Raw genomic sequence first — 135175 nt, 5'->3', positions numbered from 1 at the left:
CGAATAAACGAATGAATCAAATACTTAATTTATGACCATCCAGACTTGTGGTCAGATTTATAAGACAGAGAAAAGTTGACTATAAGATATAAAATTTTGACTTTGATTTGCAAGAGAATTGGCATGGATTACTACCCTCAAAAATAAAGGAAATTGAACAAACGGAGGAAACAAACACATAGTTAATGACTTATCTGATTTGAGGTCACATATAATACTAGACTGTGAAATTGACTATCATTTATTGACTTTGATTTGAAAGCGTGTTTCACTGTTTTGTGTAACCCTAAGTCCTAACAAAATAATCCGGGAATACTCGAGTTTAGTTTGGAATTTATTTTAGTAGTTTAGATTAAATTAAATTAATTAGTAATATAAATTTTAAAAAATATTTCCTTGATTTTAAATCAAAATTACAAATACATTATACAGAACCTTCTAAAAAATTATTACATAACTAAATATGTGTCAAATAATGACATACATTAAAAATGAATGTGACAATAACTTTTTAGATAAACTTATTAGTGAATCATCATTAGATTTATTATTTTGTTCTTCATTTTTTCATTTTCCTCTAATAGGAATTATATAGCATTTTTGGGCTGAACTTTCAAATTAGACACTGTACGACAAAATTCTAAGCTTACAAGAATAGTTTTAACATTCTTATCTTTTGATACCGTATGCTAATTCTTTTAAAAAATGATAATAAATCGAATCTAGAACATATTTCTTCTCCAAATATAAGGATGCATTTGATTGCCATGTTTTTTTCTTTCGCCACTAGTTTGTGTAATACAAACAAAATAAAAACATACTAGATTTTGACCCGTGTTTTCAAAACGCGAGATCGTTTCTTTTTAAATTTTCATTTAAATTAATAAATATTTGTCGAATCTACATTTTAATAGATTTTTTATTTGCTTATAGTCAATTTTATAATATTGTCTTCTTTATTTTTTTAATTATTATTAAAATAAAAATGTTTGTCCTATATTATCCTACGTAGATCCTGTTGTTTTGTTCGAAGGTGTGGGTTTGAATAGGAAATCGGTGTTGCCTATTTATAATATTGATCGGATTCAAAGCGAGGTGTTAGGTTTTAGGAGAAACTTGGGGAGAAAGTTGGGGAGAAAGTTGGGAGATCTTCTCTTTAAAATTGAATCTCTTTATATTTTAAGATTAGTTTTTGGAAAATTTAGTTATCATGTCAAACAGTTAAAATATTTTTCTTATTGGAGGATTTTTTTTTTATTTGATTGATTCCGTAAATCTTTGAGTACAAAATAAGATTTAAAGTTATTTAAGGGATTTAAAAAACGAAAATGTAAGTAACAAATTGGTTGGGCTTTTCATTTTCGAAAAATATTTTAAAAAATTTAAAAAACAATTGAAAAAAAGAATGAAATGTTTTGTAATTAATAAGAATATTCATGGGCAGATTCATAAGAATTCATAAGAAGTATTCTGCTAGATTTTTCACTTTTTAAAGAATGATTTATTTTTAAGTTTTTGCTCATATCTAACATCAACTGTAAACAAAGGGTAGCAAAAGTAAGGTCTCCAAAGAATTATATAGGCACTAGCAATCTGTAAACATAAGCTGTGAAATCTAAAGCAGAAATTTGTTCGAAAGAAACTCTCTAATGTACTTTTATAATGATCATTATTATATGAGAAAACCACAATACCACTTGGGAGCCCAAGAGAAAAAAGAAAGCTACCACTTCCTGCTTCAAAACGTAGCCGAGTACTGTAACTGGCTATTGACGTGCCGTAAGCACTGCAAAACAAAAGATAAGTTCAGACTAACTGCAAACTGAAGAAATTGAAAGACACAAGTTCCTAGATCCTAAGACACGTACATGCAAAGATATAACAAAAGAAACAACCTAACCCATCTCATGCAACACTCAAGATTATGATCAAGACACAAGGGATGAGATGTTAGAAGCGGCAAACAAAATATTTTCTGTGGGAGTTCCAATTAATCACTCAAGAACATTGATCCTGGACTGACTTGATTTATTAGGCTGGTTGGTTTCCTTTGTTATTCGTACCCCACTCTTCGTCACCCTCACTTCCATTAACAAGTACTGCACCACCATCCGTTGAGTCTCCATCAACAACAACTCCCTCTTCTTGATTCACTTCTTCTTTTTCTTCTTCTTCAAGCTGCTCCTCTTCATCTCCTTCATTCTCTTCATGACCATTTTCTTCTGCTACCTGCTCAGACTACAAAAAAAAACAATTTTAAACAGCGAGTCCTGTGGAAATTAAAGCTACTTGCCGCTTTGATATAAACGAACCATCCACTATTTAGGATCCTACAGCTCCATATGAACTCACCTCGTGTTCCATGTGTCCATTTTCCACTGATTCCTCTGCTTCAACTTGCATGTTTCTGAAGGCTTCCACGAGGGTAATGGCAGATTTATCGGCGTGGGTTGGATAATCTTCTGCAGCAGCATAAACTCCCCTGTAGATAAACAAGAGTCAATTTCTTGGCTTGACCAAACCAATAATACGCTCGCTGGGTATGAACCATCAACATTAATCATCTCAATGTGTAGACAAATGAAATAGAGAGTTGCTCATGGATGAAGTTGTCCCCTTTCAGAACATACAGCTTGGAATAAAGATAAAAAAAAAGAACATTAGCAATAAAGTTATGCTAGGAGTACCTCGTCTCTACAGCTTTTGCTTCAACAGAAAGAGCAACTTGCCAATCCTCAAAAAGATTTGGGTACTCTTCAGGATCAGCCAAAGATTCTGCTGCTTTTGAATTAACCTGTTGACAAGCCAAAGCTAACTTAAAGCCATATAATATATAATCTCATTGACCAAAAGGTTATAATAGAAAGATAAGTAAGTAACCTTGCTGAGATCTTTCCTCCAAAGAGCAACTATCTCTGAAACTTTGCTTGGAAGATAAGAACGTGCCATCAGAGCAGCTTCTGGTATCCGATTGCTGGAAAATAAAAAAAAATTGTCATCGAGATAACAAGAAAGGCATATGGATTTGATTTTTATAAACCGCCATTTGAGCACTAGTGAAATACCTCTCCACCAATAACTGCAGACAATCTTCCAATCTACCCAGCATGAATAAGCAAAGAAAGGCGACATTGTTCTTTCCCTGCTCCTTAGCAAGGCATGCAAGCTTTGACACCCCTTCAGCGTCTCCCAAGGAAGAGTATAGTAGTAGCAAACCACTTAAATCCATAGCGTACTTCATGCAATCCTCGGCCAGTTGTAGCTATCATGATGGAGCACACACAAATTCAACAGAATCACTTAGATAGTAGGTATTGGAGATGCCACTGTAAAATCTAAATTTAGCAACTTTCTGTTATCAATACAGAGTCTCGTAGTAAATCGACTGATATAGCATATGTGCAGCGAGTTATTTTCCTGTATTTACACAAAACTTTAAGACAGAATATTCTAGAGAAGATGTACCTTCCCAGAAGACATGGCCAACTCTCCTAACTGCTTCCATTTAGACTCACTCTGCACTTCTTCAGCGATTTCCTACAATAATGGAATAACATGGATAAGAAACGCAGTGCTCACTATACTCCTTTTGTTAAAATAAAAAGGTACTTCTTAAACATTCAATCATCACATATAATATTTACCTTTGCAATCTCAAGTCTACCCAACTGTATGGCCAGCTCAAATCTGTAGTCCGCATCTGTCGCAATTTCTAAAGCATCTTCAATCATTCCTCGAGACTCCAAGAAATGAGCAACACTAACAATTGGAAGCAATTCCAGAACAAAATAAGAGATATATACAAAAACTATATAGTGAAATAAGAATAGATAGGAAGGCATCTATGTAAAACACAAGCTGAATAACATCACATCGTAGGAGATAGCACGAGATAAGATGCGGTAAAGAATGAGTCTGTAACGTATAACGTACTTGTTAAGCTGCTCTTTTGGAATGGTAGGTAAAATTTCATTGGCTTTATCCAAATCACCTCGCATCACAAGTGTCTTGTATTCAATGAGGCTAAGCAGCAGGGTATATCCTATGACACTGCATTCCCAAGAAAAGGTGAAACACGTCAGCAAATTCTGAATGCATTATAAAACAGTCTAAAATAAAAGAAAGAAGTAAAGGAACGTACTTGAATTCTTTGTCTACCAAGTATACCCGGCTTTGATTGGCAATATAGCCTAACAAATACATTGGACGGTCCAAATGATACATTGTGGTTACCTGCCGTAAGTATATTAGCAGCTAAGATACAGTGTGGCTCATAAAGATGATTGAATCTTTGAAGAAATAAAAATACACAAAGAGTACCTCGCCTCCAACACAATAGTTAAGCTTCGAAGAAGAGTTGTTGTAAATGAAGCAATCCCCGACCCATATACCTGTCCTAACACGTTCATCATTCTCATGGAGGACCTCAAAAGCATCCTCAACACCCTCTTCATCAGTTGGTCTTCCACTATCAAAATGCGAGGAAACCAAGTCACGCTGTAACAGAGAGGAACACCAGAGTAAACATTTGGAAAATCCACGAAAGCGGAAATCAATAATATATTGCTCAAAATTTAAAGGTTGACCGGGACTCTCACATTGTACTTCAGGATGTAGAATGACGTATCACTAGCAATGGCTACTAAATCACCACTTTCAGCCCAATAAACATTCTGCAAATTTTCATGGAGCACTAAAGAGTTAGATAAGACACAAATGGAGAAACTTCCAACTGAATAAAATGTAAAGAGAGAGAATTGGAAAAAAAACTGATGAAAGTTAAATTTCACTTCAGAGACAAGTTCATTCGTTGTGTACCTTCACAATGACATCAATTTGCTGAATCAGCCTACATTCAGCCCAATCATAGAAGCAAATGAAATCATTTGAACACATTGCTAACAGGGTTCCTCCAAAAATCTTCTCAGCTGAGAAAGTAGGCCGAATGCTCTTCCTTTCCTGTAAGTACCACTTTTATTAACACACCAGACCCACAAATATATGTCCCCATTGCAAGCATCAGCAATTTCTTCAACACTAGAAGCACCCTTACAAAAATGGAGCGGAAAGTCAAACCTGGAAATTTTTGCTGAATATTTTTATCTTTGATGGGCTTTCTCGAACTGCACATTCCCCCTCCGATGACCAAACAAATTCCAGTCCAGAACCAAAAGATCTGTTTCTCCAAGCCAAAGCTGTGTAGATTATGTACTCTCCATCACCGCAGACTACCACAAACCTCCCGTTAGGATTGTGCTTCAAGCTCTGAGAGTTAGAACAAATAGCTATTTGTGAGATAGAAGAGATGATTATACGGAACCACACTCTTGGGACTTCGTATGAAACATAATTTAATTTATATCATCTAAACTGCTTCATTTCAAATGTATATTGTTTCAAAGAACCATTAAAGAATCATTTTTAGCTGAAACATGACTCTAGTGGTACCCACAACTTCGAAATGTTTCCCCAATATCCCCTATAATAATTCAGCACAAAAGGACAATTTTCAGACAGTTCTGTATAGTAACACTTACTTGTGGATAAAGATCACAGGTCCCCAGGTCTTTAACAGCCAAGGGAAGTCTTTCTCCGTCAGTAACCTAGGCAAAGAGACGAAAACTTAATATCATCAGAAAATACAAATAAATAGCTTAATCGCACATGTTGCTGCCTGGTGCATGCTATAAATATAATACAATAGTTATAGTTAGAAGCTACACCTCATAACCTGCACCGAGACTTTTGATGTTTGCAGTTTGGATTTCATTATGCTTAGCCCATATAATTTTTCCGCTACTGTCCATGCTAGCGACAGGAATTTCTCGTCCAAGTTTAACCATGATGGTTCCTTCATCATACCCAATCACAACCCTGTAAAATGCAAACACATTCGTTGTTGATGGTCTTGTATAACCATGATCCCTCAACAGCTCTTATCGTAATTCTAAGCACCATTAGCTCTCCAAATCGCAATTTCAGACGAGAACTAACAGCAAATCAGAAACAAAGTTTCTACCAAGAGAGAACATCTACTCATGGAAAACAAATCTAACAAACATTGACTTATTATAGAAAGGTAAAATGAGGAAGCAAAAAATCAGAACTCACCGGCGCGAGCTTTTTATGTAACCAATGGCCCAAACTCTATCGAGAGAATAATTCAGTGTGTTCTCTAGCCTGAAAAAATATAAAAGTAAAAATAACAAATCAAAGGACAAAATAGAGGAAAAAAACTACTGTAAAAATGAATACAAGAAAGAATCTCATGTGTCCAAGGCGTAGTTAAGTGTTAAATACCCCATAAAAACAGCATTGTTATGCTTATTGACAGAAGAAAGGGTTTAGCTAAAACACCTGTAAGTCGTGGCGTGCCAAATGCGAACAGTGCCATCCTCAGAACCTGTGAGTATTATTGGAAGCTCCGGATGGAAACATACTGCAGATACATTGTGGGTGTGACCGTCTAGCGTCTGGACACAACTTTTGGTTTGATAGTCCCAAACCTGATTACAAAAGCACAACTAGTAAGTTATCTGCAAATACATATTGGGCAGACAAAACAAAAAACATATATAGGAAGCTTAACCAGAAGAATACCTTAGCAGTATGATCATCAGAGCCAGTAATTAAATATGGCTTATCACCCCCCGTAAAGTAATCTACGCAGTTGACTCCTTTCTGATGAGCATCCAGTGTAAAATTTGGGTCTGGGGAACCAAGATTCCATATCTGGAGATGAAAAAAGTTGTCTGAGCAAACACATTTTACAGCACGTGAATAAGCAATAAATAAAAGCGATTGGGCCATTTTCGCACCTTTATGGAACGGTCAAGCGATGCACTGGCAAAAGTGTTGGTGTCTTTTGGGTTAAACACCACTTGCATCACATAATGCGAATGTCCCTCAAATATCTGAGTACAGGCCCAACCGTTTTCCCAGTCCCAAAGCTTTATGAGCATATCATCAGAAGATGACAGCACATACGGAAGGGTGGGATGGACAGCAACACACCTAATGTAATCCGCATGGGCCTCGAAAACTTTAACCTTGTCCATTGTATTGTAGTTGTATACACGGATATGCAAATCATCCGCTCCTGCCACAACCCATTGCTTGCGTGGAATGAACTTGGCCGACCTAACTGCAAAGCCATATATAAAAACTCAGCAACAGTAACAAACTAAACAAGGCAATATACAGCAAGTCAAAAACATATAACAAGGAAACATTAATTTAGAATAAGCTCGTAATAACTGTTATACCTGGCACATCAGTCACCTCGAAGGATTTCGTTATCACCTGAGAGGATAATCATATTAGATTCAAATCAGAAAAGAGTCCCATGAAATCATAAAAACACTAGCTGAAAGACTAATTACAGTACTCTGAACCATGTAACAGACTGTTGAGTGTAGGATAGTAAAAATAATCACCCACCTGCGTCTGGTAGTTCCAAATACACACGGTTCCAGCATACAAACTTGCTAGGATCCTGTAATTTAACAAGTCAAGAAGCACCATGAGAAAACAAAATAGTGATTGCATAACCACATCCAAAACTGCAAGATAGCACAATTAAAAGTTGAAAATTACATACCATGGCTCTGTAGGATGCAGATCCACAGATTTGACTCTCTCTGATCGTTGAGCAAATTTCCTCTGATGCAAATCATCGCCACAGCATTATAATAAAAAATTCAACAGAGAAGAAGGTCACGAAAGTGTTCATCATAGCATACCTTGATATCGAGACTGAGCGGCTGTTGAGAAAAGGAGAGCATATAGTCAGTAACAACATAGAGAGCTTTAAAAAACCTAAAAAATCAATCACCAGATCTTTGCGAAATTCAAATGAAAACAATCCAAAATTCAATCTCCTAAACCAAATGCCACACACACAGACTATACTCGATTTCATGAAAACTACAACCAATGGCAACATCACGAAACGGAGATGTTGATTTCGGATTCAATGATCTAGATCGCATCGCAAGCGGGTTCGATTGAGATCTGGGAGAGAGGAAACGGAAATAACATAGAGAGATTTGAGGTCTCACCATCTTTGCAGATTAAGCAGAAGAGGATCTGCTCTCCGGGATCTCGTGGTTCGCTCAAATCGGCAGAACGGCGATCGGAGAAAGACGTTAGGAGGTGCTTGCTTGCCGAGAGCTGGGACGAATTAATACGGCGGAGATAAATTATCATTTATAGTACTATTAAACACAATTGAAGTCATCTCTGCAATCAAATTTTGACACATCATTAAAAAGAAAATTAAAACAGATTAATAATAAGCAAAAAAAAAGAGACATGTCATAGTTTTACATATTTTGTAATTTATTTTGTATGGTAAACGTTTTTGGGAAAAATACAAATAAAAATCGACCAACTCTGGATCATATAAAACCTCTTTAACCTAACCTCAAAAATTAAATTTGGTGTGTAACTGTTCACAACGCTAAACACTGTTCATGCATAACTTTTCATAATATTAAACAGTATTCACTTATTTTTATTAAAAAAATATTTGTTTATATAATTATTAACGACAAAATAAATACATATAAAATAGTAAAATAAATATTTTATTTTAAAATAAGGTTTTTGATCTACCTGAGGCCAATGAAAGTCACCAGTCAGTATTTTTCTCTGATTTTTGTCGGTGTACCATATTTTCCTATTTAATTTCGTTTTTGTGTTTTCTCGTCTAAAGGATGATAAGTTTTTGACTTTCTTTGTCAGATTTTTTTCTATTTAAAGTTATATTTTACTTAGCTTGCAAAGTAGCCCAATACAAAAACAAAAATCTAGGTAATTATGGGCCAAAGCCGCAGACTAATAAATGAAGCATTTAGGCCTGATTCTTAAAAGCCCCTTGCATAATTACGCTTCCCTTGATTTTTCTTGAAAAGAGAAAAACTATTAAGTGAGTTTGACAAAAAAAAACCTATTTAGTGAAATATTCATTGAATTATTAATCTATTGTATTTTCAATTGTCAGTTGGTGTTTTACATTAGTTCTGAGTGCAGTTGACAGGAAACATAAATCTATCTATATATTCTATTAAATCAGAATCATAACTAATTGATAAATGATTAGTCCAACAATTTTTTTTTTCATTTGACCTACTTAAAAATAACCAATTTTTTTTATAACCGCATCTAAATATATCACGACTCTAACCACGTTCAATATTTGAATAACTAGGTGTTTTGCCCCCGATGCGGATTTAAACATTTTCATAAATTTTTGAAAAGTTCTTTGTACACTATATTCATTACTAAAATAAATCTTAAAATAACTCAATATTATATTTTAATTATATAATTAAAATTTTATTTGATTAATATTTAATTATATAATTTATGTTTTTATACAATATATATATAGAAATTATCTTTTTTTTAATTATATTTTTAGATTTTGGATAATTCAATATTCTATCTTAGTTATATAATTAAGAATTTTATTTGATTCATATTTAGTTTTATAATTCATGTTTTTAACTTCTTACTAAAAGACTTTTTCAGATAACAATACAATATATACAGAAATTATCTCTTTTTTTAATTATATTTTCAGATTTTAGATAATTCTTACTATAATTAATTTTAATAAATTATCTAATCAAATAAATTAAAATTTCGTTTTTATTTTTAGTTTAGTTATATATTTTATTCATTAAGGGTATAAACGATATTAACCACTCTAAATTTTAACGTGAGAGCTCGATTCTAAAAATTTACTTCGCAAATAGTATAGATACTAGGTGTCTTGCCCGCACATGCGGGCGTAATCTTCTTATAGATATTTATTATTTTATATTTTGTTAATTCAAAAACAATTTTTAAGTTATTATTTATATTCTTAACAAGTTATACCGAACATAAAATAATTTATTATGACAGAAAATTTCATTAAAATATATATACTAATTATTGTGTTGAATTATTCAAAACAGTCATATATTAGAAATGTTTTAGACTATATTTTTATCCAAATGTTTTTTCTTCATTAATATTTAATTATAATATTTTTATATCTTAATTTTTATAATAAACATATTATTTAAAGATAACAACACAATATATAAGTATTATGTTTTTTCTTCATTAATATTTAATTATATATTTTTTTATCTTAATTTTTATAATAAACATATTATTTAAAGATAACAACACAATATATAAGTATTATCTTGTTTTTTAGAAATATAAAATATTTTTTCAAGATAATAACAAAATATATGAGAATTATATTTTTAGAAATTTAATATTATTCATATAAAATTCGTTTTAAATTAAATTGGTATATATAAAAATTTATTAAGGGTAACAACGACATTAACCAGTCTAACTTTTAATGTGAGAGCTCGATTTCAAAAATTTACTTCACAAATAATAATATAGAATATATTTTTTATATCTTAATTTTTATAATAAACATATTATTTAAAGATAACAACACAATATATAAGTATTATCTTGTTTTTTAGAAATTTAAAATATTTTTTCAAGATAACAACACAATATATAAGTATTATCTTGTTTTTTAGAAATATAAAATATTTTTTCAAGCTAATAACAAAATATATAAGAATTATCTTTTTAGAAATTTAATATTAATAATATAAAATTCGTTTTAAATTAAATTGTTATATATAAAAATTTATTAAGGGTAACAACGACAATAACCAGTCTAACTTTTAACGTGAGAGCTCGATTCCAAAAATTTACTTCGCAAATAATAGTATAGATATATATATTTCAATAATATAACAAATTATCTTTCTTCCTACATATTACTATTAGTTAACATAAGCGTTACTTTTCTATCTTCCTTTAGGTGAAACACATAATTTTTCAAACTTTAAATGGTTGTTGCAGAAACCCTTTTTAAATTTATAAACTTTGCTCGAATATGAAAATACAGGTGTTTAAACCACACAAGAGATTCAAAAACTACTTACAACAAAAGGATATATCTATACTATTATTTGCGAAGTAATTTTTTGGAATCGAGCTCTCACGTTAAAAGTTAGAGCGGTTAATATCTATGATACCCTTAATGAATTTTCTAAATAATTAATTATATAATCAAAAACGAATTTTAATTAATAATATTAACTTTTTGGAAAATAAGATAGTTTTTATATATTGTGTTGTTATCTTAAAATATATTTTTTAATTATAAAATTAAAAAATAAACTATAAAACAATTATAATAAATTCAGTGGTTAAAGTCAATGTTATCTTTAATAAATTTTAATAAATTATTATACTATTATTTGCGAAGTAATAAATTTTTGGAATCGAGCTCTCACGTTAAAAGTTAGAGCGGTTAATATCTATAATACCCTTAATGAATTTTATATATAATTAATTATATAACCAAAAACGAATTTTTATTAATAATATTAACTTTTTAAAAAATAAGATAAGTCTTATATATTGTGTTGTTATCTTAAAACATATTTTTCAATTATAAAATTTAAAAATAAACTATAAAACAATTATAATAAATTCAGTGGTTAAAGTCAATGTTATCTTTAATAAATTTTAATTAAACATATATATTTAATTAGATTTTTGTCATATATATATATATGTTTGATTTAATTTTTTTGAAAACATAAATAATAAGTTATTATGATGGTTTTTGAATTAATAAAAAATAAACTAATAAATATTTGTTAAACGATTAAGCCCGCATATGCGGGCAAGACACCTAGTCTATACTATTATTTGCGAAGTAAATTTTTGGAATCGAGCTCTCACGTTAAAAGTTAGAGTGGTTAATATCGTTTATACCCTTATGAATAAAATCTATAAATTAACTAAAACATAAAAACGAATTTAAAATTATTTGGTTAGATAAGTTATTATTAATAATAAAACAACTTATCCAAAATCAGAAAGATATATTTTAAAATAAAAGATAATTCCAATATATTTTGTGTTGTTATCCGAAAACATATTTTAATAAAAAATTTAAATACTAAAAATTTAAAACTAAAAACACACAGAAAACATATAACTTAATATTATTCAAAAAAATATTAATCATATTTTATACTCAATTATTAATTTTAATAAATAATTTTAGATAATTTTTATTACATGTCAATATAAAAAAAATTTAGTTGAGGGGTTTTAACGTTAAAACCCCATAAATCTTCTATCTTTTACTATATTATATTAAAATAAATATAAATTCATGTATATAGTTTTATGTATATTTTTATGTATATATAAATGTTTTGAGGATTATCTTACATAATAATAGATATTTTATTAAATAAAAACTTTAGCGTATATAGAAAATTTAATATTAAATTAATTATTAAATATTTAAAAAGCATGAAAGTAACTTATTCAAATTTTTTTGAATTGATAATATATTTCTTTACAAAATTTTATAAAATTATTAAGCCCGCAAGTGCGGGCAAAACGCCTAGTAATAAGTAAAACCCATACAATATATCAACTTAAACATTCTTGGTTATTTTAGTGATGGTCGGGTTCATGATTTAACTGTTTTTTACAGAAACCTAGTTCTAATTACAACCTATCTACTTTATTAAAACAGAAGTACACATAGAGATTATCCCTTAGAGTTGCATATTATTTACAACCAAATGCCATTGAAAATTTAATTAATTTAACATTAATAAATGCTGTCTTTTACACGAATACTCATATTTCCTAAAATAACTCAAACAACCGATATTGAAGTGAACAAAATATTATACGGATATGCTGTTCTTTTCCACGTACACAAAAATTTCATTTGCCACCATATCAGTTCTCCTGCAATATCAAATAAGCCCAATCATTATAAAGATCGATTTCAATAAGGTGAGATCGTGATTGAAAACAATGTAAACTTTATGAATAATTCACAACATTCTTAAAGATTTGCTCATAGCAACTATCGAATTTGTTTTTACCAAAAAAAAAAAACTATCGAATTTGCATAATGTCTTACATTTAATTTACTTTATTTCATCACCACTGAACATCTACTACTTTTGTAAATGGAATTCCAAAACAAAAAATATATTAAAAATCTTCATTGGAAACAAAATTCACAAACGATCAAAAATCATGCAAATCTTAGACTTCCCTATTTATTTGGTTCAAATCAAAACATACCATAAACAAAAGAGAAATACCCTAGAATAATTTCCGAATGTTTACGGGTCTGTTTATTTGATGTATTTTCCTAATTTAAATAATAGATTTTTTTTAATTGAATCTTAGCCGAAATATATTTCCCAATAGATTTCCTAATAGATTTCCTTATAGATTTCGTATTAACATATTACATATTTTTTAATATTTATTAGTAATAAATAATAAAATAAAAAATCACACATCATAATCAATTTATATAACATATAAATAAAATATAAAATAATTTATTCATCAATTATTAATATAATGCTTTCACAAGTCCAATTAGTTATAAATATTACATTTGTTTTTATGATGCACTGTGATATAATAGACAATTAAAATCACAAAATATAATTATTAAAAGTAATAATTAAAATTATTATGTTTTAAAATATTGTATTAAAAATTATGTAATATATTTAAATATATATATATATATATATATATATATATTATACCATTAGTACAAATAAAAAATTGAAAGTGAAAGCAAATATTTATACGGTTACTTGTCAAACTCAATAAATAAATAACAACAGCGCAAGAATTAGTTTTATTTTAGAAATTTATTTTAATAGAAATTATAGTTTAAAATATGTTTATATAGTTTATGTATTTATAAATTTATTTTATTTTCTTTTAAGGGATGCTAAGATTTTGGAATTGGAAACAATTATGACCCATCCCTATATCATTTTAATTAAAAAAGTTAAATCTAGATCAAAAGATTTTATGAAACTATTGATTTTTATTTTTATTATAACTGCAAAGATTAATTTGTAATCTAAATTTATGTTTAAATATTACAAAAATATCATTTAATATAAAAATTAAAAACATAAATAAATACCCGCCCGGTCGGGCGGGTCAAGGTCTAGTTATTTGTTAAATTTCGACACTGTTCGTTGTTCAAGCTGATATGATTAAGCGTTTTCAAATATCAAAGCCGACTTATTTATCCAATTAACTCTAAACTGATGAGTCTATGTTTATGTTTAGCAAGAATTTGGCTGTATCTTAAACGGCAATTAGGGTCAACTGCAGTACATCTTCTCTATTAAAAGAGAAGTACCATTTTTATCTACCATAAAAAAAAGTCATACTAGGCATATTAGGTCTATTTCCTTAATTACATTTATTTAATATTAATCTATTCAATATATAAAGATATTAATAATAAATCAATTTTAACTGTAAATTTAATTTTATTTTTAGTTATAACAAAATATTGAGAAAAAATCTAACAAAATCTTTCTAAAAATTTAAAATATTTTATTAAAAATAATACCATTTATTAATTTCGTAATTAATAATATACTAGATCTGGACCCGCCCGACCGGGCGGGTGTATTTTTCTGTTTACGTAATGCAATTAAAAAATTTCACACCTTATATAATGTATCAAATTTTTATACAAATGATGACAAAAATACATCACATAATACAAATATTGCTGTAACATAATTTGATCACACCGTGACATTTCTAATGTTTTACCTGTTATTTATTTTAGATCATCACTTAATCATCCTGATCTACTTTACTAAAATTCAAAAAAATACAAAGAGTAGAACTAACAGTTTGATCAGCTAAAACCATTTCTAATGTTTCATCAGCGTAAGGTGGGTTTTGTATCCATGAGTGAATCAGTTTTACTTGAACATGCTACACTTCCTTAAAGGGTTTAAGATCGCTGATCAAATGAAATCTTTTGTTAGCATGCATGATTTTTTTGTGAGGTAAGTCGTAAAAGAATGTGTAGAATGAGTTTGTACTCAGATAGAATATATAGTAGAGAGACACTACCCTAGTTGAGAATAAATATATTTGCTTATTTTGCAAGGCATATTAGGCGAAATAAATGAAAAGAATATTTTGTTGATTCTGTTTCTTGTTTTTGAAATTATGGTAAAATCTTAATGGTTATGATTTGAAATAGGAAATGATAAGATCTTGTGCTTGTTCCGCAAGTGTGTGGGTCAATTTTTTTAACGCAATACAAAACGCTAAAGTTGAGGAAATATCTTAACCACCCTCGCAAGGCATCTCTTGTTTGCATTAGTATGCAGAATATGTTGTTGAAATTCGAATATTATGTTTATTGTTTAGTAGTTATGGATCAAATTTTATATATATATATTCCTTGTTCCGAAATTGAAGGGGAAATCTTATTTAGAAACAAATTAGTAAATTTTGCAAATATTTCTATTTTTTTTTCCGAAGATTGTTAGGGAAAAAGATTTTCAATTCACAAATATTAGATTTTAATAAGATAGATAATGATTATTAATTATTTGGACATATGAAGTCAGTGGAATATTTCAATATAATAAAATGGTTACAAATATGCTACAGACACCACCGTGAAATTAAGTGAACTGAAATTGTTCAACTCGTGTGAGAATCATTGTTAATTTTTCTTAGTTTAATTACTTATATAATTTGATGTTCGTGCAGGTTACGTAAGCTAATGATGAGATTCATATAATAAGCAATGTTAGGGTGTCGATATTGCAGGAAAATTATTTATGTTTGTTCATTTATTTAAAAATATGTAGTTTGTTTGAGTTTATTAATAATATTTTCCTTTTTTTGTGGTTAGTTTGAGTTATTTTAGGAAAATAATGAATAAGTGGAAAAGACAATCATTTTTAATGTAAAACTAATTTAATTCTCAATGGCATTTGACTGTAAATATTATGTAACTTTTAGGGTTATTCTATAAGTACTTCTGTTTTAATAAAGTAGATACTATTATACATTAATTTAAATAAAATTTTATTATAAAAAAAATAAAATAAAAGTGTATGCTATTTTTCAAATTTTATAATCATATTCTATATCTTCCTTATTAAAAAAAATACCATAAAAATTCATACTAGGTCTATTTCATCAATTACATCTATTTGACTATTTAAGTTAATCTATTTAATATATAATATTTCTAAAAAATCTTATAAATTATATAGATATTAATAAATAAATTTTAACTGTAAATTTAAATTTTGCTTTGACTTATAATAAAATACTAGACTTTGATCCGCGCACCTGCCGCGGATATATATTTTGAAAAATATGTTGATATTTATATTTCATGTAATTATTAAGGTTTGGCAAAATGAATCCGAAGAACAGAACCGATACCGATCCGAAAATATAGTACCAAACCCGAACATAAATTGATTAATATTCAAATTATTCAAAATTTTGTTATTTAGAGAACCGAATCTGATCCGAACCGAAGTATTCGGCTACCCGAATTTATCTAAAAATAGATTTATATACTTATATATATTAATTATTTTTAGATTTAACTTATATAAAACATCAAGAATGATACTTTTAAATTGGTTAAATACTTGAAAATATATATAGATAGTCAAAAGTAAATATCTGAAATAGTTAAAGTATACTCAATCACCAAAAATACTTAAAATAATTATTGATTCCGTATCCAAAATTTTAAATCAAGCCAATTGATATGTTAAGCTTAGGTATTATGACATATGTTCTTCAAATTTATAGGTAATATATTATTTTATTTATAGATTTTGAGAAATTTAAAATATGAAATGATTTAAAACTTTAAAAATAATTTAAATGGGTTATCCAAACCCAAACCAAACCCGCAAAGATCCGAATCGAACTCAAACCAAAATTTAGAAACATCCTAATAGGACTGAAATCTTTGATCCCTAAAACCCGAAACGCAAACCGATCAGAACCAAGCTCGTATGGGTACCCGAAAGCCCAGCCCTAGTCATTATTATATATCGTATATTGTCATCATATAATTAATCATATTTTATACGTACCATCATATAATTAATAGTATTTTAATTTATACGTATCATCATATAAATAATTACATATATTATATTTTTATAACTTACTATGAAATATAAAAACCATAATTTGAGTTGGCATTTCAAATTGAGCTTTATATTGTATTTTTCTTATATATATTGACAACATTTTTTTATAGTGGTTATTGAAAAATAGTTTAGTAAAAATCCATTTTTGAATATATGTATATTTTTGAATCAATTTTTGATATAAATCAACTTTGAATTATTATTTTGATTTGAAATATGTATATAAAGTTTAAATTTTGTTTTATGGTTAGTTTAGAAAAAATGTTTTAGGCAATTAGATTGACTCATTTTCGTATATTTTAAAACTGGCTCAGATAGATAATTTTTTATAATATGATGGACTTTCAATTTTTCTTAATAACATGAGTCCATTACCTTTTTTTCTTTCTTGATACTATTATCCTTGTTTCCAAACAAAATTAAGTTTTTTTAAAAGACTACAATTCATGTTTCTAAACACTCTAAATTTTTTTAATAGTCTTATTCAAGTTTCCAAACAATCTTATTGTGTACTTCAACTTCAATAATATAGATGTTGAAAAAACTTAATAAAATCTTAATAAAATTTTAAAATATTTTCAAATTAATGCAGAGATTGATTTCATAATTAATACTATAGTATTATTATAATGTATTTACTTATAAAATCCCACAATATACTAAAATAAATAACATAGAAATATAAATTATGCTAAGACAATATCAGTTTTATCGTATAACTAAATAAAATTTTAAAATAAATTGTATTCAGTCTGTAAAAATTAGAAAAAAATGAAGCAGATTCTCAATTTTTTATTTCATACTATGAATTTATTTTACCAAACTCAAAAATATATTAATATATAATAACAATTAATAATAAAGTAAAATATATAAAACAAATCATTATACATTACTAATATCGAATAAGAAACATAACCAATAACATTATAGATTTACAATATAACACTAAAATGTAAATATCTTTTAAAGTTTTGCGATGGTATCCGTTATATATTTGTAAAATGAAAATCTACCCGCACGGATGTGCGGGTGAAAAATCTAGTATAACATTGATTAAACTCATATTTTAAAAACTCATATTTGCAAACAGGTACGTGACTCATCTGCATAATTTAAACTCATATTTTAAAGGGATACGTATTTTTTTTCCTAATATTATGGCACATATCTAGTTTAAATTGTGAGTATTTATTTAACAAGCAAGAACATTCAAGGAATCAAATATATTATTCTCAGCTCAAATTCGAAAAATAATCAAATTTATTTTTATGTCAATAGTTATAACGGTTATAATTACGTAACTACTAAGAAAATATAAAATGTTAAAAATTTTAAGAATAAAGTTTAAAAATAATTTCTGAAATGCATATGGCACAAGTGTATAATTATGCAGCTTAACATATTTAATATAATTATCAAAAATTATATTAAATTAAATTAATATTTAACAAAAATATGATTAAAATATAAATATAAATTAAATTTATGAAATACCATTTTAAACAAAAAAATATACTCGCCGCAAATCAGAATCTAGTTATTTGATAAAAAAACAAAAACTATCAGGGACTTTCAGAAAAAAACTTTGAAACTTCAGGAACTTTCAAGTTGCTAAACTGTTTATCGTCGTATTTTAGCCCTGACATCTAATGGATGATGAAGAGTTTTGTGTGTTTTATACCATGGTTGCGTTTTGATTTTCCAAAATAAATCGATTTTCCAAAATAAAATAAAATTCTTTGGATATCTATAATGTGGTGTGTGTGTCGTTTGGATATCTATAATGTGGTGTGTGTGTCGTCTTCATCGTGATCTCATGTATTGACTAATTGAAGTATATACTAAAACTATATATCGTGATTCGTGAATGTGGTATTAGTAGAATCGTTGAGATAATTGTATAAATTGATGGTCATAAGCGTGGTGTTAGATAACCATCTACCCTGTACTATTTGCAAAACCATTTTTTTAAGACATACATCGTGTTTTCATATGCGGCAAACTACATTTGCTGATAAAAACACTTTCGTATAATCGTATTATTAGATTTAAAAATAATGATGTGATCATGTAACATATAAAACAAAACAAAAATACATGAGATATCCTTTACTAGCTAGGATATACCGGAATCGATCAATATTCAACAAAAATACAAATTAGACTGAATATGTTGTAAGTAAATGAAAATACAAGTTAAAGTTAGCTTTATCCAAATTTAGTATCATTAATGCAAGTTAAAGAAAAAAAAGGAGAGAAGTATGCACCTTCTGCCGCATATATCGTTTTCGTGTTTATACCATCACTAGTTTATCATTTCCTACTCTTTGTAGCTATCTTTTTATCAAATTTTAAAATTGAAATGGTATTATAATTGGCATATTACCCTAAATTATTCATAGGTAATCGAGTTTAAGACCAAAACAAAAGTTGATAGAAAGTGAGACAAAATGTCATTAGAAGCTTTAAGAAAATGAAAAAGGCATTTTGTAAATGAGAATAAACCTTCGTGATCCCTACCATGTTTTCTTAGACAACATATTTGGTATAGAAAGACCAACCTTTAACACAGATTGACGGAAAGAGGGACAAAATATCATTTTAGAAGCTTTAAAATATTTTGATGGGTTGTTGGAAGTGAGAATAAACCTTCATGATTCCTATCAAGTTTTATAAACAACATATTCACTTCCTACCAAGTTTTATGAATAATATATTTACTTAGTTGCACGATAAATCTTCACTTTACGTTAACCTATTATGAACTTGCAAGGGATATTTTAGAAAGAAAAAAAAACTTGCAAACGATATATTATCCGGAAAATAATCTATAAAAACAAATTTCGGAATAATTTTTCACCATAGATTGTTATTTTTTCGAAGTTCTTTATTTTAATTGGCACCTAATAAAAAGTTGTTTGTTAATTCATCATTAGACCAAATGCTAGAACTGGTAGTTGACAAACTGACATACAAATGGCCAATTAATTTTATGCTGAATCTGAGAAATAGCTATCAACCGGATTAACACATCCGAATTATTGGAAATAATAATATGTAAAAAAATTACAGCTGAATAATTACGTGTGTAAGAAAAAGAATATATGATCATGATTAGACCATGATGAATATGTACTTGCATTACTTGCTGCACAGTTTCTATAAATTGTACACAATTCTACTCGGCTCATACTCTTCTCATATATTGACTCGGTGCATCACACATCAACTCTCAAAGGAGATTAGTTGTTTAGATGCTTGCTGTCCCATTCTATTGAATTTTCCTGGCTCTTTATATTCATAAACATTTACTAAATAAACCCGTCAGTCATACGTGGACGTGGTTATATTTTTATTAGAAAACCTAATATTCACCATAAGTGTAACAATAATGATGTCTCTAATATGTGTTTTCTTTTCATAGGACCTTACATTGGCGGTCAAAGGAGAGAAACTAATTACATAAGGTCAAAACTAGTGAGCACACCAAAAAAATATTAGGCCAAAATTAAAATCGAAATGATTGAAGCACGTACTAGAGGGAAGAAAGGTCGGAGGAGAATGAAACTGGTATATTCCAAAGCATATACCAGTCCACTTATAAATTTTTGAAAATAAAATGATATTAACCAATCAAAACTAAAAACTTGGACATTCTATTTTTTACAAAAGAGCTATCTACCGTTAGATAGATCAATGGACTAATAATGTTCATCTTTGCATTTGTTAAAGATCTCGCTTTGTCAGTTTAAAGGCTACTAAAAGTGGAATGTGTCTAATGGTGGACACCAACAATTAATTCACGAATCTAATGCGTTCGTTGTGGTTGGAGTTGTACAATCGCAGTAAATGTATTTCCTCACCATTTTAACATTATTTATCGTCAGCAGCTAATTTATAAAGAAAATGGTTATAAAATGTGTGTGTGACATGCGTATTATCTCATTTGTTTCGTGGATCTTGTTATATAGTAGTCATTCAGAATCAACACATTTTTTTATTGTTCCGTCGATTCTATTTGTGTTATAATTGGAGTCGGACCGCAAAACCCACTAGTCGTTACTTGGAGTTTGTAAAATAATCAAATAACTTTTTATCATGTAATACGTCTATAGTAACTAAGCATAACTGAAATCAAGGTAGAAAAATCCAAGTTATCATCTCCTTTTAGAACAATCCAATTACCATCCTGATGCATAGAATGTAATCCAAGTTATAAATGTTCAAACTAATACCAATTCTTCTGTTTGCTCCACGATGCCTTGTCTCATATAGCGCATCCTTGGTTTCACCATGCGCGCGCGGGCCATTAGTCAACAAATGTAATTTTCTTTTTGTTTCTGTAATATATATATATATATATATATATATATATAATTTAATATCCAAGATAATCGTGTAGTATATAGGATGCATATATAGTTGTACGCATGCATGTTTATTATTTTTTTTTTGAAGATAACATGCATGTTTATTAATGTATTATGGGGGACTTTATCTCGTTGCATCACTATATATAATTAAACATCGGCCAACGGTATGATGCAATTTCCATATGTTACGTAATACATCGCCTTCATTCTTCATATCGATTAAGCATTTCCAGGTTAAATAATAAATATACTCAAATCATCTATTAAAATAATAACTCGTCAATGCAGATGTTATAAACGTGTGCAATTGATGTGAAATCTTTAATTACCTAACATTTGAAACGATACTCTAATAAAATACTTTAAAAAGGCTTGCTCTAATAAAATACTTGGTACATATGCTACATTCTTTTATTTTTCTTATTAAATTGGTACTGATCTCCGTAACTGTGGCTCTACTACTAAATGTCTAAGTTTTTACCAAAAAAAATGTTATATACAACATTCCTTGTCTTTAAAATGTAAAACAATGTCCAGATATTAGTTCTATTTGCTTATAACTGCTGGTGACTGTGATCCAACTACGACCAAATGTTAGATAACACTTGTGTATCTCCATAAGTATACATCTATTTACAATGCGTGCATACGATACAGATTCGTGAGAAACCAATATTGAATAAACATATGAAAAGTAACATAGTAAGAGCATGTTTATCCGTAGTTTCTTGACACAAGTTTCTAAGATTAAAACAACTAAAACAACAGAAAGTTAAGAAAGAAAAAATTGAAAAGCTCTTAACTAAGCATTTTAACGATGTTTTATAAAGAAAACTGAAAAGCAAATACATTAGTATAATATTAATATTTTTTTTTTCAGAATCTTTTACAAGTTTTCAGCGTTGAACATGCTCTAACTAATGTTGTGGAAGCTAAATAATTATTAAGCTCCATAAACATGCATATATTTACAGTGCGTGCATACGATACAGATTCGTAACCCAATATCGAATAAACATATTAAAAAGTAACATAGTAACTAACTAATGTTTTGGGGGAAGTAAAGGGAGCAAGTGGACTAAGTGATTTATATATTCTAAACACTATACGCAAGAAACAAAAAAAAACAAGCCATTGTGCATTGTGCATTGTGCATTGTGCATTGTGCTCAAGTAAATGGTTCTTTGTGAGACTACTACCTATTAAAAATTAATTTCACGGTCTTCGTTTTTACAAAATATGATATGACACAACAATAAAAGAAAAGAGAGGGAAATGATAATATAATTTTTTCTTGGCCAAGAATTTCCAAAAGAAGAAATAAATAAATCGAAAAAAGCAAGAAGAATCTAACTTAGAAAAAACAAAACAAAAATCAAAACAAGTAAATGGAATATAATGGTGCCTCTACATCTCGCCGCGTAACAAGATAGGCGCGTCCTCGTCGTCCCTTCTAGAGATTCTTCCTGGCCATTTTTTCTCCACCTTTGCAAATGCATATTCAATTACAATCTCCATTATATCTATCTCGTTAAAGTAGAAACTTTAAAATCATTTTACGCTTTTGTTTGGCAATATAGATAACAGTTAAAATATAATGATATTTGGAAACATGGATAACAGTAAACTAAAAAAAATAATAGACTTAAGCTATTAAAAAAGTAATGGACTTATACTATTAAAAATATTAGAAGTCCATTACATTATATTAAAAAGTAATGGGTTTATTTTACTTGATATACATATTCAAATCAAAATAATAATTTATATTAAAAATTTATTCAAAAATATACATATATTCAAAATTTGATTTTTACTAACATATTTTCCAATAACCATTATAAAAATGTTTTCAATATATATAAGAAAAAAACAATACAAAGTCTAATTTCAAACACCAACTTAAATTATGGTTTTATATTTCACATTGAAATTTAAAATATAATATATGTGATTATTTATATGATTATACGTGATTATTTATATGATTATACATATAAAATATTATTAGTTATAAGATTACTTATTTTATGGTATGTACAAAATACGATTAATTATATGATAACACATATTTTTGTAACCTATGATAACACACACACATAGGTTCTGATACCACGGAGGAGACGGAGGTTTTGATTGGTTCGGATTGTGTTTCTCCGGGCGATGGAGGCTCCTCTAGCTTCATCGACGCCGATCTGTCTGCGGGGGGTGGAGGCTATCTCAGATTCACCGACGCCGCTCTAGCTTCCGGGAAGGGAGGCTTCTTCAGCTTCTTCTTTGCCGGCTTAGGTATAACGGGGTGAGGAGGCTCAGAAAGATCCTCGCCGTCGTGTTGAAGCCCTAATTTTTGGGTTGTGGTTACTGGTTTCGTGTAGTTCGAGTCTGAGTTCGTGGGTCGTCGAGGTCGAGTTGCCTGGCGACGGCGACGATTGTCAAGACGAGAGAGCGGTGGTTCGCGGCGCGCCTTTCTAGGGTTTCTGGTGATTCAGAGTCGGATGGAGATCTCGTTTGAACGACGATCTCTCCGGCGTGAAGACAGTGCGGCCGTGAAGTGATTTGGTGACGCGGAGGCTCTGCAGTATCGGAGATCCGGTGAAAAGTGGGTGTCGGTGGCTGGTGTCGGCGGTTGTGCGGTGAGGCGGAGATCAAGTCGAGGCGGACGACGCGTGGCGTGCAGACTCTCCAGATGTTTACACGTGTCCAGCCTGTCTCCTTGGTGCGTCTCTAGGGCGAACCGTCTGATTTCGTGGTTTGGGTCTGCTGGGCCGGTTTTCATTTTGGGCCTCGGCCTTTGTTGTAAGTTGCCCCTCATGCTAGTGGGCTTTTTGTTTGTGGGCTCCGGCCGTGGGCTTGGCCCGTTTAATCAATAAAAACAATTTGTGGAAAAAAAAAGATAACACACACACATATATATATAATAGTGATTAGAGGTGGGTGTTCGGGTTCGTTTTCGGATCTGTTTGGTGGATTTCGTGTTCGGTTCAGATCTTTGAGGATTCGGTTCGGATTTGGATAGCCAATTTAAATTACTTTAAAAATTTTAAAATTTATTATATGCTTTATTTTTTAAAAAAAATCTATAAACAATAGAATACTAGATGATCTTTTCGTGCTCATGCACGAATATAAATATTTATAAAGTAAATGTACTATAATAACTGATTGTTATTTATTTTAATTTTAAATTAATTCGTAATTTGTATACATAATTTATATTAATAATATTATATTACTTTAATTAGACATATTATTTTAGATATGTTATATCTAGTCGGCTTTTTTGTTTTTACAGTTGATTTAGTTATCATTTGTAAATATTATATTGCATTTATTTCTCTGAATTCAACTATACTATTTTTATTTCAAATATATTAAAATTATGATTAATTTTTATTTGCATTTACATTGGTTGTTGTCTTAAATATGTAAATATATTTGAGGAAGATTATGTATAACTTAAGATATATTGGGCTTAGAATGAAATAAAAAATAAACTAAAGTGTTTGATTCCAAATTACAAAAATTAATATAACAATAATATTCTACAGTCTCATGCATATATATAAACTTTACAAAAGAGTAAATTGTAACAGTTGGCTAATATTTTATTTTCATTTGTTAATATGTTTTGAGTCATCCTATAATTTATGTTTATAAAATAAACTATTATGATAAAATTATATATTCTTACTGTAGTTAAATCTATGATTTTAGATATATGTTGGATTATTCGAGTCACTCATGTTATGAGTATATTGAGTTCACATATTCTTTTAAATTCATACTGAAGTATAATTATTTTTATTATAATTAAGTAAAATCAAATTAATTTTATTTATCGTTTAATTGTGCATGTAGTTTCATAATATTTATCAAATTATATGTTAATTTGTTTAAACAAAATAAAGCGATGATCAATAGAAAGTTACATACATAAGTAACTAATATAATTTTGGAAGCTCATGAACACATATCAATATTTACAATAATTAAAATATTTATAAATTCTAAATAATTTTATGCCTTAGATTTATAAAATGGTAAACTGAAACTTTTTTAAAATAATCTTTAAAATTAGAATTCAGATTTGCTTTGGTATTTTAATTATGGTTATATTAAGTTCCACAAACATAAAAACATAAAATTTAAAAGAAAAATTAACATTAAGAAAACAAATAATTTTAATAATGATAAAATATAATATATCTACCTCGTTAAAGTATATAGGGTTATGTTATTTTAAAAGATTTTGGAATTATTTGATCAAAAGATGTTTATTGTTAATTTTGTTTTATTTTTTAATATCTCTTGAAAATAAGCAGTTTAAAAAAATTATGTCATTGTATTTTAGAAATCATATTATATATGTAAAATATAATTTCTAGATCTTTTTTTCTGTAATTGAAAGATATTATAGTCAACTAAATATATGAAAATAAATTAAACATTTCAATAATACTAATTATAAACTATTTTTATGTAATTAAACATATATCACTATCAATTTATGTTACTTAATTATTTTATGTAATCATCTTAGAAAATAGATAGATATATAAAAAAAATTCTATTACTTTGAAAACATATATTTTTGTATTTTTTAAAATTATGTTTTAAAAAATTAATTTCAAGATTATCTGTGTGAATTTTTTTATGATCAATCACATTATATTATTATTTATTTTCATCTAAGAACATATAAATAAATATTTTATTTCTTCAAAAGTATATTTTATGTTATTGAAAAATATTTTTAAATGTAATATTTCTATTTTATGAACTTTGTTAATGAAATTAAATTATATATACCTATATATTTTCGTTTTTAAATTTGTTTTTTAAACTTTATAAATGTTTTTATTATATATGGTATTTGAAATTTTTTTAAAAGGAAACTAAATAAAAAAAATCAATAATAGTATTTAAATGTAAGATTTTGTAATTCATTAAAGGTATCAGTGTAATCAACCATCGTGAGAGTTAACGTGAGGGCGACACATAAAAAACTGACTTCTCAAATAATATTATAGAGATATTACATATAAATTTGAATAACATATGACAGAGTACCTAACTTAACATATAAATTGCTTTGGTTTAAATTATTGGATAGACAATTAATAATTACTAGTATTAACCCCATGCTTCGCATGGGAATATTTTTTCTTACAAATACAATATAAATTGATTGTTATTAAGTATAGATGGATGGTTGTAAACACATGAAAAATGAGAAGCACAATGATTTTCCAAACTTTAGATTTTTTCAACCATTCTATAAAATTATAAAGCTTTCAAAAGACTACTTTACAGAAAAAAGTATCAAATTGCTCACCATAGTATATCGAAGGAAGTTTCCAATCTACCATATTGATGTAAAACCTATTGCACAATAGAAAAATAGTTCAACAATATGATCTTTTGTGGTCAAACAATGTAAACGCGTTTACCTTTTATCAAACCTTCTTCTTCTGATTGTTCCATATCTGCATTTGAATTTGTGTTTTATTTCTTTTTCTCTTTTACTATGTCTTCTGCAGAAAACCATCTTTCGTTTTGTTTGTAGTTTAGGCTTTTCTTTTTCTTAATTATCTATTGGCCCAAAAATGCTTCATTTTTGTTAAAGCCTAGTTTGTCTTTTTTTTTCTTCCCTCTTCGTTTCTGTTTTTGTTGTATGCAAAAGTAAAGCAAATAGTTTACAAATTATTAGCCATATAAATAACATAGATTTCTAAAAATACCAATTATGTAGATAATAGAGTTGGAGATACGTATTTTTACCTTAGTTGCTGACTGAGCTTTGAAACAGTACAATCAAGTGCCATATTCAACCTGAAATAAATAACTAAGAGATTATCTAACTGAGAAAAGATAAACTGAATTTTAATTAAGAGTAATCATAAACTTGTATGTACAACAAATTTTGGCATCAGTAGAAGATCTCAACAGAGAGAAAAATGAAAAAGATGAAGCCATGGAGGATGACAGAGAGAGATGAAAAAGAGATAACGGCAGATCAAAGAGAGAGTAAAATAATAATAAGAGAGTGAAAGATATATAGAAGAATTTAGCAGTTTTAAATCGTGATATTTTTTAGACGTAGTGGTGAAATATGAGAAAATTTAGGGATTTAGTTATTTGGAAATTCATCAAATTTGGAAAAGATTTTTTTAGTTAATTTTTTTTTGTTTGCCAAGTGTCACATTTTGATTCACCATGTGACTTGTGCTTTAGTATATAAAGGATTTGATGATAATTAGTAGATGCAGGCCAACCTTGGGTATGAATACTTGTTTGGAACCTCAAATTTTACGGTTCCATATATAAAGATTTGTGTGTTTTTTCTTCATAAGAAAACTCGCTTTTACCCCCAAAAAAAAACTCGCTTCTACATAAGTATCTCCTATAGTCAAACTATATTCAACTATCTTTTCATCAAAGTATAAAACTGAAAAACAGAATAATATGTAATTATGAAAAAGAAAAAAAATATAATCCACTTCATATTCCTCTTGTTTGTAATTTTCTAAAGGTGTGTATTTCTAAGGATATATCTATTTCTTTAAATTCAAGACTTCTAATTCTTAGAAGTTAGAACGATTCTAAGTCGAAAAGAGTGTACATAAGTTTGCTTATCACGAAACCCAAACATGCTTATACGTATTATATTTGCATGGAGACGTACGTGGTGTTCGCTGCTCGATCAATCTTCAGATGAGCTGGTCTGAGCTCTTTTGTTAGGGTAAACTATATACATAATATATTTATTTAGTTTTTTTGACAAAAGATTTTCAAATTTAAAATAAAACGACTACAAATAAGACCCGAAAGTCTTATAGTCAGGAAAAGTTTTCATGAAACTTTTTTCATGAGCGAATTCGATCCCAGACCAATGAAGAGAAAAGGTATGGGAAAGATAAGATAGACCATCAATGGTATAAAATGTAAACCACGCTTGCCTCTCCCATGAATCGCCTTCCATTCCATATTTTGATATTTGATATGAGGCTTTGATTCTCTTCTACCTCTTGTGAAGTTAAACGAGCTTGAAGCCTCAACTCCAGCTTCATCCACATCTCCTAGAATTGTAAAACGAGAAGGACTCTCAAATGCACAATTGGTAGGTGTTGTGTTTAAGAGATCAACCTCTGAAGTTATTGTGACCTCGTTGTTGATAATGGTTGATGGAAACCATTCCATAATCTGTGTATCAGTGGGAGTAGATTGTGAATCTACTAATCAGGAGAAAGTGTTTACCGACATAGTCGTAGGAGCGGGCTTCTCATGTTGAGAATGAGATGGCATGGTTCACTTGTTGAGAGTGAGAAGTAGAAGATGATAAAGTCCCCAATGATGTGTTTTCTGTTGAATGATCTAAGAGAACCAAAGTGTTGTCTTGGAAAGTCGTCACATTTGGTTGCTGGATGTACAAGTGAAGATTGGTTGTCCAAGTCGTTGCTTAGATTCTGAGTCACAAGAGTATCAGTTTTTGCATTAAAGATTAAGATATTAGCATTAACCTGCGGATGTACAAGTGGTGATGGCGTTGTCAGTGCCTTCCCATTTTTCAGGATAACATCAATATCCACAACAGGAATATCACCGTTGTTTTCATTTGTTGTGTACTATCATTTGCCGGCTTAGAAGTGAAAAGACGTCGCTTGGCTTTGTGTCCAAGATTTCCACACCTCTCACAAATAAAAAGAATCCATGTGTATTCAACAATGACAAGAAATGTACTACCTTGTTTATCATCAAGTGCAATAATCTTAGGAAAATCTTTATCCAGCTCCATCTCAACTAAGACCTTTAATTCACCCATAGTGGTAGGATCGACTCACGGTTTATGAGTAAGGATGGGTTCTCCAAGTCCTGATGCTATATGACTGATCCCTAAACGAGAATAGCAACTATCCGATATGTTCATCAATGTCACCCATACCGGAAGGGTAGAGAGCTCAGTGAATTTGAACGAGTCTTCTGGAGTCCACGACAAGACAAAGAGCAAACAGTCATCAATATTCCAAACACCTCGCTGAATTACCCACTGGCGAGTCGGTGCATGTGGAATGTAGAATATGTAGGTTGAATCACCAATCTTCTTGCAACTAATTTTACGGCTTCTTCCCCAATTTCTATTTGCCACTGCATGAACCAAACCACCAGGGGGAAGAGAACATCTGCGGAGGACCCTCGATCCTAGAGTCCATGGAAACAATAGGAGAGAGACTGGAAGAGAGAAGCTGAGAAACGTCGGTATGGCGTATAGGCGACGATGATTCCCACAAGATTCGCCGAATTTTAAATTGAATTACTGTTCTTAGGGTTTCACTTTCGCTGTCGCATGTGAGAGCACGTACAAACACGTGGTTCCGTTACGGTCTTCCTTAGTTCTCCATATTTATTTAGTTTAATTTTAAGTTTTTGGTTGGTCGGCTAAAATTAGGTATTACAAATCTATAAATCATCAAAATCCAAGAAAACTTAATTAAAAATTGTTACTTAGGGAATAGATCGTTTTTCACCAATGGAAAATCTAGATCATTTAGTTATCATCAGATATTTTTCTTAACTAGTTGAGCATGTATATCAATACTCAGATATATATATATTTCAAAGAAAAACAAACTCATAATAAAAGACATGAAATTGTAATTTGCTATAACTTATTTCAGCTTTAGGATATGTTCTTAAATGAAATATTGATATTTTGTGGAATCTCTTTTGTACAACATCTTGTGGAATCTCTTCTTTACAACATTTTGTAGAATCTCTTTTCTTATTTTTTAGAAATTTGGGGAAGGATTAATTTGTAGGATGGAGATTTAAAGCACCGTTTTGCAATACAAGAATATATGCATTAATTCTTTTTTCTGTTGTCTATTCTATAAGTTTTCATTTTCTCGTTACTAATTTATAGTTAACATGCTTTTAAATCTTAACGTGTCATCCCTTTTTAGAGTAGTGGTAGTGGATTCCCTTTTTTCTTCTATTTGGCTTAAATTCAACTATAATATTATAGTATAAACAAGTATGGAAAATCATTAGACCATATTAATTTTTTTGTGACTAGAACCAAATAGTAAATCAGTATTAGCTACGGTAAATTTTTTCTCTAGGTCATTTATTGTGTACGTAATCGCGCTATGAAGGTAAACTAACCATTCGCGAGATAGGTAATACTCAGAGCCAGAGGTGTTTTGTGATGTTACGTAAATTGCCTAAGATCATGATGTCGATGGATAATGATCAATATGGGTACGAATTGTGACCAAGGAATAATGCATTCCATAACATTTCTAAAAAAAATTATCATTTATAAGGAAAACTTTTTCTTTCTTATTTTCTATCATTTTTTTTTGTGTAGATAAATAACGAACAAAGTTATTCCTTGTTAAATATAGAATAAAACAACAATTATTTTTTTTTTGCAATTTTATTTATTTTTGTTTATTTCCTATTCGTTCATGTTATTTCTAGAATAGTCACCAGTCGGATAGTTTAAAATTAACAGAATAGAATCTCAAGTAATAAATTTATCTTGACCGAAAAGAAGTAAGAAATCACATAAAAAGGGACGAAGATAGGAAGGGGGATACTGATAATAATTAAAGCGTATAATAAGCTCTAGCAAATAGGAGGGGGGGAATACTGATAATAATTAAAGCGTATATAAGCTCTAGCAAATTATAATAGATAAAAGAATCTTACAAATACAGATGGAACTTTTGCACTGGTTCATCTTATAGTATATATACCACTCACTAGTTATTTATGGTGTTATATATGTGCAACTGAGACAAACAAATCATACCAGTCAAAATTGTATTTAGAAAGATACGTTTTCTTGGATTGCAAATATCTTTCTGTTATTATATTTTATATGTACGTCGGTTCTAAATTAGATTTGCTTTGAATTTCTTAATCGTGTCTCATAAAATTAGTTTTCTGGACCGATATTTACATGATTAATTTTTAACTTGTATCCGAAAAAATAGTATAACTACAAGATAATAGTCTAATGATAGGTAGGTTTTGAGTTATTAAACAATCCGGGTTGGAAGACACTCTATTATATGGGGTAGACGTTTGGTTACTTATTCGGATTCGGATTGGATATTTCGGTATAGAGGTGTAGAATCCGTTCGGATTTTCTGTACTTCGGATCAGATTCGGATATTTTTAGTTAGCATTCGGTTATCTCGGATCGGGTTCGGATATTTAGATTTTGAAAGAAAAAAAATTAAAATTAAAATTTCATTTTTCAAGTTTCTTGTATTTAAAAATATAACTTTCACTTAACTGCTTTTTGATTTTTAATAGATTGAATGATTGATAGATTTGGACATAATATTTGAAAACTAAAAAAAACATTAATTTGGTTATTGTTTTTAAATTTTGGATGTAACGTTTGTTAATTCTTGAAACAAAAACTTGACATGCATTTTAAGTGAGTAGCAAATCATTTTTTTCGTAATTATATGTGTATTATATAAATTTAAAGTATGTGTAGTATCAATATAAATATTTTAAATAAATGAGAGATATAAACTAGAAATATAAGGTTAGTATTACATATGTTCGGTTATCTTCGAATATCCATTCGGATTCGGATATTATCCGTTCGGATTCAGATCTCCAATCTCTCCTAATATAATACTTGTTCCGGTATTTTACTACTGTGGTTCGAATTTTGGTTCGGATTTTTCGGATCGGATTCGGATACGGATTCAGATATCGGGTAAAATACCCATCCTTACTACTACATTTCATCTTGTGGCTACGCGGATATGGACATACCATACAGTCCATTTGAATATCCAGAGTAAGAGTCTATCTGTGAGCTGAACAATATTTTTACGGATTAGTCTGGGCCTCTCCATTGACCTGAAATACTCCCAAAATTTTAAAAAAACTTATATCCACAAAAATAGTATTATTTATTTATAGCGGTAAAAAGTTCTGTAAATATGCCCGATTTCAAGCCCGTTTCCACATTATGAATTAGGTTTGTTATTTCACACTAAAAAGATAAATTTTCTCAAAGATTATATATATATTTTTTATAAATTTTATTGGCTATCCGGTGGCCTCGATGAAAACCTATTTAATGGTATAAAGTGGTCTAATTAGAAAATATACCATGCCACTTAATCCAAATTTGAATATCCTTTCAAATAATGTCAGAGAATGGACCAAGCATCTGTTACAAGTTACTATGCTAATCAAATAGCAATAATTTAATTCTCAGCAAAAAATCGGATTTAAATTCAGTTTGAATACACGTAGAATCTTAAGTGATTAATACTAAATTACCATCGCTTGATTTTATCTCAAAGATTAGCTCAGTACAAGTTGTATTTTCTTGTATTAAAGATATACTATTATTCAAGTATTATTGGGTTTGTTTGATAACTCCAAGTTGCAGAAGTAGTACGAGGTTTATATATTGCTTTATTTGTTACTAATTTGAAAACGATAAAAACTTATCACAAAACAATATTTTCATTTTCTATATCGTTAATCTTTTTAACTATTTTACTATGTTACTCCTTTCCCTTTCGTGTCCGATGAATCCTTGTTAAACAGCCTAGTTTAATATCAGCTAAAAAAATTATTCACGTTTTAACTTCGTCCAAATTGCTCCGAAAAAGTCATTTGATTATTTGAGATTTTCTTGCATAGGCGACGGATACACTGAAATGACCCCGCGCATTAAGAAGACAAAATATGAACGGAAGTTACCAAACAAAGTTATTAAAACCTAATTCCTCATAAGATTTTTTAATAGAATGACTGATATACGAAAACATTGAGATCAATGTTGAGTAGAAAGTAATATAGGTAAAAAGGGCACCCCAGCCATTATTTTATCGGGTCAAATTTTCAGACTATTATTTTTAAAATGAAATTTCGATACATTCTCGAAACATTAGCAAACAAACAAAAAAAATCAACAACTAATGTGTTACCAAACAGAGAAAGAGAGATGTGAAAGGTAAACCATCTTTGACCAAAAAAAAAAAGAATGGTAAACCATCTATGATTAAAAGTTATAAGAAATCAGGGGTTCTATACTAATCTATTTGTGTCACCAGTTTTTACCTTTTTTGTTTCTCCTAGACGTCAGATTAGTAAACGGGGAGCATTACCAGGAAAACCCTTGTCATTAAGAAGTAAATTAATGTTCTCCATTGTTAATGCTTTGTTCAATGGTTGCTTAAGTATCATGATCGTTAGAGAGGTATAGGTAGTGACTAATTCAAGAATTGCTTAACACCAAAACATTTGATATTTAATGGTAAATACAAGGATCGCATAGATATTTGTGGGGATATGTAATATTATGGCAACCATTAATCTTTAGATAATTGATTTTATTAATGAAGATAAGAATGAATTAGGTGCGTTTTATAAAAATAATTAGTATCGAACACATATACTTTAACTGGCATAAATGTAATTTGAATCAACTTGGAATCTTTGTAACCATTTGTAACGTTTGATATTATTAACCACCAAAAAAGTTTTTATTTCCTTTGAAACTTTAATTGGAGCCATTAAAAGTGGATGCCCCACCAGTCTCCCCAAATTCAACTGTCCTCGTCACCCAAAATAAATCAACGTTCAGAATTGATCCACTTCAACACTGTGTTAAGTCCATTTTTTAACTTGAAACTGAACTTTGTAAAGACACTCGATACATTTTTTTTCTTTTCCAAATATTTTTTTTAAACAGAGTTTTCTTTATATAATGGAGAAAATATGTTGCACAGCAAAAAATGAAGAAAATATGTTGCACAGCAAAAAATGGAGAAAATATAAAATAATAATAACCCTTTAGAAATTCTATTTTTCTTTTCTTTCTTCTATCATAAAATGCTGAAAACGAGGAGTATGCATGTACTAAACATAAGCTGACCAAAATACGCATACATTTACTGCCATAGATTACTGTGTTATTTGACATGCATGCATACACTTGCCAAAAACTTTTTTTTAAGAAGTTGACATCATACACACATACACTACCAGAAAATGACTATGTTGAAAAATGAAAAGATAAATGATAAATTTGGAAATATCTATTTTAAAATGTGATATACAAGGAAAGTTTTGATATAAGACAAGAATATCAGATTATTACTATCACAGTTCTAAAAATAGTAGTAGTAAATATATATTAATCATATGTACTATCAAATAATACGCCTCAAAATATGAAAGAAAAAAATTCCAATGAATTTTTTTACAAATGGTGAACTTAATTATTTTGAGTCACAAGTGTAGAAGATTCGTTTATTTATTTCTGTCATTGATCTCTCTTGATAAGCTTCTGGTAAACCAAAAAACCCATCTATATCAAATGTTATATGATTTACATTATCTATAAAAATCTAATATCTCATTGATTCCTCTGTTCTTCAGTCTTCATCATATTCTCTTTTGTTCATATGCCACGTTCTACAGAAACTATGATTTCTTACAAGATTTTATTTCACTTTATGTATGGAAATAACGCATTTTTTTGTCAACTGGAAATAACGCATTTACCCCTAGAAACTCAAAACACTAAAGAGGAACCGCTTTTTACTTCTTATTACCCATAATACCAACTACACTTTCAGGGCGGAGTGTCTATAAATACAGAGCACAATCCCACCATCTTTCCTCACAAAAAAAATCCTACAACACAAGCCAAAACACATTAACCACAAGAAAATTAAGTTCTGCATCTCTTATCTTTTCAAGAACTCTTCATAACTTCTCGTACACCAATGGGTCATGGTACGAACAGAGTAGAAGACATGGCATCTCCTAACAACGGAACCACCGCACCTGCAACGGCAAACGCAAGAGAAACGATCGTGGAGATACATAGCGTTTGTCTTCCGCCGAAGAAAACAGCGTTTCAGAAACTGAAGAAGCGTTTTGGTGATGTTTTCTTCCCTGATGATCCGTTAGAGAGGTTTAGGAACCAGACATGGAGAAACAGAGTGATTCTTTGTCTTCAAAGCTTGTTTCCTATATTCACATGGGGCTCTCAGTATGATCTCAAGCTTCTTAGGTCTGATGTTGTCTCCGGTCTCACCATTGCTAGTCTTGCCATTCCTCAGGTAACACAACTTTGAAATCTTTTTTTTTTCTTTAGTTTGGAAGATGATTTTTTTTAATATCTGGTTTTGATGTGGTTATATTTATTTTATTTTAGAAATTGATTTACCATTCTTCAACTTTATATTTATAGAAAATTATGGAAATATTTTATCTTGTTAAGAAAACAATTTCGAAATTATTTTACAATTTCTTCTAATATGTTATCATTTTCTTTTTCAGTCTTGACTTAAAAAAGAAGAATTCGTTTTAATTATTTATATGTTGATAGGGTAATAAAAGGCGTAAATAAAGAGGTTTTGTATTAAATCGTTGAGTAGTGTGGAGATAACTGGTTTGAACTTGGAGAGTTTAAAGCAAAAGAAAAATACTCTTTTCTGTTTGTCTTTGTTTTTTTTTGTTTTGGACTATTTAATGTCATTCAATGTTTCAAAAAAATTTAAATTAAAAATTATTTTATCTTGTTAATTTCATAGTGGGTCGCTTAGAGTTATCAAAAAGGTTCTTTAAATCAATGTTTTATAACAGTTTTTGTGTGATAATTGTGAAATTTAAATTGCAGGGAATCAGCTATGCCAAGCTAGCAAACTTACCACCCATAGTTGGTCTTTGTAAGTATCAGTCATCATCACCTAATTGGACTATCAGTATAATTAACTAAACCTGACTCTAATTAGTAAATTTGGTGGTTGCATGCAGATTCAAGCTTTGTGCCACCACTTATATACTCAGTTCTCGGGAGTTCAAAGCATCTTGCAGTTGGTCCTGTCTCAATAGCATCACTTGTGATGGGCTCAATGCTAAGTGAAAGTGTTTCCCCAACACAAGACTCAATACTATATCTTAAGCTGGCTTTCACATCAACTTTCTTTGCTGGTCTCTTCCAAGCCTCCCTTGGCCTTCTTAGGTATTAACATTCTGTTAATCGAAAACGCAACTATCTTTGGAATATATGAGATCCTCATGTGAAAGAATATGTAGTTTTAGCCTCTTATTACAGTTTAATATTCTTAGTGTAGAATATATTCAGAGTGTTACTTGAGCCTCTTTTGTTGAACTATCACTGAAAACGAAAGGGACATTAGTCATGATGAATAGAGACATCAATAACAACAATATGTAAAAGGACCAAGATTCTATATAATATAATTTGATGGTGATAAGTGACATGTACTAAAGTCTACCTCCCAAGATGCTTCCTTCTACTAATGGTGTTACACTGTTTATTTTTTTTAACGGTCAGCAAATTAAGATAAATATTATATTTTCCTATTATTTAATAATATTTGTAATTTTTTCAGGCTGGGATTTGTGATTGACTTTTTGTCAAAGCCAACTTTGATAGGCTTCACTGCTGGTGCTGCAGTGATTGTGTCACTTCAACAGCTTAAGGGTCTTCTTGGAATTGTTCATTTCACTGGCAAAATGCAATTTATTCCTGTCATGTCCTCTGTTTTCAGCCATAGATCCGAAGTAAGTCAAACAATACTTTCCTCTTCATAAAATTTTAAGTCAACCATAGATCCTTATATAATAGTGTTTACTTACTACAATTTCAGTGGTCATGGGAAACTATTCTGATGGGTCTTGGCTTCTTGGCCATTCTCTTAACCACAAGACACATTGTAAGTACTTGGCTACTTGCATATACTTCAGGAATTTGCCAATAGCAATTATACCATGATCGCATATTTAACTTTTTTTATGTGAACATATAGAGCATGAGGAAGCCAAAACTCTTCTGGATATCAGCTGCATCCCCTTTGGCATCAGTTGTTATCTCAACTCTTCTTGTATTCCTCATCAGAAACAAGACTCATGCCATCTCTTTTGTAAACCTTTTTCACTAGACTTGTGTTACTACGTAGTCTGAGATTGAGAAAACTAAGACTGAAGAGATGAAATCTTTAATGCAGATTGGACATCTACCAAAGGGTTTGAATCCACCTTCATCAAACATGTTGTACTTTAGCGGCACTCATCTTGCTCTTGCCATCAAGACTGGTATCATCACAGGGATTCTCTCTCTTACTGTAAGCTTTCCAAAATCTTTAGCTCCTTTGTAAACTGTAGAGTTAAGTGATAAAGTTCTAAACTGTTGGACTTGATTGATTTTTTTCAGGAAGGGATTGCTGTAGGGAGAACCTTTGCATCTCTAAAGAACTATCAAGTTAATGGGAACAAAGAGATGATGGCTATAGGTTTTATGAACATGGCTGGTTCTTGCACCTCGTGCTATGTTACAACAGGTTAAAAACTAACTTGAAACCAATCTCATTCACCTTGAAGCTCATGGAACAATGTTTTTGACAACTGCTATTTATTTATTTATTTTTCGTCAGGTTCTTTCTCTAGATCCGCTGTAAACTACAATGCTGGAGCGAAAACAGCGGTTTCCAACATTGTGATGGCCTCGGCAGTTCTTGTGACTCTTTTGTTTCTGATGCCACTCTTCTACTACACACCTAACTTGATCCTAGCTGCTATCATCTTAACCGCGGTGATAGGCCTCATTGACTATCAAGCAGCTTACAAGCTATGGAAAGTTGATAAATTCGATTTCTTCACTTGCATGTGTTCTTTCTTTGGTGTTCTCCTCGTCTCTGTACCTCTTGGCCTAGCAATAGCAGTGAGTACACAACTATATTTTCTTCTTGGTTTTCTACTAATTCTGAAGTTGTGTGTTATCTAAGTTTGATACCTTTTTGTTGCAGGTTGGAGTTTCAGTTCTCAAGATCTTGTTGCATGTTACAAGGCCAAACACTTTAGAATTTGGAAACATCCAAGGGACTCAGATATATCAGAGTGTGAAAAGATACAGAGAAGCCTCAAGAATCCCTGGTTTCTTGATTCTTGCTGTTGAATCTCCAATATACTTTGCCAATAGCACTTATCTACAAGAAAGGTCAGTCATATAACTAAATAACTTCTTGATATGGTTCTGTGTTTGTTCTTAAGGAAGTGAGTTTATGGTTCTGTAGGATCTTGAGATGGACCAGGGAAGAGGAAGCTCGGATAAAAGAAAACAATGGGAGTACTTTAAAATGCATCATCCTTGACATGACAGGTAACTTATGTTCTCATCTGAGCTATGTTCATGAGCTTTTAGACTCATCTTCTCTACTTATGTCTTTTTGTTTTTGTAATTGTTTCAGCTGTGTCTTCCATAGACACAAACGGGATTGAAGCGTTGTTTGAACTTAGGAGGAGGCTGGAGAAGCAATCACTTCAGGTTAGACCTCTAACTCTAAACAAAGATCACACTTACGAGAGTAAAACACACTAAATTGATGTTTGCACTTGTTCAAAATAGCTTGTGCTGGTGAATCCCGTGGGGAGTGTTATGGAAAAGCTACACAAGTCCAAGATCATTGAGTCACTGGGGCTGAGTGGACTTTATCTAACAGTTGGTGAAGCTGTTGCTGATCTCTCATCAACTTGGAAAGCACATGGCCAGCCATGAAATAAATCATTCTCTTATGAATTTGAGAGACTTTGAACTTGTACTAGAGAACTTGTCAGGATGGTTGTTTCTGAAGACAAGGCAGCCTCTTCAGAAACAATTTTTGGTGCTATTAACTGTATAATAATAAATGTAACTTCATCTTTAACATATCTATATAAAAATCATAATTTAAGACTATGAATATTCTGATACAAAGAACTGATCTTCTATCATCATTGATGAAACATTGGAGCCACTTGCCTCTAGTCAAAATTTACACAGATTTAAATAATAACTGGAGCAAGAACTGGTGATTATAACCTTTGTCTCCTCAAGAATTAGTACTGCTCTTTCTCCTCCTGACAACTTTCTTTGCAGTAACCTTATCATCACTCTTTTCTTCATCTTCTGTACTATTCACAGCTTTTACACTCTTCGATTGGCTCCTCATGCGCAGTATCTCTCCCTTTGCAGATCCCAAGTCCTCCTCCAGCTTCTTCACTTTCTTTTCTATCACTCCCCTCTCTTTTCTCAGACTCATCAAGAAGCTATATGCGCCTTCCATGTTTTCCTTGGCTTCTTTTGATGCTTTATTTGCCTCTTCCAGTGTTCTTTGTAGCACTTCTTTCTCGTCCTCCAAACTGGAAACATGAGTATTCATCTTCTCAAGCTCTTTTGTCAATGTCGATGTGTTTTTGTTCATCTCATCTAATGACTTAACTGCTTCTTCGACCTCAAGCTCGTCTCTAGCTTTCTTTAAAAGATCTTTCTCCACTGCAAGTTCTTTAGCCAAAACCTCACTGTTTCGTCTTTCTTCAGCTAGCTTCTCTTCATATCTTTCCTTAGCTTCATCAAACTCTCCCCGAATCACAGAAACCTCTGGTTCAAACTTTGAACACTAAGCTCTCGACTCACCAAGCAGCTTTTCCAGGTCAGAGACACTATCTCTCGACACCTGTACTGTTGTTCTCTTCGTTCCTTCAAGTTCATCTTTCAAGTTTAGTACACTAGTGAGTACTATATCCAGCATCCTCTTCGAGTCTTCTGTTCTTCTCAGTAAGTTCAGCAACTTTGTCTTTACTCTCATTTACATTCTTTAGCACATGATCAAGCTTTTCCTTCATCTGCTGAATCTCCTCCTCTTTCCTGCTAATGACCTCAGCATTAGCAGCTGCTTGGGTTTCAGAAGTTAATTTCAAAGCACTGTAGTCTTTTGATACATCATCAAGCTTTTGGGTGTAACTCTTTTCCTCACCCTCTAAAGTGCTTATTCTGGTGTTTAACTCAGAAAGGTATCCGTAGCTTAAATAAGAAAGGTATCAAATCTAGCAAGGACATATTCACAACCTCAGAAAGTTAAAGAAACAAAACAAAAAGAGAAGGTCTAAGTAAGTGATAACGATTTGAAACCTCTCCATGGGATCGAACAAATGACTTACTTCTGATAAAACACTAACCAACAAGAACATTCTGCCACAACTGTTAAGCAAAAAGAGTGTAAAAAAATGTAGCAGAGAAGCTTACAGAGACGATGGTTTCCTCAGCAGGCTTTGGTATCTTCCCGAGCCAGCGCATAGAGTGCACCAAGAACACCAGCACTAAATATCCCAAGACAATTCAAGAGAGACCTTTGTGTTGTCTAGTGACTTGTGCAGACCACATCCTTGGATTTCTCAAGTAATCTAAATTCACAGTTCTCAAAAAAAAAACACGAAAGGAATTCCGGAATCGAACATTTTTCTTTCGGACAGTGGCAGTTTCTGTAATTTTTTTCGAATTGTTCGGTCTTTGCTTAGATACTAACCAATGAAAGGTAGCCACGTATTGTTTATCCTCTCATTCTTTTTAAGAAAACTCGTTATGCTCGCTCACGTGCGTTTCTTCAACTCCGACTGCGACTCTATCGATTTATTCGCCATGGTGTACATACATATCTGCTCCGTTGGAATGTTTGAGGAGGCTGCAAGATGATGAGAGAGATGAAAGAGAAAGGCTTTGTGTATGATGCATTCATCAATACTTGAATCTCTTTGGCAATGTGGATCATGTACAGCAACACAAGATCTTTGTAACTTGGCAGTGACTTAGCAGCACGTGACTACACGTAATCATCGCCTTTTCTTGTGGCATTAGCCACTAATGAGTCACATGATTAGCTATGATTTGTTGCTTGCATTCGCAAAATGATGTTAAAAATATATAAACACTTGAAAACCAAAATTGATTACCATGAAGAAACTCAAACATAGTTTACACTGAAAACTTTAGAAGAAGAAACAAATCGAGCTGAAAAAGACTTAGAAGAAACATCAGGATCTTCGTGATATGCGATGGTTCCATCATTCTCAAAGTTTTGCGAATAAGTGAAAGGATCATATCGAAAACAATGATCAAGAACCTGATCTTTCTTTTTGTGCTTCATCCCCATCATTATCTTTCTCCACATCAATCTCCATCTTGAGATCTTCTTCAACCTGAAGACATTTTCAGAAAGATCTTTGATCCGTTCATAGCCAAAAGTCTTCGAACACATTTGATGTTCCTTGTTGATCCCTGAACCGCATAGCTCCATTAGAGAATATGAGAATAAAACTTGAAGAACAGAGTGGAGATTTGGAAACACAGATGTTTTTTTTGGGGGTTGTGTTTGATTCCGAGGATCTAATCTCATCTTAAGGAAGTGATGAATGATTTGGTTATTACTTTTATTATATATAAAAAATATAATTGCTGTTACTACAACTTGCTAATCCTGCAGTGTGAAGCATATTATATTTTACTAATCGTACAACATAATATAAATTATTTATTTTACAAATTACTAGTATAGTATAAATTATTTCTCTTACAAAGTACTAATATTAAGTGATAATCATTACCTGTTTGCTGTGTTAAAAAAATCATTAGATAATTTGCATCTAATGGCTAACCATGGTATTAATTATTAGTAGGCAGATGTGTAAGATGGCATATAGAATATTGATGTTTTCCTTAATGATTATGTAGATTGAATATTAGAATGGACGACTTATAAATTTGGCTAAAAGTAGTGTATCTCATTGATTATTTCTCTTATCTGAAATCAACTCAATCAAAGAGAAATTTAAAAGAAATTAAAAGAAACCACAATGAAAAAGTAATAATTAATTAAAATTAAGAATTTAAAATAGCTCAAATACAAGCATTAAAAATAATTATAGGTGAATATCAAGAAAACTCTGAAAAATTGTAAAGAAATGAATGATATAAAGTGAAAATATAAAGTTATTGTATCCAATCAAATATTAAATAAATTATAAATCACATGAAGAGAAACAATACTACAAAATAAGTCAAATGAAAACATTTAAACCAAATATACATTACTCATATTTCAAATTATATGTGAAGAAATTGGTCAACCACATAAGACAATGAAAATGTATTTATGTTAAACAAAAAAAAAACACAATGATAATATGTATTTATGTTAAACAAAAAAAAAACACAATGATAATATATTATAATAATTAAAATGAGACAATCTGAAAATAACTTTTTGATAGAGTATTTAAAACAAACTACATCCATATAAAAACAATTGTTAAGTTAATCACTCGATAGCATTATCTTCCGCAGATTTTCACTATTAGAACAACTAGACTTGGTAGCATTATCTTCCCCAGAGGCTTCTGACTTCTCGGTATCTTCACCCGAAGAATCTTCTTGTGGTAAAATTTATGTGAAGTTAATCAAATTTATTAATTTAAATAATACCCTTAAACAAATTTATGTATAAATTAAAATGAATTTTATTTTAATAAGATTAAATTTATATTTTATATAAATATTAAATAAATTATCAAAAAAAAATATATAATTTTTAAAAGCATATTAAAAAATAAGATAATTAATATACATATATATATTGTGTTGATATCTGAAAATAATATTTTTGTTATAAATTATAAAACTAAGATATAAAATCATTTATAATTAAATATTAGTCAAGCAAAAATATTTATATAAAAATATTTTCTAAATTATTTCTAAGATATGACTGTTTTAAAAAATTTAACACAATAATAAGTATATATTTTGATTAAAATATTTGACATATATAAATACTTTGATGTCTCATTTAACTATTTGAAAACATAAATAATAACTTATTATATTGGTTTTAGATTAATAAAAAACTAATAAGTATTCATAACAATATTATGTCCGCATGTGCGGGCAAAACACCTAGTAATTTTGTATTACTGTATTATTTAGGTTTTGTAGTTTTGATGATGACAACCGGGATATAGGGTTGATTTTTTAATCGTAATAAATGGGTTTATTTGTTTATTTAAGTTTAGCTGGAACTATGAAATGAAAGTAACCCCAAATAAAATTTAACCAGATTAATATTAAATGTCGGTTCAATTAGATAGCAAAAGAAAAACGAACTAAACGATAACTGAACCGAAAGTTGGTTGATTCCAGTAGAAAACCGAGAGTCTGGGGTTCGGTTGACCCGAAAATCCGGAACACATAACAACAGTCGTGTCTGAACTGAAAACTCAGAATCTGAGCAGGCCTTGGGCTAGAGGTGTCAACTAGGCCATATCTTATTCATGTTTAGGCCTTTTAGTCGGAATAAATAGAGAGATGGAGTCGGGAGAGAAGGAAGGATAGAGGGAAACAGTAGCGGCGATGATGATATCGGATCTCCCAATGGATATGGTGGAGGAGGTGCTCTGTAAGCTTCCGATGACATCTCTGAGAAGAGCTCGATTCACCTGCAGAAGATGGAACAACACTTTATCAAAAGATTGGAGCTTTACAAGAAAGTACAATGGTGAAGCAGCAAAGAGGAAGGAGTCTCAGGTGGTGATGGTACTCGAATACAAGGTTTACTTGATGAGCGTCAACCTCCACAATCCATCTCCATCTATCGAGCCTATAGGTAAACTCGACGACGCTGGAGTCGACATAATTAATGTCTTTCACTGCCAAGGTTTGTTGTTATGCGTCACCAAAGACAGAACGAGGCTTGTTGTTTGGAACCCTTTTAGTGGACAAACAAGGTGGGTCCAATCCAGAGATTCTTACGACATCCGTGACAGGTATGCTCTGGGATACGAGAAGAAGAACAACTACTCGCTCAAAGTCTTGAGATTTGTGGATGACTACGACCGCAACTTAAAGCGCCGAGTATATAAGTTTGAAATCTTTAATTTAAACTCTAGTTCTTGGAAGGTTGTTGATTTCAATCCAGACTGGATTATACAGTTTTTTTACCGCGGCTTGTCTTTCAAGGGCAATACTTACTGGTTTGCCGAAAACAAGGTTGCACCAGGCAAAATAGGAAGAGTATTTTTACTCTGTTTCAACTTTACAACAGAGAGTTTTGGACCGCGTCTGCGTCTGCCTTTTCGCGGTCACTATGGAGATACATTGACTCTATCTAGCGTTAGAGAAGAGCAGCTTGCTGTCTTGTTTCAAGAATGTGCACCTCCATACACCTTGAAGGTTTGGATTAGTAGCAAGGTTTGTCCCAATGCAGTGTCGTGGAACAAGGTGTTCTTATCGGTTGATATGAGACCACTAATCGGTTTTCAGTTTCATTGTTTCGCTGGAAGTTTCTTTGTTGATGAGAAGAACAATGCCGTTGTGGTTATTGATAAGACTAGAGGTCTTCCTTTCACTATTCGTAATATGGCTTATGTTCTTGGTGAAAATGGATACTTCAAATCAGTCGATCTTGGTGATTTTGCACCCATGAAGTGCTGGCCACTTGTGTGCTCTTATGTTCCAAGCTTGGTGAAATTCTAGCAATCTGCGCCACCAGGCAACCTGAAGGAACACACCATCTTAAATCTTATCAACTTGTTGTCGTCCTCTTTTGTTTCACACTTGGGTTATTTAAATGTGGTTTTAGTATAAAGTTGGATTCCTGGTAACTGCGTCGCTTTTGTTCTTGTTTGGTACTCTTCTTTTAAACCCAATAGAATTTTTAGGAGAAAAAAAAACATTATTAAACTTCTTGACAACTTCTTTTAGATCAATGCAATCCTTATGATTATACATTTGTTAAGATGAAAAGACAAATCTTTAAAAGAATTATAATTGCAGAAGAGGCTTACCTATTTTATTTAATGGTGAAGATCACAAAGAAATAGGCAAACATGAATCAAATAATGTAGACGAACTTAGTCATTTGATTGTACAAATAGCATTTTTGTGCATCTCTTTTTGATGTTGTTTCGATGGCATATAACTCATGGACATAGCTCAGATGAGAACATAAGTTACCTGTCATGTCAAGAATGATGCATCTTTAAGTACTGCCATTGTATTCTTTTATCCGACCTTCATCTTCCCTGGTCCATCTCAAGATCCTACAGAACCATAAACTCTTCTAATTTCTACTGCTTTTACATTATGATTGTTTCACATTATTGTTTTTTTAACGCGGTTCCAGGACTGATCACCCACCTCGTTATTTTGTTTCTAACCACTTTTATCAAAGTATGATTGTTTCACATTATTATCTCCCCTGTGTAGCATGATAATATTATAGAGATAAATTGCAGCCTTTGACTGCATGCCACAGCTCCGCCCGCAAATGTTACCAAATAATCCGAAAGAGACTTGCTAGAATCAACATCTCCAGACATGTCAGAATCAGTGTAACTGACAAGCAAAGGCTTCTTACCTCCAAATGTAATCTTCAAATCAGAAATCTCTCGGAGATATCTCAAAATCCACTTCACAGCATTCCAATGTTCTCTTCCCAGATTGGAGAGAAACCTGCTGACAACTCCAAATGCGTAGGCTAAATCCGGTCTTGTACAAACCATGGCATACATCAAACTACCCACTGCAGAAGTATATGAAACCTTCGCCATATCTTCCTTCTCCGCATATGTTTCCGGACTTTGTTGACTACTCAGTCTTAAGTGTGGAACAAGAGGAATACTCAACACTTTAGACTTGTCCACGTGAAACTGCTCTCCTTAATTCTGTCCATGTTCTTGCCCACATAGTATCCTTTCTAAAGGTTGCAACAAACAACAAAAAGGGTCTCGTTAGATCATCGGATATAGTAAATCTAGTTTGTTAACTAATAGTGTAAATACAAGAGAATGTTTACTCCTATGAGTTGTAGTAAGTCTTGTGGAATGAAGTGAGTCCTACATTTACTACTGCATCATTAAAGGGAGTAATGTTTTAAAGTGGTTACAAGTGACCCCGTGCCGAATGTCTGCATCATTAGGTATTTCTTGGCCTGTGTTCACACCAAGATTGTTTTATCAAGAAAAGCAAATTTGAAACTATTTATCAAGTTAAATATACTTTTTTTTCAGTTTCAAAAAAAAAATATACTTTTTTTTATTTAAACAAAACAAGGGAATCGAGTACTTGTAAAACCGGTTATGGTAAAGTTTGCGTTAGGCCATCTGCATTAGTGAACCCCCATATGGGGTTCATAAGATTTTTTTAATAATTTAATGGTGGGACCCGGAATAGTGATGAACCTCTATAAACCTCTATATATTTTGCATCCGCATTAGTGAACCCGAAGAAGAGGTTCTTATAAATTAAATAATATTTTTTTTTTAAGTTTGCATATTGAGAATTCATTAATAAGATATATTTATAAAAAGTTCTAAAAACAATTTTATTCAATACAATGATAATTCATAACACACATTTTTTTTTTTGAAAACATTTTATTGAAAACATTGAAAATTCAAGAACATACAAATATTATTCATCGACATTACCAAACTTTTGCCATACATTTTCAACTAAATCAGCTTTCAAACGATCATGTATCTGTGAATCCCGAACTTCATTGCGAATGCCACGCATATTACCGATATTCATACTTGTTGTCCTTTGCACCTGGGAACTCCTGCTCGACTCCCCTGACTCAAACTCAGATGTATCAATTTGAGCGTATCCGCTTCGTTCGTTCTCTACTATCATATTGTGCAAAATGACACAAGTTCTCATAATCTTTCCTATCTTAACCTTGTCCCAAAGTAGAGCAGGGTTTTTAACTATTGCAAACCTTGATTGCAATACTCCAAAAGCCCGTTCAACATCTTTTCTGGTGGATTCTTGACGGTGAGCAAATAGCTCTGCTTTAGGACCTTGAGGAAGCGAGATGGATTGGATAAATGTTGCCCAATTCGGATAAATTCCGTCAGTAAGGTAGTACGCCATACGATAAGTGTGGTTGTTGACCTTGAAATTAACTTTAGGTGCTCGACCCTCTAAAATGTCACTGAAAACAGGAGAGCGATCAAGAACATTGATATCGTTGAGAGTACCTGGTAAGCCGAAAAATGCGTGCCATATCCACAGATCCTGAGATGCCACAGCTTCTAAGACAATTGTCGGCTTTCCTGAACCACGTGTGTATTGTCCTCTCCAAGCCGTAGGACAGTTTTTCCACTCCCAATGCATACAATCGATGCTGCCTATCATCCCTGGAAAACCGCGTACCTCTCCAATATCGAGTAAATGTTGAAGATCATCGGGTGTGGGTCTTCTCAGATACTCTTCTCCAAACAATTCCATTATCCCATCAGTGAAATTTTCCAAACATAAACGTGCAGTACTTTCTCCAAGTCGGAGATATTCGTCATACGTATCTCCCGATTGACCATATGCCAGCATACGTATAGCCGCCGTACACTTTTGGAGTGCAGATAGCCCGTACCTTCCGTGCCCATTTCTTCTTTGCTGAAAGTATGGAACTTCAGAGCTTAGGCTTACACACCTGCTCATTCACCCGTCCCCACCTCTGCTTACACTGGCCCCACTCTCTCTCAGCAAAGCCACTTAACTTAGCGCTTGCGTTGAAATACTCCTCTATCCTCTTCCAAAACGACCCCGCCTTCTGCTGATTACTAACTATTGGATCCTTGCTCGTGTTCAACCAAGCACTGATGAGCACAATATCTTCTTGTGCTGTCCACCTTTTCCTTTCCACTGGTTTAGGAACATCAGACTGCTGGCTACTAAACCTAGGCATCTCAGCAGACGCTAAGTCAATTGTTTGACTGCTCTGTGGAGATAATAGGTTTACAAACCCGTGGGAGTTGTGGGGAAAAGGATCCATTTTGGTTTTTGTTTGTTGGTGTTTTTATGTTTGTGTGGGTTTTCCTATCTTTTTAAACTAGTTTTTTAATCACATAGTTAATTACACAACAACATTCACACAGAGCATTCATTACACATCAAATCAGTTTATTGAAAGGAAGATAAGTTAATGAGTTCGACCATTCATCACAGCGACCAACCAACACCAACACAGAATTAAAGGAATTAAGTTCTAGTTCTAGTTCTAGTTCTAGTTCTAGTACTAGTTCTAGTTATAGTTATAGGTCTAGTTATAATTCTAATTAAACCGAGCCAATTATGTTCTAGTTCTAGTTCACAGTACTTTACCAAACTAGTTCTAGTTCACTTAAGTATAGTATTGACTTTCAAAAACATGAAGTGAGCATTAGTGTACCTTTGGGTTTCAATGGAAACACAGCTTCTCCAGGGTTTCCACATCGGATGTGAGGTTATCAACCTGGCCAGTGAGGAATTCAACCTGTCCCTGCACATTCAAACGCCAATAAGAGAGTGTTAGTGAGTAGCTTTACAAGTATTAAACTACCTAATTTTGATTCACTTACCTCCAGTGAAGCAATCTTTTTATTGAGATCCGGCACCACCTTTACCATCTCCTCAGCCTCCTGTAACCGCTTACTCAGACATTCCAACTTCTCCATGTCAGTGACCTGAACATGGAGGTTATCAACATGAACCGTCAGGATTTTAACCTGTGACTGCGCATGTTAACAGAAACTATAGCGTGAGAAATAAAATAATTGCGGAGAAAATACTTAAAAGGGAAAAGTATAGTTCACTAACCTCCAGTCTGTCAATCTGATAATTGAGCTCAGGCACCCCGTTGATCACCTGCTCAGCTTCCTCCACCCGCTTAGACAGCCGTTGGATCTCCTCCTGGACCCCAACCACCCATGCCTGACGATAATGGAACCCATCAGCCTTGTGAACACCAAAAAAAACACAAGTTAGAATCGGTTTTTGCAGATTAATTATTACAAATTAGCCAATTGAAGACAAACTTTACCTCGTAGTTTGTGCAAGTGAAGAACCGCTTGCCAGGAAGAGTGTCGTACTCCTCCTTCTTCCGGACCTCGTCTATTATTCTCCCACCACACGGACACCTTGTCGGAATCCCATATTCCGAATCGGCAACGTATCCTAGCATGTTGATGTAGTCCTTTTGGCTCTTTCTGTCTCTTCTCTCAGCTGCGGGATCCATCTAAAACAGATAAACAAATAGGTTAGAACATTGTTGACGAAACAAAAAGCTGAAACGAACCCTAAATCAAACCCTCATCACACTTTACAAACATAAATCGAAACCTCACTACTCAATTTACATCTCTAGCTAGAAACCCCCAAATCGATTTTCAAACCCCAGTGAAACGATCCCTAATTAGCTTTCGATCTCAAACCCCCAATCAAACGAACCCTTAATCAAACCCTCATCACGCTTTACAAACGAAATTCGAAACCCCACTACTCGATTTACAACTCTAGCTAGAAACCCCCAAATCGATTTTCAAACCCCAGTGAAACGAACCCTAATTCGGTTTCGATCCCAAAATCCCCCGATGAAACGAACCCTAATGGATGCTCACCTTAGCTCGTGGAGGAAATGGTTGATTAGATGGAGAAATACGTCGAGGAAATGGAGAAATGGAATGGCGTCACCGTCGCTCGCGCAATCGCCTTTGAGAGAAACAAACCCTAGGAAAGAGAACAAATGAATTTGGTTTGCACAGACCCCGTGTCTCGACTTCGTCAACACAAAAACGCGCTTCCAATCATCTCTTGCCACGTCACTTGAACCCGTATCATACGGGCTCACTCTGGCGAACCGGTTCACCAATTTTACTCCATTTATTTAAATAAAAATGGTAAATGACCCTATGAAACCGAGCCCATAAACCGCTTTAAAACCCTTGATGGGCATGCCCTTAGTGCCACTCGTAAATGGGTATGGAGAGACCTCCACAGCGTTGACTTTAATGGGAGGCTGCTGAGAATCTGTAACAACAACAAAAAAGTTACAATAATTATTTTCGCTCAACTTCAACCAATCAACGTTACTGCCTTCTTTATCAGGACATGCAACAAATTAATGGATATTTACTCTGGCAGATTCGGAAGTCGCTGACAGATAGGCGGCGAAAGCAACTGGTAAGACAAAGAGTGACACAAGGAGGTGAAAATGAAGCAAAGGCTGCAGGGCGTGAGATATAGCCATGGATATATTTCTGCTGGTTATATTTTTGATATTTCAGATTTTTTAAAAAGTTTTGGGTTCGGGTTTTCGGGTATAATTGTAGGTTTAGTTGGCTAGTTGTTGTGGTATCAATGTTCCTAATGATATCTGTGGTTTGGTTTATCATCTATCTTGTTTTCAGGAAATATAAAATAAAATGTGGGAATATTAGAATCACCTTGTTCTTTACTAACATCAGTTTTGTTTCTTTTTTTTGTTTGATCCAGTAATTGTCTTATTTCGCCGAATGTTCAACTTTTTATAGAGAAAAGTCATTCCACAAAGTAATGTTTTTAGCTGATTAACTTTAGTATAAGCATGTTTGCTCTTGTGAAAACTAAGAGTCTTGTTGTTTTGTTTAGTCACTGGTTACATACGGAGTAGGCTTCAAACAATGAGGGTTGGTTCAACAATAAACCAAGAAATGCTACTACGTGAATTGGGAATTGATAAGAGAGGCCGGCACAGGAGAAGTGCAAGGAAGAATGATAATGAGCTTCAGATTTGTAGCTTTGAAAGTGTAGCCTTGGCAACAGATTACTTCTCCGATGCAAACAAGCTCGGTGAAGGAGGTTTTGGTCCTGTATATAAGGTGCTATAACATGTTCTTCAGATCCTAATAACAACTCATGATTTTGATGCTTTGGCTACTTTTTTGAAGGGGAGGTTAATACATTGGGAAGAAGTGGCTATCAAGAGACTATCTATAGCCTCAGGGCAAGGATTAGTGGAGTTCAAGAACGAAGCTATGCTTATTGCAAAACTCCAGCACACAAATCTTGTGAAGTTGATAGGTTGCTGCGTCGAGAAGGATGAGAAGATGTTGATTTATGAGTACATGCCCAACAAGAGCCTTGACTACTTCCTCTTTGGTGAGTTTTCTTTATAAAATCTACGAGTCCGTAAAAACATTTCTGACTACATGTTGATTCTTGAAATGGTTTAAATTTCTGTGCATGTTTTCCTTCAATATTCTTGCTTTCTTCGTGCTTGATTCGCGTTTGTTCACAACACTACATGTTTTCGACTTTATGTAGACCCTTTGAGGAAAAATGTTCTAGATTGGACGCTGCGGTTCAGGATCATGGAAGGGATCATCCAAGGGCTGTTGTACCTTCACAAATACTCAAGATTGAAAGTGATACACAGAGACATCAAAGCCAGCAACATTTTGCTGGACGAGGATATGAATCTCAAAATATCTGATTTTGGTATGGCTAGGATATTTGGAGCACAAGAATCAAGAGCCAACACCAGACGAGTTGCTGGCACATTGTAAGTAAAAGAGTGACTAGATACAAGGAGAAGATTCTCTGTTCATATATAACTTGAATTTCTAGTTGTTAATATATACATGTATAGTGGCTATATGTCTCCAGAGTACTTCAGAGAAGGACTATTCTCAGCTAAGTCAGATGTGTTCAGCTTTGGGGTTCTGATGCTTGAAATCATTTGTGGAAGGAAGAACAATAGCTTTCACCATGACTCAGAAGGGCCTCTGAATCTCATAGTTCATGTAATAGCTAAACTCGCTCTTCTTGTTTCATTGTTAGCATCTTTGGACCTTGTCGAAACTCAGTTTTTTTTTTTGTTTCAGGCGTGGAATCTGTTTAAAGAAAACAGAATTGGCGAGGTGATAGATCAGTCTTTGGGAGATTCTGCACTTGACAACCCTCAAGTGTTGAGATGCGTTCAAGTTGCTCTCTTGTGTGTACAAGAAAGCGCAGAGGATAGACCAAACATGTTAGATGTTTTGTCCATGATATACGGCAATAATGCTCTTTCTTTACCCAAAGAGCCCGCTTTCTATGATGGTCCTCGGAGAAGCTCGCCGGAGATGGAGCTTGAGCTACCGGAGCCAGGAAATGGATCGGATAATAGGGTTACCATCACGGTGATGGAAGCAAGGTGAGCTGGTGGTGGAATACAAATAAAAATGATCGCATTTGAGTCTCTTGTTAAGACTGATCATACAGTATTTAATCACTTGTTGAGCCCCAAATTAAAACAGAGTTAAGGGTGTGGTTTATATTAACCCTTGTTTATTAATGTTGGCAAAAAGACAATGCAGACAGTACGTTAAGGTTCCAATACAAATAGTAACGAGAGAGAAATAAAACTTGAAACACAGAGACGTACGCCTTAATTAGTAGTTCATTTGAGCATGATGCACATCATGGGCTCATATGAATTATTCATTTCGAGTCTCCGGACAAGAACATAGTATCCATTCTAAAGGTTGAAACAAACAACAAAAAGGGTCTCGTTAGATCATCAGATATAGTAAATCTAGTTTGTTAATTAATAGTGTAAAAGAGAATGCTTACTCCTATGAGGTGTAGTAAGTCTTGTGGAATGAATATGTTTGAGAAAGTGAGCACAATGGAGCCAGGTGCAACAGGACATGACGTTATATCGCAGAGGGAGGAGTAACGTTTTAAAGTGGTTACAAGTGACCGCGTGCCGAGTGTCCCATCAGAAGTGAGTCCTACACTTACTTCTGCATCATTAGGTATTTCTTGGCCTGTGTTCACACCAAGATTGTTTATCAAGAAAAGCAAAATTGAAACTATTTATCAAGTTATATATATATACTTTTTTTCTTTAAACAAAACAAGGGAATCGATTACTTGTAAAACCGGTTATGGTAAAGTTTGCGTTAGTGCCACTCGTAAATGGGTATGGAGAGACCTCCACAGCGTTGACTTTAATGGGAGGCTGCTTAGAATCTGTAAAAACAACAAAAAAAGTTACAATGATTATTTTCGTTTAACTTCAACCAATCAACGTTACTGCCTTCTTTATCAGTACATGCAACAAATTAATGGATATTACTCTGGCAGATTCGGAAGTCGCTGACAGAGGCGGCGAAAATAGTTGGTAAGACAAAGAGTGACACAAGGAGGTGAAAAGGAAGCAACGGCTGCAGGGCGTGAGATATCGCCATGGATATGATATGAACTCCTCGATGGCTATCTCGTCGATCTAGAGAGAGAAATATATTTACAGAATGAGTTCTTATGCTTACATACTATTTAATACTTAGTGTGGAGAATAAAATTGTGATAAACTAATTAGTACATCCATAAACGTTATACGCGAGAATTTTTAAAATATTGGGTTGACAAAGCTAATTGACAAGCAACATTAAATTATCAACCCAAATATAATAGAACAACAAAACCAAATTATATGAACGCCTAAGTTACTATGATTACTTTTTCCTTTCAACTTCAACCAAACCAAAGTAACTGTCTTCTTTATCAAGGTGAAGCTTACTCACAGTTATTTAATTTTCTGGCTTTTTTGTGTGTGTAAATTTAGCAAGAAAGAGTTGAACTCAAATTAGTCGTCATCACTTCTCAGATTTTGTTCCAGAGTGTAGCACGACATGGAGTTACTGCATAAGAACAAGGACGAAGACAAGGTAAAGATTCGTTCTTCTTACTAGCCCTAGCTTTGATCCATTGAACAATGAAGTGATTGCTGCGTATCATCTTGTTCTTCTGTGTTGATGCAAACAAGAACAAGGCATCACAAAAGCGATTTAATAATAGAGTCTGTTTATAATTTGGGTAATAACAATTAACATCATGTTTCAAAAGCTTGGATTAAACAAAACAAAACATCATTTTGCACCAGAATTAACACAAACACAAACGATATATCAAGACAAAACAGAAAACATTACAACTTTTTTCAAACTCCAACACGTTCCCAACCTTTTAACCTTTTCATCAAACACTTCCTTGAATCCTATCACCACTCACACTCAAGCTCTCCATCGCACTCTCCAACCCAGAACTCATCTCAGCCAACACATGAGGATCATTATAATGCTGAACAGCCTGAACAATACTCCTCACTCTCTTAAACGGATCCGCCCCCTCAAAAACCTCCGAACCCACAAAAACCCCATCACACCCCAGCTGCATCATCAACGCCGCATCAGCAGGAGTCGTGACCCCACCAGACGCGAACTGCACAACAGGAACCCTCCCCATCTGCTTGGTCTGCGCCACGAGATCGTACGGCGCAGACAACTTCTTCGCAAACGCGAAAACCTCATCGTCATCCATATTATTCAAAACCCTAACGTCACCCATCACTCTCCTAACGTTCCTCACAGTCTCCGCAACGTTCCCTGTTCTTGTAACATCTCCTTGGATCCGAATCATCGCGGCTCCTTCCCTGATCCTCCTCAAGGCCTCGCCGGTGTCGCGGCACCCGCATATGAACGGAGATCGGAAGTTATGCTTGTTGATGAAGTTACCTTCGTCTGCAACCGAGATGATCTCGCTCTCGTCGATGTAGTCAACGGCGAGATGCTCCAGGATCTGAGCTTCCACGAAATGGCCGACGCGCGCGCGTGCCATCGCGGGGACGGAGACGGCGCGTTTCACTTCTTTGACGAGGGCCGGATCCGGCATGCGCTGCACGCCGGATCGGGGCGGATCCGAGATGAGGACGGCGCATGCGCCGGCGGACTCGGCGATCTTGGCTTGGTTTACGGAGGAGACCTCGACGACGGCGCCGCCGCGGAGGACCTGAGCTAAGCCGACTTTGACGGAGAAGGAGTGGTTTTTCTTGGCGGCGTCGGTGATGGCTGCGCCGCTGTAGAGAGTCACGGCGCCTTGGTCGTGATCAGCCATTGTTTGATTGTAAGTATGAGGAGAATGAAGAAGAAGTGTTGACAGTGAGGAGAGATATAGAGGAAGGAGAAGAAGAGTGTGGTTTTGTCTGGAAGGTTCCGACACTGTCGAAGGTTTAGGTCGGGAGGGAGAAGAGTCCGAGTGTTAGTTTCGAAACGAAGTCGTATTGACGAAGAGAGAAGCTTAGTGGGCCTCCATGAAAGGATGACCCAAGTAGACGACTTTTTTTTTTTGTCGTAGTCCTTTTATTTAGAGCCGTTGGATATGAAGAAAACACGTGGCGTTATCTTGTGTGTATTTACGCTTTCGTCCAAAGATATTTTATGACGTGGGACCCGAGTCAGAGAACAAAGCACGAAGATTACAAAATGAAGGGAGCGCGAGTTCAGTCCAACAACAACTGTCTTACTTAGTGGGCCACCACGTGTTTCTAAATTGTCACGATCTAGACGGCGTCGTTTAGTACTACTCCTCACGTGTTTGAAAGTTGTTGTTTCCTTTTTATTTAATTTTTTACTGTTTTCATTCAAATCAATAATGATCAAGAACGTGAATTTACCTAAATTCCTTCAATCTTACTCTCTCTCTCTGCTACCCAACTACCATATAAAGTGTTTTTATTTTTTTTCTAAAGTTTTGTACATTTTTTAAAGTGTACATTCCAACATTTAGATGAAAGAAAATTCAAGATGAGAAGATAAAAAGTAAAACAAAAAAATGTTATATATTTTAATCGTCAATAATGTAACTCTAAAACATAAGAAGGAAGAATAAAAAAATCAAAAAATACGTACATAGGTTAATTTCATATAATCAAACTTTGATAAACCGATTATCAATCATCTTAGCTGAATTTTATGAAAATAACCAGATTCAATGTTAACTATTTCATTCCAAACCACTTGGTTTATTGTGCATGGATACACATTTATCATGCGGCATATGTTGTAGATCAGCTTGGTGAAATGAGATAAAGTTATTTAAATTGCATTTGTATTTGATTTTTCAAATTTGATAATCATGATTCAGACCATTTTGGATTAAAAATACCAGCGCACTAGTAATAAAGTTGACAAAATCCTAATAAAAAAAACAAACATAATTAATAATTAATAACCAACTCTAAATAGGAAATTAGTAACAAAGATTTATATAATGTAAAAAATCCAAAATATCTATTATATGTAAACCATATGAACTGGTCCACAAATCTCATTTAATTATAATAATATAAGAATTGAAATGACATTTTAGAAACCGAGTTTAAGGGAGCGTTTGAAAGAGAGAGAGAGAGAGAAAGAAACAGCGACCAATGCCTCCTCTCCTACTCAAGCTTTAATTTGAACTTCATCCTTGTCTTGTCGAGACAGAGAGAGCAAAACTTTGGTCACAGAGAGATCCGATCAAAAGGATCTCCGATTCGAGCTAAGAGACAAGAACCGAGATTCGATTCCCCGGCGGCGATGAACGGAAGACAAAGATCTGGCGCAGCAGCGGCGGTTCACCACCAGAGGCAACTCTCCGACAACCTCCTCGACATGTCTTCCTCCAATGGCAGATGGCTCCAATCCACTGGTCTCCCGCACTTTCAGCCATCCTCCAATGTAAAAGTTTCGAACTTTATATCGTTTTCTAAGAAGATCTATTAGCCCGCGAGGTTTCTTGATCTTTTAAATGCAGATTCTCGATCTGGTGGTTTTTGATTGCTCTAGGCAAAGTGTGTTTAATGTTGAGCAAGTTTTGAGTTTAATGGTGTTGAGTGACTTACACACAGGATTATGGATACTATGGTGGTGGACAAGGAGCAAGAGGATACCAGAATGCTCAGAGAAACGACTTCTTTGGAGAGCCAACTACTCCTCAATATGGTTCTCGTCCATCGAGCCAACGAAGGAACAATGATGAATCTGAGTTTAGTCCTGGCCTCTTGGATCTTCATTCTTTTGACACTGAGCTTCTTCCTGAGGTAAGTGGTGTTCTGCTTAAATGCTGTGCATCCATACAATTTATTGCTTCTTGATGAGAGTGGACTCATTGCACAGCTCTCTTTACTTCATTAAACTATTTTTAGTAAAACAAATTCTGATTTATTCTTTACCAATTTGGTATCCATAAGTCAATGATTCATATGACACCATCTGATTGTTTGATTCTCTGTTGAAGATAAGATGAATATGTGAACTTCATTGCTTTTGGTCTTGCTGTTATTTTTATCAGCAGATTCCAGTCTCTAGCCAGTTAGATGGACCGTCAATGTTCAATCCTAGTCAAAGCCAAAGCTTTGATGACTTTGAGGCTTACAACAAGCAGCCTAACCGTAGCCGTGCGTTGGCTGATAACTTGGCAGCTGAGAAGGAAAAGATGAATGCTGTTGCAAAGATCAAAGTTGTTGTACGTCGCCTTCTTCCTCCACTTCTTAAGACTTGAAATTAAGTGATTTTCCCAGCCTTTTGCATCGTGAATGCTAACCATTTCCTCAACAGGTGCGTAAGAGACCACTTAACAAAAAGGAGTCGGTGAAAAACGAGGAAGACATTATTGACACACATTCCAATTGCTTAACAGTTCACGAAACCAAAGTCAAGGTTAGTTACTGATGGTTTGAGTCCGTACAAAGCCCTCTCTGTAGCAAGACACTAAGACTGATCTATAACTTTATCATTGTAGGTTGACTTGACAGCTTATGTCGAAAAGCATGAGTTTGTGTTTGATGCTGTGCTAGATGAGGAAGTCTCAAATGATGAGGTAAAATGCTGTTTAGAAGTACACAGGCTCAATGTTGCTCAGGAGGAAACCTTATTATGCTCTTTCTGTTAGGTTTATCGTGAGACAGTGGAGCCTGTTGTGCCATTAATTTTCCAACGCATCAAAGCCACTTGCTTTGCATATGGGCAGACAGGTAAGCAGTATCTATGAAACTAAACCCATTTTCTAGAATTTGTATAATTCTGAATGTGAATCATCTACCTTTTACGTTTGCCCTCTCAGGTAGTGGCAAAACATACACAATGAAGCCTTTGCCTCTTAAGGCTTCAAGGGATATCCTAAGGTTGATGCACCACACGTACAGAAACCAAGGGTTTCAGCTGTTCGTCAGCTTCTTCGAAATCTACGGAGGAAAGCTTTATGATCTCCTCAGCGAGAGGAAGTAAGTTGAAAAGCACTCTGTTATCTTATCTTGACTTTCTATGCTGAAAGACAAACGATCTTTACCTTTTGTAGGAAGCTGTGCATGAGAGAGGACGGTAAGCAGCAAGTGTGCATCGTCGGTTTGCAAGAGTACAGAGTCTCCGACACTGATGCCATCGTGGAGCTTATCGAGAGAGGAAGCGCAACGAGAAGTACTGGAACCACCGGTGCAAATGAAGAATCCTCTCGCTCGCACGCTATCCTTCAACTCGCTATTAAAAAATCAGCTGAAGGGAATCAGTCGAAGCCCCCTCGCCTCGTTGGCAAGCTCTCTTTCATCGATCTTGCTGGAAGTGAACGAGGTGCAGACACAACGGACAATGACAAGCAGACGAGATTGGAAGGAGCAGAGATCAACAAGAGCTTGCTGGCGTTAAAAGAGTGTATTAGAGCTTTGGATAATGATCAAGGTCATATTCCTTTTAGAGGGAGTAAGTTGACTGAAGTTCTCAGGGACTCTTTCATGGGGAACTCTCGTACTGTGATGATATCTTGCATATCTCCAAGCTCTGGATCCTGTGAGCACACTCTTAACACCTTAAGATACGCTGACAGGTTTGGTTTTTATTTATATCTTTGTTTCTTTTTTGTTGTCATATGTGCGTGCATCCCATTAACTGTGAGGAACTGTAGGGTTAAGAGTCTCTCGAAGGGAAACGGTTCTAAGAAAGATGTGTCTTCTTCAACGTTAAACCTAAGGGAGTCCACGAAAGTTCCTTTATCTACCGCACTTCCTACTCCTCCATCCAACTATGAGGATGACGTGAATGAGATGTGGAATGAAGAGAACGACGACTTTGATGCATCGGATTACGAGCAAGAGAAGCAAATGTGGAAGAAAAACGTGAAGCCAGAGGTTTCCTATGCACAGGAGAGAATCCCAAAACCTAATATTCCAATGAAGTCAAGAGACATGCCAAGGCCTGATATGAAGAAGTCAAACTCTGATGACAATCTAAATGCACTTCTGCAGGTAACCTTCAATAAAAAAATCCACTGTTTTTTTTATTAGCCTTGACGCAAGAACCATTTTAACAGGAAGAAGAAGACCTTGTGAATGCACACCGTAAACAAGTTGAGGATACCATGAACATAGTGAAAGAGGTATGATTCTTCTCAGATTTTGCCAAGCCTCTGGTTTCGATTCTATCTTTTAATCCCTTTTTGGGATCACATGTGCAGGAGATGAATCTGCTGGTGGAAGCAGACCAGCCAGGAAACCAGCTAGATGGTTACATTTCGAGACTGAACACAATTCTCTCTCAGAAGGCTGCAGGTATACTCCAACTGCAGAACCGTCTTGCTCATTTCCAGAAGCGCCTTAGGGAGCACAATGTATTGGCATCTACTACTACTGGGTACTGACCCCTCTTCGAGTAAATACTGGTCCTCCTTTTATCGACCTCATCTCAGGTTTTGCATTGGTGCGCCCTCTGCTGGCTTCGAATGGAGATCAGAAGTTTATTTATTTACAGCTTGCTGAGAACCCTACATGGAAGAGTATGATTACAGAGTTTCTTATATATGCATTCTGATCTTGCTGCTGCATTTTGAATTGGCTCAGATTCTTGTAATGGATTTGTTGCAGATGATTAAATACCTATGTAATAATATTTACTTTTGTGATATTAATGAGCCTGCCTTCTATTATAAGTTCTAGTGACCGTCAGAAGAGAGCTCCAAAAGTTCTTGGAACTGGCAAATAATTCACTGTCAAATAGTGTTGGTACGCACAAGCATGATTCAAACTTACAAAAGAAAAATGACTTGTAATAAACCAAGAACAAATCAAGAATCTGAAAGAAAAAAAAAGACTAATGTCTCCGGGAATGTTTTAATCAGGCGTACAGATCATTGAAGAATTTGCCAACGATGTTGAGATACACATAACTTCTAAGACGAGAATAGTAATAAAGTGCCTCTTCAATGTCAAGGGCTTTCTCTATATCTCCTGTCTCAGTCATATACATCTCTTTAATCTTCTTCTCTATTCTGTTGCAGTCTCTTGACGAACGCTAAGAGCAAGCTTCGATCTGTTTTCTTCTCTTGTTCGTGCTTCTGCTCAGCTTTAGTGAGCCTCCGATGCTGTTTTTTGAGATCAGACTCCCATATGTTGAGGAAACTCGCGAAGATATTGTCTCCATCTACAAAATATGCATGAGAAGTTGGATTTTGGTCAATGGAGTTTCTTACCTGCTCAGAGAATGATGGACTTTAGACTGTGAAGTGTTCTGTGGAAGAAACTGTTTGTTTTTTGAAACATCTCTCTTTCACTGCAACTGATATGTTCTTGTTGGCAGATCAATGTTCTCTCACATATATACTTTGTGGTCACTGAAATCAACCTATATGTAGTATTAAATATGTGTTATTATCTTACTTTAGTTTCATAGTATTTGTGAATGTATCTTTAGTGTTTATTACTGAACATCAAAAAAAGTTAAAGTGAAAATGTGTCTTCCCTTAGACTGTCATCTTTCTCTTTATTCAGGTTTGTATGTCTATAGATAATTTGAAGATCTTATATTAAAGTTAATATTGACTTATAGTAAAGTAAACCGAGATTGTCCTTGTGTAAGTATATAGCTTTAGATGATTCGTATGTTCTTTGTGTAAAAACATTTTTCTTGAGTTTTACCTTCACCTATGTGTTTTTTCTTCAATAGATTGAATATTTTTAGCTTCCTCTCTTTTGCAATTATTGATGAAAAACATATTCTCTTAATAATTGAAAGTTTTTTTTCTAGATTATCAATGATGTACAATCTATATGATTCTGAAGATTATCCAAGTATTTTGATGTATTTATACTTTAATTGCTTCCCTTAGCCAAACGTTTTAGTTTGATACTAGGATAAGACATAGAGATGGCATTTGGTACCACCCGCCCCGCATTGGCCCGCCCCGCTGCGGTCTCTCTCTCCGGCGGTTCTTTGCGGGTAAGCCCGCCGTGACCCGCGGTACTTAAACCTCTGCCCAAACCCGCCCCGCTTACTACATAGGACATTGCGGGCTGGCCCGCGGGTATGCAAAACATGATGTTTCATTGGGGTGAGCTTGAGAAGATGTTGTTGTTGTTGTTGTTGCACGGTGCAACTTGCTTCGGACGAGGAGATGGAGAGTTCCAGTGGAAGCTCGAGGAAGGAGAGAAGCTCCAGTGGTGGTGGAAAGAAGATGGAGAGAAGCTCTGATGGTGGTCTTAGTCGAGGAGAAGAAGAATCGGTTGGTGGTGCTGCTCCTCTGGTGCTCGTTGGTGGAGTCGTGCTGTAGAGAACCCTGATCGCCATTTTCGTCTCTTGACTCTTTTTTTTCAGGTGTAAAGACAGCAAATGAGGAAGTGGTCGCGGGTTATGTCGACCCCGCAAGACCCGCTGAGCCTAGACCGCAAAAGCCCAAACCCGCATGACACTTACCCGCGAGACCCGCTTTTAAATGGGCTTCGATTACCTTTACCCAAATCCGCCCCGCATGGGTCTTGTACGGGCCAGGCCCGCGGGCTGCGGTCAAAATGCCATCTCTAATAAGACATGCGCTTTGCGCAGGGTAAAATATTTATTAAAAAACTTATATTTTATATTGTAAAATCTGATGATTTCTGAAAACATGTGTTCTTGTAGTCAAAATATATTTAGTATTATTGTTTTTCTCAATATAGAATAATTAACTAACTATAAATATTTGGTACACAAAAAAAAATATTTGGTACACATAGAAAAAGTATAGAAGCCAAATCAAACAATTAAAATGTAGATATCATTAATATTCCTATGATCATAAATTAAGACTTGTGAAAAAATTGATGGTATTTCTAGGAAAAACTCAACCGTATATATATAGTAGGCATAAATAGGTTTTTGGATTGTTTGAAAAGTTCAAATAATTATCATTAATTATCAAGAAACCGTATTTTAGCGTGATACATTGACCCAATATTTATGTAAATTTTCAATAACTACCACAAACATATTTGGCAAGTTGTTTTCAATGGTCGAAATTATAGACTTGGTGACAAAGTATTTTATTATCTTAAACTAAACTTACCATATAGAACTTTTTCAAAATTTTGTACCAAGCTTAAAAATTTGGTGGGAACATTAACTTGGTGGAAAAGTTTTTTATTTATTTAAACAACCTGGTATAAAAACAATTAATTTAAACTTACCAAAAGAGCTTGATTCTAAAATTGTGTATCACAAAAATTTTGTTCAAATTTTATGATTTTTATTGTCTTCTAACGATAATAATACCAGCAATTTACGATCGATCCTCCTTCGGCTCAATTGAAATTAAAAAGAACATTTACGCGACCTCAATTATAGATTATCTGAAATAAGTAGTTGTTTTATAATTAAACATATTGTATTGACAAATTTAAGATTTATATATGATCAAGTTATTTTTTATATGTATACAATTTTTTATTGTTTATATAATCATCTATATGTTGGACCGATACATTTGGATATTTTCTTTTACTAACTTATCAGTAAATAAAATTTATGTATTTTTGATTTGAAGTTACACAAATTTCAGAATATCAGATTTTTACTTTCTTTATGACAACATAAGTTAGAAAATTAAAATATTAAAAATACAAATACAAAGTGGATTAAGCTTATAATTTGAAATATAGTTTGGTTATGGGCCATTAAGACAACATAAAATTTTGCAGCCCGACTATTATTATTATATTTAAGGTCCAAATATAGAAAGATGATAGTATTATTTGTTTGCAGCCAATACTTTGTATAGGGTGAAAGTTAGGTTAACGTGATATATATCATTAACTACTACGAAAAGTCATTATTAATGTTTTTCTAGACTACGAAAAACAATTAGGCAGGTGCCAAAGCTTTTTCTTAATCTTCAGTATAAATTTCATAATTTAAATTCTAAAGAATTGTGTTGCAAGGAAAAAGATTTGATATATAAGTTCGTTTGTTATTAACAAAACAACTTAATTTCTGTATTACTATTTATATAAATTTTTGTAGGCAAAGAAAGCCTGAGAATCGAACAATTTTTTTTTTCTTTTATTAACGAAACAATTTTGAATAGCTACGTCTTTTTGCTGTTTTTTTTATCAAAGCGTCTCTTTGCAATTAATAAAAAAACACTTAAAAATCATTACTTTCCGATTTATAGCAAAAGCATGCAATACTAAGAGTATGAAGGTGATTGATAATGACTGTAGAAGCTGTGAACGGTCTTTTTAATGTCTAGAACCATCTTTTAAAGCAATTATACTTTTATTACAGAAGTTGTAGACAGACTTTTAATTTCTACATCCATTTTTAAAAGCAATCATGCTTTTATTTTTAAAATTGAATCCAAAGCCAAATCATTAAAATAGGAAATATGTTAGCTTTAGAAAGCACTTTCTCTATAGTTTTTATTTAGGGCTCTAAAATAATTTCTACAGCAAAATAAATAAAAGCCAAAGCTAAAAATTTAAAGCCCAAATCTTAGAGAAAAAAATAGAAAGCTACAGCTTCAACCAATCAAAACCTATATATCTTACATTTTCTTTAAAAAAATTATTATGTTGGATCACAATATAAATCAATGTTGAGTCATTTAAAAAAGTCGCATTTAATGAGATCGTCGAATATTAATTTAATGAGATCAACGAATATTAAGTTTATCATATCATATACATTTATGTTTGTATTAATATAAGTTTTCATAGCAATTGGATTTTGGACTAATTAATTTTTCAGTTGATTATTATGTTGCCACGTAAGTCAAATTAATATCCTAATTTAGTGACATCTAAGCAAGTATTTTTATAATTATACAAACTTTAGGTTACAACTTTTTAAATATTTTTCTATTAATATATAGGGAATATCAAATGTCTTGCCTAAAAGAAAACTAATGGTTTTTGCTTGATTCCTTAAATAAATTTGAAGGATGTGTTAGAAAGATCGAGAGAACGACTGGCTAAACTATGAAGATGTGTATGATGTCTTCAGATTTCATGTAAACCTTGTTTTCTCTCTTGACTTTATTGAGTCGTATAAAGAAGGGTTATATATCTATAGCATAAGAAAACTTTAGAAGATCCCTAACAGTCTAACTACGGGTCTGGTGGACGTGGGTATGAAAAGAACATATGAGAGAATAGTGTACAAACCTGATGAAGAGTAAGTATACATTACATTTTTTTTCCTTTTTCCCTTACTAATTTATTCTAATAGGTTTTGGAGTACCTAATTTCATTTTAAACTTATATAGTTTTTTTTCCATGATAACTTTTTAAATGTTTTCAATAGTTTTCAATTCTAAAAGTTATGTGATTAGCAACAAAAAAATTGCATATGCATACAATTTAACTATTTTTATTAAATTTTCAACATGTCATCAAACTAAACTAAGCTGAGTAAATCAGATAATTCATCACTTTTATACATTGAAAAAAAGAAATAGAAGGTATATACCTCAATCTTGTTTTTTCAGACTCATAATTGATACAATTATTACACAAATGCATTCATTCTTACACAACAAACAGACATAACCATTACGTGTTTACACAAAAAAATCCAACACAAATCTAATAGAAATCAATAACTAGAGAGTATACCACGTAAAACAAGTCCATCTTGGATTTCTTTCTAAATTTAATAGACAATGGATGAAATGACCACTAATGGAGCATTCTTACGACCACAAGAAGATCGGAAGTCGTCGCGGAATATTTTAATCAGAATATGCTGATGTCTTGGAAATATCAAATTCAAGTGGCTTAGATCAGGTTGGCCTAGGTGAACATGAAGATATGAAAACATTGCTTCCAGAATTTTCATGTCAGCATATTTCTTTCGTCAGTTGTAAGGATCAAAAGGTGTAAGCAATCAATTTTCGGGGTGATTGGTGGTAGGTGTAAATGTTGTACACAATCTTATTTCACTAAAGCACTAAAATTAAATCAACCAAGCTTCGGATACATTTTTGGATCTCTCATCCATAACAAGCTTTCAATTCAATTTATGGCTTTTTGAAATTAAGTTTTCTACAACACTATTTCAAGTGTTTTAAAAATATTTTCTTTGTTTTCTCTATAAAATGTTCTCTTTTGTAGAATATTATATTTTGGACATATATAAAATATATATTCCACTAATATAAATATGATAATATTATATACATATACATATGTATGTACTTCACTTAGATATTACAAATAGTATGCAATAATATATATATACATATATGTGGTATATAAATATAAATTTCAAATACATATAAATAAAATTTGGGATATGTATTTTATAACATCATTATTCGTAATTATACAAAAACTAATTAATTTATAATTTTTGTTAAATTTATTATTTTATTTTAAAATAATCATAACAAAAATTTAAAATATTTTGTTAATATTTTAAAACTAACAGCTGAAATAAAAGTACAACAAAAAACATTTCAAACATTAATTTTACATCAAAAATATATAAGGTTAGAACATAAAATCTTAAATCATAGATTTGGGCCATATTCAAATTCTTTTGTTGGAACATTTCGTAATGGGAAAAAAAAAAGAAATTAGGATTACAATGAGGCTCATTTATATCAAAATAGAGATAAAAAGCCCATCCATGATTTCACTTCAACCCTGGATTATCCCCACCTTCTTCAGATAAATTGGCAGTTATTAAAGTTGAAGGGTCTTCTTCTGCTTCCTTTTGAAGCTGAATCCTTAGGACACGCAACTCGCTCCAATGGTGATCTCTCTGTCTCTTTGAATTAGTTGTCGAACCATTTCTGATGGAATTTATTTGAGAATTGCAGACAAAGGGAACAGGGAGTTTCGGAAAGAGGAGGAACAAGAGTCACACTCTGTGTGTAAGATGCGGTCGTCGTAGCTTTCACATCCAGAAGAGTCGCTGCTCCGCCTGCGCGTACCCTGCCGCTCGCAAGAGGACCTGTAACACTCTTTCTTTCTCACATGCGGTTTTCTTGTTTTGCTCAGCTGTGTTGTTGCTGTTTAGATGTTCCCTGATGCACTTGATATCCATTTCGTTCTGTATCAATTTCCATGATCCTTATGAAATTGACCAAGATTTTTTATCATAATGCGTCTAGACATCGAATTGAAATTTGTCGCATGCAATGTAACTTTTATATGTAATCATTTATAGTTTGAAGTCAGAGAGAAATGTGTATATGCATTTGTGTCTTTCGTATTCCTGTCTTTATGAAATTATCTTTCTTTTTTTCTTTTTTTGTACAGATAACTGGAGTGTGAAGGCGATCAGGAGGAAGCAGGGCCGGGCCTGAATGCAGGCAGATCAAGCATTTGCTTGAGGGCCGGTAACCATATATTTTATTTTGGGGCCAATTTTCCAAATTATTAGGTAGCTTAGATGGTGCAAGGGATTGAAGTTCAACTCCAAACGTCAACGGTTCGAATGCTGACTTTTGCAGTTTTATTTTATTTTAGCTAGTACTATATTAAACCAAAATATATGAAAAACTAATCTTACCTATCAAAACGGAAATAGAGAAACAACAAAATAAAAATGAAAGAGTGATGAAAACTAATAAAAAGAAAATAGGATAATGATCAGCATTATTAACTCATACAAATTCCTAAAGAAAACAGTTATCAAAACCTAATCCGACTGTTTTCTAATGATTTTTTTAGCTCTCAATTAACAAAGCAACAAAATCTTTTGTTTTTCCGACATGGCTTTTCTGTTACATATTTTTAAACTGAAGTTCAACAGATTATATTGATTATTGACTATGTCACAAAAATGTTGATTAAATTATACAAGTTTTCAATTAAAATTATGTATTAAGCTTTTCAATATTACTCAATACTTATATTTTAAAAAATTAGGGGGCCAAAAAAAAATCTTGCTTCTAGTCAAGAAAATCTCAGGCACGGCCCTGGGAGGAAGACTACAGGAACCGGTAGGATGAGATATCTCAAAAATGTCCCCCGCCGCTTCAAGACTTGTTTCAGAGAAGGTACCATTGATCTTGATTAGTTTTAACAATTATGATTGTCAAAATGGTGGTTTATAATACCATTTTCTTGGTTAATTTAGGTACTGAAGCCAAGCCAAGGAACAAGGGAGCAGCAGCAGCAGCTTCATCATCCTAAGAAAAAGGAGTCCATTCCGTCTAAAGCGCAGCAAGGAGTAAAGCCTACCTTAATATGTATCTCATTATCTAGTTAAGTAGTTGTGATAACAAATATGTTAGATGTTATGTTTTATTGTGTCTGCCTATAAAGTTTTGAACCTTCCGTTGAAATTTACATTTTGCAAATTTCTTACAATTCTTAAAAAAATTTTACCTGCAATCTTTACGCATCCAGGTTCTGATTTTGATTGGTTACAACTCTCAAGCAAATAGACTACAGGTTCGGGGTTTGATAGTCATAAACGCGGACAAATCTATACAAAACCTTGCCTTTTTTGTCATTTTTCAAGAAAAATTCGTATTCAACCAACAACATTGAACCTCTTGAACACAAAAAAAAAAAAATGAAAACATCTCCTTAGAGGGGTAAAATCGGAATTCTAGAAAATGAGGGGAGAAACTTAAAAAACTGATCTCATCAGTTACTCGTAACCGGAAAAATCATATAAAAACACCGCAACGCCTCCTTCCTCCTCCGCTTCTATAGGTTTCCGTCGTCACACGCCACATTATTCGATTCGTTGACTGCTTTAACGTCCTCTCTCTCTCTCTCTCTCTCTCTCTCTCTACTCTTCCCCAATTCGCCGCAGGTGATTGATTACTTCGAATCGTTTCTCAATTATTTGATCTCACCAGATCTATCGCCAAAAGATGATCCGATTAAGAACCTACGCATGCCTCAGCTTCATCGCCACCCTCTCCATAATCCACCACGCCTTCACCACGCGGGGCCAATTCTACCCCGCCGCCGTCTACCTCTCCACCTCCAAGATCAGCCTGATGCTCCTCCTCAACATGTGCCTCGTCCTCATGCTCGCCCTCTGGCACCTCGTCAAGCTCCTCTTCCTCGGCTCCCTCCGCGAAGCCGAGGTCGAGAGGCTGAACGAGCAGGCCTGGAGAGAGCTCATGGAGATCCTCTTCGCCATCACCATCTTCCGTCAAGACTTCTCCAGCGGTTTCCTTCCCTTGGTCGTTACGCTCTTGCTGATCAAGGCCTTGCATTGGCTCGCTCAGAAGAGAGTTGAGTTTATCGAGACGACTCCTAACGTCTCTAAGCTCGCGCACGTTCGTATTGTTTCGTTCATGGCGTTTCTTCTTGTTGTGGATGGTTTGTTTATGTATAGCTCTGTGAGGCATTTGGTTAGGTCGAGGCAGGCTTCGGTTTCTCTCTTCTTCTCTTTCGAGTAAGTTTGAGTTTTGATAGCTTAGTGTTTGATGTCTTTAGGGAGGAGACACTCTCATATGTGTGTTGATGTTAATGGTTTACAGGTATATGATTTTGGCGACGACGACTGTGGCGATTTTTGTGAAGTATGTGTTCTTTGTTACTGATATGATTATGGATGGTCAGTGGGAGAAGAAGCCTGTTTATACTTTCTATCTTGAGCTTATCCGTGACCTGCTTCATCTCTCTATGTACATTTGCTTCTTCTTTGTCATTTTCATGTAAGTCTTTTTTTTTCTCCTTTTTAATTGTTTGAACTGTGACGATTAGTAAGTAGAATCAAAGGTGTGTACTTGTTGGAACGTTAGTGATGGAGAGAGACTTGGGATAGGAAGCTTTTATCTATTAATGTTCTTGACTCATTCATGGCCATGTTTGATTTGGACTGTGTTATCTGAGATGATTAGTAAGAAGAATCAAATGTATGTACTTGTTGGAACGTTAGTGATGGAGAGAGACTTGGGGTAGGAAGCTTTTATCTTATAGTGTTCTTGACTCATTCATGGTTTCATTTGATTTGGGTATTCACGGTTTCTGTTTTAGGAACTATGGTGTGCCTTTGCACTTGTTGAGGGAGCTCTATGAAACCTTCAGGAACTTCCAGATTCGTGTTTCTGATTACCTTCGTTATCGTAAAATCACTTCCAATATGAACGACAGGTTCCCTGATGCCACTCCTGAAGAACTTACTGCGTAAGTTTTTGATATGTTTTCCGCTTAAACTAGGCAAAACTCTTATTCTGGTGGTCTTGTTAATTTTGGAAAAATCTTGTATTATGCAGAAGTGATGCCACATGTATTATATGCCGTGAAGAAATGACAACTGCGAAGAAGCTGATATGCGGGCATCTGTTTCATGTGCATTGTCTTCGATCCTGGTTGGAACGACAGCAGACATGTCCTACTTGCAGGGCACTCGTTGTACCTCCTGAGAATGGCACATCTACTACAGCTGCAGGCCAACGAGGATTACACCAAGGTTCTCAACAAGGTACTTCAAGCTCAGGTGCCCAGGGCTCTGAAACACGTTCTTCTGCTGGTGGTTCCAATGATAGTTTGAGCAGGCACCACGCCAGGCTTCAAGCAGCTGCTTCTGCAGCCGCCATGTACGGGAAGTCAATGGTTTATCCATCTGCAAACACAATAGCGTGGTATGTATTGATCTTCTCTCACTCTATTGTTGTAGAACTTGTAAAGGTGATTTTAGTTTCTTAAATCTCATAAACTTAACCGAAGAAGCTATGTGGTATAGAGAAAAAGAACTGACAGATATGTTTGGCCCCCCCTTGTGTTAAGGTCTCAGCCGGGTCTAGAGAAAGCTTCAACAGAAGCACATCATTATCCTTCATCATCATCCTCTGACCCAACATCTCAGCTTCCTGGTGAAAACTATCGTGCCTATGCAAATATCCCAGAGGCTAAGCTGGAAAATATGAAGAACTCTTTAGAGACCCAGCTCGAGGTATGATCCCTGAGTAGTAGTGTATCTTATGTTAAACTCCAGAATCTAATAACGTTGTGGTTGTAGGTTTTGCGAAACAGACTTCATTTTCTGGAGAAGAGGAAAGTGGAAACCACAGGGGAAGCAGATAACAAAGGAAAGACGGTTGTTGATGCTTCTGTAGATGGAGCAGAGTGAGTTGAAAAGAAAATAGAGGGAAAGAAGAAACAAAACGAACTGAGACGGAGCATATAGAGAAAGGAGTTAGGCATTGTGGTTTCTGCTCAAGAATGACCAAAAAAAAAAAGATGTACACTGTCGTAGATTTAAGAAGCTTGAACTGAAACTGAAACCTAAACTTTGTTTTTCCTTTTTTTTTAATCACTGGGTTGGCATATTTACAGGCCAGACTCTTGTACTTCATTTTTCTTTGGCAATCGACTTAGCTATAAAAATGGTAAAGAAAAATTATAGTTAGTTAATCAACACTGAATAACATCTGGAAATATATGCTGAGGTTTTTTCCCACTTTTACACATTAAAATATAGTTTATTAATTAATCACGTAGATTATCATAAACTATATTTAAAAATTTGTTATTGGGTGGCTATCCTAAATCTGAAATTAGATTGTTCTAAGAGCATATCCAAAAACAACCTTATAACTTCAAATATAAGGTTATATCACTCTAAACTCAACTTTAAATTTTAACTTTTAAACAATCCTCAAATTAATGTTTTACTGTTCAAACTCTTATATTTCAGGTTCTTTACTTTTAAGTCATTATACTTATATTTTTTCTAAATTATTTTATCAACGTTCTCTTTCATCATTTATATTCTTATTATATAGAAATTCACATATATTTTATATTTTTACTATCATATATAAAGTTTAAATATTAAAATAATTTTTAAATTCATGTAAATTTTATTTAAAATATCCAAAATATCTAAAACATTATTCATATAAATTTGGCTTAATGGAAAGTCGTTGTTTTTAATGAATTATTTATCATAGATTTTATCCCTTATATACTAAAGCGCAAGTCGCACATCCAATCATAATATGACAAGTGGAAAATCTTTTTTTTTTGTTTTTTAAATGAAAAATACAAAAAACAAAACACGTTATTGTTTAGCAAAATTTGGAAGTCGATTCAAAGACAAATAACCAACTTTAAATGACCCAATCATGTGAAGCAATTAAAAAAAAAACTATGTGTGCGATAATTATAAAAGTTAGTTCTGAAAATTTCTTTGCATCTCCTATTTTTCTGGAGTCTAAATATAACTAACAATTTCCTTATTTTCCTCATAAATTTTTGTTTTCGTTGATATATATAATTCTCCTATTTTCTTCATCTCCTATAAATTCATCTACTCTATTCACAATTATTTCTAAAACCAGATAATACTTTGATATTTTAAATCTCTTATATTCATTTGTCTTCATCAACAACTACCTATATTCAAAGGTGAGAATTTTCAAATTGTTAGCGATAAAGTGACACGATTACATTCAGTTTATACATATGTGTCTATTTTGTAGGTAATATGAGGTTCACGTGTTTATGAAAGTTTACATTTACCCATGTGTACTATAATCAATATTACCTTTTCTAAGGCTTATTAATATAAAAATTTAAATATCTTATTTTCTGTGTTTTTGTCATATTTAATTTATAAGTTTTTTTTTCATATTTGCTACAGATGGAGAGAACCAATATGAAAAAAAGGTGACAAAGAAGTTACACATGAAGGTGATGATTTTGGTAATGTTTCAGCAAAGAAGGCAAATGAAACTACACAATTTCAAGATTGGATGGAAGTTAATAGTAAGATCAGAGAGAATACAAATAGTAAACATGAAAATTACTCAAGTACAAAAGAACTTTTTTATCTGAGTCTTCTTTTAAACAAGATCAAAGGTTCGACCAGTTACGAGGATATACGAACTGTTAATGGGATTTTGTATACTACATTTGAAGATGCTTATAATGCTCTTCTTATTTGAACTATATTTTTTTCATGATAAATTTTACTTATTTTTTATTTATTTATAGCAAACAAAGTGGAAACTTATTAAAAAAACAAATATCTGACTTCAACAATATAAACTTTTCAACTAACGAAGATATACAGAGTAATACTAAATACATGCTGGTTTGATATGGTTGGAAATTAAAAACTATGAGTGCTGTTTTGCAAAGAATAGTATACTCTTACAAAACGGTTTCTACGGATCAAATACAAAATTTCTAAATATAGTGTATGTAATTGTATTAAAACTAATATAATAAAGTTTAGATAAAATACCAACTCAATAAAATTAAATTAACAATTACAATAGATAAACATAGAATAACTACCCACTACTTATCCCCCAAACCTTTAAGCCTAATTATTCTCAACTGAACACACGATAGCTTTACCTTTCCCGTTCTCTTTATCACCACAGCTTCACCTTCTTTTTTTCCACCATTGTTTCATCTCTATTTTTTTTCCTCACCATCGTAGCCAAAACACTCTTCACAGGTTTTTGCTTTCTATCAATATTCTTAGAACACTTCTTTTCTTCTTATCTAATACATCATCCACTCTCTATTTATGCAGAGTGTAGGTTGAAGATGCCACTGGAGTATACTCTTCCTTCCCAGCTCAATTCATCTAAAAAAGAATGGAAAATCCGAGTGTTGGTCTCACGGGTATGTAACTACTACTCCAAAAATAAACCTAAAGTTGTTCTCAGGATGGAAGCTATCCTTGTGGATGAAAAGGTGTATACACTTTGATATCTAAAAATATTTTGTAGAAACCGTTTGAGTAGTGTCTAATCTTTAATCTTTAATCTTTCACACTTGACAGGGAGAAAGGATTCAAGCTTCTATTGAACAGAAATTGATTAAAAATTTTGGAAGGATCTAAAAGAAGGAGAGTATCTAGATATCATGAATTTTGAAGTGTTGGGTAACAATGGTGATTACAGAGGAACCACACACTCTTACAAGATAAGTTTTATATGGACTACATATATGAAGACCTCTGAGCAGATCCCAAATCTATCCCGCTTCAACTTAAGCCCTTTTCCAGATATTTCATCTCAGTCCAATGTTGATGATGTCTTCATAGGTATGCTATTTCTCTTAAGTTTTACATATTTTAATCCATACTGAAGTTAGTACATAATTTCCCCATTCAGTATTTACCTAATCTTTGCTCAATTTTCTATTTTTTATGTAGACATACTGGGTGAAATCACTGAGAGAAAGTATGCAGGACATTCAACAAAACTTTTGGATATTCAACTACGAGATCTGAGGTTAGTTGTACAAATATTTTAGTTATGTTAGTATTTTAGTTATCTAAAGTTTGTCTTACATTAGCGTTATGAAACTTTGATTGCATATTAATTCAATGCTTTTAATTGTAGTGAAACAATCATTGAATGCACTTTATGGGAAAACCATGTTGAGGATGTGCACTCTTATGTGAAGAAAAACAAAACTGGTCCAGTTATATTGCTTGGAAGTCTTATGAGGACTAAAAAATTCAACGGTAACCATTTTATCAGAAAAGTACCGTATTTAAAAAAAAAATTTAATAACAGTATAAAATAAATTATTTTATATATAGGTAAAATATCAGTTCAAAACTCATACAAAGTTTTTTTCTGAATGAAGATATAGATGAGATAAGTGAATTTAAGAAAGGGTAAGTTCATCTTTAAATTTACTTATTTATCTTTCCTTTTACATTATTTTTTACTAAGACTTTTAAATTAATTTCAGAATGGTGAACACTGATAATTTGGCTCCATGTACGGTTACTCAAATGATAAAACCCACTTCAAATAAAGTGATAATCGTTGATGATTTCCCATTAAGCTGTTTCAAAACAATCGATTAGCTCATGTGCATCGAGGTAATAATAAATATGTTATAAACTATTATATACATCTTGGCCATACTGAAATATATTTTGTTTTCATTTTTTTTTAGGAAAGTACTTGTGTTATGTTCGCATCTATCTTAGCAATTCAAAAGGGAATTCCTTGGTTCTATGTTGGGTGCAAAGGCTGTTGTGGGAAAACTACACCATATTTCAACCCAGTGACTGAAAAAATTGAAACCACCAAATATGCATGCGACGCTTGCGAGAAAGATGAACACCTGAGGAAAACTACACCATATTTCAACCCAGTGACTGAAAAAATTGAAACCACCAAATATGCATGCGACGCTTGCGAGAAAGATGAACACCTGATGATGGTGTTCAATCATTCTCATGAAATCAGATAGATTGAAAAAACAAGATTGAAACAAGATTGAAACCAAACTCATAGGTCTGTTTTGTTTGGGACTTAAAATAGATTTACTCATTTACATACAAATTATCATTTCGCTTGGTCTTCTTCCTTTTTATTGTCCAACGGTTTTAGGTAGTTAATCAAATTCCGTAATTTGAAACCGCCATGTCTCAACTTATAAATACTATTGATTCTCACACCTTTCTTCCCGGTTTCAATTTCTATTATTTCTCAAAATGTGTGATAATAATCTAAGCTTTTTGCAAGATATTGAATCTTGGCAGGATGAAAAGCCAACCGTTGTGCCCCCTTTAATGTGCGCCGAAGCCGTGCTGAACCATTTTTCCATTGTTGGCATACTTGTTAACCCAGAGAAACAAAGTATGAGTGTGTTGATTAACCAGATGCCTTGCATTTGGGGCATAACTGATGAAGTCATTGGTCGGGTTATTGACTCCCGAAAGTTCCAGTTTGTGTTCAAGACAAAGGACGCCATGTACAGAGTTAGGTTGATCGTTTTGAAGCGTTGGGCTCCCACCGTTACTGAAGAAAGCTTAAAGAAGGTTCAGTTCTGGGTTCTGATAAGGGGAATCCCTCCTCATTATCTATCGAGAGCAATAGTCGATTTCGTTGGGGACAAACTTGGACAAGTTGTTGACGTTGAATTTGACGACTCAACAAACCTTACAAATTATGTATGGGTTCTGGTGAACTGGAACATTGACAAACCGTTGCGTTTTTAACGTAACTATGAATTTGGTGTTTGTGAGATTTACATGCTGTCTTTTCATTATGATCGACAAATGAATTTCTGCAACAAGTGTGAAATGTTGACACATTTTCAAGTCACAGAAATGTTGACAACAACAACAAAATCATAGACATGATTCTATAGTTGAAAATATCTAAATCATAAGATTTTCATAAGGAAAAAATCTAAATCGTAAGACTTTCTGAGAATAATAATCCAATTTTAATGAAATTTTTTTAACAATAATAGACACATGTGTCACTCTTATATCTTAGCGATAATATCTATTTTGGTCATTCATAAGGTAATGATCAAAAGCATAAAGTTATCAAAAATAATAATAGTTCATTATTTTTTCTTCAAAACTTAACAACAATAAGCACATGTATCATTCTTAAATAAAAGAGATACATCTTTTTGGTCACAAAAATGCTATTTTATTGGTTCATATACATAAACTTGCACTAAATGTGCATCATGCATGCTGGATTGTCTTTATGAGAAACTCTGAAAAAATATTATCTAACAGAATTGAAACACACATTCATGACCATGTTTAAGAGCATCATGATGGTGGAAATTACCTTAAGTGGACGTAATTGTGATTATAATTGTTTTCTTGGTCGGTTGATACTTATCTCATCTCAGCTTCAAGTTTGTTTGTGTTCGATGATTGAGTGATGATCAAGACATGTGGAAATATTAAAGTATTCGAAACAATCAGTTTGATTCTCTTTCATTCCAAACGAGATGCGATCGGTTACAAGATTATAACATTTAAAGACGGCACCGGTTACACTTCCTTCCTTTCGCTTGGTAAAATGATATCTTGCATATTTGCATTGTTTTACACATTCATTCATAAACATTTTCATCATATAGATTAGGATTTAGACATGTTTAGGTTGCATTTTGCATACATGAGTCTCAATTAGGTACTGGAGTACCACATGAGGTTATTTGGAGCTCGAAAGAGGTAAAAAGGTGACCATTGGACGAACCGAGCATGGGAGCGACCTCCCGGAGCGACACCACGAAGTCGCTGTGTCCCACTTCTCAGAGCGACCTAGCTAGAGCGACCCCGTGAAGTCGCTCGCCATATTCATCCCGTAGGAAGCCCAGAGCGACTTGCCCAGAGCGACGCACCGAGGTCGCTCGCATCTCACACCCCTTTCGGAGCGACCTCCCAAAGCGACACCCCGAGGTCGCTCGCGTCTTTATGGAGAGACGACACGAAGCGAAGCCTGGAGCGACCTCTCAGAGCGACCTACCAAGGTCGCTCCCGATCCAGAGCGACCCGTTGGAGCGACACACCAAAGTCGCTCGCGACCTCTCGCCCGGAGACACCAAAAATCGGCCCTGGAGCGACTTCCCGGAGCGACACCTGCAAGTCGCTCCGCGTTATTTTGCTGCCGAAAATCATGATTTCTTAAGGGCCTTTTTGCAATTTATTTTGGACGTTTTGCACTTGGAAAAACCTATGTTTTAAACATCTTTTGTAGCCACCTGTGGCAGATTATCTTTTATCTTTTGATCTATTGAGAAATACACAAGAATCTCTTGGATTTTGATTGTTGGGTTCTTGTGTTATTGTTGATTTCTTATCTATTTCTCTACATGATTAATCTGAAATCCAACATGGGTTTAAGAGGAATCATGGAGATTAGTGAGTAATCACCTTTTGAATTCATGGGTTAGGGAGATTAAGGGTGATTAGGTTAGTTCTAGGATGTTTTAGTGTAGATCATTCTTGTTCCTTGCTAGTAGAGTATTCATAATGCATCTTCTGAGTTGGCCACTCAAAAGTTGATCAATAGACATTTCCCACCCAAAAGGTGTTTGATGAAATGCCTGAGACAACTCTCCTAGGCTTTTAGTATACTTTGCCAAAGACATTTGTTGTTAAAGATGCTAAGATAGCTAATAGACTTGTTAGTAATGATTGCTTTCATATTATTCAACCAAAGACATTTGATGTTTGAGATATGTTAGCAAATGAGCATTCATCTAGACATAGAGCTTGCTTAGAATTGTGTCTAGGCTTAAGGTTGATAGTTTGATTGATCATTTGCCATCCTTAGTTCGATACTTGATCACCCAAGGTCTAATCCCTATGCCCATGAGTTCTCTTTTCCCTTAGTCAAGAAAGTTTCATTCTGTTATTGCTTTCTAGTTTAGTAGTAGTTTAAAACCCATCTAAATCATCGGTTGCACTTAGATTAAGTGAGTACTTGCATTCTCAGTGCTTTGATATCCCTCAGAACTGGTTCGACAATCATTTATACTACAACATTTGTCTTAGGAGCCTTGAAAACTCCTAACATCAAATTGGCGCCGTTGCCAAATTCTGAGTAGATTTCAACATTGAGATTTAGTCACTTGCTTGAGACTAAGTCATTTTTATTTTCTTTTGTTACTGATTCTTCTTCACCTCCCTTTAATCTACAGGTATATGCACTTGAGGAGCAGGGGTCCATCAAACCTAGTTCCAATAGCTGCAGACATCAGAGCTTTAGAGAGAGAGTGTGCTAGAAATAGAAGAGAAGAAGAGCAACAGGCTCACTTGCAGAGATTGAGTACTGATATGGGAGACATACCTCAAAACCAACAGCGAGCAGCTCGACCCATTGGCACTTACGACCGCCCCAACATTCATGGTCATAGATTGGGAATCCGAGCACCCGCTGTGGCAGCCAACAACTTTGAGATCAAATCAGGACTCCTCAACGTGATCGAGAACAACAAGTATCATGGCTTGGCTCTAGAGGATCCATTTGATCACTTGGACAGGTTCGACAGCTACTGTGGGTTGTCAAAAACCAATGGTGTGTCCGAAGATGCCTTAAAGCTCAAGCTATTCCCTTTCTCTTTGGGGGATAAGGCACGTCAGTGGGAGAAGTCTCTACCCAGTGACTCCATCACTACTTGGGATGACAGCAAGAAAGCATTCTTGGAGAAGTTCTTCTCTACTTCAAGAACTGCTAAGCTGAGAAACGAGATTTCCAGCTTTCAACAGAAGAACTTGGAAGGCTTCAGTGAAGCCTGGGAGAGATTCAAGGGCTACCAAGCTCAATGCCCACACCATGGCTTTTCTAAAGAGAGCCTACTGAGCACATTCTACCGTGGTGCTCTTCCTAAGTACAGAGCCAGACTGGATACAGCTAGCAATGGGTTCTTCTTGGGGAGAACTGAGGAGGATGCAGAAGAACTGGTTGACAACATGGTAAAGAGTGATGCAGTCTACAGTGGAGACCACGACAGAGGCAGTAGAACAGATGATAAGCAGACGAGGAAAGAGATCAAAGCTTTGGAAGACAAGATCGACCTACTCATTGCTGAAAAAGCAACCCAAGAGCAGCTGAAGTTTGTTGGTAACTCCAAGCAGGAAGATCCACTTGCTGTCAATGAGGTTGAAGGTTTGGAAGGTCAAGAGGAGTTGTGTTTCATCAACAACAATGGTAGCTGGTACAAAAAGGAGCCCAACTTTCAGTACAACAACTACCAACAGAAATCCTATCCCAACAACCAACAGAGTGGCTATCCGCCAAGAAACAACCAGCAAGGCAGCTATCAGCCTCAGCAAAATCCCTCGTCTGGTTCCTCTGCTCCTCAAGAGAGCAGCACTGATACCTTACTGAAGCAAATCTTGGAGTCTCAGACTAGAAGTGAGAAGCAAGTTGGTTATGAGTTGAAGAACCTTCATTCCAAGATTGATGGGAGCTACAATGAGCTCAACAACAAATTCTCACACCTTGCTTCCACAGTCAGGAATTTAGAGAATCAATTTGCTTCCATGAACACTCACCAGAATCGCCAGCAAGGATCTCTACCTGGAAAGTCTGACCAAAATCCCAAGGAGGCCAAAGCTATCACCCTTAGGAGTGGTAAACAGTTACCTCCTAGAACCCTCACCAAGGATGCTGAGAAATTAGGTGAGGGGGTTGCCATCAACATAGATGATGAAGTGGTGATTGTTGATGAGAAGATCAATGACGAGATCTTGGAGAAGATAGTGGAAGCCAAAGTAAAGGAAAGGTTGGAGAGGAGAAGAAGACAGTAAAGGATGGTGAAGTTGTTACTCCAGCAAGTGAAAGTTCTTTTGTTCCTCCTCCCTATGAACCCAAACTTCCATTCCCTGGTAGATTCAAGAAGCAGCTGCTAGAGAAGTACAAGGCTCTGTTTGAGAAACAAATGAGTGAAGCTCAGGTGCAATGCCCATCATCGATGCTTTCATGTTGATTCCTCAATACAGCAAGTTCTTGAAAGATGCTGTAGCTGCAAAGAAGAAGGAGATGGAAGGCATGATGATTCTTACCCATGAGTGCAGTGCCATCATCCAGAGGCTTGATGTTCCAGAGAAGTTAGAGGATCCAGGAAGCTTCACACTACCTTGTGCTCTTGGACCTATGGTATTTGAGAAGTGCTCTGCGATTTGGGAGCTAGTGTCAGCTTGATGCCTTTGTCTGTTGCAAAGAAGCTTGGATTCACTCAGTACAAGAAGTGTAGACTCTCTCTGGTGTTAGCTGATCGTTCAGTGAAGTATCCTGTGGGCATCTTAGAGGACCTCCCTGTGAAGATTGGAAGGTATGAGATACCTACAGATTTTGTGGTGCTTGAGATGGGTGAGGAGGCTCAAGATCCATTGATTCTAGGAAGGCCATTCTTAGCTACAGCAGGAGCTATTGTTAATGTGAAGGAGGGCACGATTGATCTCCATTTGGGTAAAGAGAACATCCTCCACTTTGACATCAAGAGGAAAATGAGGAAACCAACTGTGTTCGGGCAAGCCTTCTACATTGAAGAGATGGGCACTCCTGCTGATGAGCACCTTGAAGAGTTACCACCTGAGGACGACGAGGAGGGAGCATCTCCCTCTACTCATTCCCTATAGAAGGTAACCCACCACACTCCCTTGTATATACCATTTCATTTTTGCATATTAGTCTTCTTTTCGGTATCTCTCTCTCTACTTGACGACACAGAGACTGTGTCACTCAAGTTTGGGGGAGGTACCAAGTATTTGATCATGTTTGCTTTGATGTTGTTTCATTGAGTCATGCATGGCATACCTATTTGCATAGATAAAAAAAAAAAAAATCATTTAGTTTGCATCATTTGCATTTTTAGGAGAGTCTAGAGCATATAGGTTGCATTCACTTGCATTGGGAGCAATGATTTGAATGCCTTGTAAAGAACACTACGTTGCACTTGACTAGCTTTTGCACCTCTCAAAAAGACTTGTATGTTTCGAGCCTTGAAAACTCTTCCTGAAACTTGTTGATTGCTGAAACTCAGTCTTTGAAGCCAACTACAACTTATTTGAACTGAACGAACTTAATGCTTCTTGCTCATGGTCCCTTGTGTACTGAGTCATGGCTATACACACTTGAGTTGTCACATCTTTTATACCAATCTTTTTTGACAAACTCTAGTGGTAGACCACTCCCAAAACCTTTTCCTCCTTTTAAGCTTTCATTGTTTGATGAGTGAGGCCTTTTTCGGAAAGTCTTACATGTGCATAATGTTGAGAGTATCGGGAACGACAATGCTTGATCTTCATTCTTGCTAGATTGGACACTCTATTGTCTAGCTATAGGTGGGGGTGAGTGTTGTGATTATGATTTGGGAGAAATGAAAAAGGAAAAGAATAGACTCTTTGTGCTTAAGTGAATTGTTTTATTGGGACCAGTATAGAAGCCTCTAGCTCAAGTTTTGAAAAGTCTTGGCCCCCAGCCTAAAAAAAAAAAAAAAAAAAAAAAAAAGGAAAAAGAAAAACGAAAAAAAAGAGAAAAGAAAAAAAAAGAAAAAGAAAAGAAAAAGGGGGCTAGCAAAGTTGTTAGGAGCTAAGAAATGTTTTGAGGTTGTGAAAAATCCCTTGTAGATTTCAAAGAAAAGAGTTGATGTTTTAGATCTTTTGGTGAGAGATGTGAGTTGGGTTTGATATTGAGAAATGATTGTGTAATTGTATGTTTGGGAAAAGGGTAGAACAATGGAGATTGAGCATTGTATGCATGAGTTGATCCCTTTCTTAGATATATTATGTGCAATGTCAAGGCTACTTGTTTCGAGAGTAAACCACCTTAAAGATCATATGTTTTGAATCTCTTGAATCACTTGAATAAAAGCCTTCCCTTACCCAACCAAATGACTTGGACCAACTGACCATTTGCAAGAATTCACCTGATGTTTTGTGCTTAATGAATGTGAGAGTTGGTTGATTTGAATGTGTGGATGCTTGATGATGAGTGTAAGAACAAAAAGAGTTAAGATAGGCCTAGAGAAGCTAGAGTGTAATAAGAGAGTGTGCTAGTTGTGTTTCTTTTGGCTATGTGCTCCCACCTTCAACCTCTCTCCCTATGAGTTCTAGAAAGTTCACTTGTGGACAAGTAAAAGAACAAGTTTGGGGGAGTTGATATCTTGCATATTTGCATTGTTTTACACATTCATTCATAAACATTTTCATCATATAGATTAGGATTTAGACATGTTTAGGTTGCATTTTGCATACATGAGTCTCTATTAGGTACTGGAGTACCACATGAGGTTATTTGGAGCTCGAAAGAGGTAAAAAGGTGACCATTGGACGAACCGAGCATGGGAGCGACCTCCCGGAGCGACACCACGAAGTCGCTGTGTCCCACTTCTCAGAGCGACCTAGCTAGAGCGACCCCGTGAAGTCGCTCGCCATATTCATCCCGTAGGAAGCCCAGAGCGACTTGCCCAGAGCGACGCACCGAGGTCGCTCGCATCTCACACCCCTTTCGGAGCGACCTCCCAAAGCGACACCCCGAGGTCGCTCGCGTCTTTATGGAGAGACGACACGAAGCGAAGCCTGGAGCGACCTCTCAGAGCGACCTACCAAGGTCGCTCCCGATCCAGAGCGACCCGTTGGAGCGACACACCAAAGTCGCTCGCGGCCTCTCGCCCGGAGACACCAAAAATCGGCCCTGGAGCGACTTCCCGGAGCGACACCTGCAAGTCGCTCCGCGTTATTTTGCTGCCGAAAATCATGATTTCTTAAGGGCCTTTTTGCAATTTATTTTGGACGTTTTGCACTTGGAAAAACCTATGTTTTAAACATCTTTTGTAGCCACCTGTGGCAGATTATCTTTTATCTTTTGATCTATTGAGAAATACACAAGAATCTCTTGGATTTTGATTGTTATGTTCTTGTGTTATTGTTGATTTCTTATCTATTTCTCTACATGATTAATCTGAAATCCAACATGGGTTTAAGAGGAATCATGGAGATTAGTGAGTAATCACCTTTTGAATTCATGGGTTAGGGAGATTAAGGGTGATTAGGTTAGTTCTAGGATGTTTTAGTGTAGATCATTCTTGTTCCTTGCTAGTAGAGTATTCATAATGCATCTTCTGAGTTGGCCACTCAAAAGTTGATCAATAGACATTTCCCACCCAAAAGGTGTTTGATGAAATGCTTGAGACAACTCTCCTAGGCTTTTAGTATACTTTGCCAAAGACATTTGTTGTTAAAGATGCTAAGATAGCTAATAGACTTGTTAGTAATGATTGCTTTCATATTATTCAACCAAAGACATTTGATGTTTGAGATATGTTAGCAAATGAGCATTCATCTAGACATAGAGCTTGCTTAGAATTGTGTCTAGGCTTAAGGTTGATAGTTTGATTGATCATTTGCCATCCTTAGTTCGATACTTGATCACCCAAGATCTAATCCCTATGCCCATGAGTTCTCTTTTCCCTTAGTCAAGAAAGTTTCATTCTGTTATTGCTTTCTAGTTTAGTAGTAGTTTAAAACCCATCTAAATCATCGGTTGCACTTAGATTAAGTGAGTACTTGCATTCTCAGTGCTTTGATATCCCTCAGAACTGGTTCGACAATCATTTATACTACAACATTTGTCTTATGAGCCTTGAAAACTCCTAACATCATAAAACACAGACAAAAGCTTTGCTCACCATCTTAGCACGTTCTAACGCTTTCACAAGCTCAGAGAGCACATCAGGGAGAACACTAGTAACATACACGTTGCCAACCAGACCCTGTATCGTTTCTATACATTTCCCCGTAAAGCCTAGCTTCTTCAAGCCCATTTGAAAAACTGAAGGATTGAACGTACTAGTCAATGGTCTAGTTTGAGTTTGAGAACCTCTAAAGCTTTATCAGCGTCAGGTCCCGATTTGAATACTTTGAGTATTCTTATGAATCTCTCCGCTGAGGGACTGTTTCTTGATACTTTACACGTCTATTGTGAGGGTTTCTCTGATTCCTCAGCGTTTGGAACGATAAACATCTGAACAATCTCACTTTTTAAACCGTAAACGATCAGTCTCGAGAAGGCGTGAGAATGAGGTAATGTGTAGATTATTTACCTCACTGGAGTGAGTTATTGACAAAATAAAAATTCACATGACACTTCTAGTCAAACTTGTGTTAACGTCTTGGAATGTCGTGTGAAATTTTCTTTTGTTAGATCATTATGTCTTATGTGTTTGTAAAGAAATTTTTTAGTTAAATGAGATACAGAAATAAAACAGTCCATGACAATTATAATGTTTATACCAACATTCTGTTTAAGTATAGTTTTGAAAAGATATTGGTGGTTAGTGATAAATGAAAAGATGTACATGTGATTTTGTACTGGATATTGTAGTCGGTGAGTGGTTGTTTGTGTATGAGAAGAGCTGGATATTATTAAACTTGTGTACATGTGGATATTGTAAACGACGTACACATAGATAACGTTAGAAACATGGACGAACACAGACATTTATGGACGTTTTTTTTTTGGTAAACTTTATGGACGTTATTAGTATATATATGTGTACATCATCAAATCTTTATTTATACACGTAACTAGAATGTACGTGTGTTAGAGTGATTATAAATAATCATTTGTGATTACAGCTTGTAAATAGTAAAGTAAAGCTTTCTGTCTTTCTAAATGTAAAACACAGCATCTTAAAATATAAATGGTAGGAAATTTGTTAGTTTCTTCTTGAATATAAACTTCAATCCTATATCTGTTTATATAACTGTAATGATACATCTATCCATGGAATTTTCAGACAACAAATCGGTTAGTTAGTTTGATAATTCAACGAGGTAAAAAACAGAGAAAATGCAGCATCAAACAGAAGTCAAAGACTCAAAATGCTATTCTGGATTTGCCATGCACTTGCGTATATTATTTCTCTTACCACACGGTTTTAAGAGTTTGTTCTCTTACAACAACATCAAACAACTCTTTCTGTTTTGTTCTTGATGTCTCACCCGCCTAAAAACTCGTCTTTGTTACAAGAAGAAAAAACAGAGAGATTGAAAAACAGAGAACCTCTCCTTAGATTTAAGAAAATCGTGGAAAGGGTGAGAGCTGGTGAGGAAGAAGAAGAAAGCAATAAGTTCATGATGTTCGATATCGAGAGCATGAAGGATCAAAACTCATCTTCACGGCAAATCAAGAAATGGAACTCTGATTATGCCTTGAGACTTGAAGATCCAGACATTGATGATGAAACTGTTTTCAAGAAAACTGCAACCTTGAGCGTCCTGCCAACGTTACCGCCTCTGGTTAAGGACAAGACCACTCAGATGTCTGAAGCAACTGATGAAGAATTACAAGAAGAAGCAGGCAAGGGAGCTAATATAATGAAAGCGTTATCTTGAGTTTTCTTGTGTAGTACGTTAGGGTTGTGATGATAGATTTTGTAGATAATATTTTGTCTTAGATTCATGAGACATCTTGAGGCTTATTATTCGATTTCAAACTATTATACTTAATTGAAGTTATTGTTACATGGTGATGTCTCGTGTGTCGAAAGCTAGGGCTATAACGAGAGAGTTATATTGAGTTTTCTTGTGTAGTACGTTAGGGTTGTGATGATAGATTTCATTAGAGAAAATTCACGTACTCACATTATATGCATTTGTTACAGAAAAGGAACAGATGAAAGAAAGGTTTGCGAAACTTCTTCTAGGAGAAGACATGTCAGGAGGAGGCGAAGGCGTGTCATCAGCACTGGCATTATCAAACGCAATCACAAATCTTTCAGCTTCTGCGTTTGGTGAGCAACGGCGTTTAGAGCCAATCTCTGAGGATAGAAAAGAACGGTGGAGAAGAGAAATAGGATGGCTTCTCTCTGTTACTGATCATATAGTTGAGTTCTCTCCAACACAACAAACAAACAAAGATGGTTCTTCAATAGAGGTGATGACTACGAGACAGAGAGGAGATCTTGTCTCCAACATCCCTGCTCTTAAGAAACTCGATGTGATGCTCACTGTAAGTCAAACACACATATACTTAAACTTTGCTTCTTGAATTTGCATCAACAACATCTAAGCTTGTAAAATTTCACAAACTCTGCAGGATTGTCTTCATAGTTTCAAGGATCAGGATGAGTTTTATTACATCACAACTGATTCTCCTGAATCTTTAACTAGTAACTCGACCAGGAATGATGATAAATGGTGGCTTCCAACAGTGAAAGTTCCACCAACAGGCTTATCTGAAACGTCCAAAACGTTTCTACTGAGTCAGAAAGAGTGTGTGAGCCAAGTTCTTGAATCCGCAATGGCCATAAACGCTGAAGTCTTGTCTCAAATGGAGATCCCTGAGAGCTACATCGACTCGCTTCCTAAGGTTTAAAACCCTAAACCCTAAACCCTAACCCTAAACACTTTTCTCCGAGACTAGCTCTCCCTTTTGATTATTTATTCTTATCAGTGTATTCTTCTTGTTGTTGTCTTTACAGAAAGGGAGAGTTAGTCTTGGAGACACAATCTACAGAATGTTAACACTAGACATGTTTGATGCAGAGCAGTTCCTTCTTGAGATGGATTTAACATCAGAGCACAAGATACTCGAACTAAAGAACAAAATCGAAGCTTCGGTTGTGATATGGAAGAGAAAGATAGTGCAGAAAGACAACAAGTCATCGTCTCCATTTAGTACCAATCTGAGTATGGAGAAGAGACAACTACTAGAAGAAAGAGCAGCAACGATCTTGTTTCTTCTCAAGCAAGTTTTCCCAGGGATATCTCAATCCACACTTGACATCAGCAAGATACAATTCAACAAAGTAAACAATCACGAAAAAACTATATAAAATTAAACATTATTTACTTGTTTGTGTCCTGTCTTAAAAAATATGTTAAATTGCAGGATATAGGGTTAGCTATATTGGAGAGTTATTCAAGAGTTCTTGAAAGCTTGGCGCACACGGTACTGTCAAGAATAGAAGATGTTCTTGAAGCTGATCAGCTAACACAGGAATCTGAAGTTGCGGTTTGTAAGAGAGATATAGTGAAGGAAGCAGAGAGTCCTAAGAAGGAAGAAGGAAAGGACTTTTGTCTTTTGGAGGAGAGACCTAAAAAGAGCAAATCTACCATTTCACTGTCACAGGTAATGCAATGGAACATGGAAGACCATGAGCAACCGAAGAAAGAAAAGAACGAAACACCACGCAAGAAACTGTTGACCAGAGTGTCAAGCATGATCAACAAGAAGACTAGTTCTTATCTTGAATCTCTTGGAACAACAAAAAGTCCAAAGGCATGGAGATACTCTTGAGAAAATAATATTTATTTTGTAAAGCTAGGGAAAGAAAAACGGTTTAAATGTAACAGAGAAACAGAATATACATACAATAATTTAAAGAGTTAAAAAGCATTGAGAAATGTTTATGGGAAGGTAACAAACATTGCATGAATCTAAATCAGAGTTTGCCGCGAGGACCGAGCTTAGGCTTCTCCTGAGGACCTCTCTTGATGGGAAGAACATCGCCGGTGGATGAAGCGCTGACATAAGTAAGCAAAGATCCTCCTCCAAGAATCAAGAACTTGAGGAGCAATCCTCTCTTTGTGAATGGTGCAGCGAATGTCTCAAAAAACTTGCTCTACAAGTAAGCAAAGAGGAAGAGTATATCTTTCACAATAGTATTGTTTGAAGTATAAAAATCTATGTCAAGTTTTTGAGATGGATAAACCTGAAGAGGGTTGTAAGGAGAAGGAGCATCAGATCCGTATAGATCCCATTGACCAGTTGTGTTTCCCAAATCTTCTAAGTCAAAGTAGACACTTTTGTCTCCATACTTGGCCACCACGGCATCAGACCTAGTAAAGATGAAGAACAACCTCAAGCTAATTGATTACAAGGGAGGAAACTACCATAATTATTATATTTTATCATTTATCATTTTCATCACGAGATACTTCAAATTGTTAGTGTGGTTAAGTAGCATTTTAACTTAAATTAATAGATAAATAAAGAGCTTTTGATTACCTGACGGATTTGGGTTTGATGCTTAGGCTGGAAGGTTTGAAGGAGAGCTTGGCCCCGGCGAGTGAGCTGCCGCCGAGGCCGTTGACGGCGGCAGATGGTTTCACGGCGGCGACGGTTGCAAGAGACGCCATGAGCTTCGTTCACTAATCTTCTTTTGTGTAAGAATGAGTGGAGTTTGTTTGATCTTCTTCTGACACGAGGCAGACTGCAATCTTCTCTTGAAGATATGCTTAGGCCAATTAGGAAATACCACGTGGAATCTAGTCAGATGAGACTATCTTCTGTGGTTCTAAATGACTTCTTGTTTGTCAGTTGTTACATGTTGGAAGCGACTTTAAAATTTTGTCCGTATGAGGTTTTGTTTTCGGTCCCTTCTTATATAATTGTTTAGGAAAAATGCTCAAATGCATTTTAGAGTTACGAAAAACCCAGCCGACCGCAAGTTCTATTAACCGCCGCCTCTATAGGTGTTATCAGGCTTGGGTGTTATATACTTCTTTTTTTTTGGTGTTATATACTATTAACCGCCGCCTCTATAGGTGTTATCAGGCTTGGGTGTTATATACTTTTTTCCCCCAATAACTTAAATCTCGAGAAAATATTATAAATAGCTCACTTTAGACACAAAAAAATAATTAAATAATTGTGTGTCAAACTTGGCTTCCATCAGTGGTTTAGTAGACGGCAAAATACATTTCGTTTCCTATATTTTATGATAATACTAGTTGTGGAAAAGAGCTATTTACTTCATATGAAAGTAACAACTCTAATGATCTAAGGGATACAGTTTCCCTAATAGGTCTTTCGATTACAGAACATATAGAACACAAATCAACTCCCACTAAAAGACAACTTAAAAAAAGCTATTGATGCACTTGGCTCGTTTTTTTTGTCAACTGATGCACTTCGCCAAATATTTTCTCTCGCAAAATCATTCAGTTTTCTTTAAATTTTTTTTTAATACTTTCATGATTTTTTTTTTTTGAAACCATATCTTTTCAGAGTATTTATTATTTATTTTGCAGTTAAAAAGACGACGAGAGGTGGGGTCCCCAAAAACTGAATGAGAGGGCAAGATTCCATGATAGTGGGGATCTAAATTGACCCCTCAAACATGGGAGAGCCATACAAAGAGGGAAGAGAAGAGACGTCTTCTTGTTGGAGTTTGTCACGTGACGGAATCTATTGGAATCCACAGCTAAATGTCACTACGCTCTGTCGTTTTCGAACGTGAAATAGAAAATCACGGAGAATCCGACCCTGTGGTTCTGTGGAGAGAGAGACTGAGAGATGTGACTATCCACCAATAAATTAAAACATATTTAGACACAAATCCTGCGGTGTATAACCATTCCCCATGCATATAGGATCCTGCTAATTGCTAGCAAGTGCATGCTACGAGTACTCTCCAACTGCACCGCTAGCCAAATGATGATGTTCAATACTAATTTTAATAAAAGTACTTTTGGTTTTATAATATATTTAAAATTGATTTATGAAATCGAATGTAAAACTAACATATATATTCATAGTACTAACTTTCATCTAATATTTCTAAAATGAAAGTTTCAAAATATAATTTTTTTAAAAAAGGGTTTGCTAAGTCTCAGAATATAATTCATAATTGGTTTATTATGATCGTGCAATCTTGAAATTGTGGACCAAAATAAAGATGGACAGAAGATGTGTACACAGTATTAGAAGCTGTAGCTTCCGACCCTAGAAAAATATTTATATTTTTGGCCGTATTTAACGTTTTTCTCCATTAGTCTAGTTGGTAAAACCATCACAAAAGTCTCTTCGAGGTTAAAGGGTTCGAACTTCTTAGGCCATTTTTAAGCATTTTTCTTTAAAATTTATTAATAAATAGACCCATATTTTATTGTTGGCTTCCAACCCTGACTTTTGTAGGGCCGGGTCTGTGTGTACATATAGTTTCAAAAAAGTGTACATATGAATTTATATTTAATAAACATGATATTTTAATTTTCTGAGAAATACTAAACTATCATGTGAACAACTGTAACATATATTTTATTGCTACATATGAACTGCAAAAGATTTAATAAATTTTGTAAAGTAAAGATATTTCTGTTCAATAATTTATTATTTTTATATTTAACAAAATATATTATTTTTCCTATATCATTCATTTGTAGTAAACCACAAGGGTTACAAAATATATATAGTGACATCATGCTGACCTAGAACATTATTGTAAATATTTATGTTTCAAAAGGAGGCTTGTTACACGAGGACATAAAAACGTTTCAGTGTATGACGTAGAAAATGAAATGTTTCAATGCATGTATATGATGGATAATAAAAAAACAGATCCGATACATCTCATGGGAAAGATTATGATGCATACGATTACGTTAAATTGATTATAAAAACAGAAATTTCTGATAAACCTGTCGAGTTGGACCTAAAAAAATGGACAAGATAGACTTTACACATAATATCGAGCTACGAGTGTTTGACGTTGATTAGCACATTTTTTTGACGATAAATATAAGAGGAAACACGGGGGAAAGAAAGGCAGTTATGTATTCAAACAAATCGGGAAATTGCGTGCCAAGTTGGAGTTGTAATCTATTTCTTTCAAGTTGTGAGAATTAATTAGTTATTTCCTTCAAAACAGTTTGTATCATTTTAAAATTGATCTATGTTCGGCGCAATGGTGTAATAATATGACAAAAATGAAATCGAGACCATATATAAAACATTCATAATAACCACTACCGCTCGCTTCATACATGTCATAAAACTAACTGAGGTGGAATCCAACTCAAGACTTTCAAGGTCCAAGGACTACTTTTGTTTCGGTTTTAAAATTTTTGGGTTGTGTGGAATACAATTTGCACCTACCTACGATATTAAGTATTTCAGCTGAATAACGTTTTCATCTTGGCAGATGTCAGTAACCTACCGGTAATATTTAATCTTAAAGATCAATATATAAATCTAAATAATGATCACTAGGCTTTTACAGTTTTCATATACGAAAACAATTTTGTTAATAATAATACGATTAAAGATATCATAATTACTATTAATGCTTTAATAGTGCCAACCGTATTCTGAACGGTAGTTATTTATTTGATTTAAAAAGATAATGTTTGACAGAAAGGAAACAAACAATTACAAAAAAAAAAGTTGTTTGTTAAAAAGGTAAGAAATAGGGGAGAAATTAAAAAGATTAATTAACTATAAAAAAACATAAAACTGAGATAAATGCAATGAGCAGACGCTGACCCATCTTTCCTCGCAAGGGTCTATATAAAGGACCCAATGCTACTCTTTCCTTCTCCCATCAAACTCGGATTAATCAATCAAACTGTGTGAGATACATTGTAACAACAGAGAGAGGTTTAAACAACAAAGAAAAGAAAAGAGAGAATAATGGGCAAATGGGCAATCGCAGTACACGGTGGCGCCGGAATCGACCCTAACCTTCCCGTCGAAAGACAAGAACAGGCCAAACAGCTTTTGACTCGCTGTCTCAACCTCGGCGTAGCAGCTTTACGCTCCAATGTCTCCGCCATTGACGTCGTTGAGCTCGTCGTACGTATCTCCCTTGTCTCATAATATTGTTTCACCTCTCTTTCGATATTTGATTTATGTTTTTTTTCGTTATAACGATTTAAACAGGTGAGAGAATTGGAGACAGATCCTCTGTTTAACTCAGGCCGTGGATCTGCTTTGACGGAGAATGGAACGGTGGAGATGGAAGCGAGCATTATGGACGGTACGAAGAGACGATGCGGCGCCGTTTCGGGGATCACCACCGTGAAGAACCCGATCTCTCTCGCTCGTCTCGTCATGGACAAATCTCCTCACTCTTACCTCGCTTTCTCCGGCGCGGAGGAGTTCGCCCGCAAACAGGTATATTTACTCTTTTACCCCTCCACCTTTTTAATTCTTAACCGCTCGGTTTAAGTTCCCCGCGTTAACCGAAATCGATTTGGTTTTTGTTAGGGAGTTGAAACTGTGGACAATGATTACTTCGTCACGGAAGACAACGTGGGGATGCTCAAGCTGGCTAAAGAAGCTAACTCCATCTTGGTATATAAAATTTGACTTAATCTCCACCGTTCATTTATTCACCGCACGTGACTTTAATCGTGTGGTCAGTGTTCTTTTCTTACAACTTTTTATTCGTTTGTTTGTTTCCAGTTTGATTACCGGGTCCCACTGATAGGATGCGCCGGCGCCGCCGTAAACGACAGTCCACTCCAGATGAACGGACTTCCGATCAGCATTTACGCGCCGGAGACAGTAGGATGCGTGGTGGTGGACAGAGAAGGAAGGTGCGCCGCCGGGACATCAACCGGTGGTCTGATGAACAAGATGATGGGAAGGATAGGAGACTCGCCGCTGATAGGAGCAGGGACGTATGCGTCTGAGCTTTGCGGAGTTTCGTGCACCGGAGAAGGAGAAGCCATCATAAGGTCGACGCTGGCGCGTGACGTGTCGGCTGTTATGGAGTACAAAGGAGTTGGGCTACAGGAGGCGGTTGATTACGTCATCAAGCATCGGCTCGACGAAGGGTTCGCTGGACTCATTGCCGTGTCGAATAAAGGGGAGGTGGTTTGTGGGTTTAACTCTAATGGGATGTTCAGAGGATGTGCAACTGAGGATGGGTTCATGGAAGTTGCTATGTGGGAGTGAGAGAGAGCTTTTCTTGATTTGAACTTAATGTGTGGTTTCAAATTGTGAGTTTAATGTTTAAGACTTGTTGATTTGTCTCTGCTTCGTCGGTAATAACAGCTCAGCTCACAAAATGGAAACTAAAAGTCTAAAAGTGGTAGTAGTTAGTACCTTTCATGAACCCAATCTTTTTCATGTACTTGTGGAGGCAGTCTCTGAAAGTTTCAAGCACTGCTCTTTCCTGCTCCATGTATGCATCTCTTTCAGGGAAACTTGTCTTGGTTTGGGGATCCACCTCGTCATTGTATTGAGCATCAATCAGTTGGATCAATCTTCCACAGGATTGTATGTCTTCTTCTTCCACAATACCGCTCTCAGACTCATTCCATAGCTCCTTATCATCAGGCTTTATGCGTATCCTGTTCTTGTCTTGTAAACCTGATTGGAGTTCCAACACTGGGATGTTGACTGCTAATTTTCGAGAGATTTTAAAGGAATACAGAATGGTAGAGCTAATATACCTGCATTGGCTGTAGCAGATTCAGATGCTGCTAAGAGAAGCGATCTTAGATCCCCCAAGTCTGGAACGAGTTTGGGAGTGGTACATCCTAGCCGTGACCTTTTCTTTCTGATGTCACAACAAAATGCAGTTGACAATAATGGGAATGAAGAGGAAATATCATTGTAGGAAAGGCTAAAAGCGTACTTGTAAGGGAGTTTAGTAGAGCTGTACATAGGGGACTCGAGAGAATCAAGAACGTAATTGTCAGGCATCGAACTTAAAGGAGCTGGACACGAATTCCACTGCTATTCCAGACAAAATGATAATGAGTATTAACAGTGCATACTTTCTGAAAGAGGTAGAGTATAGTTCACTTGCCTCAGGTAACAACTCTCTGTATCTTCTTCTCCTCCGGTATACCTGTAGGGAACTCTGAGGAGCACAAATCAAACTATCAGGAGTATTGTTAGTAGCTCCTAGAGCACTTACATTCTCGCAGTTGATGCATTTACAGTTGTCAGAGCACAGAGCATTAGCTTGAAAGCATTCGCAGTACTTCTTCAGGCACTTGGTTCTTTTGCATTTGCATCCTCTCGAAAGCAGTCCATGTTTAGTATCAGCTGCAGCCTTAGAGTATATATAATACAAAGCACATATCATTATTATTCACTTATTGTTTTGTGGGTAAAAGCTACAATATTTTGTTTCAAACATACCTGCTTGTCAATTGAGAAGCTGGGAGGCTTTCCGTTGAATGCATTTGGATTACGATCTAGTAAATTCAAAACAGCTGCTTCTCTGAGGTAAGAGTTGTCAGTGTTGTTGTGACAATCAGCACAATCACAGTCGTTACATAACACTCCTGACGCAAAGCAGTCACAGTACCTAAATAACCAATCAGTTCAACATATCTCAAAGTGTTGTAATCTGAAGGAAACTCTCTAAAGCTTTTACTCAATTTCAACACAATACTAATTAGTCACTGAAGCTGAAACAAGCTTACAGTTTCAAGCATTTAGACTGCCTGCAGCGACATCGTTTCTGCTTCCTCCCTGTAACGCCATCCTGATGATCTGTGTTGTTGTTACCTTCCCTCTCTCCGCTTCAAAATTAGAGAGATAGTGTTTTAGCACAAGGTTCTGAATCATCCATCAAGCAACTTAGTTTCTTAATAGATAATGATCGATCTAACATCTTACCGAGAGGTCATCGGAGGGAAAAGAGAGATAACTCTAGTTTGGTGAAAACGAGCTCTCTAGGGCTCTTCTCTGACGCGGCGGCGAAGTTAATCAATCGATTTTGGGGTGTGACGATTTGAGCGTGATCGGCGGAACGATGATCCAGAGTTTTCCCGGAAACCAAACGGTTTTTTTTTTCCTGGAAAATGAATTTTCAAAATGGAGAGAGAGAGAGAGAGAGAGAGAGAGAGAGAGAGAATGATTTTGGAGGGAACGAGGGGCAGTAGTAGTATAGGACGATGAGATATTTTATTTGTTTTACATTTTAAGGTGATTTTCCAAATTCAATTTTTATTCAAAGCTACAAAACTTTGAATTTGCCATACTATTAACATTTTATTTTTATATATGAATAGGATTTCCGTCGGAGTTCTCTCTCTCTTATCTCTTCAAAATTTTTTAGAGAGAGAGAACGACTTCAATTGCTCGATCGCTTTGTTCGAGGTTCTTCTCCGGCATCGGTGCATCCGGCCGGTTTTTTGTTCCGACAACGTACTTGTCCTTTGCTGGTCTGTCGGTTTTGACTCCGACGTTCTTACCTTTCTTTTTGGGATGGACGGCTGGCTACTGTTTCCGTGTCACACCTTTTTTGGTGTTGACGGCAGCTCTCCACCGCGATCTTCCTGGTTAGTTTGATTTGCGGTTTTCGCTGCTCCTCCGCTCGATTGACTCTCCTTCCTAAACCTCGGCTGTTCTTTCATTTTCTGAGTGAGGCTTATTCATCTTCGGGCTTTCCTTTATCTTTAAAGATGACTGGAATTTATTGGAATGTTGATGGTGTATGGCTCGACTGAAGTCGATTGTTATCTCCTCTGAATCTGGTGGATCTGGTGGGCGATTTAGCTCTGTGAAAACTGATCAGTTGATCGGGTTTTCATCGATTTGCATCCGCTGTCGGTGGATCTCCATCGTGCCGCTTCTCTTTTGCCGGAGGAAGTGCGTCGGTCGAGTCTTGACGCGTGTCCATTGACTGCAGGGCAGTCGAACACGTGGTGGACTTACTCGACAACTTCTCCTACGGTTTTTTTCTATGGGTCTTTGATCTATAATTTTAATGTAAATTTGGACCTTCTGTTTGGACCTTATGTTTGTACTGTGTAGGACTTTGCCCATTTAAGCTCTGACCCATAAATAATATTTCCAAATGTCAAAAAGGAAAAACATTTTATTTTTTTTAGCTCAAACTTCGTACTTTCCATTAACCAAGATCATTACGCATAACGTTTATCATTCATCATCCACAAAAGAGTTTATCTAATTTGGCACAACAGAATAATATAAACGAGGAGCATTACGCTAAAAAGACACAGCTTCCTTACTAATTCTGTTTGACACTCTGTTACATCCTCCTCTACCTTGAAAAGCCACCTTGTGAACGGTCTCCTATCTTTGAGAGCATGAGACTTATATCTTGCATGTGATCCATGGATCATAGGCCCAACTATCTCTTCAGATGAAGTGTTACTACACTCAAACACAATGCGATTCCTTCTCTGCAAGACAAGTGTTGAGAACTTAGAACAGTCGCTCACCGCAACTACACATTACTACAGAACCTAAAAACAATGACAGCAACATTAAAGCGTTTCAACTACTTGTCTTTCATTAACTCTCCTCTGCTCCACAACTCCAATCGTCATCGTCTTCCTCGATTCTTCCAGCCACCTAACCATCTCTTCTGTAAGTTTTGTTTCTCCGAATCTTCCCGGTAACTATGATCTGGCTGTTCTTTTGTTCGGTTTGGAAGCGTGTTTCTGACGCATGTTACATGTTCGACGAAATGTCTTAAAGATTCTTGCTTTCCGTTATTTTTGATCTGAATTAATTATTGAAATTTTTAGCAACACGCCTAGGAATAAATAATACAGTCTTATATTCATTTATTTGGATCTGTTGTCTGAACATCACTTTGTTGATTGATTATATTTATTTGTAATGAATGATGCAGCTTCACAGTGTGGTTCACTCATGGAAGTGTTTAAAGCAGCTTTTTCGGAAGGGTCTAATGCCTCTGATAGGATAGCTATTAAAGCCGATGGAAAGAGTTACTCTTATAGCCAGCTTACATCTTCTGCCTTTACAATCTCTAAGTTGTTCCACAAGGAAGATACTAAAAATGTATATATGGTGATCTGTTTGAATTTTTGTTGCTATTTCTACTTGTAACCTATCCCAATTTGTTTTATTTTCTTTATTTAAATTATCTTTTCTTTGCATTGTCCTTAGGGAGGTGAAAGTAGGAGGTGTGATGGGTTTGGTAGTCTACAAGGAGCTAGAGTTGGAATTGTGGCGAAACCATCAGCTGAGTTTGTTGCAGGAGTACTTGGGACTTGGTTTAGTGGTGGCGTGGCAGTTCCACTTGCACTCAGCTATCCAGAGGCTGAACTCTTATATGTCATGAATAATTCGGTAATATGAAAATCTTTTTGCCTTGCTATTTTTCGTATGGTTTAAATTTATTGTTCACTTTGCTTGAGATTTTGAGCCTACCTGCTAGTTGTAGTCCTTGCTCAGTAGAAAGGTACTTGAATGGTTAGGTTTTCTTGGTTGGCTCTGTCTTGTACCACATTCAAGCTTAGCAAAATGAGTTTGTTTTTTGTGCTACTGTTAACGCTGTGAATATACGTGTTCACATTTTCTAGGGCTATAATCTTGTTGTCTTTGGTTTATAGGACATATCTGTGTTGTTGAGCACGGAGGACCATAGTGAAACACAATGTGATTCCTTCTCTGCAAGATTATGTGTTGAAAAATCTATTTTGCTTCCTATTTTTAGTGTGGCTTGGATTCATTGTTTACTTTGCTTGAGATTTTGTAGTCCTTTCTACAGAGATGATCAGCTTTAACACATTCATGTTTTAAAATCAGGACATTTTTGTTAGCTTGTTGTCTTTGGTTTCTAGGATATATCTGTGTTATTGAGCACGGAGGACCACAGTGAAACTATGAAAACTATAGCAGCAAAGAGTGACGCTAGATTTCATCTGATTCCCCCTGTTGTTAACTCAACTTCGGAAACTATTACTCACAATCAGTTTCAAGATGACAGCTTTGAAGGAGAAGATAAACTTCTAGGTAAGATGGTATATACTTGATATGGGAACTATATTTAAGGCTGTTGTTTTAATATTTGCTACCATACATTCAAGCATCACTGTTCTGTCTATTTCTTTGCAGATGATCCAGCATTGATCGTGTACACTAGTGGTACAACTGGTAAACCAAAAGGAGTTGTCCATACCCACAAAAGCATCAACTCCCAGGTATATATATTCAATCCTCCATATATAACTCATGTCATGTTTAAAACCACTCAACCCTGCATTAGGATGTGTTGGCATATACTGAACTGTTAGCAATTGTGATCTCTTCTGGGCACTAGTGGGTAAACGAAATGATGATGTAACTTAGAAGCTTGTAAATGTGTGCAGGTTATAATGCTAACTGAAGCTTGGGAGTACACATCTGCTGATCACTTTCTCCACTGCCTCCCACTACATCATGTTCATGGTCTTTTCAATGCTTTGTTTGCCCCTCTTTACGCCCGGTCTTCGGTAATTTATATATCCATATATGCTTCCGTTACCTCTTTCAAAATAACAAGCTGGTGATTGATGTTTTGCTTTCCTCCTTGAAGGTTGAGTTTTTGCCCAAGTTTAGTGTTAGTGGAATCTGGCGCAGATGGCGTGAATCATATCCGTTGAATGATGAGAAAACCAACGACGCCATAACTGTATTCACTGGAGTAAGTCTTTCTTGTTCTTACTTTTATTCCTTAAACATGCTCTAGCAAAAATGTTGTGTAACATCATATAAGATAGTCTTGTTGGCTGTTTTGATCAGTTTCTTATCAAGATTTAGGTTGAGATAGATATATAATAAATTAGCTTTTTCAATTAGTATAAAAAAAGTGAATGTTGTGATATACAGGTTCCAACCATGTATACTCGGTTGATACAAGGTTATGAAGCAATGGATCAAGAAACGAGAGAGTCTAGCGCTTTTGCTGCGCAGAAGCTTCGCCTAATGGTAAGCAACCAAACATCTGAGAAGCGCATCATAATCCTTAGACATATCCTTAGAAGTGCTTACATGTTTGGTAATGAAATACATTTTTTTCAGATGTCTGGCTCCTCTGCTCTTCCTAGGCCGGTCTTGCATCAGTGGGAAAGTATCACCGGTCATCGTCTTTTGGAACGATATGGCATGACTGAGGTAATTAGCTTTTCCTGTCTCTCCTAGGTTCCTTTAAAAAAATAACTGTTCTTAGTAGTTCAATCTGATTAATTTGGATTTTGATTGATATTTTATAGTTTGTAATGGCAATATCAAACCCCTTACGTGGTGCACGGAAGGCAGGTACCGTCGGTAAACCACTTCCCGGTGTTGAGGTCAGTAAGATCTTTTAACCAATGTCACACAGCTAAGGTACTAATGTTCAGATACGTTATAGGCTAAGATTGAACAAGATGAAAACGATACGGATGGAGTGGGTGAGATCTGTATAAAGAGCCCATCTTTGTTCAAGGAGTACTGGAATCTTCCACAAGTTACTAAAGAATCATTCACGGAAGATGGATACTTCAAGACCGGGGATGCTGGTCGAGTTGATGAGGATGGACATTACGTGATTCTCGGACGTAAGCAGAAACATTCAAACATACAATTTATGAGTTGCTTTGTGTTTCTTTCTCTTTGAGACATGTTCTCTTATCTGGTGCTGTCGGATCAGGTACTAGCGCTGATATTATGAAGGTTGGAGGTTACAAGTTGTCTGCTTTAGAAATCGAATCAACCCTACTCGAGGTAACATCAAACATCCATTTGAGTTTTAGATATAACTAAACAGAGAGGACTTGATCATAAACTGGAATCTATGAGTGTTGTGTTATGCAGCACCCAACGGTTGCAGAGTGTTGCGTGTTGGGGTTGCCAGACAAAGACTATGGGGAAGCGGTTACAGCGATAATTGTAGCAGAGACTGGAGCAAAGAGGAAAAGAGAAGAAGAGTCAAAACCTGTGATGACCTTAGAAGAACTCTGCGGTTGGGCTAAAGACAAACTTGCTCCTTACAAGGTAGTGTCTTTACAAAAACTGACCAAGCTAAGATAAAATATTCACCATCTTACCGATACTTTTTATTTTCTTTTTCTAGCTACCAACCCGTTTGCTGATATGGGAGAGCTTGCCTCGCAACGCCATGGGAAAGGTAACTAAAGAGCCTTTTTTTTACTGAATGAGATTGTGTTGTTTGATGTAAATAAGAATCATTCTCATACTTTTGAGTTTGCAGGTGAACAAAAAAGAGCTAAAGAAATCTCTGGATCATCAGGAGTAGATTCTCAGACAAACATGGATCTCTTTATCTGCTTCTTTGTTCTTTGATTGTAATACACATTTGCATTAAATTAATATATATATCCTTTATATATTATGTTGTTGACTTAAACAAGGTCAGGGAATCAAGACCAAACTATTTGGAAATAAATCTTAATTTATTTATTTATATGATTCTGTACTTTGCTCATAATCATGAAGAACGAGTTAGAAAAGGATTGGCGTTGACCAGTGTCTTCTGATTCCGACATGCGACCGTTTAGTTTAAAATAGGCGACGTTGGCCAATCAGGTAATCACAAACGCAATAACGCAAAGGGTATAAATGGTAATTAATAATAACTAATCTATACTATTATATTCAACGGAGTTTTATCCTCAATTCGCATAGAAGATCGAAACATGGAAGACTCAACGATCCTAAACACCACAACGTATCTAGAAGCGTTGGCGCAAGGAAACGGTTTAAGCGAGATAGAGGTCTTAATCTTACAAGGCTTAGAACTCATCCATGTCGGAAAAGGAATCATACGATGTAAACTACTCGTCACGGATCGCGTCGCGGTATAAAAAAAGATATTCAATCCTTTTTGTTTCTACCATTGGTGAATTTTAGTATATGAATGAAGAGATGATGATCATGTGATTCTCAGGGAGATGATGGAACTTGGCACGCCGGAGCTATTACGGCGGTGATGGATGCGATCGGTGCTGCTTCTGTCTACTCCACCGGCGACGGACTCCATTCTTCTGTTGATCTCAACGCTTCGTTTTATTCAGCGGCCAAGATTCATGTTCGTATCCTCTGTCCTTTTGTTTCTCACGTGTTGTTAATTAACATTGTTGCATGGTAAGAAAAAAAAACATTGTGCCTGGTAAATAGCAGATTAGATAAGATAAAGATGAAAAAAAGTTACTAACTTGCAATATAATTTATATAAATATGTTTTATAATGAATATTACTAACCAAAATAAAGTCAGTTTATGGTTATGACATCATTCTTGCTATGATCCTCTAAAACTTTCAAAAACAATCATTTAGAAACAAAATTTTAAGTGGTGTTAAAAAAAATTAAATTAATATAGATAAGGATAAATGTACAGGAAAAAGTAGAGGTAGAAGCAAGAGTGAAGGGGACCAATGGAAGGTTAAAATCATCTATGATTGAGATTAGAAGAGAGAGAGATGGAGAACTCATAGCCACAGGAAGGTTGTGGATGGCTCCACTTGTACTCAAAGCCAAACACACTGGTTCTTCTAATCTTAGTAAGCTTTGAATTATTATTTACTCCCTCCGTTTTTTATTATAAGTCGTTTTAAAGCTATGCACATAGATTAAGAAAATCATTAATTTCTTATATTTTCGAAACAAAAACATCATTAATTATTTACCTAACCACAATTCAACCAATAGAAAAATAGAAGATATATTATCATTGGTCAGACAACATTAATTATTAATAAATGTTACATAGAAAACCGAAAACGACATATAATTTAGAACAAAAAAATTTCTCTAAAGCGACTTATATTGAAAAACGGAGGGAGTATTTTTTTTCTCAAATTTGAACTTACTATTTAAACATAATTACCATTTTGAAAATTTTGATTCTCTTTAATCGAGTTATCTCATACACACCAGTAGTGGCTTCTCTAAGGAATAATAAACACACCTACTAATATAATCCTCTACTTCCTAAATCCAAATCCAAATATATATAATAATTATAATTACATGCATACAAATATATTAGATTATATAACACACACCATGAATCTTTAGTTTAATTTAACAGCTTCTTCTTGTTCTTCTCCTCTCACACCATTAACCTTATCATTCCTCAACTGGTCCATCGTGGGACCATACGACCAGCTACACACTATGTAATAAATGACATTAACGAAGCTCAAGATGGCTAACACCCAATAGTAATAATCATAATGACCCTTGTTGATATTATCTTCAATCCAGCTCTCTCCACCCTTCTTTGAGCTATTCTTGACCACATTGAGGATCACACTAGCCAATATATTAGCCACTGCCATTCCTAGACCAAACAAGGCAGCCGCAATGCTAGACATGCTTTTAGGAAACTCGGTATAGAAAAATTCCGTCTGTCCTATCCCGGTTAAGGCCTCTGCCAAACCGTGAAGCCCATACTGCGGTACGAGCCACATCGCTGAGATGTTCACTGTCGCGGTTGCGTTGTTTGCAAGTCCTTGGCTTATTGCGGTTCTTCTTCTGTAATGCTCGACAGTTGCGGAAACCGCCATTGCTAGGAAGGATATGAATAGACCTAACCCCATTCTGATCTTGACATTGATTCTAACCGGTTTGCCTCGGATCTTGGAAGCTAATGGGAGGATTGCACGGTCGTAGAGAACCACCCATGCTATTAGGGCTATGATTGTGAACATGCCAAAAGATCCAGGTGGGATTTTGAAGGTTGAATGGTCGCTCAAACGTCTATCCATTGAGTTAGCTTGAAGCAACTGAAACGAGTTCTGGCTCACGTTTATAGACATCATTATCCCCGTGGACCATACCGGTATCACCTTGACCAAAGCCTTGAGTTCCTCAACTTGGTCCGTTGTACAGAGCCTCCATGGGTTTAAGGCCAAACCATCAGCACCAATGTCTTCCTCACGGTTTCTTATGACACAAGCTTTATTCAGAAACCTAAAAAATTGCAACACTTTGTCAAAACTCAAACCAATCCAGAACGATATAAAATTTATTCTGACATCAAAAATCCATTCTATTACTGACATAAATATATATATATATATATATATATATTTATAAATTAATTTTATATTACCTCAATTTGTCACTTGGAGCTTTAAGTTCAGAATCGTTCAGGTGGTAATAACAGCCATAAGAGTCATTATGAACCGGTAATACTAAGTTCCTGTTCACGTAAGCAGCAACAGCCACTTGAGCTAAACCAGTGAACAGACTCTTGGTCGCTTTGCGTTTAACATAGAGAGGAGACGCGAAAACAAACACGATACTCGCCAGTAGCATGAGAATCGCTGGGACTCCAAACCCTATTCGCCATCCCAAGTGATCTTGAATGTAAACAATGACAGTGAAAGCGATCAAGACAGCAACCGATGAAGAAGCGTAGTACCAACCAAAGAAACTCTCAAGAACCCTCTCGTTCTTGGGATTCTCTTTGTTGTCTAATTGATCAGCACCAAAGGCTAGAGAACACGGCCTGATTCCACCAGATCCAATCGATATAAGTGCAAACGCGAAATACAAAAGAGCCAACTGAGAAGATGTCGCTTCCGTAGAACTGCACTTGGTTACGGTAGATGCTACACACGGTGATGGCTTCACTTGTGGTAACATCGCCGTTAGCCATAGAACCATCATCCCCTGTAACGTTCAATTCAAAAAATTCATTAACAAAGAGTTTATATTATCAAGTACTCAAAAACATTATTTAATGTATATGTGATTTACATTATTAGCATGACAACTTAGTAAAACATGTTATGTTCATTTCTTTCGTAAAATCTGTAGATGTATTTACAGAAAAATACTTCCAAGAGCAAGAATCCAAATTTAAGGAACATATTGCTCTCTAATGAAAATGATTGAACGAGGTGAATGATTGCTATAGATTTTTAAAATCAATTGATGTCACGATTTACATTTTTCTCAAGTGGATGACTCACTATCAGAATTCACACACAACTTGCCAGAGAAGTCAGAAGGCCACCACAACCACAAGGTTAGCAACCAGAATTTTATAAAAATAAATAAATTGATGATAATGATACTTATATTCTTTATGGATATTTAAGACTTGTTGTGATATAATCACATGGACATTTCAGAATACCTGGCTTTTTGTCTTAATTTTACCGACTTTGATATATATACGATTTAATTTTGTGGAAACAATCACTAAAAAAATAAATCGCTTTAGTTTCATTTATTGGACAGCAATTTCAGGGTGGCACATGCAACATGTGGGAAATTTTGACTCTTTACGGAAAGAGGCTTCTTCTACAAAAGCATAATCATAGCTCTTAAAATAGAAAGTTTACTGAACATATATATATATATATATAACCTTAATGTTGTATACTTCAACAAATAAACAGCTATTAGTGATTCAGGAAATGATACTAAATATAAAATATTCCCTGAAATTTACCAGCTGTTACAAACAAATTACCCTACCGAGAGTTTTAATAAATAAAGAATTACTTTTAGAAAAACCTCGTACCATTTAATTCCAAGAACCTTAATTATATGATTGTTAGATTTTATTGAATTGTCGACGCAAAGTAAAGTCCAATTATTGGTTTACATCTTTCACCCAAATCAATCTAAACCGAAAATCCCGGTTTGTGATTTCCAAATTTACTATAAAAACAATAACCTGAAATCCCCTCAGTACTATTGACAAGAAACACGTAAAAACAAACCTTTTACAAACCCGAAGGAGAAGATGTAAATTAATGTAAATCAAACCGGAAAACAGATCGGATTAAACCGGAAAATGAGAAGAACCATAAACCGGTTCTTGAACTGAAAATATTTTGAGAGGCGGTGAAGTTTAATTACCAGGAAACTGGAGAGAGAGGCAATGGAGATGGTGAGAAAGCGACCCAAATAAGAATCTGAGAGAAAAGCTCCAACGAGAGGCATGAAGTTAGTAGCAGCGACCCACATGAACAACACGTTTTGTCCTTTCACAAGTCCTAATCCGTAATCACTCATCAGATAAAGAATCATGTTCTGTAACAATCCATAGCTCGCCACTTTCTCGAACCCCTCGTTTGCTTCATCCACCAAGAACAACAAGAAGAAGACATTTAGAGAACAAGAAGCGATCCAATGAGAAGAAGACAGAGAGAGATGCAATGTTTTTTATTACCAATGATGAAGGGCATAGTGAGAAGTCCACCCTTTGGTCTTGTGATTCTGGGTTGAAGCATCATCTCCTTTGACTCTGTTTGATCTGGAGGGTTCTCCATTGTTACTACCTTTCAGCCGAGAGAGAGAGAGAGAGAAGAAGATCTTTGTCTTTGTGTGAGAGCTTTTGAGTTAATGCGATCTTATTTTTCAGTTTAGACAGCTAGGAATCTCTGTTTCTGCGACGAGTGCGCGCAATAATAAATGGGAGATACAAAATATATTTTTTTAAGGCAAATTAAATTGAATTATTATAATTATGGGACCTACAGAAAAAGATATTATATAAATTAATCGAAATATTTTTTTTAAAAATATGTATATGGGGTTTCATTCTTCGTATATCTAGCTAAATTCAACCTGAAACAAAAATGCCAGGAAAACACGCGTTTTTTTTTTGCTAAAAAAAACACACGTATTTTACAAAAAAACATTGAAAATTATAATAATGTGGGTACATGTTTGTATATATTTTCATCATAAGAAACAGTATAAGTTACATCTAACTTCCAATGCTCCTTAATCCATGTTATCACGTCAAAAATAAATAAAAGAGACGTCAAAACACACTAACCAGAGAGTTAGCAAAGAGAAGAAAAAAAGAACGAACAGAGTGTATTTAAATATATACCTACGATAACTAAGTCTACCATTACATTTTTTTTTTGCTTAGTCTAAAAGGTATTTGGCCGAAACCCAACTAATCCCTTAACGGAGATAGTACCAGTGATTAGTTCGGTTCCAAACATTTATAATGTAAAATGTGGCTTTATCTTCGTCTGGTCAAACAAGTAACAATTATTTCTGGCAGAACTTGAATCTAAAACTAACAGATTTTTGTGTTAAAAAAAACTAACAGATTTACATTTTTCCTCAATTTTTTTTATTACCACCACTGTTACATTTCGCATAATTTATTTCAAAGAACTTTCATAACTCTTGCTTATCTTATGGAAAATCAGTTTCATCTCCACGTTTACTACAAAGCATTTATTATCTGTTCTATTAAGGTGATATAATATAGTCACTCTAAATCATTTCTTGAGCCTTGGGCATTAGTAAGAAACTATATATGTGTTCTAGCATTATAATAGTTGTTGATCTTAATGTCTTCATTAATCCTCTTCTTGTAAGAAGATACTGTTATATTTTGGATTAAGAACGCTTGTAGGGTATGTTGCTTTTGAAAAATGGCCCATCACAATCAATTTAGTTGTTGTTCATACTTCAAGAAAATAATTCCTCATTACAGCACTTCTCTACACAAATGATACGTGTAGATCACAGTTATTGTGGATGTAGCTTTTTATTCTTTGAAACTGATGTGCCTTGTTACTGGAAGAAAGATTAGACTGTTCTAGATGATATTAAACTTGTTCAGAGACTAGATAATCAATCTGTTCATCAAAACTTGCCTTTTTTTTCTTTTTTGAACACCGTCAAAGCTTGCCTTCAAATCCTAATTTATTGGTGTTACTCGAATAATGTAAGAGTCTCAAACGAATAAAATAAAATGTCAATAATACAACAACCTCCAGGCCTCCAACAAATAAAATCACATAAGTTTATAATCGACTCAACTTAAAAGATTCCAAATATAGTTTTGTTTTTGGTCAGGTATAGAAGTGAAATCGTTATCCTAAAACGAAACATCCCATTAGTAAAACGAAAGTATCAAAATCATCATAAAGTTTTTATTTTGGCTCTCTCTTCCTCTTTTCTTGACAAATTGAAACTTTATAATTTGTTCTTGTTCTTTTAAAGTATAATGGAATTTTCATGAAAGTAAGTGCATCATATTTAAAGCTTTTGCTTCGCTTTCTCCATATCACTCGTCAACATCTCCAAATAGTCGGCCCAATAATCATAAGCTAGAAGCATAGTTTACTTATTCTTTTAATAATTAATAAACTTTTTATTAAACTTAATCCGAAACTTGATTTCTAAGACTAGGCCAATACAACCAACTATAACCAGGTAAAATCACTATATCTTGAGTCGAAGTCTGAACCCATTTATGCAATGCGTACAAAGTTGCTCCGAGCTAGGCAGAAACATATTCGGAGAAAAACGAGTTAACATTTTTATCCCAAGACAACTATTACTAGACCACCGTTCATATATATCCTTACCATGCATGCAACTCCTTGCGAAATAGGCCAAACGTTAGTCAGCATCAAACGTGCGACCATATAGAGGGACGACAAACGTGATACTGTTGGCACATACTAGCATCAATCAGTGTCACACCCCATCCGTCAAAAGCAAACAGTATCTAGTAGATCACTCCGAAATGAATACCTAATCGTCAATTGTTTGACAGATCAAAACACTAGCATTTGGAAAGAGAATAATTTGGAATTAATATTTAGGCATCAACTTCATATTATTGGCCTGGTCTTCATTAGATTTTTTTTTTCCGTCAAGTTTATTTTTATTAAAACTAAAAAGGTTTTTAGCTCAATAACACAGCCCGAGGCCCAACCAAAAGCCAACAAGAACCCATAAAATACGGGAGGTAACATACACGCTAACGGGCCTACAGCCCAACACCCAAACCCGAACGACTTCAGACAGCCCACGGCTCAGGGACGCTCGACACGTGTAAGGATAACGCCCCATCAGTGCGGCACGCGTCACTTCAGCATCAACCTGACCTTCACCATTTCGAGAAGTCGCCGGAGATACACCACCGGAGGCCAGGAGCTCGGACAACCGCTGAGCTTCCATCGAGACCACCTCTTCTCTTTCACGATTTGTTCTTGCTTCGAAGAGCATCATCAATCCGATCGAGAGCTCATCCGACAGCACAAAGCCATGAACCACTTGGAATCACGAACCAAGAGACACCCACACACACCCAACGAAATCAAAAACCAAACCAAAGGACTGGAACAACAAACCGGCGACGCAAGGTTGAGGAAACCTTCACCCCCCGGAGAACAGAGCCGACGACGGCGGAGCTGCAAAAGCCTCCCCTCCCAGAGACAAGAACCGGCGGCGACGGAGCTGAAGGAGCCTCCATCTCCCGGAAACGAAACATCCACTGACTAAAAATCCTTAGCTTCTCCCCACCGACCCTTCATCCGACCGCATCTTGACTCCAAAATCAGAGCCGCCGCAGAGGAGACCTGAACCAGAGCTCAGACAAGGTGGAGGACTGAGGTGACGAAGGAGAGACGCACGACCAACATCTTTGAAGTTACTCTAGGGGCTCCAGCGACGACACACACGCTCACGTGCCGGCCGCTCGCCGGACCCAAACTTAGATTTACTTTCTCTCTCTACTTTCTCTCACGCAAAGTTTTGTTCTATCTTAATCACGTCGAGCCATTTGTACAATGCTAAAATGATTTAAAATCAAAAAGTGAACATATATAAAGCCATAATGATGAGAATGACATGGTCATGGTGGTCATGCACGTGGGCGTTGGATACTCTCCAAACTTCTTTTGGCAAACTTATTGATCTACTATATATCATTATGTCATTTCATTTTTACTTGGTGATCATCATAACTAGTTGTTTTCTGATAGTTAAAGTTACTATTCAATCTTCAACGTTTGTAAAAGTCTTGTCAAACAATACGGTTGAAGTGAACGCGCGGTCCCTATGCAGTGTTCACAGAATTTGGCGAATATTAAGTTATAACGACTGAAAAAAATATTACACAACCTCTATTTAATGTATTGTATCCCTTTTTCCTATGTATTAAAATGGTGCGAAAGATTTAACGTGGACTCTGGATGAAGATGATTCTGGGACACTTCCAAAAGAAGAAGACTGTAGAAGAATAGCCTGAAACAATATTATTTAAACATTGCTTGACTTACACGCTAACTCCTCAATTTTCCTCCATTTCTAACTTCAAGAAGGAAAGGTCTATTGATGTATGTGTCAGGTTTCAGACTTGTTTTTTTCTCCTCAAAGTTAAAATAATATACTTAAGTATTATTTTGTCAGGCTCATTTTCCTCACCTACTCTATTTCTTATTTCAGTGTTCTCTCTATTCCACTCTGTTCAAAAGGCCACCTCCATTTACACACACGCTATTTATCTTGTCTTGTTCTGCTTGTGTTTACCGAAATTTAGATGTTGTTTTTTTTTATCAGTTTGCTATTTGACTTCTAATATAATAAAACCCCAAATGATCACTTTTACCAAAGCTATTAACAACTATTATGTCATCACACATAAAAATGCAAAGCATAAACGAGCATATATATACAAATTAATCGCTAGTTTGTAATGATATTTTCTGATTATAACTTCGTAGTTTCAGGTATAAGCCTCACTTTAATTTCTGTATAATTTAAGTAACCGCTGTGCACAATAGATTACCTTGATTCCCACTTTAACCACAAAAGTGTAAAGAATAATAAATCAACGTAGCTAAGCTTTTTATTTCACTTACAGACACAAAGAGGAAAACTCATGTGCCTCTCAATCCTTCTCTCTCTAGTCGTTTTTATCTATAATAAAATTTATAAACCGTGCATGCCTTTGAATTTCCAAGTCTCAGCTGCCACCTTTCATTTCATCAGTCAAATCAATCAACTAACATAATCTACAAATTTCTTGTCGCATTTATATCAATATCCTATCCTCGGATCAATTAAAAAAAACTTAAAATCAAACGTTGAATCATCATTTAGAATAAATAAGATATAGTATATTTTACTCATGCACGGTGATGAATATTCGTCTCCTTTTTTATCAATACATATATGTCAATTTAGTGAGAAAAACGGAATAAAATGGTAGATTTCAATTTTATCAAAACATAAAATCAAAAGAGGTGCTTTATCTTGTAAAGTTCCCCCACTGATTTAAAGGCTACATAAAAGAATGTCCCTCGTAATCATGAAATGAGCTGTGTTACATCATCACTCTCGTAATCCTCTCTAGATTTTCCCTTCTTTTCCATTAATCACATACGTCACTTCAAGTATTTTTCTGCTCCATTAACATACACTTTTCTTAGCTTTTTAATTCCTTTCTTCTGCATACAACTATAAAGCATGCAATATTATTTCAGGTACACGCACTCCTCCGTAAGTAAATACGTAATAACAAGAAAGAAAGTGCTGTCTAGTGAAAATCAATGTTGAGTCCCTCTCAATTCTCAACTAAAAACTAAGTAACATGAAAAAGTTTTATTCTTTTTATGTTTAGCTTTAATTATGTGTCTACATATCGAGGGTTCTGAATGTTTTACAAGAAGTTTGTGAACAAAAGAACAATTGAGTACTGAGATGAGTAAAGATCAGATTGTAGTATTACTAGATTAGTGAAAATGGATTACTGAATACTAAGATGAGTGAAGGCCACTGTGGAATAGTACTAATTAGTGAAAATCTTATACTATGCGTGTGTGATTGATTTGTTTTTTTTTTAAATAAAAAATGTCCCAAAATTAGAGGGAACAAAGTGGAGATGGGAAAGCAATAAAGGGAAGAGAGGACAATGAGGTGACGATAAGCATTACCCTCCATTTCCCTCTTTCTCCACGTTATCTTTCTTATCTTCTTTAGTTTCAATAATGTTTTTTGCTTCTTCTTATTATTTTGCAACAATCATTGTTTTATAAGCCTTTTTTCAAAAAAAAAAAAAATCATTGTCTTATAACCAAAACACCAACACACAACTATTATTGTTTCAAACTCAATGCATCACATCCTAGCAAATGATTTTTTTTTTTGGGTACAACAAATGAGATGTTTTTGAAAGAAAAGGTTGCACATTTGAATCTAATGACGACTTCTCGCATTCCATTTTAGATTTTATTAAGATAGAATAATCAAATGCAACATTTAAGTTTTGTTTCATAAAAACATAAAATACCACAGTTAAGTGCAATATTCGACTTTATTTTATTCAGATCTTCAGTTACATATATATACAAAACACAAGAAAGAAACTGGCGGAAGAAGAAAAAAGACGGGTTGACAATTGTCATCCGAATTCTCAAGCAAACTCTTCGAACCACTCGTGTAATGTAATAGTGCTACTCTTCATGTCCATAATATTGGCTGATCCAAAAGATGTTAAGACAATATATATAAGTACTTTCTCAAATAAATACAAAGAACAATACAAATAGCATGATTGTAATGCAAAAAATCTTTGTTTGTTTGTCATTTGCTAGAAATATAGTTGCATCATCTTTTAAAATTTTGTTTGATCCAATACTTCAGTGTTTAAAGATGATTTTGTTAAACCACAAAGATAGATCACAATAGCGGAAAGATAGTTTATACCAGTATGGATCTATATGGTGTTACACCAGCTATATGGCATCTACAATAACATCCACACATGGATAATCCATCTCCCAGAATCAACCATGTGCATCTCTCAGACATGGTTCTTGCAAAGAAAAGGAAAAGCTTTTCCAGCACATAAGAGTTGATTAAAGAAAACGCATTCCATATCTCTATTTTGGTTTGCTCAACATTTTACCGGTTTGAGGTTGTTGTTCCAGATTGGTAATGAAAGGATTGCACAAACGTTGTCTAGTTTAAACTAAACCAGCTGAAGAATCATGATCGACCACAGTTATTAACAAAGTTTGCTTCAAGTTGGTTAACTTGTACTAGGTTTAAACATGCCCCTTGCGTGGAGTAAAATATTGAAGATTAAATAATACTAGTTATGCATAAAAAATATATTATATTTGTTTGTTATTTTTACGTAATCAAATGATCAACAATTAAAAAAAATGTTGGGCAAACAACAAAAATGTCTATATGTAAATGATGGGTTTGGACATAACAATCTGATTTTGCAGATTTTTTTGCTCCTCTCTCAAATCATCCATTTCATAAATCATGATAAAAGGGGATTAGGTTTTTGTAAACACATTTCATAATAGTAGAAGCCATGTATTTACTAGTTTGAGTAGGAGTAAAAAAGTAACAGCTGGAAAGTTTTATACATTTGGTAGCTGCATAAAGTATATATAGTACCAATATAAGGGTTTTTTCCAAAAGAATATAGGTCATATGGTTCATATGAAATCAATGGTATAAATGCACACACACATGTATATATATATTAATTAGTGCAATGTTATGGCAAATACTACAAATTAACATCCCACAATAAGTATGTAATATAAATCATCGTGTTTCTCTAAACAAACATATTCACTCACCTTATATGGAGTAATGCGATATTTGTGTATACATTTGATAGCTGCATAAAGTATATATAGTACTGATATACAATTGTATTGCAACACATATGTATAATCATCTGATTATCCTCACCAAGTTAACAAAATGAAAATTAGTTTACCAAAACAATGAAAATTAGTTAATACATGATCTTGAAAGCCACTGTAGTTGTGATGATTACATACATATGAAATTAACAAGGAATAATGATACATTAAATTTATTCTGATACATAAAATCAAGTCGACTGAGATGATACATAAATTAGGTGTTGGTTGGCTCAATATAATGTATATAGTATCCATGATAAATAAATAAATAAATAAATATATATATATATATATATATATATATATATATATTATACAACATATCCATTTTTGGAACACTTCAACTTACTATATGTTTCAATAATGTATGCTGATAGTGGTGTTATTAAGAAAATAGTTATCCAGATATTACTCAGTGTTCGTTGGAGACTTATCTGGTTTTAAATAAAAAAAATAGGCACCTAAATATGTTTAAAACATATATGAGAACACCATTTTACATACGCAAATAATTAATATTAAGACATACAAAAAGCAAGAAAATAGATTATGTGAGATGGTGTTTTCGTCGGTTCGTGTATGAAAATGTTTAGGTAAATATGACGTTTTAAACCAAAGTTTCGTTGGTGTGTGTATGTGCAGCAAAATTGTTCTTTTTAGTTCTAATAACAAACATGAATTAATGTGTGGGATTAATAATTTTCCATAGAAAATAAAAGGTTGGTCCAATGTGCTTAAACTAATTGTAAGACTGCTACATAAGCAAGCAATGTAGAGACTTGAGATATTGACAATTCAGCAAGATTAAATTGTAATTAATACAAAATAAAAAAAATTACATTTTTTAAATGATCTTCAAATAATATATCAAAGATTTAGAAAAAAAAAGCTAAGGAATAAAAAAAGGAGTCACTCTTCTTTTGCAGGAATCACAGTCTCTATGATCCGGGCTTAGATATCTGAAGGTAAACCATTTGAGTATAGCCATTGAATACAGACTTATCAAGCCGACCCAAACCGAGTCGTTGGAACAGACGATGCTTCCCATCTGCTACAATCGGTGGAGTCGAACGAGCAGGGTCGTATCGTGACTGATGAGTCAATGAAGGTCCTGCAACTGGAGGTAGCTCCCAGTAGACATCAAGAATCGATTCAACGTATCTGCTGTTCTGAAAATGCTGATTGTATGAGATTTGTGTGTTTGTGTGGTTAAAGTCATCTCTCATTTCTCCTCTCACTCCCCACCATGCTTCACCTGGTCCGCACAGTTCCTCTGTATCAACTGCTTTTTCCCAGAACTTCTTCCTCTTTGATCTAATCCTTGCTTCATCGCTGTCTTTGAAACAGCTGTGGCCACCTCCTGGTGGAAAACAAAACACATCATTTGAGAAAACAATCCAAACTCATGTGTTGAGGTCTTTACAGAACATACCTTTTATATATGACTGATCACATATATGTCTCAGAGAATAGTGATCCCCTGTTCCTGTATCGTAGTTATCCTCGAATATGAGATGTTGGAAACCCGCCTTCAGTGCCTGCTTTAGCCTGCTCTTGGTAACATATCAGAAATGAACTCTTCGCTAGTGCAATAAGGGCAAGAGATGAAGAAGATACCTTTTGAGTTCATTCTGATGATCATCGAAGAAGACAACAACGCGGTTGAGATCAGTTACTCCATGTTTTCTGAGCACATTCTTCCAATCAACACTTCCAAAATCAACAAAATCTTTGCCTGCAAAGTACGTGCAGTTTCCATCCACGTAAGCAGGGCCCTTCTTCAGGTACTTCTCGGGGTGTCTAGGGGTTAGTGAGATAATCGGTGTATCTGGCATTGCCTGGCGCATAACCCAAGTGGAATGTCCCTTAAAAGCACCACTCTCGATCATCAGCTCTGGCTTTAGCCAACGTGCCATGAACCATAGCCCGAAGCTGTGATCAAATCCCATCCCATGCATGTTGTTCTTTATGGGACGTGTTTCGTAGATGGGCACAAACTCTTCTAGAGCCTTGAGTAAATCCTTGGAGGTCCACTCAACTTCTTTTCCATGTTTCGATCTGCCTTTTGCCAAGGGAAAAGAATTAAATACGTACACACCATAACAAAGCGATCTCTTAGTTAAGAACAATATATTCCATAACACCATCCTCAAAGTCCTCTTCAAATAAATCATCATGGATATTGAGAAGAAGAAGAACATCGCTACCTCAGAATATAAAACTCATAACTAATTTGTACTAGAGCATGGTTCTTCTCTATTATTTCATGGTGCGAAACGCGGCGAACTGAACTTTCAAGAATGCTAAAAAAATTAGAAAGAAAACTTGACTGGCAAAACCAGTTTTAAAGGGTTTCTTTATTAACTGTGAGAATGAATAATTTACACCCTTATAACCGTATTTTAATCCCTACAAAACCCATCTGTCTAACAAATAACAAAATAATTTTTTACTGGTACACTGAGATTTAAGTCACTACTAGGTATTACCATAAAGCCAAAGACATTCAAAAAGAGACTTCACAACAGTCATCAAGCCACACCATCTAGGCCCATCTGATGCTCTTGTGTCGTTGATAACCATTGTGAAGTCTTTGTTTGAATGAGTGTTTCTTAGCTTTATGCTAATATATAGGAAATATAACATTTCACACAATCCATCGCTCTGCAATTGATTTGGCACATACACCACTGGAAACTACAACACCTAACCAATTCATCTTGTTTGTGAATAGCTAACACTGCAGCCTAGACCAAATCTCACCAACGCATTCTAATAAGTAAATCCCCATTGAGACAAATAGCCGTTTTAAAGTTTTTTTTTTTTATTAATTGTGTGAATAAATAATTAACAAAAAACTCAATTATGTCCATCAGAACGAAGATAGTTGTTACTGATGCATCGAGATTTAACTCACTAAAAGGAATAACATTTCCCACACAACCCCTGACTCTTCAATTGAATCAAGCACAGCCACCACTATCCGGAGGTTAACCATTGGCAACTACAACAACACTAAACCAAATTCATCTTATCTGCGAGAAGCTAATATTGCAACCTAGATCAAAGCATTCTAACTAAATCCACAATGAATCATGAATATAAACAAATGTACAATGTCAAAGGCAGATAAACTAAGAGCGAGCTTACACCAAGGAACACCTAGGGCACCAAAGTCCGATTCGAGCCCGTCGAGACCGAAGAACCCGATCCGAGCGACCGGATCGAAGCGTGAGATGCAGACGAAGCTGGTGGAAGGGAAGGCGAAGGAGATGAGGAAGAGGAGAGCGATGACGAGGCAGGGCCACCACTGGTGCCCGATCCGCGAGACGAAATTGGAGGCGAGGAGGTAGATGTGCGGACGCTTGGTCTTGGATTCGTCGGCGCCGGATTCGCCGGGATAAGAGAGATCGGCGTCGGAGTGAGGACGGCGGAAGGAGAGAGCGCGATCGAGCATCGTCGTCGGAGTTTTGGGTGAGTGAGAGTGCCACGGTGATTGCCCCCCGTTGCTGCTGCTCATCCCTACTACTCTTTCCATTTTATTTTATTCTATTATTCTCTCTTTTTCTTTTAATACTACTTGTTAATTATATAAAATTTCACTAAATTGCAATGAAATAATCCTTCTATCATTAGTCAATTTATGATTTGTTCATTTAATTATATTTTTTTAGATTTGATTATATAATTAAATAAATTAAAATATTAATATTAGTAAGTTCAGATATTTTGAAATCTTAATTAAAAAGATAGTCTTTAAGTTTTCAGGAAAATTAAGTAGTAATAATCAGAGTACCTGGACATATATTAAAATATTTAGATTTTAGTACTGTGCGATTGGACTTGTTTTGTGTGTACTCAATTGAAACCGGTTATGTATGTTTGGTTCGTTTTATTGGACCGGTCACCATTTTGAAAACTTGTACATTACGTAAAGTATACATTTCGTTAGTATGTTTTCCGTGTAGTGCAGTACGATTACCAAGCTAATGGTCAAATCTTATATTCTCATAAGGAAACATAATCAACTACTAGTTACTAGCCAGTTGCAATCCATAATCATTTTAAATTTTTAATTCTCCCTCTCGCGGTTTACTAACTCGCCTACTTGGTTCAATTAATTTTGTTTAGTTATTTGGAAGATTGGGCTTCACCACAAAACACTGGGCTTTGGCTCTATAATGACCCTTTGCTTTCTTGGTTAATAAATATTTTAACCGCTAATCTTCTATTCTAGGTACTGGCCCGCTTCCAAGGCCCCTCTTTAGATCATCTGTGCAAGTCTGTTTTGGGATACGAAATGCCCAAATCTCCGGGAAGATGTGTTTATGAAGCTGTAGCTTCAATGAATCTCGTGCTTCCTATAGTGGAGCTCAGAATAGACACCTCTGTTCCACTACTACCTGATGAGATGTTCAAGACTCTTGCCTATGGAGAAGAATGTTCTTTCTAAGCAACCCAAGAGCCCCCACCCTGGTGTAAACCATCGTAAGTTTCGAAAAGTGAAGAATAAACTCATAAGAGAACCGTGAAAAGCTCTATCCTGGAAGAGAGCCTATCGGAATGCTTGCCCTTTTACTATCTCCTAATTTGCAATGTTTTTAAACGTGGTTGTATTAATGTTTTCCTTAACTTAGTTATTAGCTATTAGTAATTACAACCTGAAATATGATTAAAATAAAACACAAAGCTAATGTTCTTTTCTTGTTTCAAATAAATATGAGATTAATTATCACAGGAGCAGTTCTTGCCATGTGCATAAGGTGCTTTTGCACGGGGTCCAATTCGCTGAGAGTTTAAGGTTTTTACATGATAACAACTATTTAGTGCCAAAAAAGTATTGAAGATCAATGCTGGAAGAGAAACGCATGTGTATAAGTCATTGATTAACCTAATTCTTGAGGTTAAATCAATGAGTAACTTTGATTAATTAAGTTGCACATAGTCCGCTTGAGTCGTTACAAATAGTGGTTTTTCAAATTAGGAGTTTTCTGTGGGCTTAGGTTAGAGATGTTGACCAGGTCCCTTGCAACTTCATTACGCTCACTTATATGTTAAAAAGGGACATTGAACGTGAAATAGTCTCAAACGGCGGCAAAATCGTTTTATGAGTATAATGTCTCTTTCTTGATTGATTTATTCTCCAAGACTGGATTATGCTTGTATCACTTCCATACATCATGACTTAGTGGAAACGCTTTGCATCACAATATGGCTCGCAAGAAAAATGCATGCGAGCCTTCAAAAAAAAAGGAGTATAATGATTAACCTAAAGCTACAATTAGTGCCTTAAAATGTTTAATTCTTACAAAGCAGCCTTTTTTCTCAAATTACGACTTAACGAAATGTTCAAAGGAAAAAAAAAATTACTACTTAACGAGTTATGTGGGTTTAGGTGAGGAGAGTCTTTGGTGGGGTCGTTGACCAAGTCTCATTTATGTGTTTAAAAACAGTATCTTTAATGTGGAACTGAAAAGTCTTAAACGCAGGCAAATTCATCAGCTTCAAGCTAATGGGTAAAGTCTCTCTCTGACTTTCTTGATTCTCTCCTCTAGTGTTTCCGGATTATGCTTGTGTAGTTGTGTTGTGTGTGATCGGAGGAGACTCATGTGAAAACAGATTTGTTCAAGAAGTCGACAAAGGATAGCTCATCACTACAAATTCGCGGGGGATCTTCCCCTGCTCTTCCCAGTCCACATGTATCCAAAGGCAAGCAGGTTTGCTGATCTAGTTCCCAGATTCTTCATCATCAGTCTGAGAAGTTTTCTGGAAATGTTTTTTTTTTACCTTACTGTGATCACTGGAATCTTGAAATGTTTGGTAGATTGAACAAGGTCATGGAGAAGTGGTTACACACTTTATATCACTTCCATTAGCTATATACCCTGAGCTGAAACAAAAGGTTGAGGCTTTTCGGAATTATATATTGGGTGACAATAACGATAAAAAACCTTTGAAGTTTCAGAGAACTTTAGATGGTAAGATCAAACAAAACAAAAATAAATAAACTAGGAGTACAAATTTTATTATAAAACTTGTTTTAATGACATGCCATCTTAAGCAGAAATGGGAATCGAAAAGTCGATGTTTATTTCGCCAAACAGTTTACACTTGACCGTGGTTATGTTAAAGTTAGAGAATAAGGAAGCTGTGGATGCAGCTCAGGATATCCTCAAGGTTACAATTTGATTCCTATGAGTTAAGAGATACTGTATGCATCTTCTACACGATTGGTTTGATGATTAAGATCTTGTTTTTTTTTTTCTGAAAATTAAGAGTGTTTCTGCAAGTGTGAGGCATGCTTTGGATAACCGTCCTGTCTTCATACGACTTAAAGGATTGGTAAGATGTAACATCCTTGGCTTTTACGTTACTACAATTGTTTGTTTTTTTTGATAAAATACTACAATATTTCTAATGGCGCTGGAGTCATAACTTTGAGGTATGCTTTGTATATTTTCTCTTGTTAAGGATTGTATGAATGGATCTTTAGACAAAACCCGAGTGCTCTATGCACCTGTTGAAGAAGTTGGGGGTGATGGCCGGCTGCTAAGGGCTTGTAGCATCCTATTATCTCGAAGAGCTTATTTTTACGCATGTCTCTTTGGTTTAAGATAGACATTTGAATTTATATCCTAGTTTCAGTTTGCAAGATCTGTTGAATTCTTTAACTCCATAATTCAGATATAATCATAGATGCATTTGTGAATGTTGGATTTGCTGGGAAAGATGCAAAGTCACGCTTAAAGGTAAATGCTTTTATATATCTCGTTTACTAGGAGAAAGACAATGATTGAATTAATGTGGGTTCCTTTCTTTCTGCAGCTACATGTCACGATGATGAATGCAACCTACAGAAGGGATAAAAGCAAAGGGATGACTTTCGACGGACGAGAAATACATAAAGAGTTTGGGAGAACGGATTGGGGTGAATATCTAATCAGAGAGGCTCAGATCTCAAAACGGTTTTGGTATGACGCGAACGGCTACTTCCATTGCTGTGGTTCACTACCTTTTCCACATAAGTGACACTGAAAAGGATCACTATCCACTCCACAGATTCTTGGTCAAAATAGACTATGATCAGTGGTAATGTCAATTATGTAATGCATGTGTGTGTATCATATATAGCAGTTGGTAACTGTGGCTTGTGACATTAATGTGTTTTGATTTACACTTCATATATAATATGGTTTGCTATACTGAATAAACAAAATAACTCTAAACATACTGACTGAAATTTTCCTATTCTACTAGTTTCTTTATTAATAATCAAATCTTGTTATAAGAGGCTGAAAGCCAAATAGAGGTGTATAACTACACTCTCTCATACGAGGACTTGGAGGAAAACGTTTTAAGGTTGTGTAACTTTAGAGTGGTTCTCAAGTGGGTCAGGGTAAATCTAAACTTGATTTATCTAAATGTTTTTTATATAATTAATCGCAATTAAGAGAAAAAAAATAAATTATACGAAGATCTCGAAGCCTAATAATGTCAAGAGTTTATTTTTAATGAAAAGATAATACGAAGATCCTAAAGCCTAATAAGAGTTTAATTTTTGTCAAAAGAAATTATAGAAAACAATAGTTTTTAAGAGATCACGAAGTAGTGTAAGTCTCATTAGTCCAGTGGTTTAACCAATAATTTATTAATACTTATACACCAGAAGATGATACAATCATGCTTTTGAATTTTTATAAAGAAGCTAGAATTGCTGACTATAGAATCGTCTGTAATATTTTTTAGAGTTTGTAATAGCATAATATATCCAACATTAAAAAAAATCCATGGTAACAGTTTATTTTTTGTAAAAAAAAAAATTATAGAAAACAATAGTTTTAAAAAATAATTTTGAGAAATAAAAAATTGATTATATATTTATTTAACTAAATTTAATTTTATATTTTCAAAAACTAAATTTATTAGAAAGAATTTGATACAAAATATTAATAAGAAGAACTCTAATATTCAACAAAAGCCAAAAGGTATCAACATTTATCTTGTTCAGGGCACAAAAAAAATCTCAACCCGGCTCTTTGAACGGGGAGAAACTTCCACTCCTCATCTCACTTCTCTCTTCTGCAAAGTCAAAGACAAGCAGGTTTGCTTTTCTATGGAGATTCTGATTGTGCGCATTGGAATTCACATTGTAGGTTGTAACTTGTAAGGAGTACTCACTCTTTGTATCACTTCTATTGGCTTTGGTCTTCAATTTTTTTAGAAATAATATACATCTAGGTAAATATTTATTGTTCGCAAAATTCTAGGACCGCCACCGGCATTTACACAAATTAATAGTTAAAATATGATAATTTATTTGTTGAGTAATTAATTTAAAGTTTTTTTCTTTTTAGATTGTATTTGTAAAATATTTTTCTTTTCAATTTTATATGAAGTAAACTGATTCCAGGTAAATTTTGCAGATTTGAATTATCTATTTTTATTAGATTAATTGATCTGGTAATTTGATAAAATAACACCAAAATATTGAAATGGAACAAATTAAGGATGAATTTTATTTTAAAGAAAGACAAACAATATAATATATTTTTTTACGTTTATATAAAATTTATTTAAGTTATATATAGAAATCTTAATTTATTATTTTAACTGGACCATGTATATATAAAAAATAAAATTTTATTATCTTATTATTTTATCAAATTGCGTCATATTTATGTCCGACATAAAACCAAATCAATTTATTAGGTTATTTTATTTACTAATTTGTAAAGTTTCTACTGTATCATAAAACTTAGTTGAAAAACCTTGTATCACAATATGGTTTGGTGGGTCGTCGACTAACTCTCATTTATGTTTTTTTGGTCAAGAAAAGAACTTAGTTGAAAAGCTTTTTTTTTTTTTTTGTCACAAACTTAGTTGAAAAGCTTTGTAGCATGAAACTTTGTGGAAAAGCCTTGTGCCTTGGTGGGGTCGTCGACCACGTCTTATTTATACGTTTAAAAACAGGACTTTTAACGAGAAACTGGAAAGTCTTAAACGCGGCAAAATCTTAGATCATGCTATGGGTATCTCTCTCTCTCTCTCTCTCTCTCTCTCTCTCTCTCTCTCTCTCTCTCTCTCTTGCTTGTTCTCGGCTAGTACGTTTTTGGATTATGCTTGTGTAGTTTTATTGTGTGTGATCGATCGGATGACAATCATGTGAAAACAGATTTGTTCAAGGACTCGTCAAAGCAGAATTTATCATTAGGGAATCACGGGGGATCTTCCACTGATCATCCCAGTCCACATGTCTCCAAAGGCAAACAGGTTTGCTGATCTATTTTTGAGATTCTTAATCATCAGCCTAATCCCCAATCTCGTTCCTGCTTTTTCTTTCCTACTTACGATGATCACTGAAATCTTGAAATTGTTGGTATATCAGATTGTACAAGTTTATAGAGAACTGTACACACACTTTATCTCATTTCCATTAGCCATACACCCTGAGCTTAAAGAAAAGGTTGAGACTTTTCGGAATTCTATATTGGGTGACAATAAGGATAAGAAACCTTTGAAGTTTCAGAGCACTTTGGATGGTAAGATTAAACAAAACAGAAATAAACAAATTAATAATGTAGGGTTTAATATAAAATTTGTTTTCATGACATGCCATCTTTGACATTAAACAGAAATGGGAATCGAAAACAGGATGTTTATTTCGCCAAATAGTTTACACTTGACTGTGGTTATGTTAAGGCTAGTAAACAAGGAAGCTGTGGATGCTGCTCAGGATATCCTTAAGGTAGAGTTTGTTGCCTGTGAGTTAAGAGATATTGTATGCATTTTTATAGGATTGGTTTTGATGATTGAGGTCTTTATCTTTTTCTTTTGAAAATTAAGAGTATCTCTGCGTGTGTGATGTATGCTTTGGATAACCGTCCTGTCTTCATACGACTTAAGGGATTGGTAAGATGGAACATATTTGGCTTTGCGTTACTACAATATTTCTAGTGGCTGAAACATAAACTTTAACTTAATCCCCAATGGTCTGGTTTGTATGTTTTTCTCTTGATAAGAGTTCTATGAATGGATCTTTAGAGAAAACGCGCGTGCTCTATGCACCTGTCGAAGAAGTTGGGGATGAAGGCCGGCTGCTAAGGGCTTGTCGCATCCTATTATCGCCAAAACTTATTCTTTTTACTCATGTCCCTTTGGTTTAAGATAGACAAATTTTTTTGTAAAGCACTGACTCATACCATCTTCAACATACCTCTAAATTCATTTTTATATTTAAAGCCATGCTTCGTATAAATGTTTTGAAGCTTTTTATTATGAAATGTTATTATAAATGGCATATCCTTTTTAAAACGAAACCACTATTAATATCCTTTAATTGTTTTATATTATTTACTCTAAAATTGTAAAATAATCTTTGTGAATGAAAAATACAGGTAAATATTATTTCTGCTAAATATACTATTTTGGTGTATTATAAGTTAATATAAAATGTTTTGAGTAGATTTTTCTACGAAAATTTTATTCTGCAAAAAGTATTTTTGTATTATTTCATTGCAAAACAATTTAGGAAAAGTTAGTTTATATACACATGGATTTATATCCTAGTCTCAGTTTGCAAGATCTGTCGAATTCTTTTAACTCCCTAATTCAGATACTATCATTGATGCATTTGCGAATGCTGGATTTGCTGGGAGAGATGCAAAGCTACACTTGAAGGTAAATGGTTTTATTGTTTACTCTTATTATTTACTCCTTTGCCTTTTGAGTATTCCTTTGTATTTGAAACTGAAAAAAACTCTCGTTTACTAGGAGAATGATTGAAGAAATATGGTCTCATCTTTGCTCCTTCATGCCTGTTCCTTTTTTTCTCTTGCAGCTACATGTCACGCTGATGAATACAACCTACAGAAGGGATGAAAGGAAATCAAATACATTTGATGCACGAGAGATACACAAAGAGTTTGGGGAAAAAGATTGGGGTGAATATCTAATCAGAGAAGCTCAGATCTCAAAGCGGTTTTGGTATGACGCGGACGGCTACTTCCATTGCTGTGGTTCACTACCTTTTCCACATTAAGTGAAACTGAAAAGCATCATATCCACTCCACAGATTCTTGGTCAGGACTCTGATCAGGAGTGGTAATGTGAAATATGTAATACATGTGTGTGTGTATGTAACCAACCAATCATAGCAATTGGTAACGGTGGCTTGTGACATTATATGTTGTGATTTAAACATCATATATAATATGGTTTGCTATACTTGAATAAAAAAACTTTAATATCTTACTGATTAATAATTTCTCTTCTATTAATTTTCTATGAATCATCAAATCTTGTTATAACAAGGAAGCTGTTTGCATTGAACCGGCCACAGTCTCAAATCTCAAATCTTTCTGCACAGGTTTGAAGTCCTAATCGTGGTTGTGACTTACCTGGATCATAGTATAAAAAATGTTTTATATAATTCATTGTATAATAATATTACATACACGTATAAACCTTATAATTTCCACGGAATTTTTTCTATTGAATTCGAAGTCCAATCAAAACTGTCCTTTCAAAGAACAAATTACAAAAAGCTATTGAAATATCAAATAGCTAAAAGAAAAAGGTAAATGATGACTTATACAGCATCGAACCTGGAATAAGTGGTGTCAGAGTCAAGGAGGTAACCACTTGGATGTTTTGTTTCTTGGTAAATTTTACACAATAAATTATATTTGATTTTTACCTGTATCATATACAGCTGACACCCCTTCTTACTGAGTGGGCTCGCCTCTGAGTTCCAACATGTTTCTTCTCTTTATGACAATAAATTAGTCTGTTGTGTGTGGCATCGTTTGAACTCTAATAACTTTAAAAAGTTAACCAAATAGTAAAGTTGTACCGGTCATCTTTTGTTAGCCAAATAAGTGTCTTCCGTTTGGTTTTTCTTGGTCTTGCTTCAACAAAACTGCCAAAACGGTCTTATACCTTTCTTTTTAATTCAACCCTCTTGTATTTGTATAAAGCTGTTGAGTAGTAATAATGAGCTAATGATCGAGTTGAAGGGTTCTTAATAAATAAATACATGTATTGAACATGTTCGTTGTAAACATGGTTAATTATAAGGTTAAGAGCATCTTTATTAGAGGCTATTAATTAGTAATGAGCTAATAATCAAGTCAACAGATCTAAAACTGGAAAGATACTTGGGCATGGAAGCAAGACAGCTATGAAGCTTATTAAACTCTTAAGATCGTATTATTCCACCGGCCTACAACCAATCAGAAAACCTTCGTTGGCTATATAGTATTATATAGCTATGGATAAGTTAAAAACGTGCTATCATTCAACTAACTAAGCTTATGTAGAGATATAGTTAATTAGGATTATAATGATCCCATCTGAACGACTCTTGGCTTATTTGGTAAGGTGGCAACAATTTACCTTGTAATCAAAACTGTAATGAGTTTCTGGAATTAGTAAGAGCCATTAGATTTTAAGAAAAGTGTATGTAGACGTAAAACGGGGAAACTACCATTTCATACCCAATATATTGTGATATGTTTAATTCATATCCGATTTATATGGTCGTGCTAAAAAATTTCAAATATTATACCTTATATTTTTTTTTTTTTGCTAAATCATACCCCAATCGCCACATGAACTGCTATGTCATATAATTTTACTGACATAGATGATGTGTCAGCTAATTTTACTGACAAATATACCACATGTACATTTTTTTGAAAAAAAAATAATTGTTTTATAAAAATATTTTTTTAGAAAATTTAAAATTTTATATTTTTTTATTATTTAGTAAAATTAAAAAAATTAATGAAATAATTAAATTTAATCTTATATAAAAGATATATTTGTAAATATTTCGATCATATCACAATATCATCCTTATAAGAGTTATGTATGTATTGTAATGATTCAAATTACTCTCGATTAATCATGGTTGTATTCACTTAAAGAATTTATGCTATTTTAATCAAAAAAATTTAAATGTAAATAACATACTTCCCAAATGTAAATAACACACTTGGAGAATATGTTATTTACGTACTCTCCAAAGGTAACTAACACACGTAGAGAGTATGTTATTTATCTTTAAAGAATTTAGATTAACATATCATAAATTCTTTAAATGAACCCAACCATAATTAATCAAGAGTAATGTTACTCTCACAAAACTAGCATTGAATTTGAATCATTACAACACATATAAAAACTTTTATAAGGACGATATTGTGATATGATCGAAACATTTACAAATATATCTCTTATATAAGATTAAATTTTATTATTTAATTAATTTTGTTAACTTTACTAATTTTTAAATTTTCTAAAAAATTATTTTTATAAAACAGTTATTTTATTTCCTTCAAAAAAATGTACACGTGACATACACGTTAGCAAAATTAGTTGACACATCATCTATGTCAGCAAAATTATATGACATGATAGCTGATGTGGCGATTGGTGTATAATTTAACCCAAAAATAAACATAAGGTATGTTATTTGAAATTTTTGAAAGTTCAAATATATTTTAGCACGACCATATAAATCGGGTATGAATCGAACATATAACAATATGTTAGGTATGAAATGACAACGCATATCTTTTCCATCTCAACATAACATATGATTTGATTTGTTTTGAAAAAATGAAAAACTTTATTTCTAGACACTCTAAGGAAGTTTAAAAGTGGAGTATTTAATAGAATTAACAACCTTTTGTACTTTTATTACCAAAATATTTCCATTTATCTTATATTCTTACTAAAAATTGTGTAAACTTACGTTAATGAATGTTTTTTTCAGAATGTTAAATTTGCTACAAATGGTGTATTTTAAAATGATGTTTTGAAATAGTCAGACGGATCTCCTTGCGTAAAGAATTCACATTTTAATTTTTTCGTACGAAGTCTACGATCTTTACATGGCTACCTCCTCAAACTAACCTTCTAGATCAATTTTTTTAAAAATAGGGTGTTTATGCCAAAATTGATGTTTTTAAGTTTGTTGCTGGTTAGACAAATATATCTAGGTAGCATTTGGATTCAATAGGAGTACAAATGTACAAAGTGAATAATGTGGAGGGGTGGACACAAATTGGATATCTGGATTTTTGGAGGTATTCATGATTCGATATGTGTCGTCCAAATAATAAGTTATCTGATTCGATCCATAGTCATCTGGAAATACAGTCCACAGATATCCAGAAAATTTTAGATTTTTGCCCGAATATTTTGATTCGATTCGTAAAAATAAATAAAAATTTAAAACCATATAAAATAATAATTTTTGTTACAAAAGAAAAAGTTATTTACTTTTTAAAATTCTAATAACTAATATAATAAATTTAGTAAATAAAAATAATGTACAACTTATATAAAATATAATATTTATATAATTTATATATATAATTCTTTGAATATATGTATATAAATGCATATTTATGCATAGAACAGATCGAATCAGATATTCATTCTTAAAAATATTAGTATTTATGATTTTTAGTTTAAATAGATAACAAACAAATTAAAATTTATTGATATTTTGTTGTGCCATGGTATGATGGAGAAAGTTGGTTAGTAAATAGTGAATGGACCCAATAAAACATTGTGGAATGGAATATAATCATAAACGAGTCACATCTTGAAAATCTGATCATTTCACTAGGAAAAAGATCATGTCACATGCAACCACCTCATATTTTGGCCGGTCTGTTACCCATACACATTGATTACAGCTCACACTTGTCCCTCCTTATTTTTTGTTCGTATCCATTTGTTTTCTTATCACTCTAGTCTAATCTCATCTTTATGTTCTATCCTTTTTTGAATTTTGAAGCTCCTCTGTCTTTTTTGGTCCACCACCACCCTTATTTCAATCACTTTAAACCGGCCACTACTTTAAAACCGGCCAATGTTACTAATACGAATTTTTTTGATCCAAATGATTGACTTATTTTTGAGACATGCAGCCGCTCTATCTAAAATGTTACCAAACCATTTGTTTTATATAGCAAAAAAACTGATATATAGCTAAAAGTTCATTAGAAAACTATAAAATTTAAATTTTGTTTTTCAAAAATATCACATCTTTGAAAGATACCCAAAATACGCAAACTTTAGATCTAAGAAGAGACTTTGAAACTTTAAAAAGAGTTGCTAACTGATTTAAATACTCTTGGTAAATTTTTATTTTTTGTAAATTAAAAATTCGATGTATTTTGATTAGATCCTGGTGGTATTTTGAAAATCAAAACATAAAGGAGTATTTTTGAGATCTTTTCCTATATGGTTTTAATCTAATGAACGAATAATCATTAGAAAATTATAAGTTAATTAATTATTTTACTTTCGTTTTTTTTGTCGATATTTTACTTTCGTTTTATACCTTGAATATTCACTTATTTTGTCGTACTAGTGTTACACTGGTTTAGAGAGGGATATCCACCTTATTTTGTCGTACTACTGTTACAATAGTTTTTTTTACCGTCACTACACTAGTTTATAGAGGGATATCCAATGTATTGTCATGAATTAATTATAGTATTCTTACATATAGTAAATTGCATTACGATATAGATATATTTATACATATATTCATATCTTGCTCTTCGAGAGTGTTCCACGTAAATTTCATTATTTTAGTCTTTTTAGGCAACTTCCCTATCCCGAGTCAAATAGCTCTAGATTAAAATGGAAACACATAATCATTTACTAACGTGTCCAACCCACAACAAAAATGAACTCATAATTTAAAAGATTAGTTTAAAATATAATGTGCATGTATATATGACGAGACTCCTATATAAATAGAGAATGGCATCCAAAAGGTCTTATATTTTCTTCATTAAGCATCAAAAAAACCCTTGTTACAAAAAAAAAAAACCCTTCAACGTCTTCTTCATTCTTCATCTAAAACAATGGCGGCAGTTGCCTTTGGTTCTTTTGATGATTCTTTCAGCTTGGCTTCTCTAAGAGCTTACCTCGCTGAGTTCATCTCCACTTTGCTCTTTGTCTTCGCTGGTGTTGGTTCCGCCATTGCCTACGGTTCGTAACTAAACATAACTAAATAATCTTTCACAATCTGTAACCATGGGTCCGTTATACTTAATGAATGTGTCACATTTATGTATATAGCGAAACTGACGTCTGATGCGGCTCTTGATACGCCGGGACTTGTCGCCATCGCTGTGTGCCATGGTTTCGCTCTCTTCGTGGCGGTTGCAATCGGAGCCAACATCTCCGGTGGCCATGTGAACCCAGCCGTCACTTTTGGCCTTGCTCTCGGTGGTCAAATCACACTCATTACCGGAGTTTTCTACTGGATCGCTCAGCTTCTCGGCTCCACCGCCGCTTGCTTCCTTCTTAAGTTCGTTACCGGTGGCTTGGTATGTCCTCATCACAGCATCCTTATTAATATAATTAAAATCACAGTTTGTATAGTTTCCACTGGTACAACCTAAAAACAAAGCAAAATGTTTACATTAAAAGGAAGAATAAATCTGTCAACTATATTAAATCTCTACTTGTAATTTTTAGCAAAATAAAGCCTTCAGGTAACAAAAACTTGTTTTTGTAGCTTTGCAGGTCAACAAAGCAAATCTAATTAGATTATTAACTAGGTTACAATATATATAACAAGTTTGAAGAAAAGAAAAGAGTTTTCTCAATATTTCTTTTGTCCATTTCTGTAGTTTATGTTAACTATATATTAGACACTTTCTCAAAAAAAAAACATATGTTAAACACATGTTTGTTTAAAAATTGAAGTTATATAATATTGTCACTTTTTGTCTAATTCGAAAGAACATTATTTTAGTTTTCTTTTGTTCGAGTATACAGTTCTTGAGGCTGTTTAATAGTTAGATACTAATGAAACAAACGCTTAAACTATGTGAAAACGCAGGCGGTTCCAACACACAGCGTTGCGGCTGGAGTAGGAGCCATTGAAGGAGTTGTGATGGAGATCATCATCACCTTCGCTTTGGTCTACACAGTCTATGCCACCGCCGCTGATCCCAAGAAAGGTTCTCTTGGAACCATTGCTCCTCTGGCCATTGGTCTTATCGTTGGTGCCAACATCCTCGCCGCTGGTCCATTCTCAGGTGGATCCATGAACCCAGCACGTTCCTTTGGACCAGCTGTTGCAGCTGGAGACTTCTCTGGTCACTGGGTCTACTGGGTGGGACCACTCATCGGTGGTGGACTCGCTGGACTTGTTTACGGAAATGTCTTCATGCCTTCTTCAGAACATGTTCCTCTTGCCTCTGAATTCTAAGCAGAAAATGCAGTGACTCTTGTTTGATTTCTTCGTCTCTCGATATGTTGCTTTGTTTGGTGTTTGGTGTTTGGTTCGGTTTCGTTGTATGAATATCATTTAATGGAAGCCTGTTTGGTTATTAATTAATAATTATATATAACCATTCGGTTGGATCTAAACAGCTAGTCATATGGTTAAGTATCGACATATATATAAGAACTCGATCGTTATAGTTTTATAATATAGAAACAACAATAACAAATTAATAGATCGTATTACGCAGAGCTATCGGGATCATCAATAGCTACATTCTTAGGGATATTCCATTCATGAGCTTTCCACTCTGGCAATTGTTGTATGACGACCTATTCAATAGGTTATTAATATAAATTAGTCACATGGATAGAAAATTGTACATTACTACTTTACTATATAACAGAGATTATAGAAAGAAAGAGAGAGTTTATATAATTTTACCAATCCGGTTGAATCTGGATTTCCCACGTTGGTTTGACAAGCTAGTCTCCAATTTTTTGGTTTCTGTAAAAACATTTGTTATTTTATTCTGTAACCAAATGATACAAGATTGTTAAATGGTAGTTATAAATAAGAACACACCCTTTTTAGTTTCTCCTTTTCAATGTCAGTTCGTGGGTTGAGAAGCTCCTTTCCATTTACAATCTGCAAAGAACATCCACCAATATTCCATGATCAAAAATATATATTAAGTTATCTGTTAAACCAACATTTAAATTTTAATTAAAGAAGAAACAATATTTCTTATAAGCTTATTGGTAGGTATACCTCGACCATGCAAGTAGCGCAGGTTCCTACTCCTGCGCAGTTTGACAAGGGCTTACTCTGCGAAGTTAATGACACATGAATATGATACTCCAAATAAAATTTGATTAAGAGAAACAATCAAATTAAGGGAAAGAAAAATCATACATAAGGACCATAGAGTTCGATGTTAGAATCCAACATTATGTCTCTAAGTTTCTGTCCACCGCACGCTCTTCTCCAATGCACGTCCGGTGTCCCGTCAGGTAGCAACACCGACTGAAAAAATAAATTATAGTAGCACAGTTACTTAAATTTCTACTATAAATTAACCATCCATTCAAAAACCACCTCAGAATATAATAACAATATATATTATTAAATAGTTCGTCAAGAGTGAAGATCACTATTTTTTTTTATTTTTTTTGAAAAATGACTTTCGATTAAAATAAAAACGTTTACACGATAATGTTTACATGATAAGGTTGCAAACCTTATAGTGAGAAAAAAATTGCATGAATACAATTCATGATGAATAAACATCTCAAACCTATGAAACATTCAAGGCATGAGAGAGTCGAAACCAAAAAAGAAATGAAAAAGAGCAACTAGCGAGTGAAGATCACTACTTACATGGACGAACGCAAAATCCACAGCAGGAGGTTCATCATTCGGCTCATCTGCGACTGGAGGCTGGCTTGCTGGTGCGGTGCTTATGGCTCGGATAGTTTTGGCTCTGCTGGCATTGTGTTTTGAACGTAAGAAGGACGACTCGGGGTTACTAAGTTTGGTTTTGTGGCTAAAGATATGATTTTGAGATAGAGAAGCTACTAAGCCTGAACCATTCAACTGTACACTTCCCATAGTCTTGCTCTCTTTTTAAAAAATAATCAAAAGAATAATAAATAGGGTTGGGTCTTTTAATTCGGATAATGTTTTATACCACTTCTTGAGGTTCCTATGGAAGGGTGTGGTGCCCCCTCTATCTCTTATCCGCTGTACATGCGACGGTTTAGTTAATTGGTTAACAACATTATATGGCAGTACCGGCTTTTTCTATATAGCTTCTACGTAAAAAAAAAATGAAATGATGGATAGCTATTTGGTATATAAAAGTTAAAAAAAATGAAATATTGAAAAATAAACCACTGATGCGAAAACAATTAAAACCTCAAACAAATCCCCAAAATAATGAAAAGTGAAGTTTACTAAGAATAGTGTTTTCTAAAATTTGAATACTGATTCCACCGATCCAGTTGACTTGACTCGATCCTTATGTTTCTTTCTCTAAAATTAACTCGGAACAATGGTTGGTTTTTACTTTGTGTTTATATAAATAAGAACAATGGTTTTAGATGTGTGGTTAGAATATATCACGAGTATTGACGACAAAACGTTCTACACTTATTACTTGAGCAAGACTGACTCTCCAAGTCATAATCTTTATCAAATTTTGAATCATGAAGGGTGCTACTTTGGTTATGGTATCTTGTGTTTTCATATGTTTCATTCTGAGTCATGGTAAAGGTAATTACATTATTCATTTTAATAGATTGTTAACACCAACAAACGATGTCTGAAAGGAAAAAGAAGCAAAGAAGAGTTTTAAAAAATGACTTAATTAAAGTCGTTGAAATACTAATTTTTTTTTTATAAACTAACAATGTATTTTGGTTGATAAAAATAGACGGGGACTGTTGGGATGAAATCCCATTCCCTGGAAAATGCAGCAAAAATGGAAAAAAGGAATGCTTCAAAGAAATGCTTTCGAAGAACATTACAAGACGCTTTGTTCGCTGCAACTGTATAAACTGGGAACCTGACAAATCAGGTGAGGAAGGACATAACGTAAAACATAGTCATGAGCATACAGAGCATCAACATATCTGCCAATGTCTCAGAGTTGTTGCCGGTGATTGTTTGCCATACGGAAAAGCGTAACAGAGTTTTTGGTGGTGACACATAGATAAACAATGGTGGTAATCTGATGTTATTTTTTCTTCAAAATATATTTCTTTTCATCTTAGTAAAGGCAATAAGATTATGCGTTATCAATCATAACGGACTATATATGCGTATTTCATTCAATTTTGTTTTATTTTATTTTTGTTTGTGATCAACATTTTCAGATCTTATATATTAAAATAGAAGTCATAAATTAGTTCATGTGTGATTTTTTTTTGTTTGGACCACCACTTAGAAAATTGTTTAAATTATATTTTTTTATAAATATATGAATTATTTTTAATTATTCCAAAACAAAAAATCAAAGAGATATTCCAATATTTTCTCTGAAATTGTATATGAATAAAATCTATTCATATCTTTTTATTTACAATATAAATATATTATACATTTTCATAAAAATAAACGTTTAAAATATTTAATTAATTTCGTATTTATTTAGATAAATGTATATTTCATTTTTAACCTAATATTTTTTTATAAAATATTTTTTTAATTTCGTGTTTATTTAAAACTTAAATATATATTTCATTTTAAATAAAAAACTTTTTAAATATCTAATTAATTTTGTAATTATAACTAAAATCATGTAGAATTTTATATTAACTTTGAGATATTAATTTAATATAGTATTTTCAATTAAAATTTTGATCCTTAACCAATAATATATTTCAATTCAGAATTTTTCATCACATAATATAAAATATGCTATCACTGAAAATTAAATTAAATTATTATATGTAAACTATAAAATTGTTGTATTTTAAAATATTATATCAAACAATTAGTAATATTGTAAATATTGCAATTAGTCAAGCAAATCAATTAATTATGTGTGTACAAATAAAAATTATCACATGCACACTTGTGAGGGCCAAGATCTAGTCTATATTAATAAAAGGACAAAAAGATTATAATAGCACCAAACCAAGTTTTTGTTTCCAAACTAGTACTCAAGGCTCAAAGTCACAAAAATAGGTTTCATTAAAGAGGTAAATATACATTTTTAGGTTAATTAATCCAAACCTTAGGATTTAGAGTTAAAGGGTGAGGTTTTGAAATTATGGTTTAAATTTTTATAAAATAAAAAATAAATACTAAAAAATTAAAAATAAAAATTTTAAAAACAGTTTCAAAAAGTATTTTTGAATTATAAAAAGAAAATTTGAAAAAAAAAGAAAAAAATAATTTGAAAAAAAGTTTCAAAAACAAAATTATAAAAAATTTCGAATCTGAAAACATATAATCTTTTTTTCATTTTTTCATTTTTTCATTTTTTATATTTATTTATATTTATTTTTATTTGTTTATTTAATTTTAAACCAAGGGTATTATGAATATTTTACCCTTTAATGAATGTCATTTTTGTGACTTTCTTTTTCTAGTGCCACTTTTGGGACAAAAACTCAAAATATGCTATTATTGACAACTGCCCTACTAAAAGAGGCCACATTCTATTTAGCATTTTACTGCTACGACGTATGCTTGAGACGGATCCGGATATCTGGAAAATTTAGGGTACCCGGATCCGGATCCATCGGATCCGTGGATTTAATATATGGATCCGGGTTTGTGGTTTTCAGATATTTAGATTTTGGATATTCTTCTCGATATTCTATTATCCGCGGATATCCAGATCCGTAAAATATGGTTTTCAAAAAATATTTTTTTAATATAATACATCAATTAAATATTTATATAATATTTATAAATATATTTATACATGTCTATAATATTGTATAGATTCACAGTTAACTTGTATAGTTTATTCGTCATATTTTCTTGGCATACTCTTTTTTGAAAATTTATTATACTGATTTGATATACATATTTATCCACTTTCAACATATTATATAACATGTTCAATTTTTTGTGACTTTGTATTTCAAACTAGATTATGACCCGTTCTATATTTTTTGTTTAAAATTTTTCTGAAAATTTTATTTTTTTTATATTTAGATTTTTTTTTATAATCATATTTATGTTTATTATTAGTTTAATTTGATATAATAGTCTATTAAATAAATGAGATACACAATGGGACCAAATATTTATCAATTGGACATGATCATGTTTTAATAGAATACTAGACTTTGATCAGAGCGCCTGCGCGAAAATATTTTTTAAAAATATGTATCTATTTGTTTTTCATGTCAATAATATAAGAGCTAGACAAAATACTCGAATCTGAATAACCGAACCGATCTCGATCCAAAAAAGTAGTACCAAACCCAAACCAAAATTGATTAAATATCTGATTTATTCAAAAATTTTGTTTTTGGAGAATCGAATCCGTTCTGAACCGAAGTATTCTGGATACCTGAATGTATCCGAAATAGATTTATATACTTATATATATATTAATTATTTTTAGATTTAATATATATAAAAACATCTAGAATATATATGATACTTTTAAGCTGGTTTAAATACTTGAAAATATATACAAATAATCAATAATAAATATATAAAATAGTAAAAGTATACTCAAAACACCAAAAATACTTAAAATAATTATTGATTCTCTATCCAATCATTTGAACTAAAATAATTTATATATTAAGTTTAGATATTCTGACATATATTATTCAAATTAATATTTAATATATTATTTTATTTATAGTTTTTGAGAAATTTAAAGTATACAAATATATAATGAATTTTAAAATTTTAAAAGTAATTTAAATGGGTTATCCGAACTCGAACCGAACCCGCGAAAATCCGAAGCGAACCCGAACTGAAATTTAGAAATATTAGAATGAGGCTGAAATTTTTGATCCCGAAAACCCGAAACTCAAACAGACCTGAACCGAACCCGATTGGATACTAGATAAATAGTTTCTCATAATATAATGGACTTGTAAATTTTCTTAAAATAATATAAGCCTATTAATTTTTTTTCTCTTAATATATTGCAGTCCATGTTTTCAAACAAACCTATTTTTTTATAAATTACAATCTATGTTTCTAAACAAACCTCTTTTTTAAAACTGCAATTTATGTTTCCAAACAAATGTTTTTTAAAAAAACTTCAAACAAACTTTAAAAAAAAATTGCTATACATGTTTCCAAACAAACATAATTTGTATTTTAGTTTTAATGAGATAGATATGAGATTTGAAAACTTTTAATGTTTTCGTTGAAATAGAAAATATATACTATATTTTTAAAATTTACTTCTCTAGTTATGTTATCAAATACACTATTTTCAGTTACTGAATAAAATTCATCCTACGTTAATTTTCCCATGACAGATTTTAAAGAAACTCACTTTATGAAAAAGTTAATTGAAAAGTTTGCGCAAATTTCTACTTTCGGTTTTACTCTCGGCCTACCCAAAATTTTTGATGAAATTAGTGGTGGAGATTTGTAAATCAAATAGAATGGCGATTCTCCTTGCACAAAGTGTCTTTAAACTTGTCTTCTTTTAATTATATATAGCATCAAATTTTCCTTTTGACTGTCGGACTTATTTGTTGATGAAAGTAGGAGGGCCTCTTAGTGCATACGTAACCAACGTACAAGGGATAAGGTCTAAAGTTGTGGTGAAATATATTGGGCCAAGAAATATATAATCTCTAGATGACATCCCATGTTCTGTTAATTCCCGTGTCGATTTTTGAGGGCTTTAAGAGACGTGTTGGTAATTTTGACCAATTATCCTCTCCTTTCAGACCACTATGTTAGTAAGTGCATTGAAGGTAGGACGTGTTTTTCGAATCTGGTGCTTTTTTAGATCTGCGTGAACATTTTGAGTATCAACCGTGTGTGCCCAATAATAGATTTTCATGATTTCAATTTACAGACGACACATCATACGTCTTAAATGTTTTAAATCCTATTACAAAATTGAGTTTATACTTTCAAAGCGCAAGAACAGAAACAAAAATTATTCAAATAAATCTATAAATATAACTACTGTATTATTCATTAATTACTGTTGTTTCCAAATATGGACTATTTATAGTT

General features: G+C 34.0%; 23 protein-coding genes, 4 long non-coding RNA genes and 1 other non-coding gene across 43 annotated transcripts; 14 read left to right on the top strand and 14 right to left on the bottom strand.

Annotated features, from left to right (window-relative positions):
• Window positions 1-1500: 1500 nt before the first annotated feature.
• Window positions 1501-8290, bottom strand: LOC103840347 (coatomer subunit beta'-3). Of its 5 annotated transcripts, none has more exons than XM_009116852.3 (25): window positions 8061-8290; window positions 7743-7763; window positions 7601-7662; window positions 7441-7495; window positions 7266-7302; window positions 6819-7144; window positions 6601-6732; window positions 6358-6506; window positions 6112-6180; window positions 5724-5874; window positions 5538-5603; window positions 5077-5265; window positions 4819-4959; window positions 4599-4673; window positions 4321-4497; window positions 4142-4233; window positions 3934-4050; window positions 3645-3759; window positions 3466-3537; window positions 3066-3262; window positions 2881-2974; window positions 2688-2794; window positions 2353-2482; window positions 1999-2238; window positions 1501-1786 (listed from the first exon to the last, which is right to left on the bottom strand). In XM_009116852.3, exons 1-24 carry the CDS (start codon window positions 8061-8063, stop codon window positions 2032-2034), a joined length of 2784 nt encoding a protein of 927 aa, XP_009115100.2. In that variant the 5' UTR covers window positions 8064-8290; the 3' UTR covers window positions 1501-1786; window positions 1999-2031. The 5 variants fall into 5 exon arrangements, with proteins under 5 accessions (XP_009115100.2, XP_009115105.2, XP_033128766.1 ...); XM_009116857.3 differs by having other exon boundaries at window positions 1505-1786; window positions 2064-2238; XM_033272875.1 differs by having other exon boundaries at window positions 1505-1786; window positions 2064-2229.
• A 23545-nt stretch (window positions 8291-31835) lies between these two features.
• On the top strand, window positions 31836-39191 carry LOC103840336 (probable sulfate transporter 3.4). Its single transcript, XM_009116836.3, has 13 exons — window positions 31836-35550; window positions 36111-36159; window positions 36248-36455; window positions 36850-37021; window positions 37108-37173; window positions 37267-37380; window positions 37465-37581; window positions 37671-37797; window positions 37891-38177; window positions 38263-38453; window positions 38530-38615; window positions 38704-38780; window positions 38862-39191. The coding sequence occupies exons 1-13, from the start codon at window positions 35212-35214 to the stop codon at window positions 39009-39011; spliced, it is 1983 nt and encodes a 660-aa protein (XP_009115084.1). The 5' UTR covers window positions 31836-35211; the 3' UTR covers window positions 39012-39191.
• On the bottom strand, window positions 39155-42937 carry LOC117125952. The gene is made up of 2 exons (XR_004448413.1): window positions 40518-42937; window positions 39155-40139 (listed from the first exon to the last, which is right to left on the bottom strand). It is a non-coding gene; the product is annotated as an uncharacterized LOC117125952 (long non-coding RNA).
• A 145-nt stretch (window positions 42938-43082) lies between these two features.
• On the top strand, window positions 43083-55325 carry LOC103840332 (F-box/kelch-repeat protein At3g16740-like). Of its 2 annotated transcripts, XM_033272924.1 has the most exons (3): window positions 43092-44891; window positions 46126-46130; window positions 55315-55325. In XM_033272924.1, exon 1 carries the CDS (start codon window positions 43674-43676, stop codon window positions 44793-44795), a length of 1122 nt encoding a protein of 373 aa, XP_033128815.1. In that variant the 5' UTR covers window positions 43092-43673; the 3' UTR covers window positions 44796-44891; window positions 46126-46130; window positions 55315-55325. The 2 variants fall into 2 exon arrangements, with proteins under 2 accessions (XP_009115079.1, XP_033128815.1); XM_009116831.3 differs by lacking the exons at window positions 46126-46130; window positions 55315-55325 and having other exon boundaries at window positions 43083-44174; window positions 44280-45005.
• Window positions 44692-53648, bottom strand: LOC103840322 (MD-2-related lipid-recognition protein ROSY1-like). Of its 2 annotated transcripts, none has more exons than XM_033272959.1 (4): window positions 53182-53648; window positions 52977-53075; window positions 52674-52870; window positions 44692-46017 (listed from the first exon to the last, which is right to left on the bottom strand). In XM_033272959.1, the coding sequence occupies exons 1-4, from the start codon at window positions 53291-53293 to the stop codon at window positions 45943-45945; spliced, it is 483 nt and encodes a 160-aa protein (XP_033128850.1). In that variant the 5' UTR covers window positions 53294-53648; the 3' UTR covers window positions 44692-45942. The 2 variants fall into 2 exon arrangements, with proteins under 2 accessions (XP_033128850.1, XP_009115070.1); XM_009116822.2 differs by lacking the exon at window positions 44692-46017 and adding an exon at window positions 52278-52578.
• Window positions 46575-49924, bottom strand: LOC103841362. Of its 2 annotated transcripts, none has more exons than XM_033272950.1 (4): window positions 49700-49924; window positions 49123-49317; window positions 48900-49037; window positions 46575-48814 (listed from the first exon to the last, which is right to left on the bottom strand). In XM_033272950.1, exons 2-4 carry the CDS (start codon window positions 49315-49317, stop codon window positions 48572-48574), a joined length of 576 nt encoding a protein of 191 aa, XP_033128841.1. In that variant the 5' UTR covers window positions 49700-49924; the 3' UTR covers window positions 46575-48571. The 2 variants fall into 2 exon arrangements, with proteins under 2 accessions (XP_033128841.1, XP_033128844.1); XM_033272953.1 differs by lacking the exon at window positions 49700-49924 and having other exon boundaries at window positions 46575-48582; window positions 48662-48814; window positions 49123-49376.
• Window positions 50223-52391, top strand: LOC103840310 (G-type lectin S-receptor-like serine/threonine-protein kinase CES101). 2 transcript variants are annotated; one of them, XM_018655286.2, is made up of 7 exons: window positions 50223-50344; window positions 50574-50630; window positions 50709-50938; window positions 51008-51218; window positions 51384-51621; window positions 51709-51862; window positions 51944-52391. In XM_018655286.2, the coding sequence occupies exons 3-7, from the start codon at window positions 50741-50743 to the stop codon at window positions 52256-52258; spliced, it is 1116 nt and encodes a 371-aa protein (XP_018510802.1). In that variant the 5' UTR covers window positions 50223-50344; window positions 50574-50630; window positions 50709-50740; the 3' UTR covers window positions 52259-52391. The 2 variants fall into 2 exon arrangements, with proteins under 2 accessions (XP_018510802.1, XP_018510803.1); XM_018655287.2 differs by lacking the exon at window positions 50223-50344 and having other exon boundaries at window positions 50390-50630.
• LOC103840299 (pyridoxal 5'-phosphate synthase-like subunit PDX1.2) lies at window positions 53893-55142 on the bottom strand (the record flags this gene model as incomplete). The annotated part of the gene is made up of 1 exon (XM_009116799.3): window positions 53893-55142. A coding segment is annotated over one exon (1059 nt), but the record flags the coding sequence as incomplete, so codon positions are not given.
• A 911-nt stretch (window positions 55326-56236) lies between the features above and the next one.
• LOC103840282 (kinesin-like protein KIN-13B) lies at window positions 56237-59837 on the top strand. Of its 2 annotated transcripts, none has more exons than XM_009116783.3 (11): window positions 56237-56602; window positions 56773-56964; window positions 57216-57389; window positions 57482-57583; window positions 57666-57743; window positions 57816-57897; window positions 57987-58146; window positions 58221-58742; window positions 58821-59160; window positions 59226-59291; window positions 59370-59837. In XM_009116783.3, the coding sequence occupies exons 1-11, from the start codon at window positions 56462-56464 to the stop codon at window positions 59550-59552; spliced, it is 2040 nt and encodes a 679-aa protein (XP_009115031.1). In that variant the 5' UTR covers window positions 56237-56461; the 3' UTR covers window positions 59553-59837. The 2 variants fall into 2 exon arrangements, with proteins under 2 accessions (XP_009115031.1, XP_009115037.1); XM_009116789.3 differs by having other exon boundaries at window positions 56238-56602; window positions 57219-57389.
• Window positions 59838-60017: 180 nt separating this feature from the next.
• On the bottom strand, window positions 60018-65908 carry LOC103840272. Its single transcript, XM_033272962.1, is given in 3 exon segments — window positions 60018-60280; window positions 60282-60333; window positions 60335-65908. Coding segments are annotated over 3 exon segments (423 nt in total). The 5' UTR covers window positions 60451-65908; the 3' UTR covers window positions 60018-60025.
• A 1179-nt stretch (window positions 65909-67087) lies between these two features.
• On the top strand, window positions 67088-70495 carry LOC103840247 (ERAD-associated E3 ubiquitin-protein ligase HRD1A). The gene is made up of 7 exons (XM_033272915.1): window positions 67088-67166; window positions 67247-68527; window positions 68613-68789; window positions 69112-69261; window positions 69351-69719; window positions 69865-70030; window positions 70097-70495. The coding sequence occupies exons 2-7, from the start codon at window positions 67995-67997 to the stop codon at window positions 70205-70207; spliced, it is 1506 nt and encodes a 501-aa protein (XP_033128806.1). The 5' UTR covers window positions 67088-67166; window positions 67247-67994; the 3' UTR covers window positions 70208-70495.
• A 980-nt stretch (window positions 70496-71475) lies between these two features.
• LOC103840232 lies at window positions 71476-75061 on the top strand. The gene is made up of 7 exons (XR_004448409.1): window positions 71476-71561; window positions 71723-73141; window positions 73253-73331; window positions 73443-73567; window positions 73646-73723; window positions 73801-73933; window positions 74011-75061. It is a non-coding gene; the product is annotated as an uncharacterized LOC103840232 (long non-coding RNA).
• Window positions 71734-76415, bottom strand: LOC117125949. Its single transcript, XR_004448410.1, has 2 exons — window positions 74272-76415; window positions 71734-74181 (listed from the first exon to the last, which is right to left on the bottom strand). It is a non-coding gene; the product is annotated as an uncharacterized LOC117125949 (long non-coding RNA).
• Window positions 76416-78052: 1637 nt separating this feature from the next.
• LOC117129067 lies at window positions 78053-78159 on the bottom strand. Its single transcript, XR_004452637.1, has one exon. It is a non-coding gene; the product is annotated as a small nucleolar RNA R71 (small nucleolar RNA).
• Window positions 78160-83981: 5822 nt separating this feature from the next.
• LOC103841351 (rop guanine nucleotide exchange factor 13-like) lies at window positions 83982-86864 on the top strand. The gene is made up of 5 exons (XM_018658024.2): window positions 83982-84683; window positions 84988-85334; window positions 85422-85694; window positions 85807-86133; window positions 86217-86864. The coding sequence occupies exons 1-5, from the start codon at window positions 84317-84319 to the stop codon at window positions 86622-86624; spliced, it is 1722 nt and encodes a 573-aa protein (XP_018513540.1). The 5' UTR covers window positions 83982-84316; the 3' UTR covers window positions 86625-86864.
• On the bottom strand, window positions 86650-87596 carry LOC103840210 (photosystem I reaction center subunit VI-1, chloroplastic). Its single transcript, XM_009116699.3, has 3 exons — window positions 87336-87596; window positions 87040-87166; window positions 86650-86949 (listed from the first exon to the last, which is right to left on the bottom strand). Exons 1-3 carry the CDS (start codon window positions 87464-87466, stop codon window positions 86770-86772), a joined length of 438 nt encoding a protein of 145 aa, XP_009114947.1. The 5' UTR covers window positions 87467-87596; the 3' UTR covers window positions 86650-86769.
• A 2998-nt stretch (window positions 87597-90594) lies between these two features.
• Window positions 90595-92086, top strand: LOC103840193 (probable isoaspartyl peptidase/L-asparaginase 2). The gene is made up of 4 exons (XM_009116675.3): window positions 90595-90902; window positions 90990-91223; window positions 91317-91403; window positions 91515-92086. The coding sequence occupies exons 1-4, from the start codon at window positions 90741-90743 to the stop codon at window positions 92007-92009; spliced, it is 978 nt and encodes a 325-aa protein (XP_009114923.1). The 5' UTR covers window positions 90595-90740; the 3' UTR covers window positions 92010-92086.
• Window positions 92023-94778, bottom strand: LOC103840202 (protein tesmin/TSO1-like CXC 8). 3 transcript variants are annotated; one of them, XM_009116686.3, is made up of 7 exons: window positions 93690-94778; window positions 93494-93592; window positions 93207-93375; window positions 92869-93117; window positions 92695-92792; window positions 92510-92616; window positions 92023-92426 (listed from the first exon to the last, which is right to left on the bottom strand). In XM_009116686.3, the coding sequence occupies exons 1-7, from the start codon at window positions 93698-93700 to the stop codon at window positions 92137-92139; spliced, it is 1023 nt and encodes a 340-aa protein (XP_009114934.2). In that variant the 5' UTR covers window positions 93701-94778; the 3' UTR covers window positions 92023-92136. The 3 variants fall into 3 exon arrangements, with proteins under 3 accessions (XP_009114934.2, XP_033137940.1, XP_033137936.1); XM_033282049.1 differs by having other exon boundaries at window positions 92510-92792; window positions 92869-92910; window positions 92980-93117; XM_033282045.1 differs by having other exon boundaries at window positions 92510-92792.
• Window positions 94779-95166: 388 nt separating this feature from the next.
• LOC103840132 (malonate--CoA ligase) lies at window positions 95167-99234 on the top strand. Of its 2 annotated transcripts, none has more exons than XM_009116605.3 (15): window positions 95167-95408; window positions 95677-95846; window positions 95955-96137; window positions 96632-96803; window positions 96906-96991; window positions 97160-97282; window positions 97366-97473; window positions 97659-97757; window positions 97851-97943; window positions 98042-98119; window positions 98182-98368; window positions 98461-98534; window positions 98625-98804; window positions 98884-98937; window positions 99022-99234. In XM_009116605.3, the coding sequence occupies exons 1-15, from the start codon at window positions 95294-95296 to the stop codon at window positions 99064-99066; spliced, it is 1767 nt and encodes a 588-aa protein (XP_009114853.1). In that variant the 5' UTR covers window positions 95167-95293; the 3' UTR covers window positions 99067-99234. The 2 variants fall into 2 exon arrangements, with proteins under 2 accessions (XP_009114853.1, XP_018510021.1); XM_018654505.2 differs by having other exon boundaries at window positions 95217-95436.
• A 150-nt stretch (window positions 99235-99384) lies between these two features.
• LOC103840166 lies at window positions 99385-103588 on the top strand. Of its 2 annotated transcripts, none has more exons than XM_009116648.3 (5): window positions 99385-99628; window positions 99718-99858; window positions 100170-100332; window positions 102742-102809; window positions 103025-103588. In XM_009116648.3, the coding sequence occupies exons 1-5, from the start codon at window positions 99467-99469 to the stop codon at window positions 103112-103114; spliced, it is 624 nt and encodes a 207-aa protein (XP_009114896.1). In that variant the 5' UTR covers window positions 99385-99466; the 3' UTR covers window positions 103115-103588. The 2 variants fall into 2 exon arrangements, with proteins under 2 accessions (XP_009114896.1, XP_009114904.1); XM_009116656.3 differs by having other exon boundaries at window positions 103008-103588.
• On the bottom strand, window positions 99397-100148 carry LOC117128965. Its single transcript, XR_004452490.1, has 2 exons — window positions 100033-100148; window positions 99397-99936 (listed from the first exon to the last, which is right to left on the bottom strand). It is a non-coding gene; the product is annotated as an uncharacterized LOC117128965 (long non-coding RNA).
• LOC103840152 (protein NRT1/ PTR FAMILY 1.1-like) lies at window positions 100661-105223 on the bottom strand. 2 transcript variants are annotated; one of them, XM_009116628.3, is made up of 4 exons: window positions 103965-105223; window positions 103652-103869; window positions 101889-102451; window positions 100661-101746 (listed from the first exon to the last, which is right to left on the bottom strand). In XM_009116628.3, exons 1-4 carry the CDS (start codon window positions 104062-104064, stop codon window positions 100846-100848), a joined length of 1782 nt encoding a protein of 593 aa, XP_009114876.1. In that variant the 5' UTR covers window positions 104065-105223; the 3' UTR covers window positions 100661-100845. The 2 variants fall into 2 exon arrangements, with proteins under 2 accessions (XP_009114876.1, XP_033137929.1); XM_033282038.1 differs by lacking the exons at window positions 103652-103869; window positions 103965-105223 and adding an exon at window positions 102539-102744 and having other exon boundaries at window positions 100733-101746.
• Window positions 105224-111942: 6719 nt separating this feature from the next.
• Window positions 111943-114769, bottom strand: LOC103840123. The gene is made up of 4 exons (XM_009116598.3): window positions 114382-114769; window positions 112849-113293; window positions 112664-112779; window positions 111943-112591 (listed from the first exon to the last, which is right to left on the bottom strand). Exons 1-4 carry the CDS (start codon window positions 114767-114769, stop codon window positions 112170-112172), a joined length of 1371 nt encoding a protein of 456 aa, XP_009114846.1. The 3' UTR covers window positions 111943-112169.
• A 1861-nt stretch (window positions 114770-116630) lies between these two features.
• LOC103840105 lies at window positions 116631-118442 on the top strand. 2 transcript variants are annotated; one of them, XM_009116584.3, is made up of 8 exons: window positions 116631-116747; window positions 116851-116948; window positions 117056-117209; window positions 117296-117408; window positions 117508-117573; window positions 117703-117793; window positions 117916-117980; window positions 118057-118442. In XM_009116584.3, the coding sequence occupies exons 1-8, from the start codon at window positions 116744-116746 to the stop codon at window positions 118258-118260; spliced, it is 795 nt and encodes a 264-aa protein (XP_009114832.1). In that variant the 5' UTR covers window positions 116631-116743; the 3' UTR covers window positions 118261-118442. The 2 variants fall into 2 exon arrangements, with proteins under 2 accessions (XP_009114832.1, XP_009114835.1); XM_009116587.3 differs by having other exon boundaries at window positions 116657-116747; window positions 116851-116940.
• Window positions 118443-119082: 640 nt separating this feature from the next.
• LOC103840113 lies at window positions 119083-122489 on the top strand. The gene is made up of 8 exons (XM_009116591.2): window positions 119083-120260; window positions 120404-120501; window positions 120617-120770; window positions 120864-120976; window positions 121075-121140; window positions 121251-121341; window positions 121844-121908; window positions 122069-122489. The coding sequence occupies exons 1-8, from the start codon at window positions 120257-120259 to the stop codon at window positions 122267-122269; spliced, it is 792 nt and encodes a 263-aa protein (XP_009114839.1). The 5' UTR covers window positions 119083-120256; the 3' UTR covers window positions 122270-122489.
• Window positions 122490-126973: 4484 nt separating this feature from the next.
• Window positions 126974-128634, top strand: LOC103840097 (aquaporin TIP2-1). The gene is made up of 3 exons (XM_009116578.3): window positions 126974-127248; window positions 127339-127589; window positions 128108-128634. The coding sequence occupies exons 1-3, from the start codon at window positions 127122-127124 to the stop codon at window positions 128477-128479; spliced, it is 750 nt and encodes a 249-aa protein (XP_009114826.2). The 5' UTR covers window positions 126974-127121; the 3' UTR covers window positions 128480-128634.
• A 16-nt stretch (window positions 128635-128650) lies between these two features.
• Window positions 128651-130168, bottom strand: LOC103840092 (photosynthetic NDH subunit of subcomplex B 3, chloroplastic). Its single transcript, XM_009116571.3, has 6 exons — window positions 129875-130168; window positions 129410-129520; window positions 129266-129322; window positions 129080-129142; window positions 128939-129001; window positions 128651-128826 (listed from the first exon to the last, which is right to left on the bottom strand). Exons 1-6 carry the CDS (start codon window positions 130103-130105, stop codon window positions 128737-128739), a joined length of 615 nt encoding a protein of 204 aa, XP_009114819.1. The 5' UTR covers window positions 130106-130168; the 3' UTR covers window positions 128651-128736.
• Window positions 130169-130385: 217 nt separating this feature from the next.
• LOC103840087 (putative defensin-like protein 233) lies at window positions 130386-131332 on the top strand. Its single transcript, XM_018659718.2, has 2 exons — window positions 130386-130768; window positions 130929-131332. Exons 1-2 carry the CDS (start codon window positions 130702-130704, stop codon window positions 131180-131182), a joined length of 321 nt encoding a protein of 106 aa, XP_018515234.1. The 5' UTR covers window positions 130386-130701; the 3' UTR covers window positions 131183-131332.
• The last annotated feature ends 3843 nt before the right edge of the window (window positions 131333-135175 follow it).

This window comes from Brassica rapa, chromosome A01 (assembly GCF_000309985.2).
Source record: "Brassica rapa cultivar Chiifu-401-42 chromosome A01, CAAS_Brap_v3.01, whole genome shotgun sequence".
Lineage (NCBI taxonomy): Eukaryota > Viridiplantae > Streptophyta > Magnoliopsida > Brassicales > Brassicaceae > Brassica > Brassica rapa.
The sequence above is the reverse complement of the archived record's forward strand: the minus strand, read 5'-3'. Positions and strand labels throughout refer to the sequence as shown.

What these genes read in the sequence shown, in the direction of transcription:
- LOC103840347 (XM_009116852.3), bottom strand. An exon ending in CGCTTGACCGTTCCATAAAG is followed by an intron (nt 6,733 to 6,818) that starts GTGCGAAAATGG and finishes TTTCATCTCCAG; the next exon opens with ATATGGAATCTTGGTTCCCC. An exon ending in CCTGTGATCTTTATCCACAA is followed by an intron (nt 5,266 to 5,537) that starts GTAAGTGTTACT and finishes TCTAACTCTCAG; the next exon opens with AGCTTGAAGCACAATCCTAA.
- LOC103840336 (XM_009116836.3), top strand. Translation starts at nt 35,212, where the DNA reads ATGGGTCATGGTACGAACAGAGTAGAAGACATGGCATCTCCTAACAAC. An exon ending in ACCACCCATAGTTGGTCTTT is followed by an intron (nt 36,160 to 36,247) that starts GTAAGTATCAGT and finishes GGTTGCATGCAG; the next exon opens with ATTCAAGCTTTGTGCCACCA. An exon ending in CAGGGATTCTCTCTCTTACT is followed by an intron (nt 37,582 to 37,670) that starts GTAAGCTTTCCA and finishes GATTTTTTTCAG; the next exon opens with GAAGGGATTGCTGTAGGGAG.
- LOC103840332 (XM_033272924.1), top strand. Translation starts at nt 43,674, where the DNA reads ATGATGATATCGGATCTCCCAATGGATATGGTGGAGGAGGTGCTCTGT.
- LOC103841362 (XM_033272950.1), bottom strand. Translation starts at nt 49,317, where the DNA reads ATGGATCCCGCAGCTGAGAGAAGAGACAGAAAGAGCCAAAAGGACTAC. An exon ending in TCACTTGCACAAACTACGAG is followed by an intron (nt 49,038 to 49,122) that starts GTAAAGTTTGTC and finishes GGTGTTCACAAG; the next exon opens with GCTGATGGGTTCCATTATCG. An exon ending in ATCAGATTGACAGACTGGAG is followed by an intron (nt 48,815 to 48,899) that starts GTTAGTGAACTA and finishes TAACATGCGCAG; the next exon opens with TCACAGGTTAAAATCCTGAC.
- LOC103840310 (XM_018655286.2), top strand. Translation starts at nt 50,741, where the DNA reads ATGAGGGTTGGTTCAACAATAAACCAAGAAATGCTACTACGTGAATTG. An exon ending in CCTTGACTACTTCCTCTTTG is followed by an intron (nt 51,219 to 51,383) that starts GTGAGTTTTCTT and finishes GACTTTATGTAG; the next exon opens with ACCCTTTGAGGAAAAATGTT. An exon ending in CTCTGAATCTCATAGTTCAT is followed by an intron (nt 51,863 to 51,943) that starts GTAATAGCTAAA and finishes TTTTTGTTTCAG; the next exon opens with GCGTGGAATCTGTTTAAAGA.
- LOC103840322 (XM_009116822.2), bottom strand. Translation starts at nt 53,293, where the DNA reads ATGGCGATATCTCACGCCCTGCAGCCGTTGCTTCCTTTTCACCTCCTT. An exon ending in TACCATAACCGGTTTTACAA is followed by an intron (nt 52,871 to 52,976) that starts GTAATCGATTCC and finishes GTGTGAACACAG; the next exon opens with GCCAAGAAATACCTAATGAT. An exon ending in ACTTACTACACCTCATAGGA is followed by an intron (nt 52,579 to 52,673) that starts GTAAGCATTCTC and finishes TTCAACCTTTAG; the next exon opens with AATGGATACTATGTTCTTGT.
- LOC103840282 (XM_009116783.3), top strand. Translation starts at nt 56,462, where the DNA reads ATGAACGGAAGACAAAGATCTGGCGCAGCAGCGGCGGTTCACCACCAG. An exon ending in TTGCAAAGATCAAAGTTGTT is followed by an intron (nt 57,390 to 57,481) that starts GTACGTCGCCTT and finishes TTTCCTCAACAG; the next exon opens with GTGCGTAAGAGACCACTTAA. An exon ending in AGGAAGTCTCAAATGATGAG is followed by an intron (nt 57,744 to 57,815) that starts GTAAAATGCTGT and finishes TCTTTCTGTTAG; the next exon opens with GTTTATCGTGAGACAGTGGA.
- LOC103840247 (XM_033272915.1), top strand. Translation starts at nt 67,995, where the DNA reads ATGATCCGATTAAGAACCTACGCATGCCTCAGCTTCATCGCCACCCTC. An exon ending in TCTCTCTTCTTCTCTTTCGA is followed by an intron (nt 68,528 to 68,612) that starts GTAAGTTTGAGT and finishes AATGGTTTACAG; the next exon opens with GTATATGATTTTGGCGACGA. An exon ending in TCTGCAAACACAATAGCGTG is followed by an intron (nt 69,720 to 69,864) that starts GTATGTATTGAT and finishes CCTTGTGTTAAG; the next exon opens with GTCTCAGCCGGGTCTAGAGA.
- LOC103841351 (XM_018658024.2), top strand. Translation starts at nt 84,317, where the DNA reads ATGTCTCACCCGCCTAAAAACTCGTCTTTGTTACAAGAAGAAAAAACA. An exon ending in AGAATTACAAGAAGAAGCAG is followed by an intron (nt 84,684 to 84,987) that starts GCAAGGGAGCTA and finishes CATTTGTTACAG; the next exon opens with AAAAGGAACAGATGAAAGAA. An exon ending in ACATCGACTCGCTTCCTAAG is followed by an intron (nt 85,695 to 85,806) that starts GTTTAAAACCCT and finishes TTGTCTTTACAG; the next exon opens with AAAGGGAGAGTTAGTCTTGG.
- LOC103840210 (XM_009116699.3), bottom strand. Translation starts at nt 87,466, where the DNA reads ATGGCGTCTCTTGCAACCGTCGCCGCCGTGAAACCATCTGCCGCCGTC. An exon ending in ATCAAACCCAAATCCGTCAG is followed by an intron (nt 87,167 to 87,335) that starts GTAATCAAAAGC and finishes CATCTTTACTAG; the next exon opens with GTCTGATGCCGTGGTGGCCA. An exon ending in CTCCTTACAACCCTCTTCAG is followed by an intron (nt 86,950 to 87,039) that starts GTTTATCCATCT and finishes GCTTACTTGTAG; the next exon opens with AGCAAGTTTTTTGAGACATT.
- LOC103840193 (XM_009116675.3), top strand. Translation starts at nt 90,741, where the DNA reads ATGGGCAAATGGGCAATCGCAGTACACGGTGGCGCCGGAATCGACCCT. An exon ending in TTGACGTCGTTGAGCTCGTC is followed by an intron (nt 90,903 to 90,989) that starts GTACGTATCTCC and finishes CGATTTAAACAG; the next exon opens with GTGAGAGAATTGGAGACAGA. An exon ending in AAGAAGCTAACTCCATCTTG is followed by an intron (nt 91,404 to 91,514) that starts GTATATAAAATT and finishes GTTTGTTTCCAG; the next exon opens with TTTGATTACCGGGTCCCACT.
- LOC103840202 (XM_033282045.1), bottom strand. An exon ending in GCTTCTCAATTGACAAGCAG is followed by an intron (nt 93,118 to 93,206) that starts GTATGTTTGAAA and finishes ATATACTCTAAG; the next exon opens with GCTGCAGCTGATACTAAACA. An exon ending in ACAGAGAGTTGTTACCTGAG is followed by an intron (nt 92,793 to 92,868) that starts GCAAGTGAACTA and finishes CTGGAATAGCAG; the next exon opens with TGGAATTCGTGTCCAGCTCC.
- LOC103840132 (XM_009116605.3), top strand. Translation starts at nt 95,294, where the DNA reads ATGACAGCAACATTAAAGCGTTTCAACTACTTGTCTTTCATTAACTCT. An exon ending in TATATGTCATGAATAATTCG is followed by an intron (nt 96,138 to 96,631) that starts GTAATATGAAAA and finishes TTTGGTTTCTAG; the next exon opens with GATATATCTGTGTTATTGAG. An exon ending in ACAAACTTGCTCCTTACAAG is followed by an intron (nt 98,805 to 98,883) that starts GTAGTGTCTTTA and finishes TTCTTTTTCTAG; the next exon opens with CTACCAACCCGTTTGCTGAT.
- LOC103840166 (XM_009116648.3), top strand. Translation starts at nt 99,467, where the DNA reads ATGGAAGACTCAACGATCCTAAACACCACAACGTATCTAGAAGCGTTG. An exon ending in TCGTCACGGATCGCGTCGCG is followed by an intron (nt 99,629 to 99,717) that starts GTATAAAAAAAG and finishes TGTGATTCTCAG; the next exon opens with GGAGATGATGGAACTTGGCA. An exon ending in CACTGGTTCTTCTAATCTTA is followed by an intron (nt 100,333 to 102,741) that starts GTAAGCTTTGAA and finishes ATTTTTCTCAAG; the next exon opens with TGGATGACTCACTATCAGAA.
- LOC103840152 (XM_009116628.3), bottom strand. Translation starts at nt 104,064, where the DNA reads ATGGAGAACCCTCCAGATCAAACAGAGTCAAAGGAGATGATGCTTCAA. An exon ending in CACTATGCCCTTCATCATTG is followed by an intron (nt 103,870 to 103,964) that starts GTAATAAAAAAC and finishes TGGTGGATGAAG; the next exon opens with CAAACGAGGGGTTCGAGAAA. An exon ending in CCTCTCTCTCCAGTTTCCTG is followed by an intron (nt 102,452 to 103,651) that starts GTAATTAAACTT and finishes TGAACGTTACAG; the next exon opens with GGGATGATGGTTCTATGGCT.
- LOC103840123 (XM_009116598.3), bottom strand. Translation starts at nt 114,769, where the DNA reads ATGGAAAGAGTAGTAGGGATGAGCAGCAGCAACGGGGGGCAATCACCG. An exon ending in TGCCCTAGGTGTTCCTTGGT is followed by an intron (nt 113,294 to 114,381) that starts GTAAGCTCGCTC and finishes CCTTGGCAAAAG; the next exon opens with GCAGATCGAAACATGGAAAA. An exon ending in CATCAGAATGAACTCAAAAG is followed by an intron (nt 112,780 to 112,848) that starts GTATCTTCTTCA and finishes TACCAAGAGCAG; the next exon opens with GCTAAAGCAGGCACTGAAGG.
- LOC103840105 (XM_009116584.3), top strand. An exon ending in ATGTATCCAAAGGCAAGCAG is followed by an intron (nt 116,949 to 117,055) that starts GTTTGCTGATCT and finishes AATGTTTGGTAG; the next exon opens with ATTGAACAAGGTCATGGAGA. An exon ending in CAGCTCAGGATATCCTCAAG is followed by an intron (nt 117,409 to 117,507) that starts GTTACAATTTGA and finishes CTGAAAATTAAG; the next exon opens with AGTGTTTCTGCAAGTGTGAG.
- LOC103840113 (XM_009116591.2), top strand. An exon ending in ATGTCTCCAAAGGCAAACAG is followed by an intron (nt 120,502 to 120,616) that starts GTTTGCTGATCT and finishes TTGGTATATCAG; the next exon opens with ATTGTACAAGTTTATAGAGA. An exon ending in CTGCTCAGGATATCCTTAAG is followed by an intron (nt 120,977 to 121,074) that starts GTAGAGTTTGTT and finishes TTGAAAATTAAG; the next exon opens with AGTATCTCTGCGTGTGTGAT.
- LOC103840097 (XM_009116578.3), top strand. Translation starts at nt 127,122, where the DNA reads ATGGCGGCAGTTGCCTTTGGTTCTTTTGATGATTCTTTCAGCTTGGCT. An exon ending in TGGTTCCGCCATTGCCTACG is followed by an intron (nt 127,249 to 127,338) that starts GTTCGTAACTAA and finishes TTATGTATATAG; the next exon opens with CGAAACTGACGTCTGATGCG. An exon ending in AGTTCGTTACCGGTGGCTTG is followed by an intron (nt 127,590 to 128,107) that starts GTATGTCCTCAT and finishes GTGAAAACGCAG; the next exon opens with GCGGTTCCAACACACAGCGT.
- LOC103840092 (XM_009116571.3), bottom strand. Translation starts at nt 130,105, where the DNA reads ATGGGAAGTGTACAGTTGAATGGTTCAGGCTTAGTAGCTTCTCTATCT. An exon ending in TCGAACTCTATGGTCCTTAT is followed by an intron (nt 129,323 to 129,409) that starts GTATGATTTTTC and finishes TTAACTTCGCAG; the next exon opens with AGTAAGCCCTTGTCAAACTG. An exon ending in GCGCTACTTGCATGGTCGAG is followed by an intron (nt 129,143 to 129,265) that starts GTATACCTACCA and finishes TGTTCTTTGCAG; the next exon opens with ATTGTAAATGGAAAGGAGCT.
- LOC103840087 (XM_018659718.2), top strand. Translation starts at nt 130,702, where the DNA reads ATGAAGGGTGCTACTTTGGTTATGGTATCTTGTGTTTTCATATGTTTC. An exon ending in CATTCTGAGTCATGGTAAAG is followed by an intron (nt 130,769 to 130,928) that starts GTAATTACATTA and finishes TGATAAAAATAG; the next exon opens with ACGGGGACTGTTGGGATGAA.